The 120,393-nt window shown below is 39.5% G+C and overlaps 8 protein-coding genes and 1 long non-coding RNA gene across 12 annotated transcripts; 5 read left to right on the top strand and 4 right to left on the bottom strand.

Annotated features, from left to right (window-relative positions):
• Positions 1-1,788: 1,788 nt before the first annotated feature.
• Positions 1,789-6,891, bottom strand: LOC133437628 (putative nuclease HARBI1). Its single transcript, XM_061717318.1, has 4 exons — positions 6,659-6,891; positions 3,868-4,299; positions 3,481-3,692; positions 1,789-3,351 (listed from the first exon to the last, which is right to left on the bottom strand). The coding sequence occupies exons 1-4, from the start codon at positions 6,874-6,876 to the stop codon at positions 2,930-2,932; spliced, it is 1,284 nt and encodes a 427-aa protein (XP_061573302.1). The 5' UTR covers positions 6,877-6,891; the 3' UTR covers positions 1,789-2,929.
• A 9,760-nt stretch (positions 6,892-16,651) lies between these two features.
• Positions 16,652-24,323, top strand: LOC133437612 (NACHT, LRR and PYD domains-containing protein 12-like). Its single transcript, XM_061717317.1, has 11 exons — positions 16,652-16,739; positions 17,767-17,899; positions 17,986-18,171; positions 18,292-18,399; positions 18,917-18,995; positions 19,221-19,431; positions 20,029-21,790; positions 22,014-22,187; positions 22,383-22,556; positions 23,265-23,311; positions 23,442-24,323. Exons 2-11 carry the CDS (start codon positions 17,811-17,813, stop codon positions 24,011-24,013), a joined length of 3,402 nt encoding a protein of 1,133 aa, XP_061573301.1. The 5' UTR covers positions 16,652-16,739; positions 17,767-17,810; the 3' UTR covers positions 24,014-24,323.
• Positions 24,324-31,609: 7,286 nt separating this feature from the next.
• On the top strand, positions 31,610-34,512 carry LOC133441103 (uncharacterized). Its single transcript, XR_009782396.1, has 3 exons — positions 31,610-31,729; positions 32,863-32,938; positions 34,472-34,512. It is a non-coding gene; the product is annotated as an uncharacterized LOC133441103 (long non-coding RNA).
• A 22,589-nt stretch (positions 34,513-57,101) lies between these two features.
• si:ch211-231m23.4 (free fatty acid receptor 2) lies at positions 57,102-57,987 on the top strand. Its single transcript, XM_061717950.1, has one exon. The coding sequence runs from the start codon at positions 57,106-57,108 to the stop codon at positions 57,985-57,987; it is 882 nt and encodes a 293-aa protein (XP_061573934.1). The 5' UTR covers positions 57,102-57,105.
• A 223-nt stretch (positions 57,988-58,210) lies between these two features.
• lim2.5 (lens intrinsic membrane protein 2.5) lies at positions 58,211-65,546 on the bottom strand. The gene is made up of 5 exons (XM_061718491.1): positions 65,308-65,546; positions 63,732-63,944; positions 60,364-60,513; positions 60,039-60,173; positions 58,211-58,350 (listed from the first exon to the last, which is right to left on the bottom strand). Exons 2-5 carry the CDS (start codon positions 63,907-63,909, stop codon positions 58,289-58,291), a joined length of 525 nt encoding a protein of 174 aa, XP_061574475.1. The 5' UTR covers positions 63,910-63,944; positions 65,308-65,546; the 3' UTR covers positions 58,211-58,288.
• Positions 65,547-72,436: 6,890 nt separating this feature from the next.
• Positions 72,437-79,780, bottom strand: vsig10l (V-set and immunoglobulin domain containing 10 like). Its single transcript, XM_061718490.1, has 12 exons — positions 79,612-79,780; positions 79,167-79,496; positions 78,439-78,711; positions 78,065-78,331; positions 77,686-77,928; positions 77,311-77,589; positions 76,000-76,092; positions 75,398-75,622; positions 75,171-75,290; positions 74,669-74,709; positions 73,287-73,373; positions 72,437-73,176 (listed from the first exon to the last, which is right to left on the bottom strand). Exons 1-12 carry the CDS (start codon positions 79,748-79,750, stop codon positions 73,102-73,104), a joined length of 2,172 nt encoding a protein of 723 aa, XP_061574474.1. The 5' UTR covers positions 79,751-79,780; the 3' UTR covers positions 72,437-73,101.
• A 960-nt stretch (positions 79,781-80,740) lies between these two features.
• Positions 80,741-87,794, bottom strand: etfb (electron transfer flavoprotein subunit beta). Its single transcript, XM_061717316.1, has 7 exons — positions 87,667-87,794; positions 85,577-85,735; positions 84,868-85,026; positions 84,693-84,755; positions 82,191-82,349; positions 81,789-82,000; positions 80,741-81,347 (listed from the first exon to the last, which is right to left on the bottom strand). The coding sequence occupies exons 1-6, from the start codon at positions 87,718-87,720 to the stop codon at positions 81,830-81,832; spliced, it is 765 nt and encodes a 254-aa protein (XP_061573300.1). The 5' UTR covers positions 87,721-87,794; the 3' UTR covers positions 80,741-81,347; positions 81,789-81,829.
• Positions 87,795-92,421: 4,627 nt separating this feature from the next.
• Positions 92,422-111,608, top strand: LOC133437550 (upstream stimulatory factor 2). Of its 4 annotated transcripts, none has more exons than XM_061717312.1 (11): positions 92,422-92,608; positions 93,107-93,144; positions 94,310-94,416; positions 95,486-95,605; positions 98,568-98,721; positions 103,902-103,989; positions 105,819-105,857; positions 107,737-107,795; positions 108,119-108,213; positions 108,287-108,430; positions 109,340-111,608. In XM_061717312.1, the coding sequence occupies exons 1-11, from the start codon at positions 92,574-92,576 to the stop codon at positions 109,427-109,429; spliced, it is 969 nt and encodes a 322-aa protein (XP_061573296.1). In that variant the 5' UTR covers positions 92,422-92,573; the 3' UTR covers positions 109,430-111,608. The 4 variants fall into 4 exon arrangements, with proteins under 4 accessions (XP_061573296.1, XP_061573298.1, XP_061573297.1 ...); XM_061717313.1 differs by having other exon boundaries at positions 92,423-92,608; positions 108,302-108,430; XM_061717314.1 differs by lacking the exon at positions 105,819-105,857.
• Positions 111,609-118,972: 7,364 nt separating this feature from the next.
• hamp (hepcidin antimicrobial peptide) lies at positions 118,973-119,991 on the top strand. Its single transcript, XM_061718489.1, has 3 exons — positions 118,973-119,246; positions 119,348-119,425; positions 119,593-119,991. The coding sequence occupies exons 1-3, from the start codon at positions 119,160-119,162 to the stop codon at positions 119,698-119,700; spliced, it is 273 nt and encodes a 90-aa protein (XP_061574473.1). The 5' UTR covers positions 118,973-119,159; the 3' UTR covers positions 119,701-119,991.
• The last annotated feature ends 402 nt before the right edge of the window (positions 119,992-120,393 follow it).

Genomic DNA, 120,393 nt, shown 5'->3' with positions numbered 1-120,393 from the left:
CAACTTTGAAAACATGTGGTACATATCCTAAACTTAGGGATAGGTTAATTTGGTCCAGTATTGTCGCACCAATAAGAGAAAAAACATTTTTGAATAGTCGAGTCGGGATGGGGTCTAACATACATGTGGTTGACTTAGCTCTATTGACGAGTGAAGTCAGCTCAGGGAGGTCTATAGGAACAAAACAGTCTAGAATCAAGTCAGAGCCTAAGGAAGTCGCTAAAGCTGAAGAAACGCCCACAACCGGCTGGTTGATTTCTTCTCTGATTCTCGTGATTTTACTGTTAAAGAAGCTCATAAAGTCTTCACTACTTAAAGCTGCAGGAATGCACGGCTCAACAGAGTTGTGACTCTTTGTCAGCCTGGCCACAGTGCTGAACAGAAAACACGGGTTACTTTTGTTATCCTCTATCAACGTTGAGCTGTCCTGGCTTTGCAAATGGCTTTTTTATATACTATTAAAATATCTTTCCATTCACGATAAGAGTCTACAGACTTACAAGAGTACCACTTCCTTTCCATTTTACGCACGTTGTTTCAACATGCGGATATCTGAATTATACCAGGGAGTTAAGCTCCTATGGTTGGAAACCCTCCTTTTCAAAGGAGCAACTTCATCTAAAGCTGAATGCAACAAATCAGCAGTATTACTAACAAGGAAATCAACATCAGAGGTAGAACCCAGGTCACTGGCCTCTACTGCTTCACTATTTCGCACTGTCGTAAGATGAGCAATGGCCTCCCTAAATTTAGCAATAGCTTCATCAGACAAACATCTGCTAAAATAATACCTCCTATTTTGCACTTCAACATTAACAATATTAAATTCAAACGTTATTAAGTAATGGTGGGATAAAAGGGAGTTTACAGGTGACACCAACAGATCAGTTTCAACACCGTAGGTGAGAACGAGATCCAGAGTATGATTAAAACATTGCGTCGGTTTATCCACTTTTTGGGAGATACCCATTGATTCTAGAAGATAATTGAAAGCTAATTTAAGATTATCGCTTTCAACAGCCATATGAATGTTAAAGTCCCCCACTATGATGAATTTATCTGTAATGATCAATAAACCAGATAGGAAATCTGAAAATTCAGATAGAAACTCTTGATAAGCACCAGCAGGGGGCCGGTACACTACCACTAACACAACTGGCTTCTCTGATTTCCAGCTCAGAAATTTCAGACTAAGCGTGAGGCTTTCAAATGTATTATAATTGCACTTAGGTTCAATTTTTGTTTGGAGACTGGAGTTATAAATTGCTATAAAAGAGCGAAACTAAAGAGCGGTCCTGAGAACGGTGTTAAGAAGTCATCTGGGAAACACCCGTATCTTAGGGCCCCTTCTTAGTTGAACCCTTCTTTGGACCCGTCTTTAATCCTTAAGAGTTTTTACTGTGTATTTACTGGCACGCCTCCATCTTTACGAAGAACATTTTTGAAATTATAAGCATTTCGTCTTCACATGGATATAGTCTATAATTGTATAATTATATATATATATATATATATATATACACATATATATATACATACACACACACACACACATAAAAATACTAAGGGACTAATTAGAAAAAGGTGGGGGTAATCGGGATGTGACCAAGGAAGGAAGTCAAAAAAGATACCGCACTTGTAAGAAAAACTGTTTCAAAATAAAACAGGAAGTTAAGCATACCAACTTAACAGGAGTACAAAATCAAAGGGCAGCAAGTAGGATACAGGTTTAACATAAGAAGACTCAAAAGAAAAGAAAAAGAGATTAAGACCATGACACCGTAAAAAGACTGTGGAACATTCTATATTTTCTCCAAAAACAACACACGTTAATAACATTTTTAATTTTGAAAATAATAGAAGATGTAGAAAAAAGGAAAATTCTCATAGTAAATTTGAGTATCAATCAGCAGCAGTAATACTGGTAACATCCTCCTTATGATATAATCCTTCTTTCATCTTCTCAAATTTCCCTCTAACCTTTTTCTGACCACATAAGCACACATGACTCTCAGGACTTTCATACTTTATCTTTTGTCTGATGTTTTACTTCAGTTGCTTAACATGTTTCAAGCCTCTTGGTTACCAATCAGTTAATGTGACCCACTTTCTGTTGGTTGACCAGAGTTTTACCTCCTATATGTTAATTTTAATACTCAGGAATCTAATTAAATTTGCCTGCACAAAAATTAACACCTTAAAATTTTTGCTTTAATTCTAGACAACCATGGATGACATTTATGCCAACTGCAGTGAAATGAAACAAGCTGCTAAGGATCAGGGCTGAACAGCGCTAATTTGCCAAACTCTGGCAAAGCAAACGATTTGATTTACGAAAATGTGAACTAGAAGACCAAGAGCGAGGAAAAGAGGAATGGATCCATTTAGTGGCATTTATCTGGATGATGGGAAGTCTGTGTGAAGAAGTGGGGCCTAGAAATACGAAGGAGAGGAACTGTAAATACAACAAAGTTGCATTTAAAAAGAATGCTGCTTAGCTGACATAGTTAACCATTTTGTATCAGGCTTTGTGCTGAAAAACTATAATCTTGTTGCGATATAAAGTTTCATCAAACTATGAATTGGATGATCAAATACAATAAACTTGTTTTCTTTTTTTTTTAAGGAATCGTGTGCAATATTTTTTTTTCCTTTTTGTTTAGTTGATTATGTTATTTTTGTATTTTGTTCTTGCTGTTGCTGCTTTAAAAGTGAGCACATTGTTATAAATGTTGCAGGGTTTTTTGTATGTTTGTCTATTTTTCTTCTTCCTGGAGAAATTGTTCTGGATTTGTTCAGGTTGTATCCAAAACAGACCCAGGATACTTTGGTACTGACATTGTACCATCTTCGTAAAAAGGGGTGAAGAAGGTGGACAGAGGGGGATGTCTGGTTCAATGGATGGATTAATGATTCAAGACATGCAGATTCATTCCACACTTCCCTGCGGTGACAGAAAGAAGGCAGTCAAATGGTTGCGGACAGCCTGGGCAGCTGTGGTGGAACGGCTCCTTGACATCTGTGAGGGATCTATGGGCCCCATCAGATTTGAGTCCCCTGCTACCAGGCTTCGCCACTCCCCAGGCTCCACTAATCCACCTGAATCATAGTCCGGAAAGCTTGGTGGTATGTATTTGGTCTCTGGTGTGTTCAGATCGTCAGTGTAGGCCAGGTAGTTGTGCAGGACAACACATGCCTTTACAACATCCACGGTCTTCTCTGGCAGGAACTCTACATGCCGTGAAAGAATCCTCCACCTTGCCATCATGATTCCAAAGCTGTTTTCAATGACCCGTCTGGCTCTGGAAAGACGGTAATTGAAGTTCTGCTTCTCCATGCTCAGATTTGTCCCTGCGTAGGGAAGTACACAGTAGAGTATCAATAAATAGAACATTGTTGCGTCACAATCATGTGAAGTACAAAGAAAAGTAAGTGGCCTTTACAGAGACAACTAAGTTTGAAATGATGTCTCTGCCATACCTGGGAAGGGGCACATGAGATTGCTGTGCAGGGGGAAGGCAGCATCACCAACAATCACATGGGGGATTTGGACTTGTGTTCCAGGGAGTTTCGCTGGTGCGGGCAGATTGAGCTCATGGTCAAGCAGCATCGAACCAAATTTGCTCTCCTTGAAAATGCCCCCGTCGCTTTCCCTTCCATATCCGCCCATGTCCAACATGGTGAAGCGATACCTATCAGAAAGAAATTGAGCATTATTTTAAGTTACTTAATAATTTCACTCATCTAAAGGCTAATGAAACACTAAATATCTGCACCCAATACAACTTTTTTATGTAATGTAACCCCTGGGTCTTCGATTGTTTGCCGTTTTCAATAATAATAATAATAATAATAATAAAGCAATACCTTGCATCACATGTTGCCATCATAACAATGGAGCGACAACCCTTGAAGTAGTCACTCTTGGAGCGTCGCGGTGCCTTGATTTTGATGTGCTTCCCGTCGACGCTTCCTATACAGTTCGGGAAGTTCCACAATTGCCAAAATTCTGCAGCAATAGCTTCCCACTGGCTAGTTGATGGGCATGGAAGAAATTCAGGCTGCAGGACCGTCCATAAAGCTTTGCAGACCTCTGACAGTACACCAGACACAGTGCTGGAGGACAACTTGTAGTTCGCTGCAACAGACTGTTGGCTGCCACCAGACGCTAAAATTTGCAAACTAACTGCAAGTCTCTGGGCAGCATCAACAGGCATGGAGTGTGTGCTCTGGTGAGATATCAGCGGCTGCACAAGACGAAGCAGATCGTTAAATCGACTTGCCGACATTCTAAAGTTCCTGCAGGAGCAAACAAGAAAAAAAAGCAAGAAAAGATGTGTGAGCCTGAAAAGTTGTCCAGGAGAAGATAATATACAATACAATGAATGAAAGCAGCATTTCCAAAAGGTAAAAACACAACAATCCCCATGATAAATCAAAATTATGAGATAAAAAGGGCATAATTACCTCATAAATACGACTTTTTATTTCATAATTCTAACATTGTATCCCATAATTGTGTCTATCTCAAAACTTTACATTTTAATATAACTTTTTATTACATAACTTCAACTTTTAAACTCAAATGTCATATTTATGACTTTGCATTTTTTATTTTTATTGTACTGGTGGAAATGGCTTTCCATACTATTTATTTATTTAGTAGTTTAGGGACATGTGCTTGCACTGATCATTTACAAGAAACAAGATGGGCACACCAGATTTAGTAGAAAGCTAATTTCCATCTCATTAGTCCTACATAAAACATTGAAAATACACACCACGTAATAAAACCATGGTAACAAGACATCTGAAATCAGTTCAATATGAATTTGAGACTGCTCTATGCATGAAATCAGGCATAATGCCGAGATTTTTCAACTTCAAATTGACGCGCTGCTCCGGCTGCTCCGGCTGCCTCTGGACACGCATTTTCATAGAAAATGAATGGTAGCCCGCTGCCTACGATGCCCGTGATGCTTTCAGTGTGAATGAAGGGTTATGCAAATGAGGCAACCCAGAGGCAGATTCCGGGATTCCCGAAGCGAGAAGCCTCAATGCAGATTGTGTTTTCGTGTACACACAAACGTACACTAATTCCCATGCGTACATGAGCAGAGCTGTGCACTAACAAACTTATTTTATCAGGAATTAATATATTTCATCCAGCAAACTGACATTTTTGCTGATTTGACTGCCGTTTTTACCTGAACTGCTCATGTGAAACACGTATCTGATGGTTGAGGGGCTGGATGGTCCAAACGATTTTATTTGCTAAATCGATCCAACGCAAAATAATTAAAAACCGTGCTTATTAATCACAAAACACAGTTTAAACATCATGACCAAATCCGCTCTGACCCGGTGTGTCAGTGTTCACTGCAGACAGACTGCAGCTTCACCGGGACCAAACTTGTTAAGGAGCATCAAACTCCCTCTTATCTAAGCGGAAATAGCGCTAAAATATAAAGAAAGCTTCCAAAGTTTGAACCATGGTGAAATAGGAAACTGAAGATGTGGACGCTATATATAGATATGTGTAGGCTATATACACTGACTGCGTTTACATGCAGTCAATAACCCTTTTAAAACCTGAATATTAGCAATAACCCGGTTTTGCACGGCCATGTAAACACTTATAACCCCTTTGAAAAACCCGAATTTGCTCATATTCCGGTTTTTAAAAACCTGTAATATATATATAATATATATATATATATATATATATATATACACACACACATACATAGACCCCTGGGTTACTCCTTTTAAAACCCAAATATTCGGTCATGTAAACGCCTAACGGGTGTGGATTGATGGACACTAGCTGAGAAGAAACTTCCCACAATGCAATGTAGCTGCGTCTGTTTGCTAAGTGATACGTATATGTCATAAGTATAATATTTAGTATAATAATATTATTATATAATATTAATATTATAATATTCGTATTTAATAATATTATATAATGTAATCTTGTTTGGGCCAGGATAAACGGGAATGCGCTCTGAATAGTACGTCCGAATTAATGCTCACTACTGATATTTACTCAAACGTGTGCAGAATTTAAGTATACTTTTTAGTATATACTTTTTAGTACGGGATTTCGGACGCACCCTTGGTCTTTTGAGTCCAGGAAGTTCTTCTAAACACGGCGAAACGAAAGACCACGCCATACTTTTGGAGTGAGGAGGAGACTAATCACTTCATAAATGTAATGAAAGATAAATATTTTGGCATTTGTAGACGGTAGAAAGTACTGGGATAGCGAGATTTACAAGAAGGTGAGCAAAAAGTTTCGCGAAGCAGCATTTGTTTTGAATTTGGAAACAGGAAGAAGAAGCGGAAATGACGGTAATTGCGTCATGATGTTCTCCGCGCGTCGCTGGTTTGATCCAGATAAATGATTAATTACCATGTAAACAGGGATAACCCTGTTCACTCACGCATTGAAAAGGAATATTCAGAATGTTTCAGTAACCGGAATATTATCAATAACCCGAGTTTTGACTGCATGTGAACGTAGTTCCTCCAGTTCTGCAGCGTTAGCCCCGCCCACTGCAGCGTCGACAGCACCAGCTTTATCATCCAAGCAGCGATGCAGCCGTCAGGAGACTGTTGACGCTTTAATGTGAATGCAGGTGAGAACAATAGTTACCCGAAAAGCATTTCTTCATTAATGTCTCGCAGAGGTCGAACAAGCACTGAATATTCGCCCGTATTCTGCCTCGATTGGTTCAGCGGGCGCACATCCCATCTCCTCCTTCTCCCCGTCCTTCTTCTGTTGCGAATTCGTTTCAGGATAATTATACTTTCTTTGATATCCAACAACTCCAATTCCATTAAGATCCTCTTTCTCTCCCTCTCGAACGCCATTGTTCACTGTGACCGGAATAGCCGGAAGCTAAACAAAGAATCAACTAGAGACGACGGTAAACCATTCAGGAAAAGAACGCGCCCCCTGGCGGTTTGGAAGGCGTAGAACATACATGACGACGTAGGTTCTGTGTTGATTTAACGCAGAACCATAAATCAGGCTTTAACCTTATAATGCTCTGTATCTCATATATTATACAACAATCTCTGAGACCTGTGAACCACTTAATAATAAAAGGAAAACATTTTTTAAAATGAAATAAATAAAACACCTAATGCATTCCGAATGATACAGTAAAAATGGCATTTAGAAAAATGTTTTTCATTTCAATATATTAAAACCATTTAAAAATAAATTAATGAATAAATAATTTTCTTTTATTTTATGTGTCATATTTTACTAAATTAAGTAATCAAAACGTACCGTATTCTATATAATTCATTTTCCAATCAAATCACTTAAAATTATCTAAATCGATTACTTTTAATTCCATTTAAATCTTTTAAAATTATATTTTGACTATCTGTTCAGATCCTACCCGAGACCTTATGCAGACCAATGGCGACCTAATGATGTTTCTGCTGTACGGAGGCCTTTTCTCATGCCTGTGTCCTGGATATTTGATATAAATGACACTAATTTTTATAAATGACACTGAGCATTTTTGCTTTATTATCAGAAACGTTCTACTACTAATAGCGAACAAGTTATTATATGCTATCATATCAAAATCATACTATTGGAAAGTTCATATCGGGTAAATCACTCTTTTGAGATCATTCATAAGGTTATAATATGTTTTACAGTGTTAACCATTTAATAATTATAATAATAATAATGGATTTTATTTGGTGGCGCCTTTCAAGTCACCCAAGGTCACCTTACAAGAGTAAGAGCATAACATATAAACATAAACATAGCATACAGCATAAGCATGACAAACAAGCATAAAATGACAACAAGCAATATAATCCAAACAATATTAAAGGAGACATATTATGGCATTTAATGTATATTTTAAACAGGCCTTGAATGTCTTAAAAACAATCTAAAGCTTGTTTTTTCTACCTAAATCAGAAATTCAGCCTCTGGGCCATGTCTATAGTTTTACAGATAATAAAGCCTTTTTCTGTGGGTCATTTTCAGGGCGGTGGGGGCTATGATAATGAGGCTCTGCGCTGATTGGCTGCTTGAATGACGTGTAGGAGGGGAGGAGACAAAGTGTCGCTCCGTAGCAAAGTGTGTCCACGGTTCTGCGTTAAATCGACGCGTACCCTACGCCGTAGGCTCTTTCTATCAGCCTTTAGTCACCTCGTCTTCAAACAGGAAGATTGAATTTAAACAGTTACACCACGGTTATTTACTCCAATTCCTCATCATTTCACTTCTTATGTTACAAGACAAATGAATCATGTTAACTGTGTAAAGAAATCACAACACTGATTTTTCCCAAATGGCAACTTTATTGTTAAAATATATAAACAAAATGTATGCACTATTGCTGGCTCAGGAAGGACCGCGCGTCTTCTGAATGTGAACAGCTCCAGGTGCTTGAAAGATCTGAAACCACAGAAGAAAAATGTATTACGGTACTGAGCAGCCGGCTCCCCCGAGGCCGGAGCCGGAGCCGGGAGAGCCGGCTCCGGAGCCCCCGGGTTCGGAACTCCGGGTTCGGAGGTCCGAACCCGGAGTTCCTCGACGGTCCGGTCCGTATGCGGCGCCGGTGCTCCGGAGCTAAGCTAAATACTTAGCCCATGCAAAGATCATACAAATATAAATAACATAAAAAAAGGAACTTACCGCTGACTCGTGTGCAGTTACCGGGTCCGTGCTGTGGGATCTGATCCTTTTATGAGGGTAAGTGTCGATGCAAAACCTAATTTCTACTCTCCCTCGCTGTTCAAACAGCCACCGCTTGTAAACAATGGCGGAGCTCCGGCCGGCTGAGCTGGTTGTGGGCGTGGTTTCAGCAGCGGAGGAGACCGAGGGCATGGTTTGCATTTTGGTGACGTAAAGAAAATGCACAAATCTAAACGGCTCACAGAAACCACATGACACTGGGGGACTCTGTAAGGCGGGGGCGAGCAGACCTTGCAGATTTTCATGGGGTATCATCTTTTCTGTGTTGGCAGGGTGAGGGGAGACCACTTTATATATGTTAAAACAAGAAAAAACGTGTTTTTCATAATAGGTCCCCTTTAACTGATATTGTGGCCAGGGAGACAGTGTGCAGTCAGAGGGAGTAGACCAGTTTGAAAAGGTGAGTTTTGAGTTTGGATTTGAAGGTTATTATGGAGTCTGAAAGTCTTATGTCTGGGGGGAGGGAGTTCTATAGTCTGGGTGCCGAGCAGCTGAATCAAATCAAATCAAATCAAACTTTATTTATAAAGCACCTTTCATGCATATAATGCAGCACAAAGTGCTTTACATAAAACAAATACAAACATAAAACGTATTAATGCGATTTTAAAACATGTGTAATGTGCTCCCGCCCTCTGGTCCTCCCCAGCACGCGTGCGGTTGAATTCTGTAATAATTGTAGGTTATACATTTTTTTTTTTGGGAAGACCAGAGAGCAGGGCGTTATAATAATCTAAAATGAGATAAAAGCATGCATTAGCACCTCCGTACTAGCCTGAGAGAGAAACGGGCGGACTCTGGCTATGTTCTTAAGATGGTAAAAACCTATCTTTGTTGTGTTTTTAATATGTAGAATAAAAGTGAGCTCAGAGTCAAAAATCACAACCCAGATTTTTAACTGATTTTGAGGGTTTAAAATCCTGTAACTTTGGTTAATGTTTCTCTCTCTGGCCTTCAGGACCGATGAGTAAGACCTCCGTTTTGCCCTGGTTGAGCTGTAGGAAGTTCACTGCCATCCATGACTTGATGTCTAAAATACAGTTAAAAAGGGCATCAATTGGCCCAGTGTCATCAGGAGACACGGCGATGTACAGTTGCGTATCGTCAGCGTAACTATGGAAGCTGCCGTGTCTCCTGATGACGTCCCCAAGGGGCAGCATGTACAGATTAAAAAGAGTTGGACCTAAAATTGACCCTTGGGGAACCCCACACCTTATCTTATAGGTTCCTGAGGAACATGTATCCATATTTACGAACAAACTTTCATCAGTGAGGTAGGACGTGAACCAGTTAAGAGCAGTACCAGAGAGGCCGACCAGGTTCCTCAGTCTATTTACGAAAATGTGATGGGTTACTGTATCGAAGGCGGCGGTTAGATCCAGCAGAACCAAGACTGTGAGTTTTTGGTTATCTAAATTACACCTGATGTCATTTAAAATCTTTAAAAGTGCTGTCTCTGTACTGTGGTTCATCATAAAACCGGACTGATGAGCCTCTAAAATGTGTTTTGAGTTTAAAAATTCATTTACTTGATTAAAAACAAGTTTTTCTAAAATTTTACTTAAAAACGGTAAGTTGGATACAGGCCGGTAGTTATTTAAAACATTGGAGTCTAAACAATTCTTCAGAAGGGGCTCCTCAAGCTCCATCAACTTCAGCACCCATGCCTCAAGTCCAGAACAGCTCGGATTTGGTCAACGTGCTAGCAGAAGCCATAAGTGCCAATCGTCTACCAACACCAGAGCCTGGGTTATTCATGGGAGATCCTTTGAAATTCAAAGACTGGCAACTATCCTTTGACACATTAATTGACAGGAAAAACATTACAAAGAATGAAAAATGTTATTACCCAAGAAAGTACTTAGACAGCGCTTTAAAGAAAGCTGTTGAAGGATTTTTCCTGCTAGTCACCGACACAGCATATGACTCAGCCTGGCAGTTGTTGGAAAAATGTTTTGAAGACACATTCGTAATTGGGAAGCCCTTTAGAGAAAAGCTGCATGGACGGCCAAAGATAAGCTCTATAGATGGTTGTGAGCTAAAAGAATTTGCAGACTTTCTCAAGAGCTGTGAGGCTGCAATGCCCCAAATTAAGACATTGGAAGTTCTCAATGACTGTAGCGAGAGTCAAAAAATTCTGCTGAAATTGCCAGATTGGCTGGTATCCAGATGGAACCGTAAAGCAATGGAAGCTAGACAAGAGAATGCTCAGTATCCACCATTCAAAGTGCTTGCAGACTTCCTATCATAGGAAGCAGATCTTGCTTGCAACCTCATAACCTCCATACAAGCGTTCAAGAGTGTGGTAAATGATAAATCAAAGCATCCACGAAGCCAGACCATTCAAGCAAAGACACTGTCCACAAACACAATCTAGTGACTCCAAACCAAAAAAATGAAATCACTGAGAGGCTAAGTGAGGGAGCATGGTACTGCTGACTCGCTACACAAACGATAAGTCATTTCCGTGTTATTCAACCATGTCGGCATTTATTCTCCCCCAACGCCGAACAAACAGACAAAAGCAAAGCAAGGCAAGGCAAGATATTCACTCTCTGTCCATATATATATTCAAGCGGTATTCAAGCGGTCAACAAATAATTACACTCTCCCTATTCACCCCCTTTCCATGCAGCCGCCGCGGTGAACAGGTGGATATATGCCCATTCATTCAATTACTCAGATCACTACGCCTTGACAACACCCCCTGTGACATGCATGACAAGTGTCAAACTGACAGCTGATTCCAACATAAACAAATATTTAGCATATGGCACCTACACACAACACAAAGTGACATCCCATCATGCGTCTTCTGCAAAAGAGCAGGACACGTCCTCGCCAAGTGCAAGAAGTTTGGTGAAAAGACAGTTCAAGACCGTGTTAAGTTTGTGCAATTAGAGAAGCTTTGCTTTGGATGTTTGAAGACCGGCCATCATTCAAGCAGATGCGATAAGAGCACATGTGAAAGGTGTCAGAGGAGACACCCGACATGTTAGCATGATGACAAGTTTGAAGGTCAAAGGTCAACACCTCCAAAGGGAGACAAATTAAAGGATAAAGAAGACACTAAAGAAATAGCTGCTACAGCAACTACCAACACTGTCATACAAGAAGACTCTAGCACGGAGACATCCTCAATCATTCCAGTCTGAGTCTCCTCCACAAGGCAGCCATATCAAGAAATCCTTGTCTATGCGCTCTTAGACTTGCAGAGCGATACAACATTTATCCTAGATGAAGTGGCCCAAGACCTCAACACAAAGAAAGAGAATGTCAGTTTGCGGCTATCCACAATGTCTGCAAGGTCAACAGTCATACCCTGACAGAAGTTGACAAACCTAGAAGTGAGAGGATACAACTGAGGCAACAGTGCTAACCACCAACCCACCGTGCTGCCCTAATTCTATAACAGTTTTTGCAATTTTGTCTTTTTTTATATACTATTTAAGTTCATTAGAGACCATTTTTTCCCATATGACTGCCAGGAGTTCTCCTGGTCCAGCTCAGAGGTGGGAATCATTCCCGTTTTTTTTGTTTTTTTTCAGTCAGTGTTTTGCCTTAGGACAAAACAAGAGAAATATTAGTTGCAAATGTTTATTTCATTTAAATGATTTTATTTGAATTGACCATTTTACGACCTCTTACCATTTCTGCTTGTTTTTTTAATGTGGGACAAACCGGAGCAACTGGAGAAAACCGGTGGGAAAGGTGGATGTTTTAAATCAGGGTGGGGTGGAAGTGAGGGGACGGAGGGAAATGTGGGACAGGACAAGGTTGTTGGTGGTTGTGGTGGGATGGGGGGGTGTTTTTGGCAGGGGGACCGTGTTGATCTTAGGTCCTTCTGGCTGGCTTTTTAGAGGAGGACACCTTTGGCCATGCAGCTTTGGACAACATGTATGCATATGTTCCCTGGGGATTACTTGGGCCATGTTGCCTCTCTGGGTCGGGTGTGTGTGTGGTCCTGGCCCGGCTGTCTGCAGTGCAGGAAAATCTTCTTCTTCAACAAACTGCCCGTTGGTAAAGTCCTCTTCCTTCTTCCAGGGTGATTTAGATACCTTTGCTTTGCCCATACTTTGCTGGTGGCCGGTAACCTCCACAGATGACTGACACTGTCTGCTGCACTGAGGTCAAAGGTCACGACAGGGCTGTCTTTGCCTTGTTCCTTGTTTGTTTTACCTCCTTCTGCTCTATTATGACATGACATCGAGGACAAGTCTTTTGTTGTGGTCTCTAACTGCTCCTTCAAGGTTCTTATCCTGTCCATCAAGCTCTGGGTAGATGTTCTCCTCTCCTCCCTCTCCTTTTTCAGACCCTCTGCCATGGCTGATATTATACCCAGAAGATGTTGCTGATTTTCTGGCTCTCCCTTACATGTGCATTCAGCGTCTTTGCTTGTTCAGCCAGGAAACAGGACTTGTCCTCCTCCCACTGGTGTTTCTGATCCTCCACTTGTTGCTGCGTTCGGACCAGAGCGGCCTTCATGGTGCAGGTTTCCTCTCTTTGCTGGGATAAACAGGCCTCCGTCTCCTCCGTCCTGGTTTTCTCAGCCCTGATAACTGCTTCCAGGTGGCTGATTTTACTGGCAGCATCTGCGTGTAACTTGTCCCTTTTATCCAGCTCTACATACAAAAGGGACATTTCTTTTTCTGCTTCAGTTTTATCCAACTTTATCTGTTGTTTCAGCTGCTCAATCACATGTTGTAAAGGAGTTTGCTCTTCCAGGAACTCTGTGTGCTGGATTTCTCTCCGAGTCTGTACTTGAGCCAGTGCAGTCTGAACTTTGCTGGTTTCTTCTCTTCGCTTTGCCAAAGAAATTTCAGTTTTCTTTTTCGGTTCCTGTTCACAGGATTTCTCTGTCTGTAGTTGCTCAGTTATTGATGTAATATTAATATTGATCACATCATGTTTGGGTTCAGTACATCTCTTCATCTCACCTACTATGGATGTGTTCTTCTGCTGAAGTTGGGAGATGCCCTTGTCCTGATCACCCAAAGTTTTACGAGGCTCATCCTCCCATATTATGGGCAAATCCTCATCGGTGAGATGAATATTTTTGGAATCAGCAGAGGTGATTCTTCCAACAGTCGGCAGATTTGTGGCTGTTTGGGCTGCATTTCCTTCAGCAGATTCCATGTTGGGACTTTCATCAGGAAGTTCAGGCGGTGTGGTTGGAATTGGAGGGATCCCCTCAGGTTGTTCAGATGGTGTGGTTGCAGTGGTGGCTGGTGATAAAAAATTTTGGGGGGGTGCACTGGCGAGTGGGGATTACAACACAAGTATAAACTCTACTTGAACATATTTTTTTTTTATTACATATCACTACATATACTACATATACATATACTACATATACATGTAGTATATTTTACGTAAACATATTTTACATTTTTCAAGTAACAAAATAACATATTTGAACTATTTTTCAGATTTTTTCAGTTATTATATAGAGATATTGACAGATATTGTCTGAAAAATGGTTCAAATATGTTATTTTGTTATTTAAAAATTTAAAAATTTGTTTTGTTGATGAGAAAATATGTTTCTCTATTTTTCTTATTTTTGTGAGGGGGATATATATTGTTTTTCGGCACTACCTTGTTCTCTATAGCTGATATATAGATTTCTTTGTAGAAAGGCGCTTTATGAAAATAAGTCAATTTACTTGTATTAGTTTACAGCGCAGTCTTGCCACATCCAATATGGCGCATCTGATACGTCGTTGACGTATCGCAGCAGCTCCATGGGGCGGATACAGATAGATGTCTATGGCTGTGACTCCGTTTGTATGCGAGTGACAGATGCAGTCACGCGTCTACACTGTCAGGGGTGTGACTTTGATTGACAGCTCATGAATCAATCAGATTGGATGAAGAATGACAGAAAAAACGCTGATTGGTCACGGGCGCAGAGAGCTGCGCCCGAAGGAGAGGCTTTGAGTAACCAATTAGAGACCAGCATGAAGTCACATGGAAGAAAAGTTTAAGAACATGCAATACACACTCATTTGGCCGGCACCCCTCGCCATTGAAACCTATGTATTTCGGTCTGCACAAAAAACAACTCTGAATTAAAGCTGCAAGCAGCGATGAACGGGCCCTCGTGCGTGCAATTTGCACCAATTAAGGTCAAGGACCTTGTCCGATGACACCACCCACGAGTCTTTATGTCAGACCATTCAAAAGTTATGGCCGAAAATAGGAACTATGAAATATCGACCAATCAGAACAAGGGGCGGGGCTTATTTGCCCCAATGAAGGTCAAGTACTCAAAACCGAGTTCGATGACACCACCCACAACTCTCTATTTCAAACCATTCAAGAGTTATAACAGAAAATAGGGACAACCAATCAGCAGAAGGGGCGGGGCTAATTCAGGCCAATGAAGGTCAAGGACTGAATACCGAGTCCGATGACACCTTTTCATGTATAACACACCTGGGTGCACATTACGGTTCGTGCTCTGAAGCGGCTGAAGAAATGGCATAAATTGCGCCAAAATGACACGATTTATTCAAAATGTTAAAAATGGCCGACTTCCTGTTCAGTTTCGGTCATGGCGCCAAGAGACTTTTCTTTAAGTTGCGACATGATACAGGTGTGTACCGATTTTCGTGCATGTACGTCAAACCGTATTGTGGGGCTTGAGGCACAACATTTTATCTGTCTGAACCAATCAGATGAAGGGTGGGCGCCCTTTTTTGGCATCTAGCGTTGCCACGGTAACGCTTTTGAAAGAGAAAAGTAATGCGCATTGTCGCAGGATGCAGACGCACATTTTGATGTATAACACACCTGGGTGCACGTTACGGTTCGGGATCTGAAGCGGCTGAAGAAATGGCATAAATTGCGCCAAAATTACACGATTAATTCAAAATGGCCGACTTCCTGTTCGGTTTCGGCCATGGTGCCAAGAGACTTTTCTTTAAGCTGCGACATGATACAGGTGTGTACCGATTTTCGTGCATGTATGTCAAACCGTATTGTGGGGCTTGAGGCACAAAGTTTTCTAGGTGGCGCTGTTGAGCCATTAGCCCATGCCCATTAATGCAAACCATGAAATATCAAATTCTTCACCAGGCCTGGCTTTAATGCAAAATTTGGTGACTTTTGGGGCACGTTTAGGGGGGCAAAAAGGCCCTCATTTCGTCGGAAAAAGAAAATAAAAAAATAAAAAACAAGGAAAAAAATTCCTACGGATACAATAGGGCCTTCGCACTGTAAGTGCTCGGGCCCTAATTAAGTAGGAATGCTACAAGTTATTATCGGTGTCTGCAGTAATGACACTCAGTTGAAGCGATATATATACAGTAAATGCTTTATGGCTAAGTTTTGAACATCAAAACGTGTCACGCCCCCGATGAATCACTCCACATGTGGCATTTCTGATGATATCACACACAATATATCCCAACAGCTGACCGCTGGATGGACATTGTTGGTAGAAACACGTCATGGGATTTATTCTGAACAATGATGAACCAAAATGAATGAATACACCTAAAAAAATCTCAGTTCATTTACTGAATAATTTAGTTGAATTAACAACCTTCAATATAAATTGTCACCTTCATTTTCAAATTCAGACAGATTGTGGCAGGGTGCGTGCCACGGGGGCCCGACCGAAGGACGGAGAGACACAGAGCTTCGTGCAGACCCTTTATTTGTCACTTAAACACCCCACACACAGTGCACAAAACATGACAGCAGCTCCTCCGACCTCTTTGCTGCTGTCCAGCTCTGCCTTATAAAAGGCAGGCCGGGTGGAGGCGTGGCAGCCACTCAGGTGGATGGGACACAGGTGCGTGTCCCGTCAACCTCTCCACCCGGCCACACAGATTATTTATTAGACTCCTCCTCCTCCTATCTGTCCATTCTCCTCCTCCTCCTCCTCCGCAGGTGCAGATCTGACTAATTCCAGGATCAGTTCAGTTGCGTCTCAGTGGGTTTTGTTCAGACTGCAGAATCTTCATCTTCAACTCTTTGGACAGTTTGAAGAAATTGTAAGTTTGAACTTTGTCTTGGGGAACTTTCCTGTCAGTTTCTGCTCCGTCACGGTTGGAGAAGGTACTTACTGCAGACTTTGATCATTCCTGGTCTGAAGACAAATCTACATGATTGTTAGATGACAATATTTATATTGGATTTATTTTTAATCTGTTATAGCCGTTTTGCATGAATGTGATTTATGTTTAAGAGGATTAATACTTTTTGTAAGATTCCTTTGGTTTGGTTGGTTTAGATATTTGTTCAAAGCAGAATACTACATTTCTTTTGGCTGCTGTATGTAGAACAAATATACAGTGAAAGTGAAAGTGAAAGTCCCTGGACCTTTGAGTAACAGTCTTTTGACCAGCATACTTTATTTTATTTACAAAAGTTAAGGATTTGGTTCTGTATTTTGTATGTTTTTTCCGTTTTTGAAGTAAACATAGAAAAGAAGAACTTTGCGTTAAGACCTTTCCTTTACGTCATCGGTGTGGTGCGTGCAAAAAAATGTTAAGGTCCAAAGCTCGTGAGGCAGCCACCTGCTGCACCCACAGATCAGAGACAAGCAAACTCCCCCTTACCCAGCACTCTGGACTCTGGACTCTGTCAATCATCACAGCTCCTCTCACATATTACTTGTTTGCACTGGATTCGACATGTTTATCCCTGCTTATCTTTGTACATTTAACCTTTGTCTCTGCAGATCAATCTCTGAACTTCCTCATGTTTACAGTAACAAGATTTTCAAGTTTCTGCAGTAAAAACTCTGTTCACAGAATCACCTCATTGTTGTTTCACACTTGTTCCAGCTAGTTACAGCATGTTAGTCCTGATGGACTGACTTGGTGGAGGACAGGCTGATTACTTTGGGACCTTTTCCAGCATTTGAAGGATAAGAAAGAAAGAAAAATAAAAATAGAGCCAAGTGACCTCTACTGCTCAGTAGAAGCAAAAAAACACACAAAAGAATGGACAACAAACCAGAGCAGGATCGAGGTATAGATCTGTGTGCAGCACCAGTGATGTGTGTTTTCTCTGCAGATGAAGATGTGTGTTTGAGCTGATGTGGATGTGAATTCAGCAAAATGGATCAGTGTGAGGACAGAGAGGAGGGAGTCCCTCCCTCTAAAACCTCTCTGTGTGGGGAACATGAGAGTCGGGGCAAAGCTAAGAGGTGAGATGAGCATCTCTAACTGTCCGTGACTCTTCTGTCGGAGCTCAAGAGCTCAAGACTCACCTCACCAAACATTGTAATCATAGGAATCGACCTGGACCTGGACCTGGACCTGGACCTGGACCTGGACCTGGACCTGGACCTGGACCTGGACCTGAACCTGGACCTGGACCCGGACCAGAACCTGGACCCAGCTGTGTGTCCTTGAAGAGCGACAGGTCAAAAGGGCTGCCAATTGAATTTAAAGGAGACCAACGTTCTGCTGTAAAGAGGTGTGTATCCGAACACTGCCAAGGATTTATGTTTAATACTTTTTAATTAGACTAAATATTTTTATCTGTATAATTTATTTTTCATATAAATGTACATTTTGAACTTTTGTCTTCTATCAGGAAAAGAGACTCTCTTGAACATGAACCCAGCTGTTTGTCCTTGAGCAGCGACAGGTCAAATGATACATTTATTAACTTTAAAGGAGACCAACAGTGTTCTGCAGAGAGGTGAGATGTTTTTACATGCATTAAATGTATTTAAACCAGTCCTCTTGTTAGGAAATGTCCACATGTTTCTTCCTGAGTATATCCATGTAGTCCTGGACCCCTGTGGTCCTCCATCACCTGATGGTGATCTGAGCTTCCTCCTCATAGATCTTCATCTCCTGTCATGAGCGTTTTCCTCTGGTTGACACATCTGGAGGTCTTACCTTCCAGAGGACTGATCCTGATGATGATCCAGAGTTAATCACTGCTTTATGTCTCCATCAGTTGTCCGTTTGTTTTCTTAATCTCGTAACTTTTCTTGTAGCAGAACTGGATCTTGTGAATATGTGAATGAGCAGAGCTCTCACCCAGGTCATGTGTAAATTATCGGTGGATCAGCAGGACTAGTAAACATTCACCACCACCAGTCCTATGATGGACTGTCCTCATCCAAACAGGACTTCATGGACCTTCAGCGTGTGTTTGTCTCTGTGAGGACAGACATGATGTGAGCTAATTATTCCTGCTTCCTCCACAGAGTGGACCAGCAGAGGTCAGAGCCTCCCAGCCGTCCGTCTGTCCAGCAGCATCAGACACAGATGGACTCCATATTTCTGGTCTGTACATGAACAACAACTGCTTCTCCACCTGTTCTGTTGATGTTTGTCTCCATGCTGGTTTCTGGAGACTGGTGGACTGTCAGTCTGTCCAACATGGGTCTAATGTTTGTCTCTATGCTGGTCTCTGGAGACCGGTGGACTGTCAGTCTGTCCAACATGGGTCTGATGTTTGTCTCCGTGGTTTCAGTCTGATTGTGTCCTTCATGTGGTCTTCTGTTCCAGCTGCTGGAGGAAAACATTGTCATTTTTGTGAAGAACGAGCTGAAGAAGATCCAGAGGGGTCTGAGTCCAGATTACCCAGAATCCCTAGAGCATTTGTTGGAGGGTGAGGATGAAGAGCAGAGGAGGAGCAACAGAGAGACGTTTGTGAAGATCACAGTGAACTTCCTGAGGAGAATGAAGCAGGAGAAGCTGGCTGAGCGTCTGCAGAGCAGTAAGAAGATTTCTCTTAAAATTTAAGCTTCTGGATAAATGACCCAGAATGACTCAGGAGATGAACAACATTCACAGATCAGCCCCAACATTCACCTCCACATGGTACCACCCCCCTAGAGTAGTACCCTCCCTGTACAGGACAGCATTAATATGTTTAACCGACAACATAAGATAACTGGAAGTTTGTAGTCCTGGTTTTCCTCTTCCAGGAATCCTGCTGAACTCCAGATTGTCTTGATGGTTCTACAGATTATTTGATCAGATCATTTTCTGGGGTTTTCAAATCCTAAACCTGGAAAATCCACTTCACAGACACCACACCATAACAAGAACACAACAACACACAAACCCACAACCCATCACGGCTCTACTGCTAACATCCTGGTACTAGAAACTCCAGGACCCCAAATGTTCTTGTCACTTCCACGTCCTGAATGTTCAGGTGTTTTGGTGGTAAAAGTGATTCCACTCAATATTGGAGAGCTCATCGTAACGTTAGAGTTGATCAGTGTCGGCCCACATCCTGATTCTTTAGGAGAATTAAGATGAACTTTAAAAAACACTAATTGGTTTATTTTTTTCCACTTTTATTAAGGTACTTTTGCTCCACTTTGTAAAAAGCGGTTGAAGTCTAAGCTGAAGAAGAAGTACCGGTGTGTGTTTGAGGGGATTGTTAAAGCAGGAAACCCAACCTTTCTGAAGCAGATCTACACAGAGCTCTACATCACAGAGGGAGGGACTGGAGACGTCAACGATGAACATGAAGTCAGACAGATTGAAGCAGCATCCAGGAAACCACACAGAGCAGAAACAACCATCAGACAGGAAGACTTCTTTAAACTCCCACCTGGAAGAGATGAACCAATCAGAACAGTGATGACGAAGGGAGTGGCCGGCATCGGGAAAACAGTCCTAACACAGAAGTTCACTCTGGACTGGGCTGAAGGCAGAACCAACCAGGACATCCAGTTACTGCTTCCATTCACCTTCAGAGAGCTGAATGTGCTGAAAGAGAAAAAGTTCAGCTTGGTGGAACTTATTCATCACTTCTTCACTGAAACCAGAGAAATCTGCAACTTTGAAGAGTTCCAGGTCGTGTTCATCTTTGATGGTCTGGATGAGAGTCGACTTCCTCTGGACTTCCACAACAATGAGGTCCTGACTGATGTTACAGAGTCCACCTCAGTGGATGTCCTGCTTACAAACCTCATCAGGGGGAACCTGCTTCCTTCTGCTCGTCTCTGGATCACCACACGACCCGCAGCAGCCAATCAGATCCCTCCTGAGTGTGTCTCCATGGTGACAGAGGTCAGAGGGTTCACTAACCCACAGAAGGAGGAATACTTCAAGAAGAGGTTCAGAGATGAAGAGCAGACCAGCAGGATCATCTCCCACATCAAGACATCACGAAGCCTCCACATCATGTGCCACATCCCAGTCTTCTGCTGGATCACTGCTACGGTCCTGGAGAAAGTCCTGGAAACCAGAGAGGGAAGGGAGCTGCCCAAGACCCTGACTGAGATGTACATCCACTACCTGGTGGTCCAGGCCAAAGTGAAGAGGGTCAAGTATGATGGAGGAGCTGAGACGGATCCACACTGGAGTCCAGAGAGCAGGAAGATGGTGGAGTCTCTGGGAAAACTGGCTTTTGAGCAGCTGCAGAAAGGAAACCTGATCTTCTATAAACAAGACCTGAGAGAGTGTGGCACTGATGTCAGAGAGGCTTCAATGTATTCAGGAGTGTTCACACAGATCTTTAGAGAGGAGAGCAGTCTGTACCAGGACCAGGTCTTTTGCTTCATCCATCTGAGTGTTCAGGAGTTTCTGGCTGCTCTTCATGTCCATTGGACCTTCATCAGGTCTGGAGTCAACCTGCTGGAGGAACAAAGAAACACAGAGACTGACCTCTATCAGAGTGCTGTGGACAAGGCCTTACAGAGTCCAAACGGACACCTGGACTTGTTCCTCCGCTTCCTCCTGGGTCTTTCACTGAAGACCAATCAGACTCTCATACGAGGTCTGTTGGAACCAAAACAAAGAAGATCACAGAACAATCAGGAAACAGTTGAATACATCAAGAAGAAGATCAGTGAGGATCTGTCTGCAGAGAGAAGCATCAACCTATTCCACTGTCTGAATGAACTGAACGATGGTTCTCTGGTGGAGGAGGTCCAACGGTCCCTGAGGTCTGGACGTTTCTTTACAGGTAAACTGTCTCCTGCTCAGTGGTCAGCTCTGGGCTTCATCTTACTGTCATCAGAAGAAGATTTGGAGGTGTTTGACCTGAAGAAATACTCAGCATCAGAGGAGGTTCTACGGAGGCTGCTGCCGGTGGTCAAAGCTTCCAAGAAAGTTGTGTAAGGACGAAAACGGACACATCTGTTTTAATTACAATCACATGTTCTGTTCATGGGGGAAACCAGTTAAATTCAGAGAAAAGCAGCGATCACTATGATCAATACTTAATGATTATTTGTGGAAATAATCAGTATTCATTGATATTATATCATTTATTTCTTTGTTAAATGACATAATCAACTTTTAAATAACCTCATCATTTCTCTTTAATCTCCTCTGCAGGTTGAGTGGTTGTAATCTCTCAGAGGACATCTGTGCAGATCTGTCCTCAGTTCTCAGCTCTCAGTCCTCCAGTCTGACAGAACTCGACCTGAGTAACAACCACCTGCAGGATTCAGGACTGAAGAAGCTGTGTCCTGGACTGGAGAGTCCATGCTGTCACCTGGAGTCTCTCAGGTCAGAATCCACCAAGTGTTCAACTGTTGACTGTTAGATATGTGGTTGATCATGAAAGATTGTTAATGTGTTTCTGCTGATCTTCTGACTTTTCCTTCAGCGCCATCATCAGGTGAACACGAGGACAGAGTCAGCTTTAGTCTCAGAGCAGTTCTCTCAGAGTCTCTGCATGTGTGTTGTGTTGTGTGTCTGCAGGCTGTCAGGCTGTCTGATCTCAGAGGAAGGCTGTGCTTCTCTGGTCTCAGCTCTGAGCTCCAACCCCTCCCATCTGAGAGAGCTGGACCTGAGCTACAACCATCCAGGAGAGTCAGCAGGGAAGCCTCTGTCTGCTGGACTGGAGGATCCCCGCTGGAGGCTGGACACTCTCAGGTATGAAGACAGAAGGACATCAGTGTTCTGGACTCTTCATCGTGTTGTGGTGGACATCATTTTTGTGGCTCTCTGGATTTTGTTGTGGCAATTTGTATTAATTGCACAGAGTAAAATACAGATACCTGCACCCGACACCTGGATGCTGGTCCTCTTTAAGGAAGGTGTACATTACAAAAGAGATGTGACCCTTTCATCTGCATTTACATGTTTTATATCCCCCCCCCCCTTCTCATCCTGTTCCTTACAGCTCTTGGCCTTTTGTTACACACCATATAATGTCAGATTTTTTTCCATGACACTTTGAAAAGAGATCTTTCAGCAGATGAAGCTGCTGCAGCTCATCTGGTGCTGCAGCAGAGCTGATAGATGCAGTTCACAACTCTAAACCGTTCTTGACCCAGTAAACATCGCAGAACCACAGCAGTGTGGTTTTCAGGCCCATCACAGCGCAACAACAGCTGCACCTTCACTCATCCATGACATGGTCTCCTCCTGCTCCTGATTCAACAAAGATGAAATCAGATGAAAAGAATGTGTTCAAACTGTGCTGGAACGTGACAACCACAGGACAGGACTTCAGAGATGCTGCATTCAAGTGCATCTGTCCAAGTTTTTGGACTGTTCATTCATCAGTGTGTGACAGCCATGTAATGTCCATGTTTGCTGAAAGAGACTGTGCTGGTCTGACCCCCCTCCTCCTTTCAGGGTGAAGCCTGCTGGACAACGATGGTTGACACCAGGTCTGAGGAAGTGTAAGTGTGTTTTTATTTCATTCACACATTCAACCATCTTCACAATGACACATCACTCATTCATGAGTCCATCAATGATCAATGACAGATCAATAATATCTTCAGCTAAATTGTTTGTTCTCTCCATCAGATTCATGTCAGCTCACTATCGACACAAACACAGTCCACAAACGCATCAAACTGTCTGACAACAACAGGAAGATTACACGTGTGAAGGAGGATCAGTCATATCCTGATCATCCAGACAGGTTTGATGTCTGGGATCAGCTGCTGACTAGAGAAGTTCTGACGGGTCGCTGTTACTGGGAGGTCGAGAGGAGAGGAAGAGTTGAGATATCAGTGAGTTACAGAAGAATCAGCAGGAAAGGAAACTCTGATGACTGTGTGTTTGGAAGGAACGATCATTCCTGGAGTCTGCACTGTTCTGATGATGGTCAGTACCATGTCTGGCACAATAACAGAGTAACATCTTCATCTTCCTCAGTCTCTGACAGAGTAGCAGTGTATGTGGATGTTCCTGCTGGAACTCCTTCTACAGCGTCTCCTCTGACAGACTTATCCACCTCCACACCTTTAACACCACATTCACTGAACCTCTCTATCCTGGGTTCAGGTTCTGGTTCAATCCTGGTTCTTCGGTGTCTCTGTGTTGAGTTCAGTCTCAAGAGTCTTCTGTCAGATAAACTGTCTCTGTTGGACTGATAGTTGAGTCTGTACATGTCTGTCTCTGTTTCCATCACAACACCTGAATCACATGTTGGTGAAACTGTTCTGAATGATTCCTTGGAAACTTCTTCCTCTTCCAGTCCTTTAAAGGTGGAAGCTGCTGTCATTCCAGGAACCACATGTTGTTCTTCTGTCTGTTTCCAGTCAGAGCTTCCTGTTCCAACCAGGACGTCACTACTGGACGTTCAGGTCTCTGTCATGGTAAAGTGTTGATGAATAAGATGATCCATCAATCGTCTAGAACTGCTTCTTCATGTTCAGGGTCCCGGGGGTTAGGCTTGTTGATTTTACACTGTACTAAGAAGGGCTACTTTTTGAATAAAGTTCCCCTTTGATGACAATATTTGATATTCATTAATTAAAAGCGCTGCCTCAACATTTCCGCCCAATAATTGTCAAATTGATTTATCATCCTAGGAAACATTTCAACACGAAACATTTTTTATTCTTAATCCATTTAATTCCAATTTTCAAATCATCACTTATGTAACATTTTAGTAGCAAATCATGAACATCTTCAAATCAAGTCTCATTAATGCAAAATTAACCCCCATAACACTTTTAGCAAATGATGAAGTCCCACATCTGTAGAAATGATCAGGTATAAAAATAATCAGAACTTCAAAATCCCCACATTTGTACTTATAATCAAATATGTAGCACTGGTCTGAAGGTTTGCATGACAGAGTGGTTGATTTGAGAACATCCGGCCACCAGGGGGGGGCTGCTGCACTCGATCCTGCTGAGTGCCGCTTATCGTGTGGTAGAAGAAGAGAGACAATGATGAGAAGCTGGATGATGTGGATGAAGCTGTTATGTTACTTTGTGTCATGAATCTGATGTTTGTGGTTCAATGTGCGTCCAGAGAAATGTGAGTTATATTGTTGTTTATTGGAAGCACTACTTTGTTGTTATATTTTATAAGTCTGCTGGTGAGTATTTCCAGCAGTGTTATTTACTTCGCTAATCGTTCAAAAGTCATTAGTTATGTTATCTGAATGTCACAGACTGTTTTCTTTGTTTCCAGGTAAATGTGATAGTATCTCATGCATATTATCTCTGTATATGATGTTCATGCTAATTACATTATTATTTGGATTGTGTGCTATGGTTAAACATATGTTCATTGCTTTCTATTATTCTTTGGTTTATTCCAGAACCACACACACACAACACATCTGTAAGTGCACTCTCTAGACTGGATTAAAGCACTGTAAAGGAAATTGACTGATTCCTGCCTCTTCATTTAAATTCTGACACTCTCTTCACAATTAAAATACAGAGAAAGCCAGTCTACAACTGTTAATCATTAAGCCTCCAAAACATATGGTCTTTGGAGCCGGATAAGGTAATTACAAAGTGATAATGGCTTATGTTCCCCCAAGTGAAGATGTATGTCCACACCGATGAATGCAACAACCAAGACTGATGGAAAATTATGAAGGGTACACCCTCCCACAGGCTGTCAGTCACCCTGCAGGAACCCCCGCTGTGATAGAGGAGACTGAATGGAGGTATAGAGAGGTATTTATTCGAGATCACAACACTCACCCGGCGTTGTGGCCACAATCACCAGGCCGCATAGGTCGAGAGTCCTATGCAAGACATGCAAAGGGAAATACGTCATCAAGGCCTTGCATGAAGGGAATCTCCGGCCTGGCAGGATGTTGAGCTTCACAACTTTTACACCTGCTGGCAGATGATGCTGTGGTAATGAAATAACTTAGGAAAGTCCGTGTCACCTCTGCAGTGGGCAATGAAGCCTGAATGATGGCCCGTCTGTTGTCACTGACACCAGCTTTTCCAGTGGGACAAATATTAATAATAATAATAATAATGGTAATAATAATTAAAGCTGCAAGCAGCGATGAACGGGCCCTCGCGCGAGCAATTTGCACCAATTAAGGTCAAGGACTCAAAACTAAGTCCGATGACACCACCCACGACTCTTTATGTCAAACCATTCAAAAGCTATGGCCGAAAATAGGAACTATGAAATATCGACCAATCAGAAGAAGGGGCAGGGCTAATTTGCACCAATGAAGGTCAAGTACTCAAAAAAGAGTCCGATGACACCACCCACAACTCTCTATGTCAAACCATTTCAAAGTTATAACAGAAAATAGGGACAACCAATCAGAATAAGGGGCGGGGCTAATTCAGGCCAATGAAGGTCAAGGACTCAATACCGAGTCCAATGACACCACCCACGACTGTCTATGTAAAACCATTCAAAAGTTATAGCAGAAAATAGGGACAACCAATCAGAAGAAGGGGTGGGGCTAATTTTCACCAATTATGGTCAAAGGCTCAATACCGAGTCTGATGACACCACCCACGACTCTCTATGTCAAACCATTCAAAAGTTATGGCAGAGAAAAGTATTCTAGGAGGCGCTGTTGAGCCATTTTGCCACGCCCATTAATGCAAACCATGAAATATCAAATTTATCGCCAGGCCTGGCTTGCGTGCAAAATTTGGCGACTTTTGGGGAACTATCAAATATGGACCAATCAGATGAAGGAGGGGGCGTGCTTTTTGGCGTCTAGCGTCGCTACGGTAACGCTTTTGAAAGAGAAAAGTAATGTGCATTGTCGCAGGATGGAAACGAACATTTTGATGTATAACACACCTGGGTGCACGCTACGTTTCGGGCCGTATTAACTGCCGAAGGAATGGCATAAATTGCGCCAAAATTATGCAATTAATTCAAAGTGTTCAAAATGGCCGACTTCCTGTTCGGTTTCGGCAATGGCGCCAAGAGACTTTTCTTTAAGTTGCGACATGATACAGGTGTGTACCGATTTTCGTTCATGTACGTCATACCGTATTGTGGGGCTTGAGGCACAAAGTTTTTTCTGTCTGAAGCAATCAGGTGAAGGGTGTGCACGCTTTTTGACGTCTAGCGTTGCCACGGTAACGCTTTTGAAAGAGAAAAGTAATGCGCGTTGTCGCAGGATGGAGACGCACATTTTGATGTATAACACACCTGGGTGCACGTTACGGTTCGGGCCATATTAACTGCCGAAGGAATGGCATAAATTGCGCAAAAATTACACGATTAATTGAAAATGGCCGACTTCCTGTTCGGTTTCGGCCATGGCGCCAAGAGACTTTTCTTTAAGTTGCGACATGATACAGGTGTGTACACCTGTATCACCTGTAAAACATTCCACATGTGTTGCTAGGTGAACTTCTTCTCCCAGAATCATCCAGATTTTTTTTTTCCCATTTTAAAATGTTCTCGATTAGATTCTTTTGTTTTTGTAGGATGCTAATGTAAAACTATCAATCCAACCACATCATATGTCTGTATGTTTTGTAGAACTTGTTTGACTTTTCTCTTGTATGGTTTCCTCTTTTTTTACCTTCTCTCCTCTCAGCAGAGGTCATGGGCTCATTACTTTGCATTAGATTGGAGTGTCTTCCTCTACTTCCCATTAAAAGACTAGTGTTCTTCCCACAAGGCTGGTAAGTCATTTTGATCATTTTAAAAACTATTTGGTAATCATCAGTCTGAAATGGTGAATGGCTCTAAATTCAACAGAAAACATTTTAGTAGTTAACTATTCAGAACATCTCTGTTTGTGAGATTTCCCAGCTGTGTGTCATATGTTTCCCTAAGGTGTCTTTCATGACTTCTTTCACCTCTTTCTTGTCAGTTCTGCAGCAGATGAGAGGCTGAGATGGCTGATGATGTGAAGACAGCGGACAACAACCTAAAAGTCGATGTGATCAAGAACTTAGCATCCAGAGATTTTATGATCAAACTGTTATGATCATTGTTGGTACATACACTATCAATCTGTTTAAAGAAATGGGTTGCATTTAGTCTGATGGCCTCTGGGAGTTTAAAAATCAAGTAGCTGGACACACCTGAAAGAATCAATCTTCCACGATCAGTCAACATTTTACTAAAATTATGCTCAAGGTGACATAAGAGGAGAACTTGAATCAAACACATAATTTTGGTAGAAAATGAAATATTGTAATGTAGAAATGGGATTTTATTGGGTTTTCATGTATTTATTTATTTTTAAATCACTTTACTTTGACTTCCAGAGAGACATGTTCCTATTATCTCTATGTAGAGGGAAGTAGTGAAAGGAGAAATTTTCAAAGTCAACTGTAGCAAGTAAGAATCTGAATCAAAGGTTGTCAACTCTGTCTTGGTCCCTGTTGCGATCTACGATGGATGGATCCCGTACGTAGGAAAGAGACTCTGTTGGGCAGAGGTCAAATTAACTACATTTTTCAGAGATAAAACTATTAAGATATTTCAAATTTGACCTGAACACATGGTTTCTAGCTCAAATTGAATTTAAATATTAGATTTACAAATCTGTGTTTTGGTTTTCTTTAAATCTAACAGACCAATGAATTGCCACAGATCTATTCTATGGTTTTTGCAACCCATTCACCCATTACATCGGAGTTTTACAAAAGAGAAGAAGCCCTAACAGATTCTAATCTAAGGGCCTCATGAGGCTAGAAACAGCTCAACTAACAATTTAAAACTCACTGGCTATATCATCATCAGGATCAGACATTATCATTTCACAACTGCTGTGTGTTTGATCAACAATCTGCTTTTAGAAGTTGGAAAGTGTGATGGAAAACTTAGCCTTGGCCACTTGATTAAACCAAAACTGCTGAGATCAGCAAAATATAGCCATGTCCCAACTAAATGTACGGACTGGTAGTCTGCTCCAAAAAATGAACACTGACCTTGAAGATGTTTTTGTCTACTCGAATCGTAAGAAGTATTCGTCCTTTGTGCCATAAAATCAGTATGCTTCCTTTGTTTCATTGTCATTCTGCATCATGACGCCTCATGTATGTTCTGGGCAATTTGCATGCAACTGTTTAATTAAATCTACTGAAATCTGGATCATCTCTCAAGTGTTATTCTTGGTAACTTAGACACTCAGTTTCAGTCCAGTTATTCACCTAGTTGGAAAAAACACATTCAAGATAATTTAATGTGTTTTTCAGAAGTAGTTCAAGGTCAGCAATCTAAGATGAGCAGCAGAAATTCTTAAAAAAAAATAAAGAAGGCCTTTGCTAAGGACATTGCTCCGTTAAAAAACATGCAGTAGCAGCTCTGCAGCTGAATAAGATGCAGTGTGAAGAAACAAATCGTGAGGTGAAAATTCATCAAACCACATGCAACACACACGCTACACGGACAATGCAAAGTCGGCAATCTGTGGGCAGCAGAGACCCTGGTGTGAAAAAGAAGGTGCTGCTGATAGCAACTTATAGGTTCAAGCGCATCACACTTTCAACAATGTTGCCTTTTCGCGGAAGTTCCTCCTTTCTTTAGATGACATTTGTGTCGTCTTCGAACGTAAGCTCACTTCAAAGGAAGCAAACTTTTCTGCACGACTCAAGGCTTCGTAAGTAATCATATATTTAACATCATACAACTTTTACAACAATTAAGAAAATTATAGATTAAAAATTTATATTTTGAGTGAATTGAATATTCATCGAAATGTGAATGGAATTTAAAAAGCTTTCAAAATATTTTTTTATGAGGAAACAAGGGCATGAGCTCAATTATTGTTGATCTTGAGTTTTTATATATCAAAATGTATAGATTTAAACAATTAATATATATATCAAAGTTTCAGTATTTTATAAATAATTTCATGGGAATGATCATATCCTCCTGTTCATAAACACTGCAGGTTATAAGGATGGACATACTAACGTTTGATCTGTTTTCAAATTATTTAAATGTGAGTTATCAGTTTGTTCTTATCAAATGTAATGAACCAAACATGTAACCTGTTTCTTGTGTAAACTACAGACTCTTTTGAAAACAAAGATGGCTGCAGCTCTGACTCTCCTTCTCATATGTGTGATTCGGGGTGAGTTAACTTACCATCCATCAAAATTTGGGTTTGAAAAAAAGAATATCCAAATCTACAAATGTAATTTTAATCATTTATTTATCAGGATATTGATATCTGTAACATTCAGAAATGAAGTTAAATATAAATCTATTCATCTATATTATGATACTTTATTCTGATTTAAAGACATGTTTTAAGTCATCCTTTAAAGGAAATGAAAGAAAAATGCCAGCTACTGTGCTGCTGTAAAATGCTGCATTGTTTTATTGAAGATTTGTGATTTTTGCTTTTTTGCTTCAGGTGTTCAGTGTGGATGGTGGAATATCTCTCTGCCTCAGACTGTGGAGGTCATGGCTGGATCCCTCCTGACCATCCCTTCATCCTTTGACATAGATGACAAATATCAACATGAGCTAAACTCTGATTGCAAAGCGATTTGGAAAAGTAAAGATGATGACTCCATTGACACTGGTTCAAAGTTAACTGGAAAAACGACAGGAGACTTGACAAATAAAAACTGCACCACAACCTTTAATAACTTGTGTCTTAATCAGTTGGATACATATTACTTCAGACTGCATTGTCCCAACAGTCTGAAATATACTTATAAAGATACATCTGTGAATATTGTTGTCAAAGGTAAGTTTTTAAGGAAAGTGGATGCAAATTTAGACACATTTCATACACAAAGACGGGTTAAAATTAATTTTAAATCAAGAAATGGATTTTTAAATCAAGAAATTTAATTTATCAAATTAACAAAAACAGGGTAGTAAAAAAAACATCTAAACTATATCTTTTTTTATAATTTATATTTTATGTATTAATCTTTTATTTAGGTTGTTTTAAACACACACACACACACAGTACTTATTGCATAATCTAGCTTAAAAAATGGAAACCCTTTTTATTCTGTGAAATAAACCTCTTGCAAACACCCTATTTTGAGATTAAATAATTTGTTCAGATTATACAGAAATTCAGCGGCTACTCTTAAATGGTTACCTCATACCTGTAACAAATATGACTAAAAAGATCAGGGGTTCCTGGAACACGTGTTCCATGGTAACATAGAACATCTTTTAAGAATGATCTCATAGCAACTTGTAATTTTTTAATTTTTAGTAACTTTTTTGTTTCCAGATTCACCTAAAAACACCAAAGTTTCTGCCAGTCCATCTGGTTCAGTACCAGAGAACACAGCTGTGACTCTGACATGCAGTAGTGATGCCAACCCTCCAGTAAAGAGCTACACCTGGTACAGAGCTGATGGACACCAGGAGACTGTTATTGGGACTGGACGTGTTTTAACCATCACAGCATCAACTGTTAACAGGTTCTTCTTCTGCAAAGCTGGAAATGACCTCGGAGACGGACGCTCTGAAAGCTATGAATTAGATGTTCAGTGTATGTATGATCGTGATCATCTTCCCCGCTTTTCCAGAATTATTGTCAACACGTTTTAATTTCTTTCAGGACTTTTTGACATTGATTCAGTTAACCTTTTTCTCTACTATCGTTACAGTTCCTCCCCAGATCCTGCTCTCATCTGGCTGCACCAAAACTGCAGACCAGCTCAACTGTTCCTGTGAGACTGCAGGAAATCCTTCTCCTTCTCTGCATTGGTATTTGGATGGACAACATGTCAATCAATCTGGCAGGTTTCTCATGGGCACAGATTCTTCAAATGAGAAACATGTGAGGAGCATCATCACAGTGAATCAGCCACAGGACAGAGATCTTTCCACCTTGCTCTGCCGCGGCTTCAACTCTCGGGGATCATCCAGTCATCAGTTTTGTGTCAACAGTCTTCAGTCTTCAGAAAGTCTAGGTCTGTTTTGCATATAACTACCCACGTCACATATTAAACAACTGCATCTAATTCATAACATTTACCACAGAGTTCAGGGCAAAAATAGCATAGAACAAAATGTATTCCTCAAATAAAATTGTGTTTTAGTCAAAACAGCAAATTATGGTTCAGAGGCTTTTACACAAGACAGAAGCAAGTGTTGCTCAACCCTTATTTAGTTTTCTTTTCATACATTTTATTTAAGCCCATTTTATAATCTACATTTTCCTATATGTACCGTATACTGTATAATGTTTGATCTCCACCGAGGACATTGCAATGTGTAAAATAACTGATGAATGCCTTGAAAGTTTTGTATAAAATATAGATCAAACCACTCTAGCCCACGAGATGAAGTCAGAAAAGTGAGAAAGTAAAATTTCACTTAGATTGGTTGCAAAAACACAACAGTATAAACAATAAGTCTTTTGAGCATATGTTTATTACATTTTTAATATACAAGAAAAACAAAATTATTAAAAAAGTAAAATGATATTAAAATTAATTAATTTATTCTTAAATAATGAATTCTTATACATCTCCACTGGGCAAGAGAGGAGATGAATAAGGACTGAATTTATGGAATTGAGTGGGATATATAGGCCCACTTAAGTTACATGGGCCTTACTGGGTTACAGAACCTCAATGTTTGGGGGATTTTCATTCCAACCATCATCTGTCATCTTAACATGAAGTTCTCTTTCCATAAGAGTTTGTAAAATGAGATGTTTTGGGGTTTTATACCCTTTAAGAATGATGCAGATCAAGCTCGTAGAACATCCCGATTTCTCTGAGAACAGTCTCTCCAAATAGTAAATATTTTGACACTGAAGGATTAGTATCCCTTGTGGCAAGAATATTGTGTGCCTAGAATTATCTTGTTTATACATTAAGCTTGGTTTTAGCTTATTTTCATATCAGCAAAAAAACAAGAGTCTAAAAATATCAAATGAACTGGAAATGTAGGTTTTAATTTATGAACTCTTTAAGGAGGAATAGTGTCAATGAGGCCAGATGTTTTTAAAAAAACTTGATAACTAACTTTCTATTATTCATTAATATTGTCACAAAACTGCATATTGTAATGTTTATCTTTTCATTGTGCGTTTCAGATGGCGTGTTGTTGCCAATTTTCATCAGCACATGTGCTGTTTTATTAGTAGCGTGCCTTCTGCTGTTTGTGGCAAGGTAGGTGAGCAGTTTGGGATACAAAAAATGTAATCTATTGTAAGAATTGTACTACTACATTCACTTCTATTTATATGTTTTTCTTTTTTTTATTTTGGGACATAAATGCTGATCCCATTTGTCATTATTTGTTGATCAGGTTTTCATGCACAGAAACAAAAAATATCTTCAATTCTTGAGCCACAAGGTCATTTACTTAAAGGAGCCATGTGTAACATTGTAGATTAGAATATCCCTAAATAACCTAGAAACAACAAGGGACTGAGAAGAAATCAAAGTCATGTCACAAAAATGAATGACTATGTATTTGGCTGCTGGGCTATCTACCGGTTTAGCGTGCTGAATAATGAGCTTGGGTCCGTCCGGTCTCATAATAGCAAGCAACAAAGCAGCCACAACATGATGACTCAAAGAAGTTGCGCAGTTTGTGGATGTACTTGAACTGTGTGTCATGTAGGTACCTCCCCCAAGCTACCAGTTTAGGGTAGGTAAACAGAACAGCAAGGATGGCTGAAACTCTCGGGAACAGACTTTTACCACCGCCATAATCACCCGGTATGAGGAAAAAAACCTTGTCCGGAACGTAAATAAAGAGCAGATAAAAACAAGGCTTAAACTTGAGTAAATATTGGCAGTACTTTCCCCCTCTGGAGAAAGCTCATGGACAGCAAAGAAATGCAGTCTGATGCAGAACTTGCAATGTTTAATTTAGAATGGAAAGTGAACGACTGCCGATTTTTGTTTTGCTAAACTTTTATCGATAGTAAAGTCAAGTTATTCTGCACTGTGGCAGGGTGGAGGAGCAGCCACTCAGCTGATTGGGCACACCTGTGCCCAATCAACCTCTCCACCCTGCCTGGCTTCATAAAGAGCGGCTGCACACCAGCAAGAGGTCTCTGCTGGGAGGAAGCTGCTGAGTCTGGCACGTGTGTCTTGGGTGCAAATAAAGATTTCCTCACGAAACCCTGTGTCCTCTGTCCTGTCGGTTGACCCCCGTAGCACTAGCCTTGCTAAATGCACCATTTATGTTGATCTTGACTATGTCCTGACTTCCTGTCTGTCTGTGAACTATGCCCCAGATCTCCTCCTCAGCCATTGCCCTTGATGTTATCAGACGGCTCGGTATAGTTCTAATATTAGAGAAAAGAAAAGTGTAACTGAGAAAATGAATGGCACTCTTGACTAGAGGTTTTGATTTTTCTGGTTACAGATCCTGCATTTTGTTTGGGGTTTTGAAATGTACATTTGCCATTGAATGGAGGGACTGTGCGTTTCCTCTTTTGTTATGTGAGGGTAGGGTAGAACAACTCACTTTGCGCAGCTATACAGCCCCCATTTTAATTGGAGTATGGAGTGTGAATTTAATTTTTGGCTTGACCCAAATAATGACCCACATTTTGTTGTTTTTGTTAACTGACCATTCCAGTTCTTTTTTTTCTTCTTTTTTTAACAACTTGCCATCTGTGTGGCTTCAAATTAAAAACCAATCCATGAGCACTTTTGATATGATGGATGTTCTTGTGTCTTTTTCAGGGCTCTGAACAAACACTGTAATCTTACAAGTAAAACCAACACTGCTGCTTCTGGTCAACTTTTTAAAAGAGACGAAAATGAGGTAAGTCAGACTGAGTTTTACATTTTATACTTTACAGTTAATATAAATGAATTAATTAAATATACCTGCACAAAACAGTTAACATATTCATATTTTGCTTGGATTGTAGACAGATCACATTTATATCAACTGCAGTGAAGCAAGACAAGCTTTGGCCTACCCTGGCGATGGATCTGGACTGGACTGCGCTAATTTACCAAACTCGATTTATACTAATGTGAACTAGAAGACCAACAGCAAAAAGAGAGGACCGAGATCTCTGTGGACATGAATCCTTCTGGTGGGGCCTATCTTGAATAAAAGGAAGTGTGCAACAGAGGGAATCAATTTTCTGAGCAATGCTCTGCAGATGGGAAGTCTGTCTGAAGAAGAGAGGCATAGAAGTGTAAAAAAAAAAAGCTTCAGTTAAATGTAAAAACAAGGCTGCTTTGCTCACATGGTTAACCATGTTGTATCAGGCTTGGTGCTGAAAAGTAATTATGTGATGTCACATTTAATCAAAATTTGATATTTGTTTTCAAGATGGGGGATGAGAACCAATGATTAGAACTTGATGCCTCTTACAATTGTTGCTTATTGTAGTGAGTTTTGACAATGAAGATCTTGTTTATCATTTTCCATCTTTTCACTCGTAGATGTCCACCTGAATACTCGTGACACAAAAAATGTTGGTTACTTTGTAGTCATTTGTTTTTTTAACAACTTCAACAATTCCATGATTGATGAAATGTGTGACACACTTCAAAGATATACAGTATAACAGCTCCTTTTTCAACCATGTCTTTAAAGCTCTGTTCATAGCAGCCAGTTTGAGGTGGTGGAGTCAGCCACTCAACTTCAATCCACGCTCTTCCAGGGACTGTGCATCTTTTCAGATGTTGGATTTAGCTTGAAACTTCCCACTTCAAAGTTACAGCAATTGCAGCATGATGTGTTGTGAGGAAATAAAGATTAAAGCGACACTACGTAACTTTTCCACCTTAATATCATATTTCCAGAGTCATTGTGATGGTACATCAACTTCCAACAGGTTTAATTACACCTCTGTCATGATCTGAGGGAGTCTGTATCACCTTCACTGGCACTATGTAACTTTGAGGAGCATGGTAGGAACCCTGCCACACTAAAAAACTACAAATCGTTACGACTTTGACTGCTTTACGGCATACGTCACTTCCCCCTCCTTCCCGATTCGCAGTCGAGACGAAAATGGGCGGGGCTTGGAGCTCAGAGCTCCGCAGAAGCTGTTGCTGCGTTGCGGCTGCAGCAGCTTCACATAACAGACGTGGGGAAAAGACCCTAATGATTTAACTTTTCAACGGTTTCCTGCTCGGAGGCAAAACCACGCAGGCCAAGTATCTGATATAACAAAGTAAAAGAGTGAAAGAGCCGTCGGCTCGCTTTGGATCGCGGCTGTAACGACCAAACACACAGTAAAGCATGATTTATGGTTCTGCGTTAAATCGACGCAGACCCACGGCGTAGGGTACGTGGCGACGCGCAACGTACGGCGCGCGTCGCCGCGTACCCTACGCCGTAGGCTCTGCGTCGATTTAACGCAGAACCATAAACAGCCTTAAACCACAAACACTCACACAGACGGGCGTCGGATCAAAACACGGGTTTTATTCCCCACTTCTCCAGCTAAACGCAGTTGCTGGCCAGCTCTCTGCGGTGCAATTAACCCCAATCTTCAGATAAAACTAGTTTGTTGAGGAAAAAATATTAACTCTTATTTGTAGCTGCAGAGGAAAAAAATAATCTCACGAGGAAAACAAAAATATTGCTCACGCCTCTTCAACATAATACAGCAGTCAAATTTATTGAAACACATGGCTCTTCAGGGATCTCTTAGGGATTTCATATGGATCCAGACCGTTAATAATCATTATTTTCTCCATATACTGCTCCCTGGCTTCCTTGTTTAAGATATCCCGGTAAATTCCAGTTCCTTTCCAGCAGTTTAACATCTTTTTTTGCGTTCCTTCTGTTCACTTGGTGAAATAGAAAAGCGTCCCGTCTCCTCTCATCAAAACAAATGCAGCGACGGGACAGGATTTTTCCGGCAGTACGCGCTGGTGCTCATGGGAAACGTAGTGTTCTTTCTGGTAAAGCACTACCGCTTTTGTCCACAAGATGCCGCCAAACTCAGAAAAGCTGAAAGTTACGTGTTGCTGCTTTAAGAGACTGGTTAACACCACTCTGATCTGGGTCTTTGATGTAACAGAACTCTGCAAATATATTTTCAGAATGAGATATATATATATATATATATATACACAGTGGGGAGAACAAGTATTTGATACACTGCCGATTTTGCAGGTTTTCCCACTTGAAAAGCATGTAGAAGTCTGTATTTTTTAATCATAGGTACTCTTCATCTGTGAGTGATGGAATCTTAAAAAAAAATCCAGAAAATCACATTGTATGATTTTTAAGTAATTAATTTGCATTTTATTGCATGACATAAGTATTTGATACATCAGAAAAACATAACTTAATATTTGGTACAGAAACCTTTGTTTGTAATTACAGAGATCAGACGTTTCCTGTAGTTCTTGACCAGGTTTGCACACACTGCAGCAGGGATTTTGGCCCACTCCTCCATACAGATCTTCTCCAGATCCTTCAGGTTTCGGGGCTGTCTCTGGGCAATACGGACTTTCAGCTCCCTCCAAAGATTTTCTATTGGGTTCAGGTCTGGAGACTGGCTAGGCCACTCCAGGACCTTGAAATGCTTCTTACGGAGCCACTCCTTAGTTGCCCTGGCTGTTCTTACTGAGGGAAGGAGGTTGTTGGCCAAGATCTCGCGATACTTGGCCCCATCCATCCTCCCCTCAATACGGTGCAGTCGTCCTGTCCCCTTTGCAGAAAAGCATCCCCAAAGAATGATGTTTCCACCTCCATGCTTCACGGTTGGGATGGTGTTCTTGGGGTTGTACTCATCCTTCTTCTTCCTCCAAACATGGCGAATGGAGTTTAGACCAAAAAGCTCTATTTTAGTCTCATCAGACCACATGACCGTCTCCCATTCCTCCTCTGGATCATCCAGATGGTCATTGGCAAACTTCAGATGGGCCTTGACATGCACTGGCTTGAGCAGGGGGACCTTGCGTGCGCTGCAGGATTTTAATCCATGACGGCGTAGTGTGTTACTAATGGTTTTCTTTGAGACTGTGGTGCCAGCTCTCTTCAGGTCATTGACCAGGTCCTGCCGTGTAGTTCTGGGCTGATCCCTCACCTTCCTCATGATCATTGATGCCCCACGAGGTGAGATTTTGCATGGAGCCCCAGACCGAGGGAGATTGACCGTCATCTTGAACTTCTTCCATTTTCTAATAATTGTGCCAACAGTTGTTGCCTTCTCACCAAGCTGCTTGCCTATTGTCCTGTAGCCCATCCCAGCCTTGTGCAGGTCTACAATTTTATCCCTGATGTCCTTACACCGCTCTCTGGTCTTGGCCATTGTGGAGAGGTTGGAGTTTGTCTGATTGAGTGTGTGGACAGGTGTCTTTTATACAGGTAACGAGTTCAAACAGGTGCAGTTAATACAGGTAATGAGTGGAGAACAGGAGGGCTTCTTAAAGAAGAACTAACAGGTCTGTGAGAGCCGGAAGTCTTACTGGTTGACAGGTAATCAAATACTTATGTCATGCAATAAAATGCAAATTAATTACTTAAAAATCATACAATGTGATTTTCTGGATTTCTTTTTTAGATTCCATCACTCACAGTTGAAGAGTACTTATGATAAAAATTACAGACTTCTACATGCTTTGCAAGTGGGAAAACCTGCAAAATTGGCAGTGTATCAATTCTCCCCACTGTATATGTATATATATATATATATATATATATATATATATATATATATATATATATATATATATATATATAAGCTGTATAGAAATATTTTTGTTGTATATTTTGTTGTTGCTGTTGCTATTTCAAACTGATATCTAAGTGGGCTCATTGTTATATATTTATATACTCTTGTCTTAGTTGTTTAGCATTTTTTGCTCTTTTACCCAAAATGTTCTCAGCACAATTAAAAAAGAACAAAATGTCTAACCATAACTACAGGATGACGCACAAATCTATATAACCATTTCACCATTTCACTATATAACCATTTTATTATCACCCAGTGCTGCCTCTTAAGTCAGTCCTGGGCATTGCTCCCTCTACCAACCAACTACTTCAAGTGACTAAGAGCTAAACTACGTAAACTTGTGTGATACCTCCAGATCATACAAATGTTGCCTGCATAAGAGTGCTGCTAGGGCACAAATCCCAAATGATGTTTTGGCCTTTTTAATCTATATTCCAGTTCTCTGTAACTCCTGCAAAGCCTAACATACTGTATATAGCCTTACAAATAATACAAATAAAATAGACTCACAAATAAAACTTTTAAATTTGCAAACAAAACTTTAAAATTTTCAAACAAAAACGTTGGGTTTATATTTCCATATAATTTTTTTACTTGAAATTTAAAAAAAAAAAGAATTACAGTTTATATAGTTTTGCTCTCAATCAGATTTTTGATTGAAAGTTGTTTTTTCTCTGATTGAAACAAAAATCCCTCCACAGAAATGTACTCTACAAATAAACTTGTCTTGCCTCAGCACCTCGATAGCAAACAAGAAATTGAATGCTTTCATGTCAAAACAGTATTTATCACTTGTGACAGTGAAAGATAGCTGGTGCACATTGATATCTAAAAACACTAACTGGGTGCCCCACGTAAAATAATTAGAGCATTAGTTTCTCTGTCAAACTCTTTTTGTGGGTTTCCTTGAATAGAAGCGACTCTCACACACTTTCTCGGCAAATGCTTTTATTGAGGTCAGCAGGTTTCCTGTGTTAGCTGTAGGCAGAGCAAAACCTCTAAACACCAACATACCAGCAGGCATCATAGACACGTTCATGCAGGCACGCAAATATCAAGGTAGGTGTTATCATTCACACACATACATATGTATATACATATGTATATATATACATATATATATATATATATATATATATATATATATCTGGTGTATTAATGGTATTTTTGTGGACATTTTTATAACACATTATTTAACATCACTACTTTTAAAAGAATTTTTTTTGCCATTGAGTCCAACATCAAAGTACCACAAACAATGCAATAAAATCATCAGGATCTGATGGCGGGAATATTTCTACAATTGCTGTTTTTCAGGAATTTGGAAATAATCGAATGTTGAAACATGACAGCTGTCTTCATGGCAACAACTCATGTGCTGAGAGTGCTAACCTTGCTCACTGGTAATGTAGAACTTTATCTGATTGTGTATCTGTCCCTGACTACTTTTACCTCAATGAGACAAAAAAAGCATCATAACTTAAAAAAACATTTCTGTTTGTGAGATTTCCCAGCTGTGTGTCTCATGCTTCCCTAGACTTTCCTTCATGCCTTCTTTCTGCTCTTCCTTGTCAGTTCTCCAGCAGGTGAGAGGCTGGAGCATCCAAGTTCCCAAAACAGTTACAGCAGTGGAAGGCAGCTGCATTGTGGTGCCATGTCAGACACAACCTCATTCTCGGGTCATCTGGTACAGGTACGACAGTTATTATCCTCCGGTGTTTGATGGACCTCACCCTCAAAAGGTGGAAGACCAGTTCAGAGGACGCACCTCAGTGTTGGGCAAAGCTGCAGAAGGAAACTGTACTCTGATGATTGATGATGTGAAGACAGCGGACAACAACATCAAAGTCTACGTGTGGATTGACCCAGATACTCCAAGCATTCAGAGATTTTTTGATCAAACTGTTAGGATCATGGTCGGTAAGCCCGTTTTTTAAAATCTTTTTCAAGAAATGGGGTTGCATTTAGTCTGAGGGCCTCTGGGAGTTTAAAAAGGAATATATGACCAAAGTAGGTGGATGAAGAAAAAAAAGATATTCTTCAGATGATTCCCAGAAACTCTTAAAGATTAATTATGGAATCCAGAAAACGATAAAAAAAAGAAAAAAAATTATACTTTTCTTCCTTCATGCATAGTAATCAAGTAGCTGTACACACCTGAAAGAAACAGATTTCCAACTAAGCCCTGCACATTCAGTCAGCATCTTACTACAACTGTGTCAATGTGAGGCGGACTTTGGTCAAACAAACATCATTTTTGGCCAAAATACAAAATTTTAATCTAGAAATAGGATTTTATTGTGTTTTTGTTTATTAATTACTATTTTAACCACTTTATTTTGACTTCTAGAGAGACGTTTTCCCATTATCTCTGTTAAGAGGGAAATAACAGAAGGGACCATTTTCAAAGTCAACTGTAGCATGAAGTGCTCCTGCCCATTTTCACCTCCATCCCTTCAATGGACTCAAACTCCTGTTCTGGATTTAAAGGATTTCAGTGCAGAAGTACAGGGGGAATGGTTGTACAGAAAGACTCTGCATGGAATTGCAAAACATGAAATGAATAACAGCAAAGTCAGATGCTCTGCCCAGTTCAGGACTGTCACTGCAGAAAGTCAAGAGATAACCCTCAACATTTTATGTAAGTGAAACTACCAAACTACAACACATGAACAAGAAATTTACACAGTTTTTTTTCTGTTGTACGTCAGTTACAGTAAGATCCCTGATTTTATTCTTATTTTTCACAAAGTCAGAGTTTACATACACTTGTTGCATCAGTCCATGTACCAGTCCCACCTGCAGTGCAGTCGTCCCACAATATGATGCTGCTACTGTTGAATAAAATAATTCATAACTAAACTGTATATGCTGATCAACGTAATGTGTGTACGTTCTAAGCTTACTGTGAGTCTACTCTGACTTCTCACTGAAAGGAGCATTCTGTACCAGGCAGGATATAAGAGGTTTCATCCTCCTGACCTTGAAAACGCAATAAAGCCTAGTCTCTCACACAGAGTGGTCAGAACTCAGTGGGGTAGGCTGACTTCTCCCTCTGCAGACGACAAACTGTATTCTGAGTCTTCCTGTTCTCCTTTAACTTTTCCAGCTCGATCAACAGATTCGGGGTGATCAGGTTCGATTTTCTGCTATAACTTTTGAATGGTTTGACATAGAGAGCCGTGGGTGGTGTCATCGGACTCAGTATTGAGTCCTTTACCATGATTGGTGCAAATTAGCCCCGCCCCTTCTTCTGATTGGTTGTCCCTATTTTCTGCTATAACTTTTGAATGGTTTGACATAGAGAGTCATGGGTGGTGTCATCGAACACGGTTTTGAGTACTTGAACTTCATTGGTGCAAATTAGCCCCGCCCCTTCTTCTGATTGGTCGATATTTCATAGTTCCTATTTTCGGCCATAACTTTTGAATGGTTTGACATAAAGAGTCGTGGGTGGTGTCATCTGACTTAGTTTTGAGTCCTTGAGCTTAATTGGTGCAAACTGCACGCGCAAGGGCCCGTTCTTTGCTGCTCGCAGCTTTAATTAGGGCCCGAGCACTTGCAGTGCGAAGGCCCTATTGTATTTGCAGGAATTTTTATTATTATTATTAGGGCCCGAGCACTTGCAGTGCGAAGGCCCTATTGTAATTGCAGGAATTATTCTTCTTCTTCTTATTGTTCTGACAAAAGGAAGGCCTTTTTGCCCCCCTAAACGTGCCCAAAAAGTCACCAAATTTTGCATGCAAGTCAGGCCTGGCGAAAAATTTGATATTTAAGGGTTTGCATTAATGGGCGTGGTAAAATGGCTCAACAGCGCCCCCTTGAAAACTTTGTGCCTCAAGCCCCACAATGCGGTTTGTCGTACATGCACGAAAATCGGTACACACCTGTATCATGGGACAACTTAAAGAAAAGTCTCTGGGCGTCATGTCGAGAAACCGAACAGGAAGTCGGCCATTTTGAATTAATCGTGTCACTTTGGCGCAATTTATGCCATTCCTTCGGCAGTTAATACGGCCCAAACCATAACGTGCCCCCAAGTGTGTTATACATCAAAATGTGCGTCTTCATCCTGCGACAACACGCATTACTTTTCTCTTTCAAAAGCGTTACCGTGGCGACGCTAGACGCCAAAAAGCGTGCCCACCCTTCATCTGGTTGGTTCAGACCGAAAAAACTTTGCGCCTCAAGCCCCATAATACGGTTTGACGTACATGAACGAAAATCGGTACACTCCTGTATCATGTCTTAACTAAAAGAAAAGTCTCTTGGCGCCATGGCCGAAACCGTACAGGAAGTCGGCCATTTTGAACATTCTGAATTAATCACGTAATTTTGGAGCAATATATGCCATTCCTTCGAGAATTAATACGGCCCGAACCGTATCGTGAACCCAGATGTGTTATACATCAAAATGTGCGTCTCCATCCTGCGACTACACGCATTACTTTTCTCTTTCAAAAGTGTTACCGTGGCGACGCTAGACGCCAAAAAGCACGCCCCCCCTTCATCTGATTGGTCCATATTTGATAGTTCCCCAAAAGGCACCAAAATTGGCACGCAAGCCAGGCCTGGCGATAAATTTGATATTTCATGGTTTGCATTAATGGGCGTGGGAAAATGGCTCAACAGCGCCCCCCGGAAAACTTTGTGCCTCAAGCCCTACAATACGGTTTGACGTACATGCACGAAAATCGCTACACACCTGTATCATGGCACAACTTAAAGAAAAGTCTCTTGGAGCCATGGCCGAAACCGAACAGGAAGTCGGCCATTTTGAAATCTGATTGGTCCATATTTGATAGTTCTCCAAAAGTCACCAAATTTGGCATGCAAGACAGACTTGGCGATAAATTAGATATTTCATGGTTTGCATTAATGGGCGTGGCCTAACGGCTCAACAGCGCCCCCTAGAATACTTTTCTCTGCCATAACTTTTGAATGGTTTGACATAGGAAGTTGTGGGTGGTGTCATGGGACGCTGTATGGAGTCTTTGAGCTTCGTTGGCCTTAATTAGCCCCGCCCCTTCTTCTGATTGGTTGTCCCGATTTTCTGCTATAACTTTTGAATGGTTTGACATAGAGAGTCGTGGGTGGTGTCACCAGATTCTGTATGGAGTCCTTGAGCTTCGTTGGCCTTAATTAGCCCCGCCCCTTCTTCTGATTGGTTGTCCCTTTTTTCTGCTATAACTTTTGAATGGTTTGACATAGGAAGTCGTGGGTGGTGTCATTTCTGATATGCTTATGGGGGGCGGTGGCCGTGAGTGCGAGGGCCCGTTCATCGCTGCTTGCAGCTTTAATTATTATTATTATTATTTTCCTGACAAAGTGAAGGCCTTTTTGCCCCCCTTAACATGCCCAAAAAGTCACCAAATTTTGCACCCTAGTCAGGCCTGGCGAAAAATTTGATATTTAAAGGTTTGCATTAATGGGCGTGGCAAAATGGCTCAACAGCGCCCCCCAGAAAACTTTGTGCCTCAAGCCCCACGATACGATTTGACGTACATGCACGAAAATCAGTACACACCTGTATCATGGGACAACTTAAACAAAAGTCTCTTGGGGTCATGCCCGAAACCGAACAGGATGTCGGCCATTTTGAATTAGTCGTGTCATTTTGGCGAAATTTATGCCATTCCTTCGAAAGTTAATTCAGCCCGAACCGTAACGTGCCCCCAAGTGTGTTATACATCAAAATGTGCGTCTCCATCCTGCGACAACACGCATTACTTTTCTCTTTCAAAAGCGTTACCGTGGCGGCGCTAGACGCCAAAAAGCGCGCCCACCCTTCATCTGATTGGTTCAACAGAAAAAACTTTGTGCCTCAAGCCCCATAATACGGTTTGACGTACATGAACGAAAATCGGTACACACCTGTATCATGTCGCAACTAAAAGAAAAGTCTCTTGGCGCCATGGCCGAAACCGAACAGGAAGTCGGCCATTTTGAACATTCTGAATTAATTGCGTAATTTTGGAGCAATATATGCCATTCCTTCGAGAGTTAATTCAGCCCGAACCGTATCGTGAACCCAGATGTGTTATACATCAAAATGTGCGTCTCCATCCTGCGACTACACGCATTACTTTTCTCTTTCGAAAGTGTTACCGTGGCGATGCTAGACGCCAACAAGCGCACCCCCCCTTCATCTGATTGGTCCATATTTGATAGTTCCCCAAAAGGCACCAAATTTGGCATGCAAGCCAGGCCTGGCGATAAATTTGATATTTCATGGTTTGCATTAATGGGCGTGGCAAAATGGCTCAACAGCGCCCCCCGGAAAACTTTGTGCCTCAAGCCCCACAATACGGTTTGACGTACATGCACGAAAATCGGTACACACCTGTATCATGTCGCAACTTAAAGAAAAGTCTCTTGGAGCCATGGCCGAAACCGAACAGGAAGTCAGCCATTTTGAATTAATTGTGTAATTTTGGCACAATTTATGCCATTCCTTCGGCAGTTAATTCAGCCCGAACCGTAACGTGCACCCAGGTGTGTTATACACCAAAATGTGCGTCTCCATCGTGCGACACCACGCATTACTTTTCTCTTTCAAAAGTGTTACCGTGGCGACGCTAGACGCGAAAAAGCGCACCCACCCTTCATCTGATTGGTCCATATTTGATATTTCTCCAAAAGTCACCAAAATTTGCATGCAAGCCAGGCCTGGCGATAAATGTGATATTTCATGGTTTGCATTAATGGGCGTGGCCTAACGGCTCAACAGCGCCCCCTAGAATACTTTTCTCTGCCATAACTTTTGAATGGTTTCACATAGAGAGTCGTGGGTGGTGTCATGGGACTCTGTAATGAGTCCTTAAGCTTCGTTGGCCTTAATTAGCCCCGCCCCTTCTTCTGATTGGTTGTCCCGATTTTCTGCTATAACTTTTGAATGGTTTGACATAGAGAGTCGTGGGTGGTGTCATCAGATTCTTTATGGAGTCCTTGAACTTCATTGGCCTGAATTAGCCCCGCCCCTTCTTCTGATTGGTTGTCCTTTTTTTATAATAAAATTGCCGTGAGCCGCCAGTCGCTCTCGCGCTGACTCCCGCTTCCTGATTCAAACGTCTGCCGGCCCCGCCCCCTGACCAATCAGTGGCGAGTAGGGTGATGACGGCCCCGCCCCCCGACCAATCAGTGGCGAGTAGGGTGATGACGGCCCCGCCCCCCGACCAATCAGCTCCCTGTAATGTGGTGACTTCAGAAATATTCCCGGCTCAGCCCGGTTACAACCTTGGCAGAATGGTTACAGAAAAAGTAATAATTTAAATAGTAGGGTTTTACTAATATTTATAACTTACAAATATTTAAAAAATTAGGAAAAAAAAGTTCCAGACATTTTATCGCTATGTTGGTCTGTCCTAACCCAGTAGGTCAAATAAAAGGAATAGCTGAGACTTAGCTCAGCCAGATTATTGCGGTCTTTGCTGCCAGAGGTCGAGAGTTCAAGCCTGGCTTGATATGCCAAAAGTTTTGTCAGCAATTTTTGTGTTTTTTTTACATCAAAATGTTCGTCTCTGTCCTGTGACGACGCACATTACTTTTCTCTTTCCCCTTCTTCTGATTGGTTGTCCCGATTTTCTGCCATAACTTTTGAATTTGAGTGGAGTTTGCGCGCGCAGCTCCCGCGGGGGGAGGGGCTGATGTTTAGCGCGGCCGCCATCTTGGTCGAGGCGCCGCATTGACTGCCTGAGAACGTCGGGCGTGGCCGCCATCTTGGATCGGTATCGCTTTAACTCTAGAGCGTTCACTTCTATTGTGGAAGGAGGTGTCTGCATAAGTAAAATAACTATAACTCACTTGATTTTCAACCGATTTTCACGCGGTTTGCTTTGTTACAAACGGCAGACATGTAGCTATGATACAGGATGCTTGATGTACGTTAAATATGCAAGCTTTCATGCTAAAATACGTTCTGCAGGTAGTCACACTTCAGGTATACACACACACACACACACACACATATATATATATATATATATATATATATATATATATATATATATATATATATATACACACACACACACACACACAATATACACAATACAAAATACAGTATAGCATATTAATGAATGTATTAATATATTTGAATAACAGACATAACAAGCTTAAAAACAAAAAACATAACGGATGACAGCATACAATTGTCATAATGGAGAAAAAAAAGAAACATTTGGAAGGAGTGTGTGTGTGAGGAATTGTATATTAGTGTTATAAATTGAAATTATATAATAATGCAATCGCTATGATATATAATTTTACAATATAATACAGTCAAAAATATATGAAATGAAGCAACATACAATGCAATAATACAATATGCTATATTACTGGGTACGCTAATATGAAATAACAACATGTAATATAATATGGTATAATAGATTAATATAATATCATACATTCTGGACCATGAGATACAGCTGTCCTGTATGATCGTCGTTCATTTGAGTGATCTGATTTTTTTTTTCATTGTTTGCATTAATGGGCGTGTCCTCACGGCTCAACAGCGCCCCCTAGAATACTTTTTTCTGCCATAACTTTGGAAAGGTTTGACATAGAGAGTCGTGGGTGGTGTCATGGGACTCGGCATTGAGTCCTTGACCATAATTGGTGACAATTAGCCCAGTCCCTTTTTCTGATTGGTTGTCCCTATTTTCTGATATAACTTTTGAATGTTTTGACATAGAGAGTCGTGGGTGGTGTCATGGGACTCTGTAATGAGTCCTTGATCTTCTTTGCCCTGAATTAGCCCCGCCCCTTCTTCTGACTGGTCGTCCCTTTTTTCTGCTATAACTTTTGAAGGGTTTGACATAGGAAGTCGTGGGTGGTGTCATTTCTGATATGCTTATGGGGGGCGGTTGACGTGAGTGCGAGGGCCCGTTCATTGCTGCTTGCAGCTTTAATTATCATTATTATTGTATAATAATCTTCAGACCAGTTGCAACACAAACTGCTAAAGGAGCTCCTTCCTCCTCACAGCAACAACCACATATAATGTCTCTTTGAATAAACATAAATAGTGACTAATAGAGATGCAACATAGAATTTCCCTTTAACGATCAATACAATATTGAATTGAATTGAACTGAATTGAATATGGAAATCTTCAAGCTGTTAAAGGCCATAGTCTGCTTGATATATTGTTATATGTGGATTAAAAAAATAAAAATGAATCACCCCCCAAAACATTTATTTATCTAAAATTTTACAAATTTCAAATAAAAAAGACATAGAAGAAAAAAGAAAGAGAAACCTAACAGACCTCAAACAGGAAAAAGTTTCTTCAACTTTCCTGTTGGATGTTGTAAAAAAAGGTTTGTCTTTTTATAATTGCATGTTAATCTCAGTTGTAATTGTACATTACCAGAGAACTGTCTTATTTTTGTGACTCCCTGCATCCACAGATAAACCTCCCTCCGTGAGGCTGATACTGGAAAAGAAAATGGTTATGAAAGGTGGCAGCATCACTGTGCAGTGTGCTGCTAACAGTAACCCCCAACCACACAGTTACTCATGGATGAGAAGACAGATGGGCAACTACAGCACAATCAACTCAACTCTGAGAAGAATGTCCTTCCACAACATCACACAAAGTACCTCTCTGTCCTGCATGGCTCGCAATAAGATTGGAGTCGCTCAGTCCGACTGGATGTATCTAGATGTTCATTGTAAGAGAATCTCAAATATCTTATTTTCATTTCTGCTGGTTTTTAAACAGTGTTGATTGAATATGTGTATGGTTTGATCTCTGGTCTCAGAACCAAAGACAGAAAACCTTTTTTTTTAAATGCAACTGGTAGTTTGTGTGCCCTTTTCTGCACTTGTGCTCCGTGCTGAACCCTCTCACATCTGTAACTGAGCACTCTGGAACACCAGGGTGCAAAAGAGTGCTACTGATTTCAGTGTGTGTTTTCCCAATTCAAAAGCATGCCTCCATTCGATAATTAAACATCATTAAATTGAATGAATCAAATCAAGTTCAGGGCAGCACAGTAACTTGGGGGTTAGTGCCGCTGCATCACAGTTCCTGGTTTGGATTACAGGTGGAGCTTTTTTTATGTGGAGTTTGCATGTTTTCTCTATTCTTTCATTTTTCTTTTTACACCATCTTTCCAGATGCCCCAGTGATCCTACCTGAGTCCTCATGCACCCCGAACGGAGATGTGATCGTGTGTCTCTGCTATGCTGAGGGGTTCCCTAATGCCTCCATATCCTGGACTTTTGATAGAAATGATACTCTTCCACCTTTATTTACCTCCATGTCCTATATCAAGGAGAATGTTGTATCTGGGGAAGCACATGTTCCAGTAAAAACCCAGATTATTGTTTCATGCACAGCTTGGAACCCGTTTGGCAGTGACTCCAAACAACTTCCAATAAGCCATTCATCAAATGAAGGTAAGTGAAATTCCAAATGATTAACAGTTTATTTTGTGGTTCATACTTATTAACTGTGATTTTCCTTTTTCCCCAGTCTCTTTGCTCATGTGGTTCTTAATCTTGCCCCTGATGAAAATTGCTTTACTCTTAGGATCTGTGATATTTATTTGCAGAAAACATCAATGAAAAAGGTGTGTATTCCTTTCTCCTGTTCATCAGTTACAAAAACTGTGCAAACTACCGTATTTTCTGCACTATAAGGCGCACCTAAAAGCCTTTAATTTTCTCAAAACCCGGCAGTGCACCTTATAAAGTGGTGCGCCGTATATAGGATCATTACGGTAATTTCTGATATTGTAGTCAGGGGGATTGTAGGTAGCCTACTGCAGTTGGTGTCGCCGAAGTAACGGCGCTAAAAATGGCGCAAGAAGATTTCGAGGGATTCTGTGATAAACTGGAAAAATTCCCCTTCGTGTTTGTTTTGGGAGTGAACAAAGTTTTCAGAAAGCTGGTTTTTATTTTGTTAATAAAGTTTTGACTTACAGTACTTTTTTTCTTGTTTTTTTTTATTTTTTTATTTTATAGCATATCCTGTAGCGCAGCTCCATCAGGTAGATAAGTAACTCAACCCCAGCCACTATACTACGATATCTTACCGTATATTCCGTGCGCCGTATAATGCGGTGCGCCTTATATATAAAGAGAGTTTGAAAATCGGCCATTTATTGATGATGCATGCGCCGTATGGTGCGGAAAATACGGTACATGTGATGTTATAGCAACTTGGTGAGTTGAGGAAACTATTGCCACTGTGATACTCCTCCTCAAAAAAGGATAAATGCAAAATAATGCATGACAACCTAAACTGCTGACGAGGGAACACTGAATCCTAATTGGACATTCGATTCTTTAACGGCCTTTAGATTGTTGCTTGCAACAAATAAATTGTGTTTATGCCTGACAAAGGCTTTTGTTTTCTTTCCATGCAGAAATATTCATCCAAAGCTTTTGCTTTGAAAAAATGCATGATTTTGTTTTGTTTGGTTTGTGGTTTGTTTGCAAGTGAAAATGATGTGCATGTTTATTGGCATAGAGTGTGGGATGTTCAGGTTTGATCATGCGAGATGCATTTGCTTGTTGATAGCAGGTCTGAACAGAGCCAAAATAAATAGGCACTTTTATGTTGTGTTTAATTGTTTAAACGTAGCTGTTGCATTATGCAATTACATATAATGTAACTTTCAGTGACTCATGTAAGTAGCTTAACAAAGGTTTGCCATGTTTGCTGCCACTTTATTAGGTTATGATTTTAAGTATGTTAACATTGGTATCTGATCTTGAGACTTTTAGCTTTTATGATATTGATCTATGATATTAAAATGCTAAAAGAAAAAAAAAACTCAGACTCACTTCCTTTTTTTTTTTTAAAGTTAATAACATACAGTGCAAACAGCGTCAAAAGACGACATCAGTTACAATACAGTTCTTTGTAACTCAGACTCACTTCCTGTTGTCTTTAAAGCATCATTTTGTACCACTTGTGAAAGCCCGTTCAACTTTAGCAATTTCCTTTTCTTGGCAGTTTCTGCTTCCAGACACATGAACAGGTATATAGTATTGTTTTTCAAGTTTTTCAGACTCGTCATTGTTATACCATGGACTACTAGGTTAGGGTGCAGTGTTTTTACCTGCCTCATGCAAATTATGCAGCCACATCAGGGAGATGTACAACTGCCAGTCTGCAGGGTGCTGAAGCAGGAGACATAAGAGGAACTGAGGCTTATTGTCACAGAGGTAGAACATAAATACAGTCGTTGTAAACAATTTCTCATTGAAATCAAATTCTAAGAGCTAAATAATGTTTCTTTTTAAAAACTCAAATATTACACTATTACACTGCAGAAAGTTATGTAAAGGACCTCAGGTTTATTTGGCGGTTCATTAAGGCCTGAACAAACTCCAAAATGACTCCTTATACAAACAATAATGACACTTCCCTCCCTGATACATCAAAAAACATTTGTGTCATTTTAAACTCTCACAACACAGAGCATTCAAGGCTACGTCCACTCCTGAAGAGCTGGCTCTCATTTACCAGCCCGAGCTGACATTCATAGGATGCAGTCAATCCACAGAAAGCCACTGATCCTTGAGGATTGTGATGATGATGACGATGACGATGACGATGACGATGATGATGATGATGATGATGATGATGATTATGATGACGATGACGATGACGATGATGATGAGTTAGCTAGTGTTATTGCAGACATCTTTAGTGTCTCTCTGAGTCAGCCTGCGCACTCAATGACCTTCAAAAAGAAAGTCATTATCCCATACTGAGGAAGCCAACAGTGATGTATCTCAGTGATTATCACTCTGCATCACTGACTTCCGTCATGATGAAGTAACAAGTATTTGAAATGACAAGAGACACATTCATTCATTCATCATCTCCTCTACACTGGAGCTCTTGTAGTTTCCACACCACTCTAAGGGCCTGATTTAGTAATGGCACTTTTCCACTAGTCTCGCCTCAGCCCGGCTCGGCTCGACGCGGCTCCACCCGTGTGTTTTTGCACAGCCAAATGAGAAGTGGGGGGGGTGGGGTGAATCTGCCGTGACGTACTCGATTGCGCAACACCTTTGTTTGTGTCGGCGCTGATCAGAAATCAGCTGGAGCCGCGAGCGGCTGAGAAAAAAACAGCCCGTCTACATCCCTTTTTTAATTTTCTCGACAGCCACCAGGTTTATGAACATCTGCACCTCAGAGTTGGATCACCAAACAGACGTTTGTGCTGTATAATAAAATCGCCGCGAGTCGCCTCGCGCTGACTCCCGCTTCCTGATTCAAACGTTTGACGGCCCCGCCCCCCGACCAATCGGTGGCGAGGAGGGTGGTGACCTCAGAAATAGTCCCGGCTCAGCCCTGATAGAACCTCGCTAGAATGGTTACAGAAAAATGTATCGGCTTGGAGCGGCTCTACCCGTCTCAGCCCTAGTGCAAAAGGGCAAAACGGGTAAAACCGAGGTGAAGTGAGACTAGTGCAAAAGGGCCATAAGATCCTAAATAAAGAGTACTAAATTGTGTGTGCACTGAAAAAGTTTGGACATGCTGTTGTTGTGTGTTTTGCGGGTGATCAACTAAGAATGCTTGCGCAATTGATAACAGGTGCAAACCGCAGTATTTAAATGAGGTGTTGCGTGTCTTACAGTTTGCGCCATGGAGAGTCTGGATGGAAAGCAGGATAGTTGCAAGCGCAAAATGAAATTTGACGAGTTGGAGTTAGAGATATAAGTGGAAGAGGCAAATAAACACATTCATGAATTACAGCAAAGAAATTTAAACATTACCAAAAGAAACGCAATATCGGGAGAAAATCTGCGATAGAATAAATGAAGTTGGTAAGACAAAAAGAACGGCAGATGAGGTTAAAAGAAGGTGGCAAGATATAAGGCGAAGAACTAAAGAAAAAGTGGCCTTTAATAAAACTTGTGCAACCATTTTTAAAATAGCATGTGTTATACCCCTAAAAAAAAGGGGTGTGAAACAGACACACAGACACGATGCTCGTTAATCAGCGTCCAGTTCTGTATTGGCTGAATAACGGACACCGCGTCTCCCCTAACGGTAAGTTAGAACCCAAAATAACGTGAACAAAATAACAGTTAGACATTCCTTAACAAACGATCAACAAAACGACGGTTAAACATTATTTACAAATGGATTATGATATTAGTTCGTTTTTCTCCTGCCACAACATCACGAATCCAAGGGCCTTTGCCAATCAGAACTAATAGATTTTAGATAGACATTTTATCACTAGTACACATGCAGCAGAATAAAGACTCTCTCTCTGCATATTCTTTGATTTTGGCAATGTCGCCTCCTTGCCACAATAACAGCAGCCATCGGTGCGTAATGCTGGGCAGATTAGCACCTTCCTTTCGAACGTATTAAAAACAGACGCAATCACAATCCCCGCAATAACTTTCAGGCTTGGTAAATCTCATTGCGTGTGGTAAATGAACCTATTTGCATTTTCCCCTCCCAGTATTTAGCGCTTTCTGGCGGGTACGCCCCATATTGATTATTCATCAAGGCAAAAGTACTAAATGAACAGAAAACACAAAAGCGGCCCTCCAGGACCAGAGGAGCGCCCTGCCGCAGAGGCAGTGGGGGGGACCGGACACGGGCCTGGAGAGAGGGAACCCCCCAACAAGGCGACACCCGCGCGGGCCCGACAACAGAGGGCCCCAGACTCACTCAGGCATCCCATTCATCCAGGAGGCAGGGCCAGTAGAACCGGCAGTAGAACCTGGAAAGGCGCCCACGCTCCCCCGCCGGCTATCCATGTCGACGGGGGGCCGGCCCTCCAACCCGGGCCAGGGCCCCACTGTACCTCCATGGGCTCCCCCGGCGCCGTCGGAGCCCCCAGGTGGAGGGGGAAATAGCCCAACATCCCTCCATTCATACTGACGACATAAGACATAGACACCTGAGAATGACTCCACCCCGCCGCCGCACCCGCCCGCGCACCCGCCGGCCAGGGGAGGCCCGACCCCCGGACACCCCAAAGGTCACGGAGTCCCCACAGACGCACGTAGAAGATAATTCTTTTCCACTTGAAGACTGATGAAAAGCTACTGTCTCGGGTGTGATGTGAACACTTTGTCTCATCTTGTTTTATCAGCTAGTAAAAAAAAAGAACAAACCTGTTGTATCATCATCGAAATCAGACGTTATTTCATAGCAACGATTCGCAGCAGGGATTCATTCAGTTTAATTTCTGCAAACACGAAAGGGTATTTACTTAGTACTTTGTAATAACATATTGTGGCAGGGTAGAGGAGCAGCCACTCAGCTGAGAGCCAATGGCTCGCCGATAGTTGGTGTCCATCCGGTTGATCCGGGGACCAACCTTGTTAAGGAGAGCATCAAACTCACTCTTATCTACGCAGAAATAACGCAGAAACCAAGCAACGTCAAAACGGAGCTCCGAAAACAGACGATGAAATTTCCCCGCAAAGTCGCTGGTTACCAGCACTTTGTGGACCCAGATCAACAGACAGCGCCGGGCCCTGCGCCCACTCAGCTAATGCACTGCTGAAATATAAATAAGGCTTCCCGAAGAGCGATCCATGGTGAAAGAGGAAACTGAATATGTGCACGCTATATATACATATATATATATATATATATATATATATATATATATATATATATATATATATATATATATATATATATATATATATATATAGCGTGCACATGTATATGTATATTCACTATTTTGCCTCCGGTTCTGCAAGTGTCGGCGTCGGCAGGCATCTACAAGCGGCGCGATGCAGGCGTCCTGAGCGACCACAGGCGATTTTTGACGCCTTCAGTGTGAATCTCCGGTTAGGGAAGTGGCAGCTGTGGATGCCGTGGCGCTGAGGTGGGATGGCGCAGGGACTTCTGGGACGCTATGTTCCCTTACATATTGCCTTCGCTAACTGTGGTTATATGTGTGGTTTAGCTGTTTCTATTGTTGTTTGGTGACCCAATTGCGATTATTGCCTTATTTCTGCAGGTGCTGTTCCTGTTTCTGGTGCACCATGAGTGAGCTGGGTGTAGCCGCTAATGATACGCCTCTGTGCTGCTTCAAGTCACGTCAAATGCCTTGTCATTAAGTCAGGAGAAGCATGTGAAATAACTGTTTGTTTCTGTTTAGATCACAATATGTGTTTGTGGCAGGGCTCTCATTGTTGCTCTAATCTGTGAAACTGTTTAATACAAAATGTGCATGAGAATAAACACTGGTCAAAATACAAAGCTGTTATTCCAATTATTCCTTCTTGTCATAGTTTATAACCACTTTTGTCACTTATGTAGTTAAGTTCCTGAATTCTAAGTTTCACAACTTGACATGGTCTTTTTACAGAGAACCTGGACACTATAACTTCCCAGTGCTGAAACAAGGTCATTATTACTTTGACATCGATATTACAGTTTTTCACAATTGTTTAAACACATTTATTGGAACATCAGACACAATGTGCACAACCTGAAACTCAGGTTTCAGGTGGCTGAACCAATCCTGCTGAACTCCAAGCACATTTACTGCTCTAGACTCAAATTCCCATTCCATACCACACATTTCTCACAACACTACACACAATTCCCAATTTCCTGCACACTCTTCCTGATTTCCCTCTCTTGCTGTTCACACAGAACACACAGTCAATCACATTTCTAAACTCCAAAGGCTGTGCTGTGCAATATTCAATCAGCAATTTGCCATTGAATTCATATTCATTGATGAAGCGGGGTTCAACCTTGTAAAAAGAAGGCGCTGAGGGAGGAATATCATCGGCCAGCGTGCCATCACAGAGGTCCCTGGCCAACGTGGAGGGAACATAACAATGTGTGCTGCCATCAATCACCACGGCGTCCTCCATCACCATGCCACCCTTAGCCCCTACAACACTGCACTTCTTCTAGCATTCCTGGACCAGCTCTACAATATCATTGTCCAGCCAGACCAGATGGAGGACACAGAGGTAGTCAGGTTCATTGTTATCTGGGACAATGTCAGTTTCCACCGGGCTGCTCTGGTCCGTGAGTGGTTCAGGGTCCATCCAGAAGTTGATGTCCTATATATCCCTCCATACTCTCCCTTCCTCAACCCAATTGAGGAGTTTTTCTCTGCCTGGAGATGGAAGGTATACGAGAGAAATCCTCAGACACGGATCGCACTGCTGCAGGCCATGGAGGACGCATGTGGCGATGTCACTGTTGAGGTCTGTCAAGGCCTCATGCGGCATTGTAGGAGATTCTTCCCCCACTGCTCGGCCAGGGAGAACATCGCTGCTCGGCCAGGGAGAACATCGCCTGCGACGTGGATGAGGTCCTGTGGCCAGCCGGGGATGAAAGGCAGGATGCAGCCTAATTCTTTTGTTCTGTTTCTATTTTCTGTCAAGTTTTCATCCACTGCTTGCTGTGATTGTCCAGTGGACTGCACATTTTGAGTCCAAATACTGTAAAATATTATTTGTTGTTACAGTAAAGAAATGTGTGTTGTTTTTCTATTTGAGTAGCCTATACATAAGAATACTATATGGTGATATATTACATCCAACAGCTGAAGGTATACACTGAAATGCATGATTCTACCTAGGCATTCATATAGTGTTTTCCATTCATACTATAGTGTCTTCCATTCTGCACATCAGTGTTCAGTGGGTGCTTAGAAATGTCTACTCAAATGATGTATGTGTTTGGCATTTGAGAAGGAAATACCATTTAGTGAAGAGTTAACACTGTTTTGAGGGTAGAGTGTGCTTTTGCAAGAGAAGTGTAGGATTTTGCATTTTGTGTGTGAGTTTTGTAATTTTTGTTTAGAGTTTTGAGAAAGTGAGGTAGTCTATCAGGAAATGTGTTTAAACAATTGTGAACAACTGTAACAGGGGATTTCTGAATATCTCCATGGAAAAAAGAGTGATCCAATATAAATGCACGCTATAAGCATAACCTTGGACAAATACTGGTTATTTCCTGATGGAATTCCCATTGAGCTATAAGGTTCAGGATGTTTGCCAGCTGGGAGCGAGGGGCTGGATGTCTTAGGTTTATATGCCGTTTAAAAACTCACCGAAAGCTGCAGTTTTGCATGTTAGTCCATGATAACCAAGCGTCATCCTCTCATTGACAAGTGTGGGTTGAATAATTGTGTTCATAGGAAGTTTGCCTTCCTGTTTATGCCTGATGCCTATAAGATTAAATAGCAAGTCATCTGTTGACTCACAAGACAGTGGCTGTTTTTGATGTAAGGCTTTGAAAGGTTTAGCTGTTTTATTTATTTATCTTTAATTCAAGTCTTTCCATTATTTACCCATTTCTGCTGCAGTAGGTAAGTGAATACACTCACCTTGAAATTTGATCATATATCTTACCTAGAAAGGCTCTGTAAAGTGATTGGATTTATTTTTAACAAGAGAGAATCATTTAGTGGGAGAGCAAACATCTGGAGGTTTTAACCGTACAGTATTGCTGAATAACATTTGATGTTGATTTGAATTCTTCAGATCAGATGGTGAGCTCTAGTTCTGGCTTTTTGATGGTTTAATAACTAATTTTGGGATGCTGTAATTATAGACAGAAGATTTATATTTCCACAATCATCAGATTTAAGTCGGCTAGGTATTTATGCTACAAGCGTGGAGCTGAACATTATCTGTCTCTGTTGCAATACACATTGGTATCTGTTTATTGTCTTTAGGCTCATAATGGAATTAGTGGTGGACACCAAGGTTGTTCTTTCAAGTTACATCCTTTCATTCCTGGGTGGCTTTCCTGCCAACCTCCTGGCACTTTATGCTTTTAGTGTCAAGGTCCACTCCAAGCCACGTCCAACAGACATCCTGCTTCTCAACCTGACCATTTCAGACCTGCTTTTATTGATCATCCTCCCACTCAAGATGCATGAGGCAGCATCAGGCTTGAAATGGACTCTGCCCAACTTCTTGTGCTCCATCACCTCGTACATCTTCTTCTGCAGCATCTACACCAGCTCCTTGTTGTTGATGGCGGTCAGTGTTTTCCGCTACTTAGGAGTGGTATTCCCTGTCACCTATCAAAGGCTGCAAAAACCAGTGTACCCAATTGTTGTCACTGCTGTTATCTGGCTTATTTCCGCAGCACACTGCACCATCACTTTCATCGTCCTGCACCATCCATCCCTGGCCAGCAAGGATGCCAGTATGTGTTACGAAAACTTCACTGAGACTCAGTTGGATATCCTCCTCCCTGTGCGTTTTGAGGTTTTCGTTGTGCTCTGCTTTTTACCTCTTATAGTTTGCATTTACTGCTACTTGCATTTGATTGTGGCTTTATACAGCCGCCCCAGGATATCCTGGATGCAGAAGAGGAGAGCTATCGGCATGGCCGCAGGGACTCTTGCTGTGTTCCTCATTTGTTTTTTGCCATACAATTTCTCTCATTTCCTTGGTTACGTGGAACATAAAAGCCCAAAGTGGAGGTATTACACTCTCCTGCTTATCACCTTCAACACCTGTATAGATCCAGTCATCTTCTACTTTTCCTCCTCCATCTTCCGCATTAAATTAAAGAAATCCTTTTTCAGGAGATTTAATGTGGTAAATGGGTAAATGCAGGGCACCGACTCTGGCTAAGAGTAGAACAGACTTTTAATCTTGTAAGTTAATAGACGCCCAACTTCAATGCTGTTGTTCAAATCTGAAGCGCAGCCAGTTTAACACCTTGAACTTATCTTGCATCTCCCAGATTGCTAAATGTGAACTGCAGTCTTTCAAGGGACAGAATTGTCAGCTGATAACTTTAGAAAAAAAAAAAACAAGTCTGGTAGAAATGCATATTTAACATCTTTTTATTTTAAGTACATTTTCTATCTTTCAATTTGTGACATGTTTCTTTATTTTCCTGTGTACTTCAACGTGGGCCTGCCACTCTTCGGCACTCATGCATTCTGTAAGCACACATGTAGAATATACCTGAAGAAAAGACAAAAATGATCTCCATTAATGCATGAAAAAATGAAACAAATCACTGCACAGATGTTGCTGGGGTTTTGTGACAGAAGGATGTTTAGGTTTAATGGTGTCAATCATCAGAATGTATGAATGAATGAATGAATGAATGAATACATTTTTATTTTGAACATTTATATATAAAAATAAAAATAAAAAATAAACAGTAACATCTTCATATTCACGTATGTTCGAAAAAAGGAGTAGGAAGAAGTGTACACTTTTTCCTAGTTCCTACCCCTTTATAACTCTATGAATTTACATTATTGTTATTATTATATCTGCACAATATTCATATAAATATAGTCTATATAAATACTACGTAAAAATTACTACATAATTATCCATATAAGTATATAGAAAATATAAATATTACATAAATATTATATCAATATATAGAAAATACAAATATTAAATAAATCTATATAAATATACACTATATAAATTACAGAAATATCCCTATAAAGATATATATGCTACATACCTAATAAATATATAACATATATTACATAATTATAACTATCCCTCTCAACATATAATATATACTACATAAATATCCACATAAATATCTATATCTTAAGCATAACATATCTTAAGCAAGTATAATTTACCTTTTTCCCTATTTTATTTGTGTATCACACTCCTCGTTAACCCATTTCCTCTTCCATATACCTGTTTATAAATATTTTTTTGTATCTCTTTTTAAACAGATTTATGTTAGTACTTTGTTTCATTACCTGCTCCAAACTGTTCCACAGTGTCACTCCACAGTTCAATATGCACATGCTTTTCATTGTTGTTCATACTTTATGTTTTTTAAAATTTAGTTCTCCCCTCAGATTATAGCCCCTTTCTCTCTCTGTGAACATTCCTCTGATATTTTTTGGTAGTAGATTATTCCTTGCTTTGAACATTATTTGAACTGTTTTGTATTTAGCCAGATCCATAAATTTCAGTGTGTGCGATTTTATAAACAGTGGGTTTGTGTGTTCTCTGTATCCTGCACTGTTTATTATCCTTATGGCTCTTTTCTGAAGTGTACATATCGGCTGTAGAGTGCTTCTGTTTCCCCAGACCTCTACGCAGTAAGATAGATATGGTAAGAACAGTGAACAGTATAGAGTATGTAATGATTTATGATCCAGAATATGTCTTATTTTCCCAAGAGTTGCAGTGCACTTTGCCAGCTTTGCTCACACGTGGCTTACGTATGGTCTCCAGCAAATTTTGTGGTCCAGGATTACACCAAGAAATTTAATTTCGTTTACTTTTTCTATTTGTGTATTGTCTATATATTATTATATATATTATTATAGTTTGTTTCTATCAAACCATAATTTTAGTTTGTGTATTTCTGTTGTAATTATGTTCAAAAATCTGCTGCAGACCCTCCCCAGAACAGAAAATATTTGTATGTAAACTTAGAAAAGCAGCTTTCAAGTATCTTTGTAAATAATATTTTCAGAAAAAGACAATGCATATGCGACAGAAATCCAATTTTCTCCTATTTTGTTGTTTTATAATACATTTTTTGAATAAAACCCACCAAGATTTTGTGTGTCTAGAATACAGAAGCTTCTGTGTACGCTGATTTGGTTCACTTTCACCAAGACCTAACTTTCACTCTACTATGATCTCTACTTTGAACCAACCTGCAAAGAAGGTCATGAGCAGTGCCACCCAGCCTAGTATGTAGGACCAAGAGAAACGCCAGTCACCAAAACGCTTTCCCAGGAAGTTCACCGTCACCCCGGTGTAAATGGCCATTGCAAGCAGAACAAAGAGAGCTGGTATGGTAGAACAAACAAAAAATGGCACACAATAAAATTCAAATAATTCTAATTTCATTTGGATAGTAATTGGATAATGCATTTACATGCACACACGTTAAGGATTTCTCAACATTGCGATAAAACCAATATGACAAAAAGCAAATTTGATGGGTTGATTATTGGTCAGTGTGTGCCTGTGACTCACTTGAAACAAAGAACATGATCCCAGCAGCAAATGAGCGGTTGAACCTCTCAAAAGCAGAGAAGTGAGCGAAGGAGAGGATTCCTGCAATGATGCCAGCAAAGCATGACATGGCGGACAGGATCATGAAAGCACGAGTGGCGTTCCAGTAGGCTGAGGAAGACAAAACAAGCAAAAGAAAACATATTGTGGCGTTATGTGTTAAACCAGACCAGCTTATAAACCTAGATGAGCTATGCAGTTTGGTTCAAAAATGCACACAATTCCTTTGAAGAGTTAAATTTTTCCTGACTTACAGCTTACAAGTAAACGGTTTCCCAGTTTCTGGACTCAAATAATTATAATCTTTACTGTTTGTCAAGCTAATGAAGTCAGACAATCCCAAAAGTCAGCAAATTAGGAAAATAACTGTCCTTAGTTTGTATTGTTTACTTACATGCAGAATAATTAAATACATTTACACAAGAACAAAAACAATTCAAAGATATTGGACTTATTGCATGTTTTTTCTTTTTACTTGTATGTACAGGAATCAATTCTCTAAACTCAATTCCCTTCAGTTTGCCTGGAGACCGCTGTGGCTCTTAAATTAGTATTGTGTCATGCAGAGACTACATATAAGGCTCACTGTGATGAGGTGCTACAGATATGTTTTAAAGGAGCATGAGGCAGGATTGAGGCAGGATTTATGAAAAAAATGTGTATACGTTTTAAGTTTTCTAGTAATAATGTCAGATGAAGCGTTCCAAACCAAAAAGAATGAGCCCTCTAGTGTATCTCTCCGTTGCCTTGAACAGGCTGTGTGCTGCAAAATGTGCTGCAATTGTGGGGCCGAATTCCCCGCGCTGTCCTGCGGATGTGACGTAAAATGACACTGCATGCACGTTCTCCCCGTTCTCCCGTGCCGGCTTTGCTGTTGGCTGCAGTACCCCTGACGGCCGTCGTGGCAAAGGGTGGCGCTAATGAGTCTCATTTCTTAAAAGGAGCCTCAAGCTCCTTTAAATCGTAAAGACGGATGTTTCAAGGAAAGCTAATTTAACACTTTTTAAGTTTTTCAGTTCATATTTCCTCTTCCAGAAGTCTTGACATCAGCAACACAAGAGTCAAGACATTTCTGTTCCTGCACCTCAGAGGTGAGGACAGGTGACCACAATGATCTTGAGTCGAGTAAGCCTCCAACAAGGTTTTAGATTAGCACCACACTGGTGGCAGCCTGTTGCAGTAGCTCTGATCATTGTATAATTGTAATTATATATAACCTCTCTTTTTCTGCAAAGAAAAACGAAATATCTTTGGGAAAAAAAGAACTGTGTTGGTTTGGCTACTGGGCTCGTAACGTAACTATGATGAGCCACCATGAGTCTGGAAAAGTTGTTTACACGTGAGAGTCACCAACTGAGCTTTATAATAAGAAAAGATAAGATAAGATAAGAAGCTTTATTATCATTGTACATTATACAACAACATTTCGTTCGGCAGCATCCTCCAGGGACAGACAACTATTTACATATCTTAGTGTTATGAGTCATGTAGCTACGGAAGAGTATTAGGGCCAGGCAGGAGAAAAATAAAAATATTTTAGAGGAGGAAGATTTTTTTTTCATTATGCACTTTGAGAAAAAAGTTGAAATGTCGAGATTAACATGAAAGAATTTTTACTTTATTCACGAAATTGTATTTCAACTTTATTCTCGAAATTTCGACTTTATTCATGAAATTTCGACTTTATTTACGAAATTTCGAATTTATTCTTGAAATTGTATTTCAACATTAATCTCGACTAGGGATGCTGCGATCCGATCCGCGGATCGAAAATATGCTGCGATCCAGCCAAAAAAAGACGGAGCGGATCGGATCGCAGTGCAGGCAGTCCGCTCTTGCTCGCCGGCGAGCTCGGCCGCAGAGCGGTCCGCAGAAAAGATTGCGCAGTTTATTGTGCTTGATGACCAGCCCCCGTCAGTAGTGTATAATGTGGGATTTCAACGCTTAAAGCCTGAATTATGGTCCTGCATTAAATCGACGCAGAGCCTCTACGCCGTAGGCTCTGCGTTGGTGTCACGCGGAACCATAAATCAGCCTTAATTCAACACCTCGAGCCTCGCTACGTTATGTCTAATTCTGTTCTCACCACACAGCAGCACAAGTTGCCAATGGCAGCAGAGTTTATCTGACTTTGGAAGTCATGACTTTTATTTATGGCAACAGATGTCAAACAAAGCCTACTTTTAGTAAATTTGTTTTTAAATTTGCTTGATTTTTTTAATTTAAATTTGCTTTCTTTTTTTATATTGGCTTTTTCATGTTAAGATGTTATTTATTTTATTTAATGCTACTGTCTATTTTATGTAAATATCTAATAAATATCTAAATAAATGGCTAATAAATGGAAGTTTTGTCATAATAACCTACTGTTGTGGACTATTCATCTCAGGAAGTATGTTATTCTCATTCTGAGCAATGTCACTTTATCAAGCCTTTTCTATTATTCCACACTACAAAATAAGTACTAAAAAAAGTGAACCTACTGGTCAGAACAGAGAGAAATATGCGCTGGTATCGGATCGGTATCGTTATCGGATCGGTAGTAGGGCTGTGGTATCGGTATCGGATCACAAGTGAAAAAGTTGGATCGCAGCATCCCTAATCTCGTCATTTTTCGACTTTTTTCTTGAAATTGTATTTCAACATTAATCTCGACATTTCGACTTTTTTCTCGACATTTATACTTTTTTTTCGAAGTGCACAGTAGAAAAAAACCTTCCCTGATGTCCAAGTAGTGCCTGAAATACAACTTCAGACAGGTTGGAAACAAAAGAAAATGGGGATATAGAGCAAAATGAAGAGTGAGAAAAACCTTTAAATCATTTCTTTCTGTCACAGGGAATGTAAGATCACTCATGCACAATAAAATAAGGATGTCAGAGTGGTTAGAAGGACATGGGGGGGATATCAAGAATAAAGTATGATGCGTTTTTTAGAGACATGGATGCAAAAAACTAATTCCAGACTCATTAAGACAAAATGGACTGAAAGGGATGTGTAAAATAAAATGGGAAAAGCAACAGAAGAGTGATAGCGGTGTTTAAGAGGTGTAAACCTGGAAATGTGATTGCAAAGGGGCATTTCTGAACCCAAAAACTGAACTGTGCATTTGTCTACCAATAATCTTCATCTGTGTTACCTGCTGAAGCTGCGTGTGACCTCATCAGTAAGGTGAAGTTAAAACAGTAAACGCAATGAAAATCCTGCTGGAAATGTTATTATTTTATCATAGTTAACTGTACTGCAACAAAAAACTGTTGCTTTCAGTATTAATGTTTTCAGCTCACTTAATTTGGTTTCAGCCCCACAGTGATATTATAACGTCTTACCAATGCTGTCGGTCTGCATGTAGCATTTGCCAGACATGCAGTATCTCCACAGGCCCTGATGGGCAAAGCTGCCAGACAGACGGTACTGCATCCAGTAGTCTGTAGCCGTGGAGACCACCAGCAAGATGTTCCCCACGATGGCACAGAACAGGCCCCCTCCCATGAAGCTGTACATCATGAGTGACTCTAAGACACCGGCTAGCACCTTATGCACTGTGCAAAAAAAGGCAAGAAGACGGAGGTTAGCAGTGCTAGCAAACCTGACGACAACACAGTCATCTACAGCAACAACGTTGGCAGCTTCTGTTTAAATGTTTGTTCATTTGGAAGCAGATTGACACGACTAGATTCAATCAGTCTTCTGCAGTGTTGGTTACAAATGTCAACGACTCTCGTCATTCATTACAGGAAATCCACAAACTGAGACAGCGAGTGTTGTTAGAGGGACATTATTCTGTCAGATCAGTCCCATAATACCACAGGAGCAGTGAAAACGTCTCTGAGGTGTTTACCCAGCCTCCTTTTGGGATACCTAGCTCTGAACTCACAGGGTCTAAGGAATGTCCCTGGTACCATACAATAAAATAAACTCCTAGATGTAAATGCTTTAAATAGTTACAGCTGTTTCTGTGGCAAAAGGGCAGCCTCTTTAACATTGGGTGGGAAGTGGGAGCTCTTTGTGCTATGGCTGATCAGTTCATCTATATTTGAATGTGCGCGGCTAACTGAAAAAAATGAGAGCTGACGGCCTTCACAAACTTATCACGGTAACCACAGTAGCTAACACCTACATTAAAATACCGGTAGTCAGATAACATCAGAGAACTTCACAGTTAGTGCATGCAAAACATTTAATTCAGGGAAATTAGAGAGTTGGTTTAAAAGAATAAACAAACCTCAAAATAAATATAGTTAAAAGATTAATCACAGGACAAAATTGACCTCCTATGGCCCTTTTATTGTTGCTTTGGGCCCCCGTTAAGAAATAGTATGATATAGACAACAAAACAATATCTATCTACCTCACACACATCCTACCTGCTTTGCACTCTTTCTTTCTCTCCCGTACTGCACTACTTTTATTTTCATTCCAATGTATATACTGTTTATATTTCGTAATTATATATTTTTTACTTTTTTACCCCTCCCCTGCATGTGTGTGATAAGTGTACTGCTGCTGCACAAAGTGAGTTTCCCCATTGAGTGAGAAATAAAGTATAATCTAATCTAATCTAATCTAATCTAAACGTGTGATGTTCACGTATGTGTACGCTACATGTTGGGAGGTTAAAGATAACTCCAGCCTTGTTCAGTGCTGCTCTGGGCTGCCAGAGACACCATACATCTCCCCACTCTAAAGTGTCAGGTCTGAACACCCCACTAAATTATATTTAGAAATGTGTCATTGTAGGGAAATTTTGATATATTTAATACACTGAAAGCCATCAGGGTCTAAATGTAGTAAGCCATACATTCAGTGAGTAATGTGCAAGTATATTTATTTTTATCTCTTATTAATATCAAGTCATATTAGACATTGAAATATTAATAAAGAAAACGGTCCATGTTGTCTTACCTGAATTCCTCAGGATAAATCAACCCTCTTAAGTACCAGCCTTTCCTCAGGGAAAGAGTGAGAGAGAGCACAAGCCAGGAGTGAGCAAAACGTCAAAGAGGAAGCCCTAGGCTGAATTCCAAAAGGTTATCCTCTCGACTTTTCTGTTGATGGAGGCAAAATCCTTTAAAACAATCGGCACAGAACAAATGCAATTGAGCTAGTGAGCCTGAAAGCCACGTGACTCGTTCACATTGAACTACATGGGAGCATTTTGGGGGGTCAGGGAAGAGGGGAGGGGCGTTGGCGTTGGGGGAAGGGGGAGAGAGTCTGGGATACGAGGCCTCCGCACCACAGACCTTGTCTGTTGTTCTACCAGGTGTTCTGGAACCGTGGATGTGCAAAGGCTTGCAGTACTGCCGTGGTCAATGGAACATGCTGAAGCTCACACTTTCTTTCAGTGTAGCTGGGGTGTGGTCATGGGGAGCGGATGCATGACCAAAGAGCTGTGTGGTAAAATGACACACTGCATGCAGGCTGTGTGACACATGTTCACTCTGGATATGTAAAGTTCCGATGATGCATGAATGCACATATCTTTCTGTCCGTGTAAGCCTAATGCAACACTCTACAGCTTTGCCATGAATTCTGTCTTTGCAAACATAATAAAGGTCCGATTTCATTGGCAGAGAGAGAGACTATACATTGAGAACTGTGGTAGCAGTTTGCAGTGGGGTTCTGTTTATCATTGTATTGGTAAGTGAAACATAACAAATGTTACAACAGAGGTGAGCTGGAGTTTGTTCACTCTCAAACATCAAAATTGAATGTTCTGAATTCTGATGTTCAAACACATTATTAACTGGATTATAAAGGATTTTATACATCTTTTTGTACACATGTAGGTCATTTTCTTTGTGAAAGTATTTAGTTATTTATCTCCATTCCACTGAAACTGTGAGACTCCTACACTGCAGGTGTTGGTTAAACTTACTAATGCGCAGACAGATCAGATACAGCTTCAAAAACAAGCCTGCGGTGAGCAATCCCCCGTATCTGGGGCGTTTTCTTAATTAGGACGAGGAATTGCTGTGAGCTGATTGGGTTACAAGAATTTGAGTTTGTATTTGCAAGCAAAAACAGGAAATAAAATCTTATTCAGTAGTTCAGAGTCACCTAGCTCTTATCTTATCTTCCCATATCAAATGGGTAGTGCATTTTTTATTTCCAACAAGTTCACAGAAAATATTGAGCTGTTCTTGAGACCTACAGGAACACCAATGTGCAGAAATAAAAATGGAGGTGTCAAAGGTGAGGCAAGGGCAAGGCAAGGCAAGTTTATTTGTATAGCACAATTCAACACAAGGTAATTGTGCTTTACATCAAAATTAAGAGCGGCAAGACACAATTAAACAGTATATAACAAATAAAATGAAATAAAATGATAAGAAAAAAGGTAAAATAATAAAAAGCAAAAGTTGTTAAAAGGTCTAAATAACAGTCAGCTCTGATGATACATCCGGTGTAAGTAACAGTACAGCTGTGTTTAATTATTTTGCACATATTATCAATGTCTTATAAAGCAAGGAGTCAATTTCCAACGTCATCCTTTGCATGACGAATGCCCTTCCAAAGTAGGCCTACAGATTAAAGACAAGCAGCTCAAGATGCAAAGAAGCATTGAGTGTCTGATCAGAATTATATACACATATATATATATATATATATATATATATATATATATATATATATATATATATATATATATATATATATATATATATATATATATATATATATATATATATATATCAGAGCTGTCAAATGATTAATTTTTTTTAAACGCGATTAATCGCATGTTGTCCTTAGTTAACTCGCGATTAATCGCATATTAATCGCACATTTATTCACACATTTTTTGCTGTTCTAAATCACCTTAAGGTATTTTTTTTATGTTTTTAATGCTGTTAACAACATGAGAAAGGGCAAATATGCTTGCTTTATGCCAATGTTTATTCAATTTTCTACAATAACAAAAGGCTCAAAAAATACCCCCTTCTCCCAAGTGGGATCAAAACAGGGTGATGCAAAAAATAAATTACAAACAAATAAAGTGCACATGTAGCAGCGTGGGAGTGTAACTCAACCTATGAAGTGCAGTTAGGTTCTAATTAGCTTATACTTCACATTCTTTGGAATATTCAGGTGAGGAACCCAGCCTCCTTCAAATATTTTCCTGAAAAAATGAACATGAAAACACCATAAAAGTAAACATGGCAGAGGAGGTTCCCGGATGCAGTCGAGGAGTGTGGACGTGTATTTGTGAGCTCTCGGTGGAAGGCCTCGACAACTGCATTTATCCTGCTTTATTCATGCATAACTGGCCCTGACTCTGAACACTTGAAACTGCGTAGTGTTTTTCACTCTTCCTACTGCTCCAAGTCCAGAGGTGTTGCGTTGCTCATCAATAAACAACTGAATTTTAAATTAAATTCAGGGGAAAAAGATAGAAATGGTAGATTCTTGCTTGTAGATTGTGAGATAAATAGGAACAGGTTGTCTCTGATGAATATATATGGGCCCAACTATGACGACCTGTCGTTCTTTAACAATCTGATTATGAAATTTGCTACCATTGAGGGTCAGTGCATTGTGGGTGGAGACTTTAATTTGGTTTTAAACCCGGCACTGGATCGCTTATCACCCAAAACAATTTCACTGTCAAAAGCAGCCGCAGCATTAGACATGGGTATAATTAAGGTATGGCGAAAGCTTCATCCAAACCAGAAGGATTTTTCCTGTTTTTCAGCATTGCATAATACATACTCCAGAATTGATATGTTCCTGATTTCACAAGATATGATGTCGACAATAAAAGAATGCTGTTATCTACATGTAGCTGCCACCTTCTCAGATCACAATCCTCCTAAACTCACCTGGGTGGTCTACTCCTCAACCTGGAATTCACAGGTGGAGGTTCAAAAATTTCATGCTAAAAGATCCTGAATTTATATCATATATGAATACTAATATAGAAATATTTCTTGATGCTAACTCAAATTCTTCTTCACACGCCAACATTTGGGATGCTCTAAAAGCCTATATGAGAGGTCATATCTTATCATATAGCGCCCATAAAGTTAAAAAAAATAAAGAGACACTAACTAAATTTGAAAGAGATATTAAAAAACTGGAACAGGATTATATTACTACTAAAAAGGAAGAACACCTTGGTGCCTTAACTAAAGCAAGGATACTGTATAATAATCTGTGTACAAACAAAGAGGAGGCAGCCATGGCCAGGAATAAATATCATTATTACGAATTTGGGAACAAAACAAGCAAACTTTTAGCTTGGCAAATTAAGAAGGAGATGACTGATAAATTTATACACTCAATAGTAACAGAGGAATGCAGACACCTCAACGACTCAACATCTATAAATGCAGAATGTAAGCAATTTTATGAAAATTTATATAAAACAGGACAAGATGATGAAAATATAGGAGACAAACGATTTCTGGATGGAATTCCTCTTCCTAAATTGCAAGATGATGATAGAGAACTACTTGATGCTGACATATTTGAGCAGGAAGTACTCCAATCCATTCATTCACTACAAAATAACAAGACACCTGGACCAAACGGCTTCCCTATCGAGTCCTTTAAGGCCTTTTCAGAAAAATGACTTACTATTCTCACAAATATGATTAGAGAAGCTCTAGAAAATACGAAATTACCGGACTCATTAGATATAGCTACAATTACACTGCTCCCAAAACCAGGTAAGGATAAAAAGAAATGTGACTCGTATAGGCCCCTCAGTCTCCTAAATGCAGATTATAAAATCCTCTACAATTTAATTGCTTACAGATTGAAAGATATAATACCAAAAATAATCCACGCTAACCAAACAGGGTTCGTTAAAAACAGGTATGGAGCAGATAATGTGCGGCGGCTGCTCCACATACTGAGTGCCGCTCAAAAATAGGAATCCTATGTTGATAATATCTATGGAAGCGTATAAAGCATTTGATAGTATTGAGCCAAGCTTTCTCTTTCTGACACTTGAGGCCATGGGTTTCGGCAAAAAATTAATTCAGTTCGTTAAAACACTCTTCAATGCTCCCAAAGCATAGAACAAATAATGTTCTTTCTACCAACTTCTCCTTATCCAGAGGCTGTAGACAAGGCTGTCCAAGCTCATCTTTATTATTCGCACTGGCGAACCATTAGTCATCGCCATCCGTTATTATACCTCCATAACTGGAATCAAATTCGGTACCAACGAGCACAAATTATCCTTATATGCGGACAACTTACTATTATATATACTGTAAGTGACCTGTTCACATCAATCCCCCCCCTTTATTGCAATGTCTAAAAGAATACAGCGCAGTCTCAGAATATAAATTAAATTACACAAAAAGTGAAATTTTACCTCTAAATATACAGGATAATAATATTAGAGCTCTCATTGATCCCTTGAAATGGTGCAGCAATGGTTTCAAATATTTGGGTATACAAATTGGCAAATCAGATGGCCATATATTTAAACAGAACTATGCAAAACTATTAGAACAAATCAAACTCGACCTTCAAAGGTGGATGGATCTTCCACTGTCTATTATCGGCGGAATTAATACCATCAAGATGAATATCTTACCTAAGTTCGTTTACCTGTTTCAGTGTCTCTCAATAAAAATTCAGAAAAGTTTCTTTAAGGAACTTAACAAAATTACAACTCCTTTTCTTTGGCAAAAGAAAACCCTTAGAGTCAAGCTCTCTTCTTTACAGGCCCCTTACTCAAAGGGAGGACTTAACCTACCAAACTTTAGGCACTATTATTTTGCCTCTCAATACCGACCAATCTGGATGTGGTTACATGCAGAAAACAGTGAGGTTAGATGGGTTTCGGTTGAACAATATGAGATGAAGTCTACACCTTTGAAAGATGTCCCATTTATAGGTAGGCTACAAAAAAATGTTTAACTACAATTACGAACAACCCCATAATACTGAATAAGTTTGCTGCGTGGCAAGAAGCTCACTCACTGTTGGATCTGAATATTTCATTTCTTAGTAGGACTCCTTTATGAGGAAATCCCAACCTCTCACACCACATCTCAGACGCTGTATTACGAAAGTGGAAAGATAAAAAAATCCAAACAGTTGCAGATTTATATATTAACAGTACATTCGCCAACTTTCAACAACTAAAGGAAAAATATCATCTCCCCGAACATAGTTTCTTTAAATTCCTGCAAATTAGAGAATGGGTCAAAGAGAATTCCAAAAACATTTTCCCAGACATTCCAGAAGAAACCCCTTTTGAAAATCATCTATATCACAAACAACGCAGAACAACAAAAGGACTAACATCTTCTATATACGCTATAATCAATGGCAATCTACCTGTTTATGATAAGACATCTAAAAAAGGAAAGTGGGAAAAAGACATGTGCTGTGTTTATGATGAGTTGGACTGGCATTTTTTACTGGAGCAGGCACAGACTGTGTTAATATTAACAAAACATAGGCAAATACAATTCAACTTATTGCACAGAACATACTACACCCCTCACAGAACATAAATTTGACAGCAGCATTTCTTCAGAATGTCAGAGGTGTAAAGTGGCAGAAGGCGATCTCTTGCACATGTTTTGGAGCTGCCCAGTGATAGGAAAACTTTCGGAAGACATTATTGCATTAACTAATTGAGCAAAACCCAAAACTTGGGATTTTGGGGGATACAAGGTCTGTTAACGTGGACAATTATAAGAAATACTTCATTTTACTTGCCAGCACAGCAGTGAAGAAATGCATCCTAATTAATTGGAAATCTGAAGCTTGTCCATCGCTGAGGCACTGAATTAATGAGCTAAGATATTATACAACATAAGAAAGAAACCTAGAACCTTCCAGAAAATTTGGGGGCCCTTTATGGATCTTCTGCCTTCTCTGGACATGACCACGTGAGATGACTCTTCCTGGACCAAATCCATCTTTAGACTCTGTACTACACGGATAATATTATTAGATCTTCATTAGTATTGCAGTCTGTAGATTTATAGGTACATTTGTGTGTGGATGTGTAGGTGTATATAGACTGTGTAGGTATATGAATGAAAGGTAATAGAGAGCCATACAAGGGAGGTGGGTGTGGGGTGGGATGGGAAGTGTTGTTTTTGTGTGTGTGAATAATCCTCCTTCTGACATGTTAACGACCTGTTATTTTTAATAAGTTGCCTTCTACATTATTTGACTGAAGTCATTGTTATCATGTCTGCATGTATATTAGATGTGTTTCCTTATTGTGTTCAGAATTATTTTATTACTTGTCTTTTTCCTTCTTTCTTTTTTCTTGGAAGCATATGCTGCCATGTGTTCTCATATCTTAGCAACCGTTGTTCCCCTGGAAGGCAGTGTATATGTGCGTCGACAGTACGTACAAATAACTTTACTTTTGTCCAGCGAACCATCTGTCATCATCTCTTTAAAAGTGAACTTTCCATTCAAAAGTCCCTCCATCTTTCCTTTCAACAAAGGTCACTGTCAAGCTACGGGTGCCGTCAAACGCCAAATATTATATAATGCAAGTTTTTTTTTAAATACAGTGCGCGTTAATCGTGCGTTAAAAGAATTGTCGGCGTTAAGAGGACGTTAAGTTAACGCCTTATTAACGCGTTAATTTTGACAGCCCTAATTTATATATATGTCACATTGCTACAATCTTACAAAGGCAGTGAAGTCAGTAAGTAATTATTTTTGTTACCAATTTAGTCACAGATCTTATGTTACTGATTGTGTTGTTAAATCCATGATAAATAAAATAGTCTATATATCAAATGTTAAGTTGCTAATACCAATGTTAAATAGCACTATTTTACATAACACATATATAACATTGGCATTGGTAGGCAGCGTAACGATTGATGTAAACAATTGATCCAGTCCATTCCTTTTGAGAAAAACAAATTAATTCTCAGCTTCTAATATGTATTTAATTTCAGCCTTCACTGAAAGAAGAGCTGATTTGCAACATTGTGTAATAGATGGATGGATAGATGGATGGATGGATGGATGGATGAATGGATGAATGGATGGATGGATGGATGGATGGATGGATGGATGGATGGATGGATGGATGGATGGATGGATGGATGGATGTTGTAGCAAGTCTTTCACGGCTCTACAGCACCATCTGCTGGACAGATATGAAACATCAGCTCAACACTATAAAATCAACCAAATTGGAGGACATCTGGCAGCAAAAAACTGTTTAAGGAAAAGCGTCAATAACAGTTATCCTTAATTGTATTAATTAAAAAGACTTCCTCAACTGTGTGGCTCTGAGGAGAGAATGCTGAGAGACATGCATGGACTAATTAAACACCTCCACCCATCCACCGCCCTCCTCTTCCATGTTGATTCAGAGCAACAGGGGTTTTCGTGCAAGTACATATCATTAGCTGACACCTTAGGTGACCTGTGATATGAAGTGGTATATTTACACCTTTATTTAAAGTATTTGAAACTTCACAAGTTGTAGAGAAGAGGAATCAGACAAGCCTGTCAAATTTAGGTGAATACATTTTGTTGAACACTTCTTACACTTTGATTTATATGAATGCTTATAAATACTGCAATAAAAGCATTCAAATATTATAAAAAGAATAATACAAATTCTTACACTGACAACACTTGCTTAAAAATGTAGAAAATCCAACAGTAAAATATAGACATGAAAATGAAATGAGTCATATACATGTTTTTGTATGAAGGTATAAAAAAAATGTAACAACATGTGAACATTTAGACAGTTGTAGCTACTCTGACAGGTGGTGGTGGGACAAACGTCGGGAGACTCACAGACCTTTCAGATGGAGCCTGATAGAAAGAAAGAAACAAGTCAGTTAATTTGCAGTAATTGGATCTTTAGATTTCCATATACAGTATGTTCAGTTATTCATTTAATCTTTTAAAGAAACAGATTCTACCTGATGCAGTCTGTTGTAGTCCGGGGACAACTTCAGCCCTCCTGTCAACCGGTTATGAGGAGTTATATCTGGCTGGACTGTTTTTGCCTGTAAACAAAACAAGACACCAAAATATGGGAGTTCACGGTGAAACTGAATTGGTGAGTTAAAAACCGGTTTAATTCCACCTGGCGACTCCCTTTCGCAGTTATTACAGATTATTCACCAATTTGTATTTAAATATTACCAAAGGATTTACCCGAGATTTTTAAATGCAAATATACTATAAAATAAACTTTTCCTGCCTGAGCCCTGCAGTTACAGAATGTTGCTTTGTGGGTAATGTAGTTGTGATGTGGGTTTTGTGAAACACCAGAGCAGATATGCAGCTGATAAGTACATGCAGATGGATAATAAGTGTCTAAATGTGCCTAGATTTTGGGATAACTGTGATCTAACCATTGTTTATTGTATTCAGAAGCAGCAATAAATATCTGATTGATGCAAAGTTATGGGATTTTCACTCACTCGCTATTTAACAATCAAGTTGAGCAAAATAGTTAGAAGCTGAGTTAAATACCAGGCTTCAGCAAAGACACAAATCAGAATCAGTGGTGTTAGTAACAGATAACGGGAACGAAATTATCATAAATTGGAGGTTGAGCATGTTTTGTTTTTCAATGAGTGGCACCGAACTAAGACTCAGGTACCAGGACTATCATTAAACATCCATCATTAGCTGTAACTCATAATAAATCTTTTCATACGGCAGCTAAGGGTTCAGCAGCTCCGCGGATTGTGGAGACTTTCTGAATCCAGAAGCACACAGGATATTCAAGTCAATATTTTAGCAGTATTTTGCCAACTGAAACAGGTGGTGTATGTTAAGCATGTGCAGTAATGTTTACAGTGTCTGTATTTTATTTGATTCAATTAATTTAGTGTCAGTAAGAGCTCTGAACAGACAAATAACGGTATGAGGGCATTGTTTTAGTGGGGTTAATAATGTGTTACCGTGACAAAGTTACTCTAGTGGTAATTAGGTTCATGAAAGTGTGACTTAGTGTGAATAAACAAATGAATATGATGTTTGACTTGCATGATGATTTTTTGTAGATAAATGTATAAGAATAATGGGAAATAGTCAAAATCTTTACCAACACAAAAAAAACGCATATGTTACCTACAATAAAGAGGAAATTGTGCTGAGACATCTTTTGCGTGTTTACTTGACAGAACTAGATAAAACTTACTGCAAAATGATCTATGTAATCTATGTTAACATGTAAAGGATGATATGTGGCTGGTTTTACACTTAGCAAATTCCCCATCAGCTGAAACCGTTAACTGGTCTGGTTAGGATGAGAATATCTATCTAGATGTTTTAGTCATTCCATTCAAACCTTTTCAACAGCTCTGGCCACAGGATATCTTGTCTGATGACCTACACACACACACACACACACACACACACACACACACACACACACACACACACACACACACACACACACACACACACACACACACACACACACACACACACACACACACACACACACACACACACACACACACACACACACAAAATAAGAGCCAAATCACAGAACAGACACAAAAAAAAACACGTTATCATGTTTGAAATGCCATTTTGTGTTGCCGTGAGGCTTAGTTCGCTGCCTGCTGCTCTAGAATGCAACAAAAAACATCATGACAAAGACTGAAATAACTATAAATTACATCAACTAATTTATATATGCAGTTACTGCCATTAGAATACATAAGAAAGTAGACACTACTGTTTTTAAACTCTGCCACCAGCTAAGACTTTAGAGGAGTACAAACTTGGACTGACGCAGTTAATTCATTTGAAATGCCTCATATGTGGTGCTGAGTTTTACCTACTTTTGCTACTTTTGCAGTAGATGATCAGGTAGATGAGGCCGCACAGCAGGAGCAGCGCGAGGATGCTGCATGGGATTCCTGCTGCAATGCCAGCAATGGCAGGCCCGCTCAACCCTTCACCTACAATCAGCAAAACAGACCATAATCACTAGCTGTATTATTGCCGCATTGGTGTAACTCAGTAAATCAGCTGAGATATTTGAACACACATCAACAAGTCACCAAACCTGGACCAATTCTGTGGATCTCAGAAGGCTCTCCTTCTGCAAATCGAGCTTTGGGGATTATCCGAAACCGGTACGTCAGTTTGGGATCGAGCATGAAGATGTCTATGCTCCTGGCAGAACCGGGTTTCTGCCGAATGGTGCGGTATACCTGCGAGCTGCCTTTATTGAGTGTGATGTTGCCATTCTTATTGAGAAGGTTTGGTCCTTTCATTTGGATGTCAAAGCCTTGTTTAAAAAGAAAAGAAAAGAATACATCTGTTTTGTTACTTCAAAACTGACTGATCATTAAGCAGGTAGTGGAAACTTATCACAATATTTCACTGATCTTCTAAGCTCTTCTATTTAGGTGACAGTACGTACATTATATTAAATAAACAGTGATATTTTTTTCCAACACACAGCTCTGCATTACGTAATATTTACACCCCTATGGTCTGTGAAGAGTTTCTGTTTTCAAAATGTAGTCAGCCACTTTCCTGCTTAGATGTACAAACTCCAAACAGGAAGGTTGGCTTTGTGTGTTTTGTAAAGTGTTTTTCTGTGTAGACAAGTCAGCCCGGAGCTTCGCAGGACTGCTTCCCTCGAGTTAACTTCTGCATCACCTGTGACGACAGATGTGGGCGGGACCTCCCAGGTCAAAGTGATGATGGTTCTATCTTGATTAGGGAACAAGCTGGAATCCGAGATCGACGGCCCTGGGGAGGGAGAAGGGTGGGAGTGAGGGGGGGCTAAGGTAAGCAAAGACTGGGAAGCTTTGTTTAAGGGCAAATAGCGATGCTCAGGTATTACCAAGCTCACTCTCTGAGGGACCATTGTGTCTGGTTTCTGCTACCGCAAGAACTACTTCAAGTTAGAAACTGAAGGCAATGGAAACAGTGTTTCATGGGGACATACTTTTCATATTTGTTATTGCTGTAGTGGAAAAAAAATTAAGTCATATTTTACAAAAGCATGCCACAAAGGACTGTGGTGGACTATAGCCCTGCTTTTGACCCAGAGATAAGCGAGATATGCTCCAGCAGATCTCTGCTGGAGAGCAAGTGACCGTGAGTGGGAGTATTGATCATGGATGGACAGATGGACGTTACACAGGACTGCAACTAACAATAATATTCATTATACATTACGTTCCCCTTTAGCAGAAATTTGCATCTAAAATAATACAAAGCCCTCTACATTTACTGAAGCAAATATCTTCAGAAAGCCAAGAAAACCTGACAACTGAAAAACTACCAGATATGAATATTAGTCATTTAAACATTTCCTATACTATCAGTACAAGTTGCATGTTTAATTTCTATCCATCTGTATCTATTAAAGAAAAAATAGACGTCACTATTAGTTCTGTATATAATGAGAGGCACTCCTATTTAAATTATCAACAACAAGTTTACATAAACAACAGAACCGAGTGTATCCCTGTACATATAAATCTAAATGTCACATGATTCAGTACTTTATCACCACTCAATCAATGCACTATTTCTAAATGTTCCCTTATATTGGCTCAGTTGTTATCCGGCATGTTTGCTGTGAACCCGACTGGGATTACCACAGTCATAAAATGTGTGTGTAGCCCTGACTGAGGACCAAAGACATGGGACTGTAAGGAAATAGAACCCCGTGAGTGCCATATTGGTTGCAAAGATGAGACCATAAATCCTGTAGATAAAGAAAATTCTGGAAGATCTTTTCCAGCCCAAACGAGAGGAATACTAACAACTATCCAAGTGTTTAAAGTTATTGAGCTATTGAGATCGTAAAATTTGTCACCCATCTCAGCGACAACAGAAAGTTTGGGGAATATTTTACATCAAAAATGACTCCAATAGAACCTCAAATTTACATAAAATCAAGTAAAGTGTAAGACCTTAAAAAGTACTGACATGTATGCACATAATCTGATATTTTACCTTGTAGCTGAATGTGTCTTCTCTTGCTGCCCAGTGGGTTGCCACATGTACAGGTGTAGTTGTGAAAAATGAAGCTACTGATATTGTAACCACGAATCTTCATCTGTGTGGTGTCGTTGCTGATCTGGTAGATGGCCCCGCTGGCGACAGCCTCACTGTCTTTGGACCATGACACCACAGCCTGAGGAGACGCCTCGCTGACACACTGGATAGTGACCGCTATTTTACCGTCAGGGTCTACTGAGGTTCTCAGAGCTGGAAGGAACTCCACTGGACTACCTGGAGAACATAAAATAAGGTTCTTTTGATGATAGCTTGCTAAAATCAAGGCACATTTTTCTGCAATAACTGCTTGAGTGAAGAGGGTTTACTTACTTGCAGTAATATTGCAGGTACTCTGTTCAATAGGGTGGTCCGCCATGCAGGTGACAGTTTTCTCATTAAGGTCAGAGGAGGCGCTGATGGTCAGGCGGAGTTTTCCAGCTCCACGGACGGTGTTATTTAGTGCTGGGAAAGAGAGCTGGGCCTGCGGGGTTCCCCCGGTCCATTCACATTGATACTGCAGGTCGAGGTTATTCACCGACAGCACAGAGCAGCTCGGGCTGCCCAACGGTTTCTCTGCTCCCAGTAAAAGTTTACAACAAATTATAAATCTGAATTGATTTTGTGTGATTATCATACAGTGTATAGATTGGTAATAATTAGAGTGACAAAAATAAACACAGCAAAAAAACATAATCTGTCATTTACATACCATAAATGTTTACGGTTACATTCTTTTCACGCTTTTCCTCGGTCAACTCATTGAGCAGCATGCATGTATAAACACCTCCTTGACTGGTCTGCACATCTGTCAGATTCAGGACTCCATCATGAGCATCAGAAAGGATGTGGCCATCAAACCCCCACTCAGCAGACGGCTGTGGAAATCCCTCGGCCTGGCAGGAAAGGCTCAGGGAGTCTCCCGCTACATAGAAAGACTTCGCTGGATGCACCTCAATGATGGGCTCGTCTGGTCCGTCTGCAAGAGATCACAAAGTGTCAGGAGTAGAGTTTACAAACCATAGAAGGATATAAGCTAAAAGAGGTTTGGAAAAACATCCAAACTAAATAATTGATTCATCTTACACAAAATGGTAACATTCTTATGAGCTGTTGCACGGCTGAAGGGGTTCATCAGTACCACTGCGTACCGTCCCGTGTCACCTCGATTGGGTTTGAGAATCACAAGGCTCCTTTCCACCACCAAATGGTGTGAGCTGTTTGTTAATTTTGTGTCGTTAAAGTGCCAAATCTGTTGCTCGACCACTCCTTGCTGCATGCTATACTGTAATGTGAACATGTCAATTCCCTCTTTGGCAAAATCTGGTTGTATGCTCAGTGTCACACCCTGGATGTATTCTGTGAACAAAAATAAGAGGTTAAAGTACGTATCACATTTTCCACAGTAATTATTTGTTCATGGTACAGTGTACACTTTTTTCATTTCCTTTCATTGTATTATACAGTTTAAAAGGCAGGCACCAGAGCTGGGGAGGTTCCTAAGTCTTGCTCTGAGATGAATCAGCACTATACTGCTGCCTAAAAGTACAACTCACACATTTGTTAATATTTTATGCTTTATTCAGTTCAGTCAAGATTAAATGTATGACATCAAATACGCTGCAACTCATGCATGGGTTTCAGCCAAAGATCTTAGAAATCACTCAAGCATTAAAATGAATATACCTATTGACGTTTCACATTAAAATATATGAGAGAAATAGTACTAAATGTTCAGGTAAATGTAATGAAAAATGATATCAAATGATATCACTGCTACACCATCAGCAAAATATATTAATCCAATTGCTCACCAAATATATGCAGGCTGAAAGTGGTGAAGGTTTTTTCCAGTCCAGACTTGGTCAATTCAACTGTGTAGTTACTGGTAAACTTAAGTGGCACGTTTACAAAGGTTAGAGAGCCATTTTTCTCAATCCTGAGAACATCCTTCCTGTTTTCGTCTATGTCCGGAGGAGACGTGGAGTTTATGGTCCATGTCCCAACAGGTAACCCTTCCTTAAACCAGGTAACCACTGGGTCAGGGGCCCCGCTGAAGGACACGGAGAGAGTCACATTGCTGCCGGCCAGAGCGTTCACATGAGAGGGGCCCACAGGAGAAACCACCAGCTCACAGCTGACACCTGCCAGGACACGGCCAAAGCATGAGTTTAATAATAAATTTCCTAATTCCATCACTAAATCCTTAACAAAAAAAATACTACAAAACAATAGAGCAAGGACTTGTTCAAAACTTACCTTGAAATGTAAAGCTTAATACGCAAAACAGAAAAAGTGCGTCTTTAAATCTCTCAAAATCTCTCAGACAGGTCATTTTAGCAGAATCAGAGATAACCAATAAGGAAAGATTGAAAGACAGTCCAACTAAGCCAAACATGAAGGAAACAGCGGTCGTGGACGCGTTGAGCAGCGGCCGCTGCTGTGAATACCTGCGCGCTCGCGGACTGACGTCACTGGCGCGCGAGCATCACCTGTGCTGCCACGCCCCTTCACTTCAGAGAAGCACCGCACAATAAAAATACATGAATAAAGACGGGAGGTCCTACTTTCTGGCATTCAAAGGAGTCAAAGGCAGCGGGTTTTAATGTATTGTTTTGTCAATCATTTATTTTTGATCCCATTTGGTTTTGACTACATTTGACTTTAGTTGTAGTCTTGCAGTTATGCGTTTTCCATGTGGCATAACTCCTTAACCTTGTTCCGTTTACTCGCGTCGAGCAAGTCAAGCAAGAGATTGTGATAATCCTTTTAGCAATTAGTAAAATAACTTTCAGTAATATTTTGTTATTGGAGCATATTAATCCTTCTGGACATATTCCTAATATATATCAAGATGGTCCCAAAAGTAATGCTACCCATAAACATTGTTCAATTTCATGTTGTATGTCATTTTATCTTGTTTTTATCTTTTTATGGGTGTTTGGCTTTTGGGGTGTTTGATTTGTAAATGACAGTGCTGTGTGTGTGAGATGAAGATGTCAATTTCCCCGAGGGAACCTCCCAAAGGGATTAATAAAGTCGTCTGAATCTGAATGTCAATAGTTTGATCATTTTGGACGGTTCCAAAATATGTTTGATCTCCTACCAGGCCACAGCCCCTCCAGCAAAGATCAGACATAAAAACAAATTTTGGTGTGAGAAGAGTTTTTAAAATCTTAATGTTAACTTTCTAAATTCCTTCCAGCTGTTCTTGTCCCTCACTGCATGTTAGTTCCTATTTTTCATTTCTTTAATTATATTGTTAATCTCCAGTTTCAGGTTTTACTTATTGAGACTGTTGTCCATCAAATCTTCTTATATATGTATATACATAAATAAATACACATGGCAGTCAAACAAACAAACAAACATAAAAACAATGACACAATTTCAGATATGAAAAAGACTGGCTGCTTTATTTCATGGCAATGTTCTGTACAATTAACAGAATTGAGGCGCTTATGGTAATATTCTGGATTATGATAATCTCCCCTTGCTCATACTGAGAGGCACTGTCTGCTGTCCAAATCAAATTAGTCATTCATTAACTCCATAATCATCTCTACACCTTGGTCTATATTTATTTACAACTATCATTTACACCTCAGAACATGTGTGACTGCGTTACTAGATTAAAAAGCTGAATGTCGAGCAGCTGTTGGGGAGATTCATCGTACAGGTGGAGTTGCATTTACAGTTCAAAACAATCAGCATCATGAGTAACACAGTTTCTGGCTAAATTATTGCATCAGACTGTTAAATTAGGGTTAAATTATACAGGTGAACTATCCATTTAAGTTAAAATATACAGGAAGGACAAGCTGATCTTTGTTAGGGTATTTCTGACAGCCAGGCAGTGGGTCTCAGTACTCCTCTCCTCCTGTAGCACCTCCCAGCATATGATCAGGAGTCAGAGTCTCAGAGAGATCAGACCGGTACATCGGCTCATCCTGTAGGTGTGTTTCTGCGTTATAGTCCCATCATTCATCCACGTCCTGCCAACAGGGAAGAGAATATACAGTAGGATGAAACATTTAGTTAACACTTTAATTTGTTTTGATAACGTCACCGTTGGATTTGTCTGGAAAGACAGTAATATTATCTAAATCTATCATTTCTAACAAGATGTATGAGCATTAATCATTTGCTTTTATTATTCAGTGTATCTCTATAGAGTATTCTGTGTTCATTCACTCCCCTTTATTTATTTTTCAAACATATGAACAGTTCTAGTAGTAGTTAACAATACTCTGCCATCTAATCCAGACAAATAATTAACAGACCAATTAATAATAAATATGCTTGCTTGCCGGACCCAAAACAAAGTACATCTTAAAAAAGGACTTCAAAATGTCTCAGCATCCTTTAAGAACTTATACATTTAGCTAGTTGGAATGACTTATGACTGTTAAGTGTGAAGCTCCACTGGTACTCACCCCTCGGTTGGGTGGTGTGAGGATATAGCTGCTCCTTGAAACTATACGTTCCCTGTGTCTTTCAGTTTTCCCACCAGGTCGTCCACCGTCTCCACCTTAATGCCTGCCTGCCTCGTTGGGGGCTCATCTACTCTCAAAACCTCCAACCGTGATGTGAGGTCCACTCCCAAGTCTGCAGGCTTCACATTAGCAATCTTCTTCTTCTTAGCTTTCTGAAAGAAAAGAAAGTCAGAAAAATAAAATTGATTTAGATATTCTTTATCGTCTATGTAACATGACTTAGAGTTTGTCTCCCGTTTACATCATTTCAATGTCTATTAAATGAGAGCCAAACTAATTTTGTATAGATTTTATTAAATGTTCCCAAGAATGAATCCACTCGTGTCTGTGAGAACGACCTACCATGATATTCGGCAGGGTGGCATATCTGGGGGTGTTGAGTCGAAGATCTGCAGTAAGCACTGCTGGTGCGTTGATCTTAATAGTTTCTAGCCCACCATCAATTTCCCTGATCACCTTAATCTTGTCTCCTTCTAAAGCCACCTCTGATGCAAAGGTGCCCTGAATTAAGGAGAAACAGTACAAATTAATGAGTCATTATCGTCTGAACAATCCATCTGGAAAAAAACTCCTAACACTAATGAAAACACTCATAAAAAAAAGGCAGTGTGGCCATCTGCTGGCTAAATGGTGGAACTACAATTATGCACAATTTCTACTACATTATCAAAACATGTAAACCTCTGTGTAATACTGGGTTGATAAGCCTTCTGTTGGAACGCATGAATAGTGTTTCTTCACCTCCCTCCCATACAGTCTTTGACCAGCTGTGTTGAACTGAGCAGGAACACTGTAGCCTTTACTGACTAGAACTGGTCTCCACTGACCTTGATAAGGCATTGTGAATAGAAGCATGCCCAGATATCAGCAATGCAACAGTACACTTGTGGAAAAAAACAGCCACTGAAACTAGCTAGTAGGATTTTTAAGTTTTAGTTTTCTTTGTTTATTCCCGAGGAATCAGTGATACTTGTGGGAGTCCAAGGGGATTTGGACAACACATCCTGAAAATTTCATTTTCAATAATTATTTCATTACTTTATAGGCAAAATAATGCCTTATTATTCATCTCATTATGCTTCCTATTAAGCCTGCAGACTTGGGAGTGGATCTCACATTGCGGTTGGAGTTTTTTGAGGGTAGATGAGCCCCCCCAGAGACAGGCAGGCATTAATAACCATGTCAGCTGTTGTTTTGCTCCAACTTTTCTCGAAATTGGGTTTTTAAAAGTTATCTGATTGATCACTCACTTACTGAATTAATAATCTCCCTCTGCATGATTGTAATAAATGCAACATGACTATAAATCTATTCCCACAGAGGTCCTGCCTTATCAGCACAGAAGAAGAAAAAAAAACATATCCTAGAACAATGGGAGCTTAATCTCATTGTTCGACTTTGGCATTTCGTGTAGACCAAAAAAAAGAAATGGCTCTGTGCTGCGTCAGTGTGTGATTACATGCAGCAAACCGGTGACATGGAATCACATGATAACAGTCTCATTGGTAAAAAGAAGGAGTTTCCTTCACACATGAGCTGATTTGCCTCAGTTTTTGGCACTGCTACCACCTTTCAAGAGGAAGGGTGATGGGCACTGAAGATTTCCTGATATAAGATTCCGGGTCATTTACACACAAAACTAGACAGAATATCAGCAAAACAGTTCCAACATAAAAGTTTTGTATTTAAGGGACTGTGTTTAAGGGTGTGTGAGAGAAAGGGTCAAACTGTTTGCTATAAAAATAAGAAAAAGAAAAGAAAAAAAAAAGATATGTGAATGGCCTCTTACTTAATTTAAAACATGCATCTCTGTCTTAAGAACCAAAAGTTAGTCTGAGCTTGGTTAAGTCCAGCAAAATATAACTGCATTTACGTTATAACTTAGTGTACTACAGCTGAAACGACATGTCAATGTAATCGATTACGTTGATTACGCAAATACGTCGACTTGTATAGGGTGCGTCGATGCGTCGCATGTACACAATGTCTGCTGGTCACATTAGGTATCACAGTTGATTCATTACCTATCAACACACGTAACACCCTGGCAATGGCTAGTACAAGTAGTATACATTAATATATTGAAACTTCTAGCTCTTAAAACTGGATTCGAGCATCAAGTTTAGGACTTTTTGAGTGAGAAACCAACCTTAATGGTGCCCTGTAAGCTCAGTAAAATCTAAATAACGTTTCACAGCAGCACACCCGCCATGCGTGAGCATCTCAATAGAAAACATCCTGGTTTTACCTGCTTCAAAGGGTTGCAGCCTATTTGGTCTTTTTTGAGCACTTAAAACTAAACCATATTGATTTCTATTAATGTCATGTTTATGCTTTCTGTCAATATAAAAGTTGGAAAATATACGTCCCTCTTTGTGCTTCACCTGGTAAAAGATCATTTAAGATTAATAAAGTAACATATTCAACGTGAATTGTGCCGTGATATACACTTGTGATGGAAAACCATTAAGACTTACAACTTTGGGCAGAATTAAGTTATAATTATGGACTTTTTCACAAGTGAGGTCTTAAATGTGATGTATTTTGGGGGTTTGAATAAGTTATTTAAAATGTATGGAGATTGTTCTGAATAAACAATAATGATGCCATAAAACACTTTTGCTTTGGTTTATCTATGAAATGTATTTTATTTCAATAATTAAAAAAAAAAGTGAGAATAGTAAAATGCATTTGTTGGCATATAACAGAAAGATGGATCAAAAAGTGAAAAAAAAATAAAATTATCATAGGATTAATACATTAAAAAAAAAAAAAAAAAAAAAAAAAATCCTCTTTTGATTAATCAACAAGAAAATAATTGTTAGGGGCACCCCGGTAACTTACCTGAGCCCAGTCTAGCAAGGCTGCCGTCATCTGACCAGTTTGATTACAGTCATCATCAATGGCCTAGAAAAGAAAGACAATTTCTCAATGACTGAAACATCCGCGCAACTATTAATGCATGTAATCTGCAGGCGCGACAGTGAAATATCAGGTGAAATTAATTTTCATCTTTGACCTGTTTGCCAAGGATGATGAGTTGAGCATCCTCCTTTTTGGCCAAAGCAGCCATGATCTTGGAGACCTGCAGGGGTCCAAGACTTTCATAGTCTTTCCCACTCACTTCCACGTGAATTCCACGATCTGCCCCCATGGCAAGGGCAGTACGGATGGTCTCCTACGCAAGGGAAGAAAGGGAGAAAAACACAAGCCTTAGTACACAATACTTTTTGTCGCAAGGTTCATGCCAAATTCACGTTGATATACTTCTGCCTGAAACTGAAAACATGTAACTGAAAACTTGTAATTCGTAAAAGTTTACATGCATGGTGTTGTAAGAGTAATAAATGTAGGGTCAGCCTTCAAATGGTTTTGTCATGTAAATAAATATTAACTATTTATTACTTTTTACGATGGTATTTTCAACTCGGGCAGATGGGAAACTTACTGTAATGAGCAGAAAACATGCAGCAATGCAAGCAATGCAGCTGATAAAGAGAAAGCAGTCAAAGCACTATGAGGTGAAACCTGACTGAGGCTCGGCACTGATAACATGAGACAGTTACAGCATTATTATACTTAAGTCTGCTGTTGGTGTTTTTATAATAACACCCATGCTCAATAATAACAACAACTGTAATAATAATAAAAAAATGTTTATGGAAAGTTATTAAAGAATCCCCCCCAAAGTAGGTAACTAAACCACATCATATATCTCCAGGACCCACCTGTGACTGCTGTGGCCCACAGCTGACAGCCACAACCTCCTTAATTAACTTCTTCTCCTTCAGTTTGACGGCCTCCTCCACAGCAATCTCACAGAAGGGGTTCATTGAGTGCTTAACGCCATCAGTCACCACGCCACTGTTGTCGGGTTTCACACGAATCTGTATAAGAAACAAGGTAACAGACTTGTCACTGCAGGGGATCCTGATTAGAGCAGCCATCCAACCCGGGAACTAGATCTTCGAGATCATATTTCATTTGCTCTCACAAAGCAGAAGAACTCACATACTCATCAGTCTAGTACATGCAAGACAAAATGTGAACTTGGACAGGAATGGAGTCACATAACGTTTTAGTAATTGTAGGCCTCTCCAGGTACTGTGGCCTAATGTGATGTGTCATATGGTTAATGATGTTTGTTTTTTCATACTAATGAACATTGCAGAAAAGCAAAAATTTGTCTTAAAAAATAAAAAAAATAAAACATTAAAGCGCTCAAATAATTTTTTAAGGATTTCTGCTTTTAAGTGTGAAATTATATTTATTATCAACAATGTCAACTGCATAGTTTTTTAGAAAAACATGATGCTTCAGTAGACAATTTTCAAATGTTGCTTGAAGTTTGTAGAGCGTCTTACTTTGTAATGGTGGAATAAAAAAAAGACAAAAACTGCTATACAGGGCTCTTATTTCCTCCTTTAGTCACCTGTTTTTCTGACTTTGAAAGATAATAAGGGGGGAAAATGATTCACACATACATACATACATATATACACATTATATTTATATATATATATATATATATATATATATGGCATAATACACTACAGGGCTTTCAACACAATACTATTCAGCAGGCATGCATGTGTGCAGATATTTAGGGATAAGGCCTGACTTAAAACTCCCATTCCAACATTGCAATTGACATCAAAAGCATTCAGAGGGGCTAGAATCAGGGCTAAGTGCCGACAACTAATGCTCTTCAACAGCAAAGTGAATGTAAATATTAGCCTGTTCATCCATTGTGTGGAAAACCGGAAAGCAATAACTCCTCCAAGATATTTTTTTTTTTAAGTCTGGTTTTGTTTGTGATCCAAACAGTTGCAGACCAAAGGAACATAAGACATGAAATCAAAGATGAGGCTGCTCATTATTTTCCATGTAATGAAACCATGCAACAAACTGCTGGGAATATAAAGTACAACTCACAAATTAACAATAACATTCAATCTAACAGTCAAATGTCAATATGTTCCAGAGTAAAAACAAACAATTTGAAAGGGGACAACAGATTACATTTTAACCACCTATCTGAGCATCTGCTCAGATCCTGCTAAGAGCAGCTGAAACAGGAGTGCACTTGTTGCTGTATGAGTTTCATGAAGCACCTGATAACGCCAAGTTGTTACAATGCTGTGCTCAACCTCCAGGAAAAAATAAATAAATAAAATATATATATATATATATATATATATATATATATATATATATATATATATGAAATGTGGAATATTTCCATTTCATTAACGATGCAGACTACGTTCAAAGGGGAGAAGGTGGTAAATTGACTCTAGGGTGGACACAATATTAATCCCCAGACATGTTACACAACTTAAAAATGTGAGCCTGATAACTACTACTAACCTTGCAGGGTTGGAGACAGTACTTTCAACAATGAACAGCCCCGGGTCGTGTAATATTAAGCATGTGACCTTAGCTTCAAACTATCTGGCTGACTGTCAAATGCTGGAGAACAGAAGGGGTCCGTCAGTGTGCAACAACTCTGCAATAACCAGACAGTGCATTAAATTGTGCAATATTACACAATACTTTTTCTATCCATATAATTATTTTTATGGCACTGCACGTTTTATTTTTATTTTTACCTTTTATTTCTATTTTTATCTTTATTTTTAATTTTTTATCTTTACATGGGTGTTATGGGGTGTTTGATTTGTAAATGACAGTGTTGTGTGAGTGAGATATTAACAGGCTAACTTTAGCTGACTTTAGCAGTACATGGAGTCAAGTGCGGGGGCATAGGGAAAAAAACATTATAATAAAAGATAAATTCTCAGGTTTAAACACTTACCTTTACTGCGTAGTCAATGACACGCTTCACTCCAACGAGAACACGACCAGACATGGTAAATTAGATTATTAAAAACCCACAGACACCAGACGTTACACAGTCACTGTAATGAACCTTCACCCGCAAAAGAGAGGTCGGAATTATTTTAGGGTGAGTCCGTGGGCGGAGCCTGGAGGGACCGCCCACCGTTTCAACTAATCAGAAGCGGGGATTTCTGCTGGCGCTGGCCCCTGATTGGCTGGTTAGCTCTCCTCGCCGTAAAATAGACGTTTCAACAACTGAATGAAAATTTTAACCAACTTCAACTTCAAGTTTCAAAAAAATCACAATATATAATAATAATAATAGCAATACCAAGTTCAATACTGATTGCATAGCATAAAATGTCAAGCTCACCTGCGAAGAATGCGGTCCCCCTCATATCCATGTTGTAAACAAAAGCTACAGAAGAAACGTTCCGCATCAAGTAGGGCAAAGTTCATTGCGCGTACAGTAGCAATTTACTTTCAGGTTTTCGACCAGATACGACTGATATACATAAACATAAACATGACTTCGTGTATGATTTTGATATTTATCATTTAATAATGCCTGGCATTTTCGAGATAATGCACCACAGAATAATACAATTCTGCAAGCTTTCCCAGCTTGGGATAAATAAAGTACTGTATATCTATCTATCAGAATCAGAATCAGAATCAGAAAGAAGTTTATTGCCAAGTAGTTTAACACACACAAGGAATTTTTTGTGGTGATTGGTGCAATGCAAAAGAACAAATAATATTAAAAGAAAAAAATTTACAACATGTTGGTTTGATCTATCTACAAATAAGTGGAAAACTATATTTACCAAATAGACGTCTTTCTGTATGATATAAGCATTCTGCAATTAATGCCGTTGTTACACAGTGTAAGACTGAACAAATCTCTCTCTTTATATAGTTATATGTTATATGTTGTACTCCTTTTTGTATCTTTTACATTCTTAGCATAGTTAAAATAGACAATTTTCTAATTCGTAATAAAAATATGCTTATCTTTTTTTTCTTTCCATATCAATATCATGGTTAAATAATCTTAAATATTTAAGTATTTCGAAAGGACATAAATAACTGAATGCTTTCAGATGAACACCTATGCTCATGATAAAAAATAATGATGAAAAAAACAAATATCTGCTGATCAGTGGGAAAAATAAATACATCATATCGCTTTTGCATGCTACGTCACTGTATCTAGCAATTAACTAAAATACCCCATTTTTAGCTTTAACTTCAGAGCATAATCAAAAATAATAATTTAAACAAAACATATCGCATTTTCTTTTTAACTACATTTCTGCACTAATTAGATCTGGTTTTGAGTCGTTGTTCTTCATCGTTTTTTTATTAGTGTAATTTTAAGACATATTAGTAATATGTCCTACCATGAGTAATATGATATTACCCATGGTGTTATCCACAATTTCTTTTTTTTTATTTATTCTCTTTTTATTATGGTTTTTGTGGTTCACATGTGCCCCATCCTGACAATTCACAATTGTCATACATTCCTCTCAAAAATTACAGTTGAGTCACATAGTAGTATATCTTAGATTATACAAATAATACAAAGTTGAAAAGGTCCTTCCACCATATTTTAATCACAATCTCTATTATTGTTATTTCATTAATAAAAATAAGGTAGAATTTATTCAACCCCCCGAGGGGAAATTCATTTGTCACAGCAGCATGACACAGAACAGAAATAAACAGGACAGACAAATAATAAATAAATTACATAAAAAACATAGAAAGACTGTACTCTGCTTGGTGGATAAAAAAAAAACATTAAAAAAACACTGTAAAAGAAAGGATATAAAAACAGTAAAAGTGCAGTGGTTTAAAGTGCTTTTTTTTGCAGTAATGTCATGCGACAGTCACTAGATAATGACAGCAACAACAACAACAGTGAAAACTACATGGAACTGTTAAAAAGTCTGACTGTCACATGCAGGGGGTGGGAGGAGTTGTCCATTACAGATGTGAGTTTCTGCAACATTCTCCTCTCACCCACCTGCTCAACACTCGAGAGGGCCTGCCAGGACAATTCAATTCAATTAAATCCAATTTTACTTACAGTATATAGCATCTAGAAGTTGTCTCTCGGCGCTTTCCAGAGACCCATAACATGACCCCGAGCAATTATTACATAAACATAACATAAGCAATGACAGGTAAAAAACTCTGGTAGTGGGAGAAAAACCTTAAGCCAAACAGTGGCAAGGAAAAATTCCCCTTTAGGAGGGAAGAAACCTTGAGCAGGACCTGGATCATAAGGGGGGGCCCCTCCTGCTGAAGACCAGCTGGGCAGAGCAGGAAAAGAGAAAACAGACAGAAGGAAGAACAGAGAAAGGAGAGACACAGACACGATGGCTAACAATGGTGCACTACAGGGATGACTATATAAACAGATGTAGACAGCAGACACTGAGCTGGTCAGAGGAGGGGGGGCAGGCCAGGGTGTCAGCAAGCATATAGCAGACAGAACTAGATTTTTTGATCGGCTTATTAGTTTTTTTCTTGTCCCTTTCCCAGCTCCCCCTCTCCAACACACAACAGAATAAAAAAACAACTGATGCAACAATACTATCATAAAAGGTGTTTAAAAGTGGTCTACAGACTCCAAATGACCTCAGTCGTCCTTAATTGTGTAGCCGACGTTGTCCCTTTTTGTATACAGTATATATGTTTGACCTGGAGTGTGAACATCTCTAAGCTGCTGAAAAAGGCCCAGCAGAGACTGTACTTCCTCAGGATCTTCAGGAGGGAGAACATCACACAGAGGCTGCTGGCGTCCTTCTACCGAGCCTCCATCGAGAAAATTCTGATGTACTGTATCTGCATGTGGTACAGCAGCTCAGAGGAAAGCACTCCAGAGGGTCATCACCACCGCCCAGAAGATCATCGGCTGCCCTCTCTCCACACTGGAAGACCTCCACCACTCCTGTTGCCAGAAAAAAGCCCAAAATATAATAAAAGACACTCACTGATTGAACTGCTGCCATCTGGGAAACGATACAGACTCATGAATCTGGTATAGGGGTCAGGTTATTGTTTTTACTACCTGTTTGTGCTTATGTGCTTTTGTGTGAGCTAATGTTTGTGTGCTATAGTTCTTCATTTATGTTGTTTGTCATTATTTGGAGTTATGTCATGGTTTTACTAATTGTTTGTACTCTGTGATCTAGTGTTTTAGTGTGTTCTCTTTCAAGGTTTTTTATATACAGGACGATAAGATTAAGATTCCCAGAATATTCTAATTTTTTGAGATAGGATATTTGAGTTTTCTGTAAGCTGTAAGCCATGATCAGCAATATTAAAATAATAAAAAGCTTGCAATATTTCAGTTGATTTGTAATGAATCCAGAATATATGACATTTTTGCATTGCAGACCATAAAGGACTTTATCATAATAATAATAATAATTTTCTGAGACAGTCCTGTATACCATCAACCTGCCAGGGACTACAGATGTAAATGAGCCTGTATGGCTAAATTTGGCACATTTACATGATGGACTCAAGTGCTCATGTTAATTAATGAGCGTTGTCCCTTTTAAATAAATAAATAAATAAATGAATAAAAAATAAAATGAAAACAAGGACAAACAGACTCAAACACAGCTTTCATCCAAAAGCAATAACCACTCTTAACAAAAACAGGAGCTAATGTGCAATAACAAAAAAATATTGTATGTTGATGAAAGTTCTTGTAATGTCCCTATGTGTGGAGGGGGTGAATGTGTATATATATATATATTTATTTTATTTGTTTGTATTTAATTTTATTGATTTATTTTTCAGTTATTTTATTTTTATATGATGCGCTGACTGGAGAGCACTTTTAATTTTGTTGTACATAGTGATAATGACAATAAAGATCTATCTATACAAAATACAGGACTGTCTCAGAAAATTAGAATATTGTGATAAAGTTCTTTATTTTTATTTTCTGTAATGTAATTAAAAAAAAAACAAAAAAAAACAAAAAAATTTAAAAAACAAAAAATGTCATACAGTAAACTACCTCATACTGTGCAATATTCCCCATGCATAATGTGCAATATTCTTCCACTGTACATTAGTACATTATTATTATATATATATGTACATTATTATTATATATATATATATATATATATATATATATATATATATATATATATAATAATGTTTCCCATTTTGTTGTTTACAGTCTTGACTTGTTTACATAGTTTTTGCATGTGTGCACTTTTTTTTTTGGAGCTGCTGCCTAATCTCATTGTACCAGTATAATGATAATAAAGGCTTTCTATTCTATTCTATTCTATTCTATTCTATTCTATTCTATTCTACATTCTGGATTCATTAGAAATCAACTGAAATATTGCAAGCCTTTTATTATTTTAATATTGCTGATTATGGCTTACAGTTTAAGATTAAGATTCCCAGAATATTCTAATTTTTTGAGATAGGACATTTGAGTTTTCTTAAAATAATAAAAGGCTTGCAATATTTCAGTTGATTTGTAATGAATCCAGAATGTATGACATTTTTGCATTACAGAAAATAAAGGACTTTATCACAATATTCTAATTTTCTGAGACAGTCCTGTATGTTTGTGTTGCATAGAAGGATGAACGGTTGCGAAGATTCTGGTCACCATTGCAGCATCGGGTCCGCGGGCGCGAGCAGCGAGCGCGGGCGCGCGCGCAGCCGCCTCGGCAGCGGCAGCTCCATCTAATCGGCCTCCATTTTAACTCCGACACCGAGACATACCTCACGTGTCCTGGGCCGTCTCTCTCACATGACCCGAGTGTTTGTTCCCGTGATCAGCACTTCCATCTCCGTCCGTGACACCGAATATCACTTTTTATTTTCACCCTGATGGATATGCTCGAACAGAGTCTGGACACCGCAAGGTAACCGAGACTCGGCCAAAATGGCCAACTGAGACGAGCTAGCCACTAGTGCTAGTTTAGGACGCCGAGCGAGCCAGGCCCGACCTGAAACACCCGCTGTCAAAACGAGTTTAATAGAGACTCCCGGACACTTCTGGAGCGGTGTAGAGGTGGCTAGTGGTGTGCAGTGTGGCTAATGTACTAACGTGGGAGACTTGATCATTATTAGGTAATAACAGAACTGCAGCTGAGGCAGCTCAGTGGAGCCTTTTAAACTCATTTATTTATATATTTATATATTTTTTTCAGCTGTCAGCCTTTGAAGGCGACGAGAGGACAGCAGCAATTGTATATGTTCCCCACTATTTTGCTGTTGTTTGGTAAGCTTGCAGTAAAAGTCTTACCTGCGTGGAGTTGAGGGTCATTAATAGTAATTATTTATTTAAAAGGTAATACTTATGAAAGTTGGCGAGTTATGTAATTTGTAAAACTGAATTATTTGTCCATTTTGATTTCCAGCCAAGAGAAGCAAGAAGAAGAGGTTGTTCAGACTGAAGGTAACTATATATCTATCTATTTATCCATCTATCTACAGGGTTTCCGCGGGGTTTTAAAAAGTATTAAAAAGTGATAAATGAAAATTGCCAAATTTAAGGCCATTAAAAGTGTTAAATTCACTGTCAGAGGTATTCTTTTTTTTTAAATTGGTATTATTTTTTTACCTTTTACATTTTAAGCAGTCTATTTTATTGCCATTCACAAAGTGAAATAAATGTGAAACATCTGGTCAACATCAATGAGTCTATAAATCTGTTCTGTATAGTGTTCTATAGGTCAAAATCTGTATTAATGTTAAAAGGTCCGTGATTAACACTTAATGTTGTGACAGTTTAAAAAAAAAAATCTGAATAGTGAAAAAGGTATTAAATTGGTATTAAATTTAACATAAGGATTGCTGTATAAACCCTGATCTATTTATCTATCTATTTATCCATCTATCTATTTATAAACATACATGCAGAAAAAAGTATTTATTTCAAACACCATAGGTTTGAACAAAGTTTACTTCAGCAGCATGAATTTTTAGCATTTTCTTTTATAGCATATGTTAATAAGGGCTGTAATTTGTCTATTTACAGTATTACTTTTGTCTATTTACTAGGGCTGTGCGATTTTGGACAAAAATAAAATCCAGATTTTTTTCTCTGTAAACTCGATTTCGATTTTTTTGGTAAAACTACAAAACTAAATTGTTTCAAATATTTTATCTTTATTTTTAAAGAAAAATAGCAAACAAATTTCCCTATTGGGAATGAAGTGTAATTGAAAGATACTGTAAATCCTCCTTGAGTTTAGTAAAGTGACAACATTTACAATTTTCTTGACCAAACAAAGATGACTAGACGAGCTCTGTCTGTAATGCAGCCAGCTGCAAAAAAGGAAAATCGATTTTCCGATTTTCCTTTTTTTTTAACATCGTCTTGATTAATAAATCCGATTTAGATTTAAAATCGATTAATCGCACAGCCCTACTATTTACAGTATACTATTTAGAGTCAAATCCCCTGTCTTGTTTGACTTGACTTGGCCAATAAACCTGATTCTGATTCTGATGAAGCTCGTTTTAGCTGTTTGTATTTACATTGCTATTTATCTTTGCTTGCAATTGGCTGTTTCCTTGTTTGTAAACGTTTCTTTTGTTGTTTCTTTTGTGGCTGTCAGACGGAGCAGGAGAGGAGCAGACGGCTGTTACAATAGCCAACGTTCAACAGGCTGCAGCATTTGGTGACCATAATATACAGTATCAGTTTCGTACTGAGGGTGGACAGGTAAGTGGCAGATGTAGGACATTTTTAATAACTCCCTTTATCTTTAATGTGCATTTAAGAAATATTCTAAGTGTGCATTCAGGACTGGATGTTAATGTTGCATTTGTACACAGAATCATTTTATATCTCAGGATGTATAAATGACTGAAGATTTTTGCGCAGGGATATAGTTGGCATTTACAGGGATGGTATAAAGTATTTGATTGCCTCCATGGTGTAAATTTTGAGTGAAAGTAATGGACAATTAATTTAAAAAAAATTCCAAACCACAGGCACATCCTGTATTTTCTTTTTTTTAGTTTACTCTGGTATATCAGCTGTGGTTTACCTTGAAGTGTGGCAGAATTACTATTAGTTCGAAAACAGAGTTTCATCACGAGGAGCAGCTTTTGTTTAAGGTTGAATTTCTTTAAGCTTCTCTATCTTTTAATTTTTTTTTAACCAATTTTCGGTGTTTTTTCACTGCGCAAAAAAAACACGGGTCATGGTTCCATTGCCTGAATGGATGAATGGGTTTTTTTTTGTGTTTTTTATTTATTTATTTTAAATAAGGATGATACCGTTAACTGACCATAGCTGGTCAGCGATGGACTATCGTGAGATGGTGATACCAGTAAATAATTTGGGGGGATTTACACTGGTGGGTATTAACTCAGTGATCCATGTGGCTCATTTGGCGTAAACAGGTTTAGTGTGAGCGATCATGTGATTCCAGTCCGGTCAGGGATTGGCATGGGGCAACTGTCACATGTCAGTCAGGAGGAGAGTCACATGATAGAGGGTTACAAATACTGATTCTTGGAACAAACAAGCTCATTTTCTTCACTTGTTTTTAAAATTAAATCAGCCACATTCTGAGGCATAAGCATATTGTGAGGGATGGTGAGATCAGTCCTCTGCTGAAGTTAGGATCGCAGCTTTAGATACAAGTATTGGCTGAACTGAAGCAACAGACATGATAAATAAATCCACAAGTCAGGTAAGGCAGTGTAAAGATTTACATGAGAATGCTTTAATAATGGTTTTCCTCTTGGTTTATCATACTTTTGTGTCTCTTTCTGCCCTACAGGTTACGTACCGTGTGGTCCAGGTGACTGACCAGCACCTCGATGGAAGAGAAGATGCAGGAGGAGCAGTGAGTGTCGTCTCAACAGCTGCTTTTGCTGGGACTCCGCAGGCTGTGGCACAGGTAACAACCTTTGAATGAACTGAAGTAGGCCTGCAGCTATCGAATATTTTGCTAATCGATTATTTTATCGAATATTACATCAAGTAATTGGATAAAACTTACTTTTTGCGTAATTAAAACCCAATTATAAATATACAATAGAAAACAAGACAGATCACTTAATAAAAAACAACCAAGTTGTTTCCCTTGTAAGAATAATTCACATTTATTTACATATTAGGCAAAGTAGTAAACTGTTTGTTACATTTTCCAATTAAATAAAAGTAAAATTACTTAACATTTCCTGAGACATAAAGAAATAAATAAGATTGTTTCGCACTCAAAAATAATATAAAAAATACTCTTAAACACTGCCTTTTAAATTGTGCAACTTCACATTCAGAACCAATACATTTAAACAGAAATGCTGTGTACCGGGACTTGGAACAAGAGTCTTAAACAATGTGGACCATGGTCTTCATTTTCAATTTAAAATGATCCCACACCTTTGACATCTCTTGTCTCTTCCTCTTATTACTTTTGCTTTCCTGCGTTTGCTCCTTGTCACTGTTTTTATCCCGGGCAGGCATCTGTACAGCAAAACTGTTATTACGTGTCACGAAAAGCCTGTCGCCGTCTTCCGCTTTATAGGGGATGCATACCTGTAAGCATGTTGTGTCACACTTAAAAGAATCCGTGCGAAACGTGATCTTTAAATGTATTTCTGAATTAAACAAGGCCTCGAGGCAGAGGAAATTCCTTGATCATTTTTTGTAGTCGAGTTACTCGGGGGAATCGTTGCAGCCCTAAACTGAAGACAATCTTCTGGTAATATGGACCATTGAAAGAGTAGATTTACTCTTCATGTATCTCATGAAATATAAGGCACAGGCACCTTTTCAGTATTTTCAGTTTCTCTGAAAAGACTAAAAAACCAACCTGAAGCCATCCTAAACACAATTTGTGTCTGTACATCCAAATAAATCTGTGAGTAATAAATGTATTATGATTACTTTTTCATACACCTCTTAAACAGACTATAAAATACCAGACATGTGAATTCCAACTCTTCTCATCTTTCACAGCTGGTATGTTTTACACACCAAAGCAGTGGTTACTGAGCAGAAATTGGATTGTTGTGAGCTGCAGACAAATGCAATTTGTCAAAACAGAGGCGATGACAACAGCTGAATTATGTACCAGTAATTATAGGGATGACTAAGACCTTTTTAAGCATCTGTCTTTTATTAAAAATGTCATCATTTCTTCATTACCCACAAAAGCTGGATAGGTTATCTTTTAATTATTACGGTACTTTTATAATCTGATTTTTACTGGGGCGGCGTCTGTCATTCTTATTAACATTATATGTAAAGGAGCAGAATGCCTTTTTATCACTTTGGTGTAAGCTTTTTGACGGCTTCTTCTTTATTCTGTCACTTACATGAACAGACTACATTTGATTAGTCAGATACCGCATGCTCTTGGTTAAATTAGCTTCTGTTAAATTTGGAGTGAACTTTCAAAAAGATTGTTGCAGTGATGCACAGATATGTCTTCATCTCTGCTTGAAGCAAGAAGGGACTGTCTTTCACAAAGAGTAGGTACTGTCTGCTCAGACATTTAGCAAAATGTTTTGTAAATATGCATTTAAAAAAAAAAAAAGTTGCTGAAAGGTTCTGAAAAAGATCTAAATTTTGTGAAATGTAGTCTGCGAAAGTGAGTGTTCCTTACTTACATGACTGTGCATTGACCAGATGTGGTTGCATTAAATGGGTAGAGGCTGACTTAAAGGGGACCTATTATGAAAAACACGTTTTTTCTTGCTTTAACATATATAAAGTGGTCTCCCCCCCAGCCTGCCAACTCAGAGAAGGAGGAAAACAACCAAATTCTGCAGTGTCTGTACAGCCGCCCGGATGAGCCGTCCAGTGTGATGTGGATCTACAAGCCGTTCATATTCTGCTCTTGTCGTTACGCAACCAAAATGCAATTTGCATCGGTTGGCGTCCGATGCGTGAAATCACGCCCACAACTAACTCCGCCGGCCGGAGCTTCCGCCACTTTTTTGTAGCGGTGTATCGCGTCATTCAGGCAGCCAATCAGCACAGAGCCTCATTATCATAGCCTCCCCGCCCACTCAGAATCACTCATAGAGAATGAGGTTAGAGACTAGGAAGATAAAGACATGGCTCAGAGGCTGAATTTCTAATTTATTTAGCAAAAACAATCAAATGCATTCAATGCCTGTTTAAAATAGGTATTAGATGCCATAAAAGGTCCCCTTTAATGTGTGTTTTATATGAGATGGAGGGACAAAAGAGGACAGGGGAGATAATCTTTGTTTTCTTCACAGCTCTGCATTTGTAGCATTCTACAATTTGGATGGTAAAAAATAAGAATATTTTGAGTGGGTAGATATTAATGTACCTGAACAGTTGCCTCATGTATAAACGTTGAATTTGAAATCATGTCTTATTCTTGGTAATAAAACTCCATATTTTTGCATCTCTATCTAGTTGTGATTGAAGCCGCAGGCGTATTAGCTTGTTAAACGGCAAAGCTGCATGAACAGTTAAGCGTATACCTGAGTACGATGCCTGCCTGCACACAGTGACTCTAAGATTATGTAGATTAAAAAGAGGCTGGAGTTGTGTTTTTCATTTTTGCAGTATTAAGAATATAGTGCACAACAGTCGTAAACGGCTCTAGAACAGATTTGTTTAAAATTCTAGCAAGAATATACTTTTGTTTTCATTTTCCCTATGTTGATGGATTTTCAGACCTTTCTGTTATTTCTGCTAAGTTCTGTGCTGGTTCTTGATCTCAGTTCAAACTGCACTGTGTCTTGCTTCCTACCTGGGGGTCCAGAGGGGGCAGCGGCGTTGAGCCTGGCAGAGAATGAGGTGTGTGTTCACCTGCTGTGACTGCTCCAGCGCTACAGGCTCATGCTTCTCCCCTGTTTCTCTTTTATCTGTAACAGGCTGTGATCCAAAACCCGTTTAGTAATGGAGGAAGCCCAGCAGGAGAGGCAGTGGGAGGAGAGACCCGCTTCGCTTACTTCCCTGCAACCGCGGTGAGTGACGGGACCGTGTCTGTCCAGGCCGCCGCAGACCCCACACTCACACAGGCGGGGGGTGAGTCACTTCTCACTTTTATCTGGCTTGAAGCATATCATACTACTACAGGGGTAATTTAGCCATCGTTTTGACCGACAGGAGTGCATTAAAAAGTACTTTAAAATCAGAATAACTTCAGTTTTTAATAGCTGTAAACAAATAACGATCCCCAAAGCTTTGGATAATGTAGAATCAATCATGATGGTATAGATTAAAATCATGTAACTTTTTCTGGATGATAGCGATGATGAGCAGATGACCTCTCCCAACAGTGAATCAGCGTTTTGTTTTTGAATATTTATTATTGATGGGTAATCATATGCTCAGTGAAGATGAGGTCAGTTTTGAAAAATTATTTTTGCATCTTTTAATCAGTCTTTGCTCAAAAATATATTAAAAAAAAAAAAAAATTCTGCCCTGATTAAAATTAGCTTCTTCAAACTTAACTGTTATCTGAGTCAATAATGAAATTGCCAAAATGGATCATGTCGATTAGCATTTTACTTTGTCAGATGCGTTCCCACTTGCCCGTTCTTCATCCTTATGATCGTATGGTTTTTTTTTGTTTGTTTTGCTTTACTACCTGTATGGTTTTCCGTGTGATGAATGAGGAAGTCTTTGAATCGCAGGTATTTAGCTTCATTATGTACAACCAAGGCTCCAAATTAGCTAAAAAAAAAACACAAAACTTCAGAGTAGTTGCAGGGCTCCAGACTAACTTTTTTCACTAGGAGCACAGTAGCCCCTAACTGAAAATTTTTAGGGGTACAATCAGAAATTTTAGGAGCGCACATCGTTTATCGACACGCTAACCAAATTTTTACATTTCAGTGTATTAGTAATACGTATTTCATAATAGATTAATGAATTACCACAATGTGCTGTTTCAAATGCAGTGTTACATTTTATTGTGCACTTTTAAAGATGCCGCAACATAAAGTAAACTGACAGCACCATTGCTGTCATTATATATTAAAAAAACATACATTCACATGATAAAAAAGTGCTTGGTAACAAAGTGCTTAGTAACCTTTCAGCCATGAATGTAACTGTTAAACACAGTACTTAACAAATGTACAAATATTGGGGGTACTGGCCAATAACATTTCCCTACTTGTGTCTTTACTAAAACCCTGAACTTACACCAGTTGACCAAATTCACTGCCTTCACTCAAATAACTAAGGATCTTACCAAGAAATATTCTTATTTCTAACCTAAAAATGCCATTACACCTGATAACACACATCACTTAAAAGGTTAGGTGTTTTTCCCACGTGTTAAAATTTTACTTTCATTTGTGTCAAGCAAATTTTAAGTTCTAGTTACGTTTTAAGTTAGAGTTTTGGCAGTGTTCAAAATAAAATTATGAGACCTGCTGTATTGGAGCACATTTTCTTTTAGTTAAAACTGTAGCGGGAACAGATGTTTAGAGAAACCTATGTATGTACCGGGTGAAGGCTGATTTATGGTTCCGCGTTACAACAACGCAGAGCCTACGCCGTAGGCTACGGCGTAGGCTCTGCATCGATTTAAGGCGGAACCATAATTCATGCTTTAGGGGAGCATATCGGAGAACAACCAGAAGAATATAGGGTGGATTAAAAATAAAAGTTAAGCACTGAGTCTCCCGTCTGGGCCATTGCAGACTCATTGCCTGAGCATGATGTTACTAAAACCAAACATACCCGCCATCTCTTTCTTCTAACTTTATGTGCGCGGCGTAGCGCGTTGTGTCGCATTAAATGTAGTCCGGGCGTAATACCTGCTTTGAGCTGGTGAAATTAAACGGAAAAAATAAATAAATAAATAGATCCCCCAACTCATTCCCTTTCACACTCATTGGCCTGCAAATATGGGGTTTCATTGACGCACCCCTTCCATGTTTAACGTGTAAAAAAAAAACCACTGGCAAATTTACTGGTCGCACGTGTGCGAGTGGACATGAAATTCAGTCGCACATACTCAAATTTTGGTCGCAAAATGCGAGCATTTGGTCGCAGTCTGGAGCCCTGAGTTGACTTTAGCTTAAATGTTTCATATACAGTATCTTAAATATTAGCCAGATAAGGACATGATCTTCTCTCATCAAATAGATATGTTACTCTGTTTGGGAATGGTCAAATTATGGTCAATGGTCAAAAAAACAACAAAGGCGATTTCTGTCACTACTGAACCTGCGCAAGGAACTGGAAACGGTATTATTTTAACTTACTGAAAAATCCTTTAAGTAACTGTTATCAGAGATCTCTTAAATGTTTGAAATGTAATTGAAGAAAGTCAAAGGGAGAACTCGTAGCAGTGTGTTGATAGTGGTGGTGAAAGCATTTCCACTAGTACAAATGAAGACAACTCATGCAAATTGTGCTAAACGTCTGTAAGAAAGTAGCTTATCGGTAAGGCTTGATGTAAGAAAAAAACGGTACAGATCATAAGAATTGGACTCTGCAGTAGTTGATAAGGTTCACGTGGTCTGGTGAATTTATATTTACCCTTGAAGACAAAATTGAGTGATGTACCGGTACCCCTCATGTTAAGTACTCACTGTGCAAGCCTCACTGGGCAGTATTGTGATCTAGAGTTGTTTCAGTTGTTCAGGTACAAGTTCACTAGCACCATGTGCTCAAAAAAGGAAGTCAGCTGGCTACCTGAAATAATGAAATTACCTGTTTTTTTTCTTTTTGTTTTTGACCACCGGCTGCTAGGAAAGCACCGACTCGGTGCCAAGAAAACTGGTGCAATGCCGGCACCAAAACCTTGCTGGGCTAGATGCAAGAACCTTTACGTCACGGTGAGGGTGGTGATTATTGTCGCCATCCTAAACAATGCAACTACCATATTTAAACAGTCTCTGTGAATTTAAAGCATATATCATAGGGGAATTCTGGATGCATTATTACTGATTTAGCCATCCAATCAAAAATACGTATTACTGAAAAAAAATTATTTTTGTCCAGAAACATAAGTGCTGAAGATATTGATGACTTCAAGTTGCATTAAGTCAATTTCGGAGTCGAAACACGATTTTTGGGGCCGGGATCATCTGCACGTACCAAAATTTGATTTCTCTTGTTGTTTTGAGGGATTTTGTGCCCTTTTTATGGATTTCCTGCTTCTGCTTTGGTGACCTAATAAATCACGTAAGGTCCTGGCTCTCTGGTGCTTTTGGGCCAGTGGAAAAGCATTTCAGTTCTTTGTGGAACCTGTTGGGAACTGGCTGTAGACGAGTTTATACAACAGTCCTCTCCCACCATCAGTACAAGGCAAGTTTAGTTGTGTAGCACTTTCCTTGTACAAAACAATACAAGATCCTGGAAAATAAATCATGCAACTCTGTTATGTTGCATAGGCTTATCTAATAATAACAGTGGCTGCGAGCTATAATTGAAGGTGAGAGTGACCCAATAAACTATTAGTGTATGATTCCCCCCCTGTAGTGTATTGAGTGTAGTAAATTGAGTAATATAGGAGTATTGAGTGTTTCAAGTCGGAACAAGTATTCATTTTTTATTTTTTTAAACCGCATCCTGTCCATGACAGACATTTAGGGCCACGGTGTCACAGGAGGCTCTAATTGATCCTTTGTTTTGAAAAGTTAATTGATGGTTCCATGGCGCAACCTCAACTGACAGGATGAAAACCCGTGCAGAGTTGTTTCCATTCAGCTTTGTTGTGATGACATGACCCTCACATTAGCTCTGCAGTGTCATTAAGCCGTGACACAAGAGCACACACACTAACCTTTGCCTTGTTCCGTCCTGGTGTTTCAGTAAATATGTTAAGGATTCCAAAAAAAAAAAAAAAAAGGGGGGACCTATTTCAAAGTCATGCTAGTGTTTCGTGAAAACTTGGTCATACCGTGTTAGAAAATTAGCTTGAACTATATGATTGCATTCTGGGGCACACACAACCAGTGTGTATTTATTCTGTATAACTCAGCCAGGTCCAATTCTTGCAGGCTTAATCTTATTGCTAGCTTTAGGTCTGGATGGTGGGTTTTGGCAGTTTTTGCATGTTATAGAGAAGCTGAATAAAACCTTGGATCAAAGTTATATACTACATAATAAAGGAAATAATATGCATTTATTCTTAGTATTTGCTGTTCATGGCTCAGTGTTTCTGCTGCTGTCTAGGCTTTTTACCGTCATGTAAGTCTAGTTACAATGTGTAAAGACACCCAAAAGTGGGAGTATGTGGGATTTGTACATCCACCTTAAGATCCAGCACAACATAACTAGGAGTACTGTCGTATTTAAGACACAAACACAGTACCACTGTGTGGTACATATTTTGTCCATATTTCAAAGCGAGAGAGAATTAAACAGACATATTTACTTTGGACCCATTGTCCTATGTAAAGAGTTGTTCACAAAACAAATATAGCTTGTTACTTGCAAATGTATTTCATTTTTTAATACTTGCACTACAGCGACTCATAATCCACTCAAGTAACATACCTATTAATGGACTCAAAATTTTCATAGCGATCACTCGTGTATTTGAAATAAATATGAGCTTAATAACTAAATTAAGCTCCTATTTATTTTAAATACATTTTAGCAAGATCAGCAGGTTTGTACCCCCAGTGTGTCATTCCAAGCTGAACAACAACAATGTTCTGTTAAATGTCAGAAAAGAACATGAAGTTAAAGTTATAAGTCCTAACAATTTGCTTCAGTGAGGGAACTTTCCAGGAATCATTCAGATTATTTGATATACTTTATCCATAACCAATTGATGATATGTTTTTCTTGGACTAATGCAGCACAACCACACAACCTTCCAATCTTTTTACTTAACCATAATGTTCACTTGTGTCACATGACACACCCACAGAACTCAGACTCCCTCAAGGTGATACCGGCTGTACCTAACTAGAAACTTAGACAATGCACTCTTTGTGCAACTTTAGAAGTGATTGAAGGTTGGAGATGAAGTTTGAAAGTATTTTAGAAGAAAAATCCTGGCTTATTGAATATCGAGCATTAAGATGTTGCTTTTGTGGGAACATTTATTGTCTGTTTTTACAAACAGGAAAACCAGAGGTCACCTGAGAAATACAGTTTTTGTTGCTCTTTTTATCCTTTTACTTATTATATATGTATTTATAACATCAGTGATATGATTTGTAAGATTTTGTTTAACTCTTGTTCTGTCTTGTCAGTCATTGTCTGACTTAATATGCTCATGAATCCCGCAGGTCAGTTTTATGTGATGATGACACCCCCTGATGTCATCCAGACAGGCACACAACGAACCATAGCTCCGCGCACACAACCCTACACTGCGTAAGTATGACCTCTCTGTTGGTGTTTGTAACATGAATGTTGTCACTCACTCATACACCATCATCTACAGTATCTCTCAACAAACACATCTTCAGGTTCTTTAAACCCTAATTTTGTCCTCCATCTAATTGCAACTTTAGACATTGATGAGTTGAAATAAACAAGCTGTTAATTCCTAATTAAAAGTTTGAAAGTGAATTTGATTGGAGTTTAAAAGTTAGGAAAAAGACCAAAAGCAGTGTCCAAAAGCTGTTGATTAAATCTGCTTAATTTCTGTCGCAAGTTAGTTTTTTGGGGGGCTGTGACTATTGCAAAAATAACACTTTTTTAGTTTGACGATGGGTCTGTGCCAAAGATTCGCTGCACAGCAGGTGCTGAGGCTGGATGCAAAATTATTTGTAGTCAACGAACTTCAAACAGTAGAGCGAGGAATATGCTCTTCTAGTATGTATTTATAATTAGATACAGTCAGATGCTACAGACGTAAACAGAAATTACATTTCTGAATTTTAGCCAGATATGTAATACAAGGCAAGGTAAAGATATAATAGAATATTAAAATAAGAAAAGCATACTGATAAAGCACCAACAAGGATCATTGTCTGAAATTCTGTCTTTTGTTCTGCTGTTGTTGTTTTCTCTAACTTTTATTGAAGACTGTTTTTCTGCCTTAAGGGATTCTGTCTTAAATCTTCATGGTGTGCTGTGATGATGATTGATGATTTATTGTTTTGTTGGGTTGTTTTTTCTCCAAAGGTTTTTTTTTTTTTTGGCAGATACTTGTCAGCCAGATTGTCCCCTCTCTTTTAAAGCCTCATGTTGTTTATCTCTAAAATCAACAGCATTGCACATCAAAAGAGCTCAATCGCAGACTCTCTCCAACTGTTGGCTTCTCGCTAGTGATTGCAATTATGAAGTTGATCGGCAGGCACACGTCAACCAAGATTTTAGTTATTTAAGTTGCCCGAAATCGGGCTGGTTCTGCTTACTTAAAATACATTTTTGTAATGACAGATTCACTCAAGTGCCGTAACACATGGACTATAGTGCAGAGAGAGGCAAGGTTCTTGATGTAATGTAGCTACATTTCGGTTGGTTTGGAAAAACCAAACCACCTTTTACTTGATTTGTCTCAAAAAAAACTTAGCACATGACTCATAATCAGATTTAGTTTTCTCTGATTTAAGTGAATATTTGTCCATTTTCCACCAGGCTTACACTTGGCGTTAAACACGTGAAAGTTCCTGTTTTGTGGTTATTCCGATTGTTTTCCTGTAAGGAATAATAGATTTATATCAAGAACAAACTTTTTGTTGCCACTTATAGTCAGTAAATATGTCTCCAGGCAGCTCATAAAATTATTGTAAACTCCAGTGAGAAGATGCACTTTAACATTAACTAACTGACTCTCTTATCTATGTTTTTGTAAATAGCAAATTAATCAACCCTTTTTGTGCTTGTGTGTTTTTCAAGAATGTCGTGTTTGTGAAAGATTTAAGCTCATTTGTTTTGTAAGGCTTTCAGGGTGCAGACGCCTTATACTTGATAGCCGTTTTGACGGCTTTTCAGCAGAGACAAAAGAACAAACTGTTCAATTTATGTGTGCACTGAAATGCCTGAAAATACTGTGAAATGTTTTCTCATCTGTCAGAATACTTGTGTGCAGTATGTCTGTTTCTGTTTGCTTCCTCCTACATGAATAATTGATCATTTGTAATAATTTCAAGTGTTAAGAGATATTTTTGAGTGTAAATCTATGAAAATTGACGCTACCTTTGACATGTGAACATGGTGAATGAAAACTCCCCCACCCTATCTGCCGTTCGCAGAGATGAAAACGAGCTGCTGCAACATGAAGGTTTAAACTGGTGAGGACAGTTTCCACATTTCTCCCACACTCCTTTTTGTAGCACATGAACTAATCAAATTTGATCACACGAAGAGAGGAAGCACACAAGTCTCTGCCTTCCTCTCTCTGCATCCTTGCCTCTCCATAAGTCCCCAGTGATTTTCTCTCAGCTCTTGATGTGTGACACACAGATGTAGCGCTTGTTCATTGCAGACCCCAATCCATTGTTGTTAGTCGTGCTTGTGCCAAATGTATTTTGCATTAGGACCTAGAAATTAGGTCATTGTTTTCCACTGGGGAACAAATGGCTTGCTCCACACTTTTTTTTTTTTTTTTTAAGTATAATTTTTAGTGTCTTATGTTGTATCCAAGTTTGGTTCTCATTTAATTTTGTCTTTGAAGTTAATGTTAAAACCACTTTTATCAAATTTGAAACTTGTTTTCCTCATGCTGTATAATTCATTGATCTGGCAGTTACCTTTTATTAAGGAAGGCAGTGGAAATCTAATGTGTTCAGTAATGCAGTCTCTTCACACGACCAGCTAATGGTGAATAACCATTTAATGCTCAATAAGGAGGATATCTGTGGAAGATTACAAAGCCCAAGCACTGTCTCTCCCGTCTTATTGTGGAAATTAGTCTTCCTGTCGAGGTCGTTGCTTGGTTATGATAAAAGAAGCACTCGAGAAGAGATGGAAGAAGATTTGAAAATGGCATCTTTTTTTCATGAAATATATGAGCCTGTACAAATTAATTTCTTTCCAGTAATGTGGTTAAGTGTAATCGCACTTGAGTGGTGTGCCTGCTCTGTTAATTTTCTGGATTTCTGTGGCAACAATATCTCTCTAAAGCTCTAAGATGACATGGGGCTCTGATATGTGAAAAGGGGGAAATGGACATTCTTCAGGGCTTTTACATTTAGTCATTCATACATCCATTCACATTTTTAAGAGTTCTTTAGGCATGCAATTTACAGCTGAAACCCCATGAGGATATATTGAAATAGGCGAGAGTGTAATTTGGCCTGGCTGACAATTTTAAATGAACCTATCGGCTGTTAAATTGTGTTGATGGAAAACATGTTTTTCACGTATAAAGGAGTGAGATATTGTAGAGCGTCAGACACGAAAGAAGTTCAACCTTTTCTTTATAGGTGACCTTTTCCAAGATTATCTAATAAGAAAGGGTTGTGCTGGTTTTCAAGTTTTTCTTTAGTAAGTTAAGTATTTACATAGTTTCTGCACCTTTTCATGGTATTTTGATCGATTTTTGAAGTATTTTCTCTTCCATTAGTGAAATGGGAACAAGGTTGAGCTATAGAATACGCCACATGATGAAACGTAAGCATGTTATTGGCTTGTTCATGTCATGGTGGGTGATTGGATAACCCTCCCTGCCATGTCTCTGGGACTTAATTAAAAGTATCCTCAGGGAAGATACAGAGACGAAAGGCAGATTTGTTATTAGGCATATGGCCAGACTCCAATAGACAGAATCTGCTTTTCTACGGTGTTGTAATTTTACAGCATAATGAAGTAGAGCCGTCCCTCCGGGGGCTCACCTGGGAAGAGGAGAGCCAGAGGAAGTTTGGCCTGATATCAGTATTCCAGTAAAGGGTTCGAGGCCCCAGGCGCGTGCGTCACAGCTGCACATGTTACCTCATATGGCTGTGCATCTTTAGGTTTTACACCAAAGGCACTGCACAATTTCCGAGGCTCGTTTTGAATAGCAATTACAATAGTCCCGAATTTAAAGATAACGGCAAAGAATGGTTTTTAATAGGCACAGGATTAGTCGAATTTGGGGAGTTGGATTGGATTTGTGCCTGAATGTCTGGTGCTTAGAGATGGGAGATATTGTGGTGTATAAAAAGTGTTTTATTTCCTATTTATCTGCAGGAAAATGGATGGACCCCGAACGCCACGAGATGAAAGGAGAAGAGCACAACATAATGAAGGTGGGTAATTAGTGATGATTGTAGCTTTTGATTTCATCAGAATGTACAACACAATGAATGAATGTGGGGAGTAAATGTGGCTTCTTTTCTTTTTTCTTTGTTGAAAGAAAATTAGCACGCCCTGTCAAAATATACTGCTATTACACTGCAAGACTGGGCAACATTTCTAATTAAAGTGGCCACTAGAGGTTACTATTGAGCTTCCAGAGTCATTTGGTGTATTGGAAAACTGCAGCAGTATCCAGCAAATATAAACATGCTTTATGAAGACAAATCTGCATTCACTATCTCAAATTAATTATTTTTTTTTATTATTGTATCAGTTGAAAGGCGACGAAGAGACAAGATCAACAACTGGATTGTCACACTTTCCAAGATTATCCCCGACTGCAGTATGGACAGCACCAAGACCGGAGCTGTAAGCAGCATTAAACTTGACTCTTTTTAATTATTGCTATTTCATATTGTGACTTCTCCGCTGTTTGACCAAGTCTCTGTCTTCTCAGAGCAAAGGAGGCATCCTGTCCAAGGCGTGCGACTACATCCGTGAGCTGAGGCAGAGCAACCAGCGACTCCAGGAGAGCCTGAAGGAAGTTGAGAGGATACAAGTGGACAATGAGCTGTGCAGGCAGCAGGTATTGATATCACTTTTTTCTTTTTTTCTCTGGCCTGCAAACGTGCCATCAAGTTTCAGTGACTGCCATAATGGGTAAAGAAAGTCTATGAATGATAATTCAAACCTTTCTCTGAAGTCCCCTCGGGTGTAGCATATAAATAAACCGGTGCATAATATGACAGCCAAAAAAAGGGACTGCATATGTGGCTGTGAAGATTACCACTGTATTGAACTGACTGATTTGCTTTATGGTGCACTGCAACATTCAGTGGTTTAGTCTCAGAAGTATGAACTCCACCTAGCCCCATATGCATTTTCATTTCTCCAAAACACCCCCCCCCCCCCCACAACCCGAGACTCCAGGCGGTATAGCTAATCATCACAGCACGACAAAGAGGATCAAAGAGTAGCTCTTTCCTAATGAAAAGTGTTAACCTGAAATCAGGGCTTTGAGAGACTGTGGGAATAATATACGCAGGGGTGGTGTGAAAACTAAGCGCTAATACTCTCAAAAGTATTGTGAAATTTCCGAGCCGAGACCCTGCCATGTCTCTTCGTTGAATCCCGGACGTTCAGGGCACTTGGCAATATATTCTCATTCTGATGTTCAAAGCTCATCCTTCCTCCGGTTCCTTGTTGGGGAAGCAGTGAAGTCAAAATTCACTTAGGGGAAATGAAGCAGAGATGACATACCCCAAGATTTGATAATCCAGTGGGTTGTGGACAGAGCTGTCTTTTTGAACAGAGCTACGTGAATTCTGTCTAATCCCAGGTACCGAACAGCACGAGTGTATGCATAACCGTCAGCCAATTTGAGTCGTCAAACAAGAAAGCCTGCTCTCTAAGCTGCACGCCATATTTAGCTGTTACAGGAATAAAGATGTTGATGATGAGATTTTTTTTCATTTTCTTGTTCTTTGTTCTTAAGATTGAAGAGCTGAAGAATGAAAACGCATTGCTCCGAGCGCAGCTCCAGCAGCACGGCATCGAAATGGTTGGAGAGACTCCGCCACAGTAAATGAGATGAAAAAGAACAGAGAGGAGAACCACCACTCAAACATGTAACTGACGCGGTGGAAAAGCAGGCGAGATGATTGGAAAAAGGACTTGTGGAGAATCACTTTCTTTTTTGGTGATTGCCTCCTTCCCTGGGTTCCAAGGTCGTGAACCCCTCACCAGCCATTTGTGGCTGCACTTGACTGTTCCAGACCTATTGAGATAACCACCTGCTGCAACTCGGTAGAAATATGCTTCAAGAAAAGATGTCCACTCACCTCCATCATAGTGCTCCACCAGCACTAGCTCTGAAACAGAACCTCTGCTGAACTTCTCCGGTGTTTTTGTATTTATGTAGCTTCATTCATGGACTATGATATATTCATCTAAGTTTGTTCACTGTCAGTTTATGTTTTTCTCTCCATATATTAATTTGGTCATAGTTCATGCTTTTATTCTGTTTGTGTTTTTGAGTTCTGTATAAATATGTTGTTTTTAGCTATCTTAATTTATTAGTCCGCTTGCTGACAGAAGCCTTGATGGAGACTAGTTACGTTGAATCTTTTGCACCCCAGAGAACCTGAATGAATTTTAAGTAAGAAAACATCAAAGTATGCAAAACATGATTCTGGAAAAAAAAAAATAAAATAAAAAAAATAATAATAATAATGTGAAACACATAGGTTACCTACACCCAAAGACAAACAAGGAGTGGTGCAAGCTGATGCCTCTGGGCTGATTTATGTAAATACGACTACTCATGTTTTAATACAGATGTTACAGAATGTTAGAGGGGATTATCTCTGGCAAGTCAACAATCAATAACTCATTAACTCCATGCTGGCCATTTGTCATAATAATTACGATGAAGTGTGTGCAATCTTAAAGCTTGGTTTGAAAGAAAAGAGTGGTATACTTGAAATGTTGGGCATTTGCTTGATTTGAACAAGTAAGTCAAAGTAAAAAAAAAAAAAAAAAAAAAAAATACTTGTAAAGCTCCGATTGTTACATTATAATGTAATTGGTATTGCAGTATTGGAAAAAGAAAAAGTCAAACATGCAGATAACTTCCAACTCAGCATTTTGAATCAACGAGAGACGAATGCAGTGCAACTCCCAACTTTTGCCAACCCGTATTTAGGTACCGTCGGTTTACTTTCATCTTTTTGTTCATGTGTGATTTAGCGGTGTCTCAGTACGTGTAATAATTCCCATATGCTTCATTTCAAGCTGTTTGCTCTATTTTGGTATTGCAACTCTTCAAGTGGAGCTGGGTGCACACGCGGGGTGCACCCTGGAGAGCGGCACTCGGAGACTCTGCTCACTGTGGAAAAGGAGTACACGGAAATACGATGTTGCACTTTTTAGTTGAGCACAACTCGTTCTCCAAGAAAAAGACTGAAGAGTTGAGAAGTGGGAAACTCTTGAGGTGATCTCATGTTTTTCTCCACCCACTCAGGCGAACAATAAGTAAACTCTAATTGGGTGTACAAACAGCAAAAGCCAATATTAACATTGTTAACGATGTTGTGAATGGATATACATGGTTTGTTTTTTTTTTGCTCTGCTATGGGCAATGCGAGCAAATGTGAAAGATTAAGCTTTGGAGCCAATCGGAGCACAATTGTTTCTGCCTGTATCAACAGCTCAGGATCCAGGAAAGCAGAACCAGCTCTCAGACCCCAGGCGGAATCGGGCTGACTATCATATTTTAATATCTGAGACTGGAAGCCAACAGCTTGTGCTGTGAAGGTGCTGTTGTGCTGCAACTTCAGGAGTCGACCCTGACAGGAATAGTGCAAGTGTCTGATCCGTCAAACGAGGCTCACGGCCAAAGCTGAATGATAGATGTGGAGTTTTTTTCAGTTTTTTTTTTTCCTCACGGCTCATAGGAAAGCCAAGTATGTAAAGGATGGAACAATGTTTTTGAAGTCAAATGTTAACAAATGAAAGGTCATTCTTGGCCAATTCTTTTTTTTTTTCTTTTGTTTGTTTCTTGCTTTCCGTTTTTGAAATGGCAACAGGAAGAAGCTTTCTTTGTGTAGCAGCCTCACTGTTCTCAGGTTAGAGACATCTTTTCTATGTAAAATGGTGGAAAATAAAACTTTCACTAGCTAAAAATCTTAGCTCATTTTGATTGTGGTTCATCGTTCTTTTGATATTGAACACACAACAATAATAATAAAATCCTTTTAACTCTTCTAAGGTAGGGTTTCTGTTACTTTTGCATTTGTCCGTCTTTTAACATCACAGATTATATTTTGTGAACGCTGGAAAATAAGCCTTCATTAAAATGTTAACTTGAGACATTTGAGAGAGTATCCTCAACTTAAAAAGTAAACAAAAGTTCATGTTATCCATTATTTATTCCGTGTTTAACGCAAATCAAACTTTGCTAGTTGATTCAAAGGAATATTTTACAGAGTAAAACTGAATAAATTGCTCAAAATAAAACTGCTGGTGCCCTTAATATTGTGTTCCGTCTTTGTAAGCACTCGTTGCCAACGAGTGACCTCTGAGACTTGTTCTTCTGCCAGCTGGCATCTTGGCCCACTCTTCTTGAACAAACTGTTCGAACTGTCTCAGGTTTAAAGAGTACCATTTCCACATTTATATTAGGTTTCCCGTGTCCCTCAATAAAAGAATCAAAGCTCATAGAGGGATATTTAAGTATTACACAATGTTTTCTTTACCAGCCACTATTGGCAGCTTCCAACTGTGTGTTTTGGGACATCATCCTGTTTTAGGACCTGTGAGGGAGGCTGAGCTCCCTGACTCAACAACATTCAGACCCTTTGAACGCATCATTTTTATAGTCTGTCAACGTACAATAGAGCTGATGAGGTTTGTCAGAAATGTCTTGTTTTGTCTCATCGATCCAATCAACCTTCTCCCCGAATCTTTGCAGTTTGTCAACATACAGTTTAGCCAATTTGAGTCAGAGATTTCTTTTAATGTTTTTCTTTTAATAATGAATCCATGGTCATCTGTCTTCTATGAAGTCAGTTGTTGCTGGAAAGGCAATAGATCAGACGGAGATGTGCCTTGACTTTGGACTTCAGCTTGAATGTCTTTAGTTGTTTCATTTGTCTCGTATCTGGGCTTGTATTTCCTCCTGCAACTATGTCTTGAGGGGTTGGTCCGAGTCCCATTGACCTTGTATGCCTCCAGTACATTTTCACCTGTAGTGGCAGAAGCCGTTTGTTAACCTTTTACATGCCCATCTAAAATGTTATGTCAGCTATTTGTCCATCTTTACAGGGACTGATTACAGTTAAACAATTAGTTTGAGCAACATGCAATAATTTATCATTTCCAGCATTACCAACAACTCTGTTTTTTCTTCATCATATACTGAAGTCACACTGGTATACATGAGGCTATTACTTTTAACACTGATTTTAATTGAATCACTTTTGAGGAGAAATTAAGTATTGGTTCGATGAGCTGTTTGTTGATTGAGTCATTTTTCCATGACTTTAATAAACCTTTATTCGTCTCACAGCAGGGAAATTAACCAATTTCTGCCTTTTCATCTCAAGTAACCCGAGCCAAAATTGTCATAATTAAAGTTTGAGACAGTCATGGCCACTGCTTCTGCAGTTTGTTTGACAGCACTGTCAACAAACTAGTGTTGCTTCAAGTAAGTTTTCAAAATTATTGTCCTGATCAGTCTCAAAAAGTCTCTAACATCAACTATGTCATTTATCGACTAACTTTTTATCAATAAGATGCTGCTTTCAGAATCTTTCAAATGAATTGATAAACTGTGATTTCTCATTGGTGTAACTTCTGCGGCTTTAATTATTGTAATATTCAAGTGATCCTGCAAAAGTCTGTCAGGGCTTTAACCTACAGTTGGCCACATGGCAAAATAAGAAATTTAAAAGGCCATCAACTGAGAGACTATATCTGACTGCTAAGAACATTTCAGAAGCTGGAACTGCTACTAAGCTGCTTTAGACTTTTTTTTCATTTTTTTCCCACACAGCAGACGTTTTGACATGTCATGCCGAGAAAGAATTGGTGTCACTGATAACAGATGACTGCGTTCCTCTCAGATAAGCCAGTAGCAGTGTCCTGGTATTTAGCATGCTGGTTAACTGTCACAGCGCAATGGACCTGAACCATCATTAACTAAATTTATGTAACCTTTCTCTCTCCGCTGGTGACAACTGAAAATGTCAGCCATGAAGAAAAAGAAGAAAGTTTTCCATGAAAGTCATGGTTTAGCTGTAGGGATCATTGTCCATTCGTGATGCAGATCTGACTGGAGTTTGAGTATGAAACTTTAAAGCAGTTTCTGCTCTCGAAATAGAAATGACAAAAATTTCAGATGTGCGCGCCAGAACTATGTTTGCACTTGTTAATCCTATCAACTGATCTGCGCCCTCGTAATGTAAATCTGAAAGCAGAGAGGACACCTGGGGTGAGACAGATCGGTGATGGGTAAAAGGCAGTAGTATTTAGGCTGACAAGCGATCACGGTGCTCTGTTTTTGTCGTTTTTTTGCCCCTCTGTGTTCTGAGGAGCATCAGCTGCCATTGCACATACATGTGTAGCCAGCCAACCAGGCAGGCGGGCGTCTGTGTGTCCTGCTTTCTGTTTGATGTGGGTGATCTCTGATCCCACGCACCTCTCCGATTGGGACATACGTGTTTGCTGTTTGCATGTCTGTCTTTTACTTGACGCTCAGAAAAGCCCCCCTGAAGAGACCCAAGCAGCCCAAGCAATGTAAAATTAAAGGGCACAAAGGTGTGAGGTTATTTTAAAATAGAATATGAGTCATACAGATTTCCCTTTGAGTGCAGATGACTCACCTACAATTAACTGATGTATTAATTGGGGGATGAATGCCTCCCTTTTTAACAGATTTGAAGCAGTAGTCAGGGTCTTTGGCTGGAGAATAGGGTTGCCACCTTTCAGAAATAGAAATAAGGGACGCCCTGATTTCAGCAGCGCGGGAGCCAAAAAAAAAGCCCTAAAACTTCTAAACTGAATAAAAATGTGTTTATTTTATATGAAAAACAAAATGCTTTGATTTAAAGTTTAAAGTGCTTTAATAGCATTGAACTTGCATGACTGTAGAGACAGACAACCATACTAGCAACTGAAATAGCCTCCTATGCTATGTATGTCCACATCAGCCCAGATGTATAATATAGCTACAGGTGAAGAATATGGTGTAAAAGTTAATTTATTTCAATAATTCAACTAGAATATGGTGTAAAAGTTAATTTATTTCAATAATTCAACTAGAATATGGTGTAAAAGTTAATTTATTTCAATAATTCAACTAGAATATGGTGTAAAAGTTAACTTATTTCAATAGTCAACTAGAATATGGTGTAAAAGTTAATTTATTTCAATAATTCAACTAAAATATGGTGTTAAAGTTAATTTATTTCAATAATTCAACTAGAATATGGTGTAAAAGTTCATTTATTTCAATAATTCAACTAGAATATGGTGTAAAAATTAATGAAAATACGGGACAAATCGCGTCCCGTATTAGTTCAATACGGGACGCAACATTTTTTTTCTCAAATAAAGGACAATTCCGTATTTTACGGGACGGGTGGCAACCCTACTGGAGAACCAAAGTCGCTGCTGGAGAAGATGTTGTAAGATTGTTTTAATTTTTTGTGTTGCAGTACATCTACCAAGGCACACGCTCGACTGATTTTCACTGAACTCATGCTGGCCAGCCCAGTCTGCTGGAAAGCTACAGTCTCATGTCCTGCAGGCTCGTCTTACCTTAGTATTTTTTTTTTTAGCAACAGGAGCAAGCCCACTGTTGGCAGGGAGCGCCGTCTGCTGCCTCGCTTTCCCTTTCTCTCAGAGGTTGTTAGTTGTTGAAAATGGCTGACAGAAATAGTTTTATTCCATCAAACGTACAGTGGGCCTCCTGCCTTGTGTACCACGCTGATTCTCATCTTTCTTTGGCTTACACTAATGACACCACAGCACCTTCCTGGCATATAAGAGATGTACCAGCTCAGAGGTTTCGTACATATTCTTCTGCTGTCAGAGATGGTAGATTGGGTTGAGCTCAGATTTTTTTTTCTCCAACATTTCTTGAACCACAAGAGGCCTGCGTCTGACAGTTTTTTGAGTCTTCATCAAAATGAGAGAACATAAAAGCTTTACAAGTGTTGAAAAACATGTTTTCCGCCTAGTTTAAGCTGAGGGATGTATAAGTAAGGGCTTATGTACAATTTCACAAGGGGTAAAAGCAGGAAAATTCACCAGGGATAACAATAGATTACCTGATCAACGGGGTAGATGTGAATGTCAGGCAGCGGAACTCAGCATCACCTTGTGAAAAAATATTTGATATGTATTTACTTCTCATGTCAACATATTCAGGGCTTCTTTCAATGTATGTACGTATATGTATTTTGTGAAGGGCACAAAGGAGTAAATTGTCCATTGCATGTTGCCCTATTATTATCTTTATTATTTTTATCATCAATATTTTAAAGCACAAACTGCCAGTGAGAGACACCCTCGTTCACGGCTTGAATAACTTAAATCAAATGCAGGAAGAAAAGTACAGTACAAGTAAAGCCTTTTACTTTGTCAGAAGACCCCAGGTGAGCTTTCAGACTATGATGCATTAGACTAAAACATCAAAATGAAAATAACTGCAGTCCTTCCCTTTTGAAATAACATCATGTTTGTTCAGAAGGAAGCAAAATGCTGAAAATCTCATTTAAACTTGCGACTCAAACAAGCTACAATTACGGTGCAGTATTTCCTGGATGAAACCAACCTTCTTAGAATGTAACACGTCTGTGTACAGATTTGAGGCATCTCATTGTGCAGTCCTTTGACGGCCTTAAGCATTTAACAGGTTCCAGCTGATGTTTCAGAATGAGGATGGAAAAAACAGGACACGAAGGAGAGAAGGGAGTATGCAAAGAAACAAGAAACTCACTCTTGAACCAGGAGAGCTCCTGATTCAGATCACAGGTCATGCTTACGGTTACATGATAAAGTTAAATTCAAAACACATATGTATATCTATTACACATATCTTTAAACAAATAATTATTATATATATATATATGAATATTTATATATATATTTTTTTGCACTACTTTTTTTTGCACTACTTTTATTTTCATTCCAATGAATATACTGTTTATATTTGTAATTATATATTTTTTACTTTTTTTACCCTTTAGTTGCGTGTGTGTGTTGAGTGTACTGCTTTTGCACAAAGAGAATTTCCCCATTGAGGGAGGAATAAAGGACAATCTACTCCAATCTAATTTAATACATATGCACATACATTGAACATATACATATGCACATATGCAGGCCTAATATAAATAAACTTGCTAGTTTCATTCTCTATTTTGGGGGAAAATATTCTAATTTTTGCTAGTTTCGTTCTGAAATATTTAGGAAATTCCAACAAATTTCCTCTAACATGCCTCTTACTCAGCACACACTGGGAAAATCCCAGCAATCATCAGCACACCCGTTGCCTTGAACTCCACACTGCTCCTCCCCCCATGTCTCAAAGTGACATTTCTCTTCTGCAGGGAAAAAAAAAAAAAATCAGATAATGCAGACTAATCAGAAAATCTTCCATCAAGTGTATCTACAGATTCACCAACAATAATGTATCTGCAGCCCAGTTTTGATGGAAGATTGCAAACACTTGGTGGAAGCAGTGTAGCGGAATGTGCGACCCGTCCTGTAGCCCCATATGGAGCTGGTAGGATAGAGGGGAGGGGAAATCAACAGGGACAGTGATGAAACGGGGACAGACAGGGGGCAATGCCCTCGATCAGGAGAGAAAAGGTAGAGTGGCGCCTGCTGAGGTGAATCAGTCTGCCTGATTTTGTTTGGCCAGAAGATTTCTGACGATAGCTTCAGGGGCTGCAAAACAACATGTATGCTCAGGAAAACACAGGATAAGACATGCATGCGTGGAAAAACACTTTTGTTCAGTCAGGACCATCTGGATCAATAACCTTGGTCTTCACACTGTAAACCAGTGTCACACTGAGATCTAATGAGTCATGCTTCGTTCATCGAACACAACACACATGATGAGTTGCCATCATGAGTTTGAACAGTGACATATAGTCCCTTTTTTTGTTGCACGCTGAAACACGTAAACAGACATTTAAGAATAATAAGTAAATAATAAAAAAAATGCTCAATGACAACTCGATGATTATCCCTGAATGTAAGACAAATATGGAAAGGTTCCAACTAGTGTGGAGCCATTCGTGATTGTATTTGTTGATAGTGATGTTGCGGTCACCCAAAGCAAGCACACGGACCGCCGGGGTTATCAGGGAGCGAGACAGACTGACGCAGCAGTCCTGCAACATGTTGTTCCCTAATTGAGTCAGGACAGGCAGTTTGGAAAGACTTTGAAGGTATAATGAGAATTCAAATGCCCTCTGATTTTTTTTTTTTTTTTATCAGCATGCACAGCCCACTATTTATTGGTTCAGACCTTTATTTTTCCATTTCGTTATTTCATTTCCAGCCGTATTGATTTTGTATTTATTCACAGCCTCTTGTTGTTGTGGAGGAGATTTCTTACCGTGACAGGTTAATTAGTCTTGCGGTATTTTTTCCCTGCTGTGATATGAGGGGAAATGGTTTAATGAATTTACAGTTATAGAATTTATTTTTTTATTTTTTAATTGAAATTACCAGCAGTCAAGTTTATTAACATGTCAGTATTATTCTTTACACTGGTTTGAGTTCCGTCTGTCAGAAAAAAATATTGATTGATTGAGTCTACAAGCTGTACATCAGGAAATGAGAAATTATGTTTTGATGAAACAAACGCAGTGTCTATGTCATGAGGTCTTTATTATCTCAGAATGATGAATGAAAGAACAGACCCGAATAACATCAAAACAACAACACATTAAACGATACAGTTCTCAGCAGTTTGGACATAATAAACCTCGGAGTCATTCGTCTTCATCGAATGCGTATTGAAACACCTTGGCTTTCAAATTGAGAGTTTTAATCCTGCCCACCAGTCCGTTGCTCTCAAAGGGATTAAATTTGGTTCAACTGCACGTCCCTGTACATTATGCAAAAACTGAACATGTTGAAAATGAGGGGATAATTATTCAATTGGAGAGGTTGTAATTACATCGCTTTGACTGAGCAGTGGATATTCCAAAGAGGCTCCTTCTTTGTCGTGAAGGATTTCCCAGGTCGAGAAAAAAGAGCAGCTCAGTCAGCCGTGGAATAGATTGACCTGTGCAGTGTTGACCTTTGCTGGGAAATTTCCAGCGCTCTTGCACGGTTTGTTGTAAGAAAGGTCCTTTTTTACAGATTATCGATTGCACTCATACTGTATACATTTGAAAAATCACTTGGGCCCACAATAGAAGCTGGATCAGAAAAAAAAAAATTCCCCCAGTGTTAGAGAACTATAGCATGATGAGGAGGTCAAAACTTCCCCAGTGGAGTTAGGTAACTCCTACCAGGAATGGGCTGGGCCTCCAGCAGTGATGAGGCAACACAGGGCCTGTATGCCTATAAATACTCACGCTCTGCATATTCAGCCAACAGACAGCAAGAGGGCTGGAAGGAAGTGAAAGATCTGAAGAAAATCCACTTGCCTAGACGATTCTCGTCCATCACAGAAGCTGAAGAATAAATTAAGGGCATCGTGGTGCTCTTCGGTGGCCTGAGACCTATGAGAAAGAAAACTTATCAACTCTAATCTTCAACGGATTTAACAACCAAACCCAACTAAAATGAAGGCATTCAGCATTGCAGTTGCAGTGACACTCGTGCTCGCCTTTATTTGCATTCTGGAGAGCTCTGCCCTCCCATTCAGCGGGGTAAGAATTTCCCTCAATCTCACCTCCTGTCCTTTTTAGCTATAAATGCTTTGTCAGGATGAAAAGATGTGGCTCTTACATGTCCATAATTCATTTAACAGGTCCGAGAGCCGGAGGAGGCAGGGAGCAATGACACTCCAGTTGCAGCACATCAAGAGATGTCAATGGAATCATGGATGGTATGTTCAATTGACTGAATGAATTAAGCCAATTACCAAGAGCAAATTAAAATTTAAGTGGCTGTGTTTTCCCCACGGAGTTCCCTGATGCTCACTCCACACAGCGAGAGGATGAAATGCTGGAGTTGACATCTCGCTCATGAATCTTTTTTTTTTTTCCCACGCAGATGCCAAACCACGTCAGACAAAAGCGCCAGAGCCACCTCTCCATGTGCACTGTTTGCTGCAACTGCTGCAAGAGCTACAAGGGCTGCGGTTTCTGCTGCAGATTCTGATGATTCCTGCAACCTCCACAATATATTAATTTATTATGCTTTTTTTTATCTCTCCACAACAAATGACATTTCCTTTACATCTTCTTTTTCAGTGCAGTTAATGTTATCATTTTTAAGATGAAAGAACATGAAAGAGTGCAAACAGCTAGTCCTTTGTATTTATTTTATATATTTTAACATTTCACCCTTTTTGTAAGAAGTGTACATTTCTCTTTCATATGTGGCTTTTTTTTCCACTGAAAATAATTATTTTGGTGCCGAATAAAACTTTGCATCTAAATCAACTGATAACAGTGTTTTGTGTAATTATTATGGAAACATTGAACATAAATAGATCCTTTCTGGAAGTGTTTGAAGTAGTAAGCACCTTTATTTTTGTTGCGATGACATAGAAAATGTAAAGAAATAGAGAATACTGGTTCACACTTTTCTTTTGATTTTCATTTCTTTGAAGACAAGGTGAACCCAAGATACTTTGTTCATTTTCATTTAATTTCTTAATACGCATCAATTTTTGTATTTGAGTTAAACAAAACAATCAGAAACCAAAGCAACAAAAAGGAGGCCAGTTAAACTTTTACTACTTTGTGATGTTACCTTTCATTCATCCTTAAAACTCTAAAAAAGACATCATTACAGATCACATGTATCAAGATTAAGCCTGTGTCATTTCTCTTAATGCATTAAAATCCC

The sequence above is a fragment of the Cololabis saira genome, chromosome 3 (assembly GCF_033807715.1).
Source record: "Cololabis saira isolate AMF1-May2022 chromosome 3, fColSai1.1, whole genome shotgun sequence".
NCBI classification, from domain to species: domain Eukaryota; kingdom Metazoa; phylum Chordata; class Actinopteri; order Beloniformes; family Belonidae; genus Cololabis; species Cololabis saira.
Note: the sequence above shows the minus strand (reverse complement) of the source record. Positions and strands in the feature narration are given on the sequence as shown.

Coding starts and splice junctions, on each gene's coding strand:
- LOC133437628 (XM_061717318.1), bottom strand. CDS start 6,876: ATGGCGTTCGAGAGGGAGAGAAAGAGGATCTTAATGGAATTGGAGTTG. Junction 3,693..3,867: donor ATGGCAACATGTGATGCAAG/GTATTGCTTTAT, acceptor TCTTTCTGATAG/GTATCGCTTCACCATGTTGG. Junction 3,352..3,480: donor TCTCATGTGCCCCTTCCCAG/GTATGGCAGAGA, acceptor TTCCCTACGCAG/GGACAAATCTGAGCATGGAG.
- LOC133437612 (XM_061717317.1), top strand. CDS start 17,811: ATGGATCAGTGTGAGGACAGAGAGGAGGGAGTCCCTCCCTCTAAAACC. Junction 19,432..20,028: donor GGCTGAGCGTCTGCAGAGCA/GTAAGAAGATTT, acceptor ACTTTTATTAAG/GTACTTTTGCTCCACTTTGT. Junction 21,791..22,013: donor AAAGCTTCCAAGAAAGTTGT/GTAAGGACGAAA, acceptor TCTCCTCTGCAG/GTTGAGTGGTTGTAATCTCT.
- si:ch211-231m23.4 (XM_061717950.1), top strand. CDS start 57,106: ATGGAATTAGTGGTGGACACCAAGGTTGTTCTTTCAAGTTACATCCTT.
- lim2.5 (XM_061718491.1), bottom strand. CDS start 63,909: ATGATGTACAGCTTCATGGGAGGGGGCCTGTTCTGTGCCATCGTGGGG. Junction 60,514..63,731: donor CATGCAGACCGACAGCATTG/GTAAGACGTTAT, acceptor TGTCTTCCTCAG/CCTACTGGAACGCCACTCGT. Junction 58,351..60,038: donor GCTCATGACCTTCTTTGCAG/GTTGGTTCAAAG, acceptor TCTTTTCTTCAG/GTATATTCTACATGTGTGCT.
- vsig10l (XM_061718490.1), bottom strand. CDS start 79,750: ATGTTTGGCTTAGTTGGACTGTCTTTCAATCTTTCCTTATTGGTTATC. Junction 75,623..75,999: donor GCCCACATCTGTCGTCACAG/GTGATGCAGAAG, acceptor TTTTTAAACAAG/GCTTTGACATCCAAATGAAA. Junction 75,291..75,397: donor GATCCACAGAATTGGTCCAG/GTTTGGTGACTT, acceptor TGCTGATTGTAG/GTGAAGGGTTGAGCGGGCCT.
- etfb (XM_061717316.1), bottom strand. CDS start 87,720: ATGTCTGGTCGTGTTCTCGTTGGAGTGAAGCGTGTCATTGACTACGCA. Junction 84,756..84,867: donor TCATCATCCTTGGCAAACAG/GTCAAAGATGAA, acceptor TTTCTTTTCTAG/GCCATTGATGATGACTGTAA. Junction 82,001..82,190: donor CCACCCTGCCGAATATCATG/GTAGGTCGTTCT, acceptor CTTTTCTTTCAG/AAAGCTAAGAAGAAGAAGAT.
- LOC133437550 (XM_061717312.1), top strand. CDS start 92,574: ATGGATATGCTCGAACAGAGTCTGGACACCGCAAG. Junction 95,606..98,567: donor CTCCGCAGGCTGTGGCACAG/GTAACAACCTTT, acceptor TATCTGTAACAG/GCTGTGATCCAAAACCCGTT. Junction 103,990..105,818: donor CGCACACAACCCTACACTGC/GTAAGTATGACC, acceptor TGCCGTTCGCAG/AGATGAAAACGAGCTGCTGC.
- hamp (XM_061718489.1), top strand. CDS start 119,160: ATGAAGGCATTCAGCATTGCAGTTGCAGTGACACTCGTGCTCGCCTTT. Junction 119,247..119,347: donor CTGCCCTCCCATTCAGCGGG/GTAAGAATTTCC, acceptor TTCATTTAACAG/GTCCGAGAGCCGGAGGAGGC. Junction 119,426..119,592: donor TGTCAATGGAATCATGGATG/GTATGTTCAATT, acceptor TTTCCCACGCAG/ATGCCAAACCACGTCAGACA.